The sequence below is a fragment of the Anabrus simplex genome, chromosome X (assembly GCF_040414725.1).
Source record: "Anabrus simplex isolate iqAnaSimp1 chromosome X, ASM4041472v1, whole genome shotgun sequence".
In the NCBI taxonomy this organism is placed as follows: domain Eukaryota; kingdom Metazoa; phylum Arthropoda; class Insecta; order Orthoptera; family Tettigoniidae; genus Anabrus; species Anabrus simplex.
Genome location: NC_090279.1, coordinates 187503450 through 187647628, shown reverse-complemented (window position 1 = coordinate 187647628; position 144179 = coordinate 187503450). Strand labels below are relative to the sequence as shown.

The 144179-nt window shown below is 40.5% G+C and overlaps 2 protein-coding genes across 2 annotated transcripts; one reads left to right on the top strand and one right to left on the bottom strand.

Annotated features, from left to right (window-relative positions):
* Window positions 1-28129: 28129 nt before the first annotated feature.
* On the bottom strand, window positions 28130-29490 carry LOC136886763 (zinc finger protein on ecdysone puffs-like). Its single transcript, XM_067159569.2, has 2 exons — window positions 28225-29490; window positions 28130-28141 (listed from the first exon to the last, which is right to left on the bottom strand). Exons 1-2 carry the CDS (start codon window positions 29320-29322, stop codon window positions 28130-28132), a joined length of 1110 nt encoding a protein of 369 aa, XP_067015670.2. The 5' UTR covers window positions 29323-29490.
* Window positions 29491-30020: 530 nt separating this feature from the next.
* Window positions 30021-138879, top strand: Lztr1 (Leucine zipper like transcription regulator 1). Its single transcript, XM_067158676.2, has 13 exons — window positions 30021-30093; window positions 83743-83896; window positions 90240-90411; window positions 90693-90829; window positions 97333-97447; window positions 101334-101497; window positions 106510-106822; window positions 115104-115437; window positions 122231-122295; window positions 128641-128917; window positions 129507-129688; window positions 135028-135312; window positions 138342-138879. Exons 2-13 carry the CDS (start codon window positions 83754-83756, stop codon window positions 138474-138476), a joined length of 2322 nt encoding a protein of 773 aa, XP_067014777.1. The 5' UTR covers window positions 30021-30093; window positions 83743-83753; the 3' UTR covers window positions 138477-138879.
* Window positions 138880-144179: the final 5300 nt, after the last annotated feature.

Sequence of the window (144179 nt, the reverse complement as noted above, 5' to 3'; positions counted from 1 at the left end):
TTTTAACCTGAAATCATTTTACAAGATAAGGTATGATTTTGGTGAATTCATATTTAAAATAATCTTTTATATATATATATATTGTTATCAGTATACATATATTTTTTTAAATACCAGTAAATATAAACACTGTTTAAATTTATGAGAGACAAGGAATAATTTTTTATCTTTATATCATTTTACAAGATAAGTGAATTCATATTTAATATTATCTTAACAATATTTATATTTAAATATCAGTAAACATATATTTTTTAAATATCAGTAAAAATAAACGCTGTTTAAATTTATGAGAGACAAGGAATATTTTCAATTACATTATGAGTTTGTCAAAAGTGCCTTAGATATATTTCATATCTTTTGCAAGCTTTCCAAGAGTAAGTTTCATTTTATAAATAATATAATATTTTGTAACATTCCTTAAAAATAAAATTAGTTCTTTCTACTTTACTACTAAGGGTACCCACACCGCTGCTAACTTTTGTTAACAATTTCTATGTTCCCGAGTGCCAAAGACCTGCACAAAAATTAAGGTTTATGTGAGGAAGTTTTTAGAACTAAAACTTACAGATTATGACAATATATGGCCAACTTTCTGGAATCAGACAGTTAACTGGAACATCAGAATAATTTTTGGAAGATAGGAAACTTAAAAGGGTCCACCTTTTCAATACAAAAATGTTATAGTTTATTTACAACATATATTTACACTTGGAACTAGTTTCGACGCTGTTTGGCGTCATCTTCAGCCAAAATGTGGGAAATAGGCTAGCATGTAGACATTTATATTACACAAGGCGTTATATTAAACAATACACATCTTGCAAGGAGATAAAAACAGGGACGAATATAGAAACAAATGAATCGTTGAGAAAGCAAAAGTTATACATATTAAAAATAACCTTAACCACACATCTTGCAGTGCGAAAATATTCGCCTTGAATGATTCCTGAATACAAAACGCACGCGCACACATTACTGAAGAGCCAGCAGGCAGGAAAAAGTAAAGTGAAACCTTAAGAGTTCTTCTGAGAAGAGTTCATCATTTTTTCTATGTTCCAACTAACTAATGAAGTTTCCCTTGAGTTCCTGATAAACATACACAACAGGAAATTCTCCTTCACTCTCAACAATAGCTATAAAGACCAACGGTAAATTTCATTTTAAATATTGTGCAGAGACGTGAAGGCATGATCTTGAACATGATATAACTTCTTCATTTAAGCCCATTTTTTTACACAAGGTGTTACATTAAACAATACACATCTTACGAGGAGATAAAAACAGGGACGAATATAGAAACAAATGAATCGTTGAGAAAGCAAAAGTTATACATATTAAAAATAACCTTAACCACACATCTTGCAGTGCGAAAATATTTGCCTTGAATGATTCCTGAATACAAAACGCACGCATACACACTTCTGAAGAGCCAGCAGGCAGGAAAAAGTAAGGTGAAACCTTAAGAGTTCTTCTGAGAAGAGTTCATCATTTTCTTTATGTTCGGACTAACTAATGAAGTCTCCCTTGAGTTCCTGATAAACATACACAACAGGAAAATCTCCTTCACTCTCAACAATAGCTATAAAGACCAACGGTAAATTGTATTTTTAAATACTGTGCAGAGACGTGAAAGCATGATCTTGAACATGATATAACTTCTTCATTTAACCACCTTTGAAAGTCTCTCTCTATATTACGTAGCTTCATTAACACCACCCTTCTGTAGATGCACAAAATAATCTTGTAATCTTCACAGGTCCGGTATTCAGCTTGACAAGAATATAAAATTGGTATTAAGGAATACGTTTTCTGAGAGTTTGGAGGTTGACTGTGCCAGTATTTGTGGTGTATTGTTGCAGCGTTACGTGTAGGGTGGGGGCAGGTTTCTATGATGTTTATTGCGGGACATAAGGCGGTAAAGCTATGGCGCGAGATGAAGAGGAATAGGGCGTGTTGGATAGTTTAGGTCTGGGGAGCGGCCATTGTTGGATTAGGAGGGGAAATATGGACGGTGATGTGGTGAAAGTGTGTGGCGTGACAAAGTATTATGCATAATGTGAAAGACAGATCTGTTTTTCGGGATATTCATGTTTTTGAAAAATTCAATGAGAAAGTCGAATAGGATCTTTGGTTTCTCTGAGATATCATTTAAGTTTAGGTTGGGATTGAAATATTGGTCTAAATGAATATAGGGGTTTTCAGTGACGTCTTGCAAGATGTGTATTGTTTAATATAACGCCTTGTGTAATATAAATGTCTACATGCTAGCCTATTTCCCACATTTTGGCTGAAGATGACGCCAAACAGCGTCGAAACTAGTTCCAAGTGTAAATATATGTTGTAAATAAACTATAACATTTTTGTATTGAAAAGGTGGACCCTTTTAAGTTTCCTATCTTCCATTCTCAGTTCAATACGGACAAAAATGAAATTCTTAGATTTAAAAGAATAATTTTTAGTGAAATTTACCTTGTTCAGTAGACTCTCCATTATCTGAAGTGGTCTAGAAGAATGTAAAAAAACACACAAGACTAGTTCCAACCACTAAAATTTGTTACACTTGCTGGATATCACAACACTGGCCCACATCCTCTCGAACAACTGACTCACATAGAAATGGCCTTAATGTTGGAGATCACTTTACTGTGCTAAGTGAGTGCCCAGTGTTTTCCGTAAGTGCCGAGCAATGTTAAAAAAAAAAAAACGCAAACATGCAGTGTTAATAACTAGGGCCCAAATGTTTATGACATATCGTATTTTTCTATTTCAATGGAAAATACAAGTTAAACATGATTTTATCCAAAGTGACTAAAATTACGCAATTTTCACGGGTCATACAAAGTCATATTTTGGCTTTTTTTAACGGTTTTTGTTCATTTTTCATATTATGGTAATATTTTCCCTTGAATTTTCGTCTTATGTTACATTTTTTAACTTCTTTATTTCATTTTTGCATACCAGCTTTCAGTCGACTTAGATTTTTCACAACTCCTAATTGTTCTCTGTAACTTATTACAATTATCTTTCTTAGAAATATACAATGTTACCTCTCCTATATTAATTCCATAACGAATCTCCATGACCTAATCCTGTATAGAAAACGACAGAAAAGTGAGCCTCAACTGAACTCTAATGATTTCGCGTATTTCAAATATGACCCAGTAACAACCTGCGATGTTGAGAAGTCTTTTTCTCGTTACAAGTCAATATTGCATGAAAATAGAAGATTATTCCTATTTTAAAACTTTAAAATGTATGTAATTTGTTATTGTAATTCTTTCTGATCGCCCATCAAAATGTGACATTTATTTTATTCTGTGCAGAGGCACGAGTTACCTCTGGATTGAGTAATTAAATGAATTCAAAATATAATAATAATTACAGTAATATTATTACATATTTATTTATTGAATGTGCTAGATTTTAAAAGTATATTTTCAATATACAGTCGAACCTCGATATCTCGAAGCAACTTAATTTTTCTGGCCCTTCATCCTATTCCTCAAGTGTATTTATTTCTCTATTACTTGAAATTTGGTTACACGAATTTCTCGAAGCAAACATTTCTTCCCTTAAAGCAAAAAAATACTCTAACTCGAATTTTGTGCAACATTAAGTGTGCAATACGGCATTTGTGGTTTGTGAAGAACAGTTAACAAGTAAAGAAAGGGTTACAATGATTCTGGGAACTAATATGACAGGAATCGAAAAACTAAAACTTCTAATGATCAGAAAATCGGCCAAGCCTTGCTGCTTCTCGGTGTGATTTAATTAACGGTCACGTACGAATGCAAACCCCAAAGTCGTGGATGACAAGCTCCATTTACCAATCTTGGCTGCGAGGTATTGACGAGAAGTTTCAACGTGAAGGGAGGAAAGGTTAACAGTAACAAACAGAAGAGACTAACGGATTTTTTCCAGAGGTTTTAACCGAGGTATGTTTTTTGTTTCACTACTGTATACCGTATACTGTATAATGTATCCTGTCTTCTAAAACGTTACTATAATAAGGGTTATAATTAAAGTGATGCCGTAAAATAGAGTTTGTTTACATATTTTTTAAATAATGTTAAAAATAATATATTCAGTATAAGCCCGTAGATACATATGATTCAATTATGCACTATACATGCTCAAAAACGTTATTCTCTATATCTCGACATTTCGATAACTCAAAATAAAATTTAGAACCCGTGGTGATTCGAAATATCAAGGTTCCACTGTAATGTTAATTTATACAGTGGCAAGATTATGAAGATATACAAAATGTAACAAAAAATCTTATGTCATATATGAACACTTTTTTAGGTCATAAATGCTTGCATATTCCTAACATTTTTCAGCCTTAAACATCCGGGCCCTATTAATAACTTAATCATTGTGGTTTAATCTGTTTTGGTCGGTACTGACTTCAGTCTATTCACTAATGAAAATCACTGTCATGAACCGCCGAGGAAGAGAACGTAGAATGTTGTCGAAACGTACGGTATGTAACATTGAAATAATTAAGACATTTTAAATACTGACAGGGCTGATTTGCAGTATAACAGTGATTTTCATCAGTGTTAATAATACAGAACAAGCTGGAAATACTGCATAAACTTTAAGAAGGCATTTGTACGTTCACAGCACGTCTTTGATTTACGGAGTAGGTGAAACTACAATCCAGGATATCAGAAACAACAAAGAAAAATAATACTTTTTGCAAGCAGTTCTGACTTGTCCAGGGGTATTTCAAGGTGGAAAACAACAGAATTGAGTCTTTGCAAAGGGGCAGGATGACAGAGCTCCAAGTCCACTCGATCTGACTACATGAGATTCTTACTTTTGGGGATTCATTAAGGATCGCGTGTGTGTGTACCTCTGTTGCCAGCTGACCTAACCGATTTCAGAAACAGGATTGAAGCAGCTGTTGCTCAGAGTGTCTGGAGTAAATGTTACAAGGTGTAAGACGAACTCTGCTTTAGACTCAATGTGTGCCGTGTTACGAATGCTCACATTGAACACTTGTAGGAAAAACTGCTTGAGTTGCTCTTTCATTTAATGTATTATTTACATATGCAAGTTCAATGTAATAAACACTACAGAGCCTTAAAAGCCCGATATTCATTTTGAAACACCCTGTATTTTAATGAAACAAACTGCTTCGTCAATATCGCATTCACTTTATTTGAGGATTAACCATGGCTTTCGATTATCCCAGGTCCTTGTACCCCCAATGACTACGGACAATTTAGAGTCTAATGTACAAGCGATTTATACAGGTTGTTTGTCAGGAAACACAACCTGCCAGCTCTCTTGCTGGTTACAAGCCTGTGGCAGTTCTTGTCAAGTGGCAACATGAATGGCTGGTAAGATTTCAGTTATAAATTAGATTTATCAGTATTGCTATTCACCAATGTATGATGAAAATTCTAAATGAAAAATAAAATGAATTTTCTTCATTTTTATCATGATTTCATTATTGTATGCCAGTGAACTGAAGGGGCTGGTGGTAAGAAAGGCCTATCCCATTCGTCCATTTTATGTATGGTATGTAGGCTTATGAAAAAATGGAAGAATAGTTAGAAGGGGAGCAATATTGCTTTAGAAATGGCAGTTCAATTGTGAATCCCATCTTTTGATGGAAAGATATTGGGAGTATGGCAAAAATCTAATGATTTAATTTCTTGATATAGTAAAGGCATATGATAGTATACCCAGGGCAAAGGTATGGGAAACCATAGTAAGAAAAGGAGTTGGCAAACAAACTACTGAAATATGGCAAATAATTTAGCTGTGTCCAGACTCAAGATTTTCATTCTATGAAGCAGATGGCAATGATAGTTTGGAAATTCTACTTGGTCACCTTTGTTCTTAAAGATGGGCACTTAATGTTTATCCGTCAGCAAGGGTGTGACCATCAACCTTGTAGAAATGTAGATTCATGTAGTGTATCATATTTTGGTGGAAGTAGAATCCATCCTACAGAGATCATGCCTAGCCAATAAGGATAGAAAGTACTGTATATTTATACTGGCTGAATAGAAGCCACGTTTGCTCATTTCCAATCACGTTTCCTCTTGTTCAAGTCTACACAAATATAGCTAACTCAACATTAGCATGACAAATATTTTTGTGTATATCCATGGCTTTCTTTTAAAACCAAGTAAGTCCCAAAGCTCTTTCTGCCCCTTAAGACTATTCACAACTCCCAGCGGCATGTTGGTTTCAGCCGGTGTCACCGTACCGTACTTGCTATGGTGCGATCCCATCAGCTCAGGGGTCTGTATTCAAACCCCTTCTCTAGTGGTTTTATTCTTCGAGTGGTGCCCTGGTTTAATGATCCACCCAATCAATACACTTTACAAGTGAGAACACTCAATCTTAAAATATTTTATGCATTCTTTGGTACATGTTTAGTCTTTTAACGTCTAATTAAAATACAGATTTATTACTGTTCAATAATTTAAAATTGATGAACCCATGTCCTCTCTAGAATGTTTAAAAACAAACTAAGATCAATACACACTGTTTTTCTACAAAGGTCGATCAAATATAAATTGGATTTTTGTTCCTGGACATCAACAGTTGGTAGGACTGGTTCCATGCTTCTGCTAAGCTTAGGTGGTACCGTTAGGAGTGGGAAGAGCGCGCTGTTAGATATTTCCCGCCGTTTCATCAGTAACGTTCACGATGTCGGAGCAACAGGTGCACCCCTCCACTGAGCAACGCATAATTATAAAATTTCTTGCTTGTGAAGGAGTTACAGCGGCGGAAATTTGCCAGAGATTGACTGCACAGTTCGGTGATCAAACATTGTCAAGGACGCGTGTTTGCCTGGCATAAAAATGTTCAAGGAAGGACAAGAACGTGTGGAAAATCAGCAACACGATCGCCGTCCTCGGACAAGCATTACAGGCAAAAACATTCATGCGGTTAGACATTATTTCTGATTGATTTTTTGCATGTGTGACGCACAATGAACGTTGCTTACTACTGCGAGCTGTTAAACAAGGCGAGGGTTGCATATCGCCGCAAAAGACAAGACCAACCGATTCGATAGTTCATCCTCCTCTACGATAACGTGCAGCCCCATACTGCAGCTCTAACTGTCTCTACAGGAAATGCACTGGACTACACTTGATCATCCTCCTTACAGGCCGGACTTATCGCTCTGCTATTTCTATTTGTTCGGACCACTTAAAGAAGCTCTAGAAGGGCAACGATTTGAAGATGACGAGAGTGTGGAAGAGTTCGTGCACAACTGGCTGGTGACACGACCCTGTTTTTTTTACAATGAGGGCATCAAAAAACTGCCCATACGCTGGTAAAAATGCATTTCCAAAGCAGGAAACTATGTGGAAAAATAAATTGTAATTGCCTTCTGTTTTTCAATAAATTAATTTAAAAAATAAAATCCCATTTTTATTTGATCCCCTCGTATAAAACAGTCCACCGTTTTGATAACACATGCAGTATTGTGGCGAGAAGCAGGTCCGAGCTAGGCTCGGATGGGAACTGGCTGTAGGGACGAACGTCAATTTGAAGACCTTGTCTCTTGAATTTTATCAGATTGAAAGCTTCAGTATTATCCAGGTGACGAATTAAGAAATGATAAGGTCCTATTCTCCGATTTCTGAGGCCAAAGCTTAACTTCTACCTCATTCAGTACATTGGAGCTATGTCAAACCTCAAGCAACATTAATGAATCAAATTTTAACATGTAAAAGATTTTTTCTACTACAATGGTGGACTGTATTATAGAAAAACAGAGTGTACTGATTTTAGTGTGTTTTTAAACATTCTAGAAAGGACATGGGGACATCTATTTTAAATTATTGGACAGTAATAATTCTGTATTTTAATTAGATAAAATAATTTTTGAGACGCTATAGTTAAAGAAGTCTTAAATGAAAGATAAAACATGTACCAAATATTGAGTGTTCTCACTTCTAAAGTGTAAAGTGAAGTGTATTGATTGGGTGGATCATTAAACCAAATATTAGTTCTTAATTAAGCTGTATCAATACGAACCTATATAATGAAGTCTCTCACGCCGGTCATAAGCCACGCACAGATTTAGCAACACCACCTTTCAAAGCCCATTTGAATTTGCCTGCAGAGTGTTCTGATTGGCTAACTTCAGCAGGTGATAAAATGACGGTGTGAGATATCGAATTATTTATCAGCACAACTAGCCCTCTAACGCTCATGTACCGGGTACACGTTGTTTCCTACCACCCTACATAATGCAAGAAAAGGAAATGTGGACATGAGTGGAGAAAATTATCTTTGGTACAAAACCACTGACAGTGATCCAACATCCACGATATGGCAACAAAATAACAAGGGTGAAGTTACATGTTCCTTATCAACAGTTTATAGTTAGTTTCTTGGGTCAGTTTAATAACCGTATTACTGAAACTTGTTGGACGAGTTCCACAATTGGTTTAAGCTGTGGGTTACTGTAGTCACGTCCTAGTTCGTGAACCATGGGCAACAGCTGAGTGGCCTAGTAAGTGGTTGCTATGGAGTGGGCACCTCGGATATATTCCAAGTTGTGGCCCTCCCGTTACCAACAAGAACAGATTGTGTTTTCTGGCAAACACCTAGTACAATATGAACGGCATTCCTGGCTCAAATCTGAAGAATTTGCTTGGCACTAAGACAATTAAATTTAATTATGGTACAGAATAAAGCTTACCACAATTCTGCAATGATTGGTTAACCCCTTGAAATCTAAATATTACCTAACAACATAACTCTCTAGTATTGAAAAAAAAAAAAAAAGGTAACAATATATTTGCCAAAGAAGGCAAACAAAACAAAAAAAGTAACAATATATTTGCCAAAGAAGGCATATTTAAGAAGTTTAACTTCAGACTTCAATTCATTTTTCTTTGGTATGGAAAACTATCACAATATATTTGCCGGAGGAGACGTCTTCAAGACGATTCCACCCAGAACTCTGAAACAGAACAAAAAAACATGATATTAATGACAGTTTTCTTATGAATGAAATTACAACTTGTTATAGCAACTTCATTTGTTTTAACTATACATTTTCTCTCCAGTTCCATTACGTGCAGATCATCACAGACATGTATACTGATAGCTGCATGTGTGTAAGAAACTCAGCAGGTAGAGTGAAAACATTTACTGACAAAAGTGGGTATCCTCCAGGGTTTAGAATTGCATCCTCTGGTGTTCAGGTGGTGGTGGTGATTTTTGTTTTAAGAGGAAGTACAACGAGGTAATCATCCTCTCTGAACAAATAAGTGGAAAAGAAATTTAAAATATAAAACAAAATTATTTATTCAACAAAGGAATTTGGAAACGCAGTACAAAATAAAACAAAAAACAATTATAGTATTAGGCCGAAAGGATTACTAAAGTATCAAAAGGGAACGTACATTCCCTGAGTAACAGTACACTTGTAATTTACATACCCTTGATAAGTCCACTGTCGCACATAAAGTGGATGACGAGATCAGCAGTAGTCGCGTCATCGGCTAGTATGCGTTCGAGTGTTTCCTGCAGGCCGAGGCTCCGTCTTAGGCCAGAGAGATCGGCGCACTCTGTGAGGATGTGGGCCACGGTGAATTCGGCACCACAAGAACACACTGGGGGGTCTTCCCTCTTTAGGAGATAAGAGTGCGTGGATCGTAAATGACCTATCCTCAGCCTGCACAGTACTATGGCCTCTCTCCGTGAAGGTCGGAAAGAGGACCGCCACACGGTAGTTGTCTTCTTAATTGCTCTCAGCTTGTTGGGAGTTCGGATATCTAGCCACTCCGATTCCCAGAACGCCAAGATGGTTCGACGTAGCTGAGAACAAATATCCTTAGCAGGTACATTGACGGGTCTTGGAGGTAAAAGTGCAGCTTCCTTTGCTGCTTCATCCGCAAGTTCGTTTCCCGCAATCCCAACATGGCTTGGAAGCCACGCGAAAGTAATTCTGGTGCTAGCATCGCTTAACCTGGCTAGAAGGTCATGTATCCGCTGCACCAGTGGGTGTTGCGAGAAACAGGTTTCAATAGACTGCAGAGAGCTTAACGAATCGGTACACAACAGAAAGTGGCTTCTTTCGTCACGCAGTGAAAACTGCAGAGCCTCTAAGATGGCGTAAAGCTCTGCAGTATACACGCTACATACTTTAGGGAGCGAGACCTTCGTACTCATATCATCAATGACAAAAGAGCAACCAACATTATCTCCGATTTTAGAACCATCCGTGAAGATAAGTCTCGCGGCCGGATATTGGTGAACAAAGTCCTGGAAATACCTCCGATGAACGGAGGAATCCGTGTTCACCTTGGGTCCACGGAGTAGATCTAGACGTATATCCGGTCGCGGAACCAACCACGGAGGTACCTCGCTAAGAGTTCGTTCAAGACAACCACCGATATCAATATTCAAATCATGACACAAGCTATCAATCCGAAACCCAACCAGCCGTGTGGCATTCGGCCGGTCTTGGCACCGCTGGTGGTATTGGGTGCGATAGATGCATTGATAGCTTGGATGTAGCGGCATTTCACGAATTTTGGCAGCGTACGTTAGGAGTAACTGCTGCCTCCTTATCCGTAAAGGTGGAACTCCCGCTTCAGCGAGCAGACTGGGAATGGGGCTATTACGGAAAGCACCCGTTGCCAGCCTTACTCCACTATGGTGAATACTGTCTAAAAGGCTCAGCGTAGATTTTGATGCTGAGCCATAAGCCGCACTTCCATAGTCAATTCGGGAGAGGACCGTCGCCGTGTAAAATCGTAGCAGTACCGCACGGTCAGCCCCCCACGAAGTGCCGCTGAGAAACTTAAGCATGTTAAGTCTCTTCATGCAGGCAACCTTTAACTGACGGATGTGGGGCTGCCACGTAAGTCTCTTATCAAAATGGAGACCCAGGAATTTGCAGGTGTCAACCACTGGTAAGACACTGTTTCGCAAGCAGAGCTCTGGTTCGGGATGCACAGGTCGACGTCGACAGAAGTGTACAACTGAGGTTTTCGCTGCTGAAAATCGAAAACCATGTTGCAGGGCCCATCTGTCGACTCGGTTAATAGCTTGCTGTAGCTGTCTCTCTGCAAACGCCACCCTTCCGGAGCTGTAATGTAGAGCTAAGTCGTCTACATACAGCGATGGAACGACTGCGGGCCCAGCAGCGGCAACTATGCCGTTGATGGCGATTGCAAACAGCGTGACACTCAGTACCGATCCCTGAGGTACTCCATTTTCCTGAACGTAATATTGAGAAAATGCATTCCCTACTCGGACTCGAAAGAGACGGAGGGACATGAAGTTCTCAATAAACGTTGGCAAATTTCCCCGAAAACCCCACTGGTGTAGAGTGGAGAGAATCCCATATCGCCAGGTAGTATCGTAAGCTTTTTCCAGGTCAAAAAACACGGCGACTAGGTGTTCCTTCCGGAGAAAGGCCTCCTGAATGGCGCTCTCCAGTCTGACCAGATGATCAGTGGCAGACCGATGAGAGCGAAAACCACACTGGTAGTTAGACAAGAGGCCCTCCCTTTCCATGGCCCACACAAGACGCCGGTTAACCATCCTTTCAAATAGCTTACAGAGGCCATTTGTAAGGCATATTGGCCTATAACTATCCAGAAGTTTTGGATCTTTACCTGGCTTGGGAATTGGTATTACAATTCCCTCACGCCATTGAGATGGAAACACTCCCTCACTCCATATTCTGTTGAATAGGGTGAGGATATCCTTGAGACATCTGTCACTCAAATGCTTAAGCATTTGATTATGGATTTTGTCCGGTCCAGGAGCCGTATCTCTGCATAGCGCAAGTGCACTTCGCAACTCCCACTCCGTGAAGGGCACGTTGTAGGGATGCGAAGCACTAGAGGCAAAAGAGAGATGGTGGGCCTCTGCTTCGCGCTTAATTGGAAGAAATGCAGGGTCGTATCTCCTAGAGCTGGACGTATCTGCGAAATGTGACGCGATGTGGTCTGCAATGACTGAAGGAATCGTAACTATATCTCCATTAATGGAGATTCCGGGTACTGAGGGCACATTTTGTACTCCGACAATTCGGCGGAGTTTTGTCCACACTTGTGATGACGGAGTATGTGCCATGATGGATGACACATACTTTTCCCACGTAGCTTTCTTACTTTCTCGAATCAAAAAACGGGCCTTCGCGCGCAGACGCTTAAATGCAATATGATTGGCCATCGTAGGATTCCGACGATAATGTTTAAAAGCCCGTCGGCGATCACGTATGGCTGCTGCAATTTCGTCCGTCCACCATGGGACCTGCTTCCGGCGACGAATACCGGACGAGGAAGGAATTGTTTCCTCTGCAGCAACCAAAATTCCAGTAGTAATGGAAGAGACGTGGTCGTCAACAGACTCCAGCATATCATCAGCCATCACTGCGCGTTTTGTAAATTCTGGCCAATTTGCCCGCCGAAGTAACCAGCGCTTGGGTACTTCGGACTGTCTTTGATTCAAGAGAGACAGAATTATCGGGAAGTGGTCACTATCACAGAGGTCGTCGTGAACTTGCCACCGTAGCAGGGGAACTAGCGCACGGCTACACAAAGTGACATCCAGGTGTGAGAATGTGCCATGCGCGCTACTGAAATGTGTCGGTTCCCCTGTATTGAGCACACAAAGATCAAATAGGTTGATCATTCGCTCGAGCTTCCTCCCCCTAGAACAGGAAGACGGAGAACCCCGTAGTGTGTTACGGGCGTTCACATCCCCCAGCATGAGGAAAGGAGAAGGCAACTGAGCGACCAAATCTTGTAGTGCATGCATATCAAGGTTATAATCCGGTGGAAAGTACACGTTGCAAACCGTTGTCATTACTGGCAACGGAGTGCGAACTGCAACTGCATCTAGCTGAGTACGGAGCGGTACTTCTTCGCTGAAGATGTCGGAGCGAACTAGGGTACAAACGCCCCCAGTTGCCGCGCCATCCACAGCTACTCTGTCTTTGGAATAAAGACGATATCCTCTCATAGTCGTGTCGTGTCCAGGTCTCAAACGAGATTCCTGTAGACAGACTATGGAGGCCGCGTAGACGGATTTCAGTTGACGTAACTCAGCCAGGCGACAGTGGTAACTACTGCAGTTCCACTGCAATAGTGCCATTGTGTGGATTGGTAGTGTTGCAAAATTAGGACAATTGCTTGCCCTTCTTTTTGTCAACTACCTGCCATTTTCCGCCGTTGTTGTCGGTATTGTCGTCACCATCCACGACAATGAGTGGTTCAGTCTCCATTGTCTCCTCAGAAGAAGGAGGCGCAGTGACTGGACCCTCCGCGGACGGTGATCTCATTGGTATGGAACAGTGGGCCTTCTTTCTGGGAGAACTAGGTTCTCCAGAAAGTGATCGAACAAGAGGGCGTCGGGGCCTCTCGCTCTTGCCCACCGTTTCTCTCTTTTTGGGAGGAGAGCCGGCAGATGGCTTGCCGGATTTCTTCGGTGATCCTGTGGACCCCGACTGAGTTGGAGAAGGCTTCTTCTCCAATTTTTTAAGGGAGCTCTGTGGCTTCACCTTCTCCTCCTTTATGATCTGGGCATTGGAAGGAGGGCTGGACTTTCCAGCCCTAATTGGGGAAGTCTTTCCCCCCCGCCCTGTTGGGGGAGGACTTCCCAGCCGAACGTTCCTGGGAAGGGCCCTTCCCAGGCAACGTCAACAGTAACGCTCTTTTCGGTTTTTCACATGGTGAAACTCCAGTTTCTTTACTTACTGAATTTTGTTGCTGGCTTTGACTTTTCAATGCATTTTCAGTACCGGTGTTGTGTACAAAACTCTGTGGAGTGATCCGTACGTTTGCGACCTTTTCCGCGAATGAGATGGAGAACTCCGGAGCAGCCATGGACTTGAACTTCCTCCGGGCGTCTGGATAAGATAGCTTATCCAGCGTTTTTATCTCCTGGATCTTCTTCTCCCGCTTGAATGTGGGGCACTCCTTGGAGATTGGAGCATGCGTACCCGGGCAGTTGACGCACACAGGTGGTGGTGTGCATTCAACCCCAGCATGCTCGCACTTCCCACACATTTTGCAGGTCGTCGAACCTGTACATCGCAATGAGGTGTGGCCAAACTTTTGACAGTTATAACACCTCATTGGTGCTGGAATGTACGGACGAACAGTCAGGCGATACATTGCTACCTTTATTCGTTCAGGTATGGTCTCAGCGTCGAAGGTAAGGATGAAAGCACCCGTATCGAGTAGCTTATCACCCACACGCCTCTTCAACCTCTTCACGTCGGTTACACCCCGACGTGCTAGGTACCGGATCATTGTATCATCGGAAGACTTAACCAAATCCCTGTGGAATATAACTCCCTTGCAGGAGTTAAGGGTTTGGTGCTTCTCGATTTTCACCTCTACCTTACCGAATAACTTGGCTTTAAGTAGCCGTCTGGACTGTTCAGCCGTAGAAGTCTTGATAAGTACGGATCCATCTCGGAGCTTGCGCATCTCGTCGACTTCACCAGCAACAATATCTTCGATGGAATTGCTTATCATAAAAGGACATTCGTCAAGGAAACTTTTACCATCGACCCTGGAAGCAACCAGGAATCGAGGAAGACGTTCGTCACTCATGTAGTCTACAGGAACTGGAGTATACCGCTTACGTTTTTTACCTATATTTGACGCTGTTTTTTGAAGGGTGCCACCCTTTGTAAAAGAAGGAAGAGAAAGAGGTTCCGTCTTTTGTCCCACGAGTACTCACGGAAATAAGAGGTCGACCTCCGGCAGAGCCAAGGAGATTTACCGGAGGCAAGGCTATATACTCCAGAGGGCGCCCGGTATCTGGAGGGGGTCGCTTGGAACTACTCTCCCAGTAGCCATGCATCACCTCGCCACGACCCGAAACTTGTGATTGGGGGAGGATAAAACCTCCGTACTAACCTAATAATTTTTTTAATTTAATTTTTTAATTATTTTTTTTATTTTTATTTTATTTTTTTATTTTTCTGTAATGTCTAACCTAATCTACCCGAGGCAGAGAGGGTGGCCAGACAGGAAGAGGAATGAAATTAAAGATGGTGAGAATAGAAGGGTAGAAATAGTGATGAAAAATAAAGAGCACAGACACCTCTCAAGCAACTCGGGGGACACCTTGTTAGTCTGGCCCTACACCGAGGCCTATCCAGCATGGGTAACCCTGAGCTGGCACAGCCCTCGGGATCAACAAGCACACAAGCCCCCACACCGACTTCAAGGTCATGGTGTCCCTAGAGGGGGCTCTGGTGTTCAACATACACATGGACTACTTGACCTCAAAATATGCTCTATGAAAATGACATTGTGTTATTGACAGAAACTGTTGAAGAAATCCAAGAAAATGAGGAATACAGGAACACTACTTCCCTTGAGCAAAAGGGTCTGTGCACAAGTCGAAAGATGGCTGTATATATGCCATGCAAATTCAGTACTCTTTTGCAGATAAGAACATGTGATGTTACTGCCAACAGTAAATACATTTACATACCTAGATTCTGTTCTATCAACAGATGGTACAACAGATGTAATAACATTTATTATTAAACAAAATGTGTACACTGATTTTAAAAATATAGAAATTCACAGTCAGTACAAAGTTTCTTCATCTTTAGAATAATGAGGAAAAGGAAGTGTTCTTTGTGTGCAGTTGAACAGGTGGTTTAGTGAAAAATGCGAGCCGCAGATTTGTGAGGAAAGCCGTGAATTGCTCCTCTCGTGTAGTGGTGATGTAGCTCAAAATCGACTGCTTTCCATTCATCATTGTTCATGGTGGGAGTATTCAAGAATTCTGGCTCTATTTCTGCAATTTTCTGGAGTTATTCAGTTTGGTAGCTGGGGTTGATGTCAGATTATAAGTTATCATCAGGGCTTCTATGAAAGAAGATGTTCCTGCTAGCTGCTATACAAGTCGATTTGAGAGGCAGTGCTCTTTTTATGTATCTGACTTTAGTACAGTCGAAAGTTTTCACATTTATGTTTGAAATGGCTATGTTATCTCAATTGCACTACCTTAAACTAATTGGAGTAGATGCTCCGCCTAATCAACGCAGATTTCCGATCTATTCGTTCTAAAATGTGTGTCAGTTTATACCTTCCATTGACTAGGTTTAAAAAAATGCTTACTTATCCTGCATTTCTCTTTTTTAAGTTTTTGTTTTAAAATCCACCCATTTACTTCAATTTTTCTTCAATAACAGTGTATATAAACTCACCGGACAAAAAATTAGTCTTCTCTGGAGAAGTCATTACAAACATTATTTAATATCGTGTAACTCCGCCTCTGGAATTGATAAACGCCTGAATTTGGTTAGGAAGAGAGTCCACAAGGTTGTGCAGGCACGTCGCATCCAGGGTACATCACTCACCGAGGATATGATTGCGCAATTCCACCAAACTGGGACGATGCTGATGTTTCACCCGCTGTTCCAACATGTTCCACAGATTTTCAATGGGGTGTAAGTCAGGTGATTTTGCAAGTCAATCAAGATGAAATAGGGTGCGGGAGTGTTCACAAAACCAGTCACACATGCATCCAGCCCGATGAACTTTGCTGTTATCTTGAAAAATCAGGGTATCAATAGTATGCTTATTGTGCAGATCTTAACAGAAAGTCAACACCTGATAATCCAGGATGTTTAAATAAATATACTGGTTCATGTTAGTGGTACAATGGTCGTCTGACGAGAAGTCGCGGGGTAGGGGGTACGAGGGGTAAACATGATTACCGCACATGCATCTATCTCAAGCCTGAAGGCCTGATAATAAACATCTGTTCTCGGTTCCTCTTGCGAAATGAGGAGCTGTTCTGAAGCTTCAAAGTGGTAGTGCAATTGTGCTTTAGTTACACACTTATCATCATCATCATCATCATCACTGGCGCGACAGCCCTTTGTGGGTCTTGGCCTTCTGAAGAAGTTTTCCCCATTCTTTCCTGTTAAGTGCAGAGCTCCTCCTATTCTTGATTCCAATTACCTTTACATCCTGTCTCACCTCTTCTTCCCACCTTAACTTTCCTGATTCCTTCTGGCACTACATTAAATATCTTCATCATTCTGTCATTAGCATGCAGCACATGTCCTGCCCACTCTAACCTTCGGATCTTTACACAGTTAACAATGTTTGGTTCATTACATAATTTTTTTTTTGCTAGGAGCTTTACGTCGCACCGACACAGATAGGTCTTATGGCGACGATGGGATAGGCCTAGGAGTTGGAAGGAAGCGGCTGTGGCCTTAATTAAGGTACAGCCCCAGCATTTGCCTGGTGTGAAAATGGGAAACCACGGAAAACCATTTTCAGGGCTGCCGATAGTGGTTACATAAATTATACAATTCCTGATTATATCTTCTTCTCCATACACCATTTTCTTCCACTGGCCCAAAAATTTGCCTCAAAATCCTTCTTTCAAATATACCGAGCTGTCATTTTTTTTCCTATTTGCTTTACGTCGCACTGACACAGATAGGTCTTACGGCGACGATGGGATAGGAAAGGCCTAGGAAGCGGCCGTGGCCTTAATTAAGGTACAGCCCCGGCATTTGCCTGGTGTGAAAATGGGAAACCACGGAAAACCATCTTCAGGGCTGCCGACAGTGGGGCTCGAACCCACTATCTCCCGATTACTGGATACTGGCCACACTTCGAGCTGTCTTTCATCAGATTTTGAGAGAGTTACACATTTAGCCTAATATAATTATAAGTACTGAATATGGCCAAGTTAATAGTGAACATGCATTTGTTTCAGAGAGTTCACATTGTCATGACGAATCTTTGTAGCTAAGAGTGTAGTATCTGCAACTCATGCCATACCTACAAGACTTCCCGTGAGACACAGACAGTAATTTAACACCTGCCATTCTTAATTGCTGAAGCACACAGTAGTATTTCCAGTGGCTGAGCCACAATCGGATATGACATCATTTTCCAGCAATCAAGTCAAATGCATTGTTACCAATCCGCGCACAATAAAAACACAACTAATGGTGTCGTCACTACCTGGACCTAACCAATCCAGAACAATGACTTTGTCACTAGCCCGAATGATAATTTAATTCACCTATTAGTCATTGTCCAACATAGAATATGCTGCTATCACCTTACAGAATACTAGATGCCTAACAGCCCCTTCGTGGCCCTTACCTGGGGACTTATGTCCCCAGACCCCCTTTCCTTGATCACAGGTGGTGGTGATTATTGTTTTAAGAGGAAGTACGACTAGGCAACCATCCTCTACATAACACTAATCAGAGAGAAAAAATTGAAGGAATTTGACACTTAAAAATGAAGGTATCGGCTAAAGAAAGGCAAGGGCCACGAAGGGCGTGAAAATGAAAGACTCCCTAGGCCTCGAGTGGCCTAATACTGTCGGGTTCGGAAAAGAAGAAGTGTTGACTAAGGGAGGTCAGATAGGTTAGATGGAAGTGAGGAGCCTGGCACAAGTAAGTGGAAGCAATGCCAGGACTCAGCTGAGGCCCCGTGGTCGCCAACTCACGCTCCCAAGTTCAGAGGACCCCTATTAGTAGCTTCTTATGACAGACAGGGGATACTGTGGGTGTTATTCTACTGTCTCCACCCACAGGGGATTTCCCTGATCACAGACCAATGGCTTTGTTGCTAGCCCAAAGTGTTGGCAGCTTTGTGCACCAAACAATCACGTCGTCTGCGAGAAATCAGACACTTCGAAAAATGAAGGTATCGGCTAAAGAAAGGCAAGGGCCACGAAGGGCGTGAAAATGAAAGACTCCCTAGGCCTCGAGAGCTCTAATACTGTCGGGTTCGGGAAAGAACAAGAGTTGACCAACGGAGGTAGGATAGGCCTCCATCTCCGCTGAAAAAATGGTGTAGTAACTGAACTTACGCCGATGATGGGAGAGGATAGGGCTAAGAGTGGGAAGGAAGCGACCGTGCCTGGTGTGAAAAGAGGAAACCATGGAAAACCACCTTCAAGCTGCTGACAGTGGGGTTTGAGCCCATTATCTCCCGAATGCAAGTTGACAGCTACATGACAAACTGCGCAGCCACTTGCTTGGTTTTTTACAAACAATTTTGTATTTTTAGAGTTACTGTTGCAGGTTTAAATTAAAGTTTTAGATTATATTGTTTCACACTGAACTTTTCTATTTACAAGTTGTTTTACGTCGCACCAACACAGATAGGTCTTATGGCGACGATAGGATAGGAAAGGGCTAGGCGTGGGAAGGAAGCGGTCATTGCCTTAAAATGAGTTACAGCCCCAGCATTTGCCTGGTGCGAAAGTGGGAGACCATGGTAAACCATCTTCAGGGCTGCCGATAGTGGGGCTCGAACCCACTATCTCCCAGATGCAATCTCATAGCTGCGCGCCCCTAACCGCACGGCGAACTCGCCCGGTGCCCGATGATTCACCGGCAGGTAATTTCAGAAAGAATAAAACAAAAATGAAGCAAATCAGTGCAATAGAACGTGCGGACTGGACAAAGCTGCTTTTGGAAAAAAATTTAATATACAGATTATTTTAATTTTATTTTTAACTGAACAATTAAAATAATTTCTTTTAAAGAAATATTTTAATGTAAAAAAAGGCTACATGCTTTGCACTCCTGACACATTAGACCAACATTTTTTGTCACTAGTCACAATGTGCACAGGACCAATAAAGAAAAAGTGCTTCAGCAGCTGAGGATGGTTAACTACAGTCTGTCTCACCAGGTTTTAGAGTCGAAGAAAGCAATCGCAACCATGTGTTTTCTGAAATACCATATTTACGCGAATAATCCCCGCACCCTAACTTTAGGAAGGCTGATTTTGAAAAAATATGCCAACATTGACTCAAATAAAACCCACACCCCAATTTAGTGCCTCAATTTTTTAAAAAAAATATGCGGGTATTATTCGCATAAATATGGTACTAGCTGTTCCAAAACATTTCTCTTTCATTCGTTAGACTGTTTCACTTGAGCAAAACCGTTTTCATTTCCTATGTGGAGAACAATAAGCTGTTTACACTTGCCCAAGGGTGATTTCGATCCCGTAAGAAATTATTATTATTATACAATCTTCCTGCAACAGCTGCAGGTTGCCCAAAGACAAAGAGTACCTTCACAACAATAATGGATGTTGATACAATAGATAATGTGATCGTATGGATGTTAAATGTAGGCAGTCGAGTGAGGCATGTCAAACATTTATTTGAGGTCCGTAAGCATGGTTCTTGAAGATCATAATGGACTTCTTGAGTGTGGTAATGGCGATGTTATAGATAAAATCTCTATTTAGCCCAAAGGTATTGCAAAAGTCTTTTGTAAAACGGTTGTATTTTTCACGTAGCTTTGTCGCTTTATGTGTTTTCTTAGGAGTAACCACTTTCCTATCAACCTTAAGTTCTTTCCTAGCACGGTAAATGCTAGCCTTAGAAATTCCTGTTTCATTGGCCACTGTATGTGTTACTTCATCCAGAGTACTTCAAGGATTTTCTTCATGAAACTTGGAAAAACACATTTTACACCCATCTTCTCGCCACTTGTTAGTGTGTGTGCGCGTGCGTTGTTTTAAATGTTTAATCACAAAGTGGCCTGGTTCACACATGGTTTACAATTACGGCACTTTCTGACTCACACATATACTGGACGGATATTTGCACTTCCAACTAATTAAAAAATATAAATGATAGATGTTGGGTTTTAATCACAATAAATTTAGAACAAGCATACAAGAAAAGTGACACGTGTTCTTCGGATCAGCAAATACTGAGCTACTGGACTCAAAGAACAATTTCTGCAAAATGGATCGTTGTTTCCCACAAACTCTTCCGTCAAGTGACTAGCCTCCCTCTGTCTGGGAGATGTAACATATTTGTATATACATGCGGGAACAAGGAATAGACCTACTCAAATTATAATGCTAATAATGAGCATAAGCATCGTATGTTAGGCTTGTTATATTTCTTCCAAATTATGTAAGTTGAGCAACGTTAATTCAAGTGCAGATTTTCATTCGAGTGTGTTCCTAAAATCAAACCTCGCACAGACTGTTTACATTACAAATAATGAAAATCATTGCAAATCAGTATTGAAAGTATCTTATAATAAATGTAAGGTATTTATTTCGCTTCCACTTATTCAATACAATTCAAAATGTTGACGTTTGAGTTAAAACATAATTAAAATGAGCGTGTGGATATGTTTCGCCCTTTACTGTGGGGCATCATCAGTCGTATCAATACCTCAAATCCTACCAGGTACCTGGTTGAAAACTGTTCTAAAATCTGCTGCGAAATTGAATACATTAAAAAACTTACAAACCATATCATTCCGTACCTTTGTATAAAATTGATCAAGGATCTACTACACTAATAATACATTGAACAAACATCACTTAAAAAAAGCCGTCATGTAAAAAATTAACAATATTGATGGCCTGGGGTCATGGTCAATGCTAAATATTAATGAAAGTTTAAAGAATATTATTACAAAATAGTGGAAATGAGTGTAGAACAATGCAAATATTTATGTACGAGATGTTGCAGAAAAGTATTCCAATACTGTGCCAATTTCCATAATGTTTGACCTTGGCACATCGTACTTGATGTAGTCTATTCAAAAATAGCGAATAAGTTATACTTTTTTGTTTTGTTTTTTTGGTTTGTGACTAGCCCAGAAAGACGTTACTTTCACGTCGCAGTTCTACCCGAGCACTTATGGAAATCTATTGTAGACCAACCAAAAGAGTTCGCCGAAATGTCATAAGACTATCCACCTCCGTTGCACACTCTATATTAATGATGTGCCTAGTGTGGAAAGACGATGGCTTCATGTCGTAATTCAAATCAAACCTATCTTGAATAATTAAATTAATAACTTGATGAGGACTGCTGAAGTGTCATTAGTATCTTCTTCTGTTGACTAATATTTTAATGTAGATAGTGTGAATTATGACATGAAACCATCGTCTTTCAGCGCTAGGCAACATCATTAATACAGTGTGTCCTCAACGGAGGTGGATAGTCTAGTTTTTAATGTATTCAATTTCACAGCAGATTTTAGAACAATTTTCAACCAGGTACCTGGTAGGATTTGAGGTATTGATATGGCTGATGGTGCCCCCTAGGAAAGGGTGAAACATGTCCCCACTCTCATTTTAACATTTTGAATTGTATTGTATTGAATAGGTGGAAGCGAAATAAATTTCTTACATTTATTATAACAGATTGTATACTCTCTCAAACATGGTGAGACAAACTGTAGTTAAAACAACAATCACCACCACCTTAGAACAGTTGACAACAGTTCGTAGGAAGTAACTAAGCCAGTAACAACAAAAAACAACAGTGTTCTCCCCAGAAATTTTTGTCAGCTGGGTGGCAGGAATGAGTAACCAGGCAGGGAATACTACGTAAAAAAAATTTATACTAAAATTTCAATTTACACCCCTCAGGGTATTAACAATAATATCACACAGGTAAACATTAACTACAAAAAGGAACTATTTTAGTGTTATCATCATGAACAAAACATAACAGAGTATTTTGAACTTCTGGTGATCTACTGCTCTTTTTTTTTATTTTATTTTTTTAACAAGTTGCTTTACGTCAACCGACACAGACAGGTTTTATAGCGACGATGGAATAGGAAGGGGCTAGGGTGGGAAGGAAGTGGTTGTGGCCTTATTTAAGGTACAGCCCCAGCATTTGCCTACTGGGAAAATGGGAAACCATAGAATACCCTCTTTAGGGCTGCCGACAGTGAGGTTCGACTACTGCTCCTTCATGATCATGTAACAACAGGGCTTACCACTTGGTTGCTGTGGAGTGTCGTATGGGTTTATGACTTCATGCAGAATCGAATGCTCATATATATTGTGGTTCCATCTATTCAAGAATTTAATTGTAATATCAGTTCAATACGGACCAAATGAAATTCTTATCATTCAATCCAGACACTGCTCGAGCACTACACTACATGACAGTCAAGCTAAACATTTAACCTCTGACTAACTGAAGCAATTATGCTGATAATAATGAAGATTTATAAAGTAAATAAACAGTTTCACAGTATGTACATTTTAACTTTGAGGACCCAGTGATTCAAATGTGTATGAATATTATGTAACTAGTAATTACTTAGGTTATGTTAGCCGGGTGGCCTGTAAAAACGCCAGGTTGGTGTGCCCATCACAAAGGTTCTAGGGAGAACACTGGACAATTGTGCTATGGCAAATAGCAGCACACTGCAGTGGAGCACTCAGCAAGTAACCTGAAGAACGCATACTGGAGTTCTAACATAATTTGCTTTAAGATGCCGTGATTTACAAATCAAATTAACATCAACAGAATTTTCTCGAAATGTCCCTGCCAAAAGTCCCAGTTATTAGATATTTCAATTCTAATTTTAAAGTTTATAACACATACCGGTATGCACAGATATCAAGGATAATTAAATATTAAATTATCCTTGATATCTATGCCTAACGTCATCTTCAATACGGTACAATAATGAGAGTTGTTACTTGTAACATACCGGTATATCGAATTCTGGATGCAAGTATTTACATAGAGTAATGTCATGCCGTGATTCAGCCCGACGATGCTTTGATAAGACTTCAGGAATGTCAGCATCACACAAGACACAATGATATTTCTTTTTATCACGATCACGTCCTAGGCCTAACTCACTGTAAATACCTAGGTATAAATATAAGGAAAGATCTTCATTGGGGTAATCACATAAATATGATTGTAAATAAAGGGTACAGATCTCTGCACATGGTTATGAGAGTATTTAGGGGTTGTAGTAAGGATGTAAAGGAGAGAGCATATTTGTCTCTGGTGAGACCTCAACTTGAGTATGGTTCCAGTGTATGGGACCCTTACCAGGATTACTTGATTCAGGAACAGGAAAAAATCCAAAGAAAAGCAGCTCGATTTGTTCTGGGCGATTTCCGACATAAGAGTAGCGTTACAAAAATGTTGCAAAGTTTGGGCTGGGAAGACTTGGGAGAAAGGAGACGAGCTGCTCGACTCAGTGGTATGTGATACAATTCATTTAGTTTTGCCAATTGCCACCTTTTCAATACAATAAAATTTTATAACCTGCAATAAGTGGTATGTTCCGTGCTGTCAGTGGAGAGATGGCGTGGGAGGACATCAGTAGACGAATAAGTTTGGATGGTGTCTTTAAAAGTAGGAAAAATCACAATATGAAGATAAAGTTGGAATTCAAGAGGACAAATTGGGACAAATATTCGTTTATAGGAAGGGAAGTTAGGGAATGGAATAACTTACCAAGGGAGATGTTCAATAAATTTCCAATTTCTTTGCAATCATTTAAGAAAAGGCTAGGAAAACAACAGATAGGGAATCTGCCACCTGGGTGACTGCCCTAAATGCAGATCAGTAGTGATAGTGAATTTAAAGTGTCTCTCATATTTAGATGTTTAGACCAGGGCTAGACAAATCTCAGGTACCCGGTCGCCGCCATAGCGACGAAAAGAAATATGTAGGCGCCTAAAATTTTCAAATTGAAACTCCTAAATTACAGTCCGAGGAAAAAAAATGCTTTTGAATTTATTTCCACTCTGGAAGTAATGTAGGGTATTAAAAAAAAATTTGGTGGCATTTACAAATAACTCTACAGTAAAATTCCTTCCTAAGGTGTTTTGTTTCTTTCTCTTGTTGTTGGTACTGTCGTATCTCTAGCATATCTAAATAGGTACGAAGATTGCATCAGTTATAAGCATCCGCTACAGATGAACATCAACTTGAATCGACAGCAGTATTCAATATATAACATCATTGTTCAAAACCATTACATGGACAAGCTAAACAGTATAAGTTGACACTCCTCAGCCCAAAGTTTATAACATTATTAGCATATAAGGAAGTGAAAATAACGCAAATCTTACTTGGAATTCCTTTTAGAGGAGGGAGGTGTTCATTGCGACGTCTAGGAACCCACCATCCCGCCCCGAAAAGTACATTTACTTTTATGACCTAATAAAGAGCAGCACCCGCCATTGTCCATGGCTGAAGTAGCTACTAGCATTCCTATTGGTCAACGTGAACAGAATGTGACGTCACTGCCATCACTGCTGAAAATTAGATTGCGTTACCTACCCCAGCACAATAAAAGCGCCCCATTCCTTGTCCCCATATCACAGTTCTTGTCCAGATCCTATCCTAACCGCCCGCACGGCAAGAACCAGTCCAGCCCAACGGTCTTGTCCAGATCCTATCTCAAACCGTCTGCATGGCAAGAACTAGTCCAGCAGATCAATCATGTTTCCACATGAAACTCGAGGCTTCGCGGCTTCTAACCTTACTTTATTTGTCCCTATATCACTATTTAGTATTAAAAACTTCATTTTTTGTCCGTATTGACTCAAGATTTTACAATGCTTAATAAAGCTAAAGGTTCCAACTATTCAATACGTTATCGTAATGGTCTATTTAGAACATCACATATTTATTTAACTTATCATAAAATACATCTTTGGGACCGGTTTCGGCAATCCACTATGCCATCATCAGCCATTGAGTTTTTTAATATTTCCATGTAAAGTAGGACTTGTTGTTTTAAAAACTGTGGTTTAAATGGCAAAAATAGATTCTTTTATCAATTTTACATGATTCTATTGAACATAAGGTATACCAAATTATAGACCTTGCCAATTATATGTAAAAAATAATTTTAGATGCACTAAATAATATTGTATTTTTCAAAAAAGACATGTTATTTGTATAGTACAATGGGCCTATGCTATTTAGCTATATTTTTAATGTTTTTCATGTAAGAATAGGACTTGCTATTGCATATTTTTAAATTTTTGAATGTTCCTTGCTATAAAAAACTCAATGGCTGATGATGGCATAGTGGATTGCCGAAACCGGTCCCAAAGATGTATTTTATGATAAGTTAAATAAATATGTGATGTTCTAAATAGACCATTACGATAACGTATTGAATAGGTGGAACCTTTAGCTTTATTAGGCATTGTAAAAACCTATATCACTAGTCTTGTCCAGGTCCTATTCTAACCGCCTGCACGACAAGAACCAGTCCAAACTAAACGTGTAACAATAACAACCATCACCACCTATCTAAGCATCACTCACTCATTAGTTCCTAAGTAGAGAGGTTGGCAGCATCGAGCACCACTTGACAACATCCTTCATGAGAAGGCCACGAACGTGTAAACAAACTACAGTCATTCCGCACGCAGCTGAATGTAGTGAGTATTCGGCTGCGAGGTGTCAATTATTGATAAGCTGAACCTTTCCTTTTGGCCAGTTCTGATGCCACATTTTTCCCCGTTATGTTGTTTGTGTACTGTGCTACTATGCAGTAAACACTGTTTGGGGTTTAGGCCTAGTACATTTGAGCCCATTAAGTGGAGTGCCTAGAGTAGTGAATGTGATTTAAGAGAAATTTAAGATCAAGTCAACTCCTGTCCTCATCCTGAGGTGGTGCAGCTCTTTTCAGGTACACCCCCAATGAAAGGGAGCTGCATATACCATTTTAACTACACACCAGGCCTCCTTCCATTCTTTAATTTCTGACAGTACCAGGAATCGAACCCTAGCCTCCTGAGGATGGCAGCTAATAGTGTTAACCGTTATGCTACAGAGGTGGAGACTGATTAAGATAAAGTAAGAGACTGAACTTGTTAATATTATAGGTATACATTCAGGGAGACCCGTTAAGTCCATTATTATTCATCATTGCGACAGCAGACATAGTAGATTTGGTAAACCAGGAAAGCGTCAAACTATTAATGTACGCTGATGATATGGTCTTAACATCAACGTCAGAGAAGGAACTCCAGGAATCATTCAACCAAATAGTAGGCTGGATAAAGAAAAATGAGCTCAAACTGAATGTAGAAAAAACAGTGTCCATGACGTTTAGAAGAGGGGGACCTCATGGAATCTTCTATTATGAAGACCAAGAACTTAAGTCCATAAAGCATTTTAAATACTTGGGTGTAATTTTTCAAACCCAAGGTAATGTTTTCACCCTCCATCTCATAGACCGTCTAAATGCATCTATGAAAGCAATATCTGACATTAAGCACCTGAGAAACTTGTCTTTAGAAACGGCCATAAAACTCTTTCATCTAAAAATCAGCCCTATAGCAACATATGGCTTGGAAAACATTTGGGAACATTTGAGTATGAAACAGTTAGATAAAATCGAGAAGTTGAAGGCAACCTACTTGAAACGGGCTCTGTGCCTCTCCAAATATTCTCCTTCCCGACTCGTGTATGAGCTATCCAGAGAGGGATTTTATGTGGAAGAGCTAAGGTTACAGTTGTTACTTCCAGCAACAACACCCTATTTACATCTGCTTCGAGACCTACGATCGAAGAAGGCTGACATCTGGGAAGATTTCTACTCTACCGATGCCATGCTAAATCGTGAGTGGGTTCAAGGTGGATATGAACTGCGACACCTGCTGACAAGGTTCTCCGTTCATGGGTTCCATTATAAACTGTGTAATATAAAGCGTTATCATGAACCAGGTTTGAACTGTGTATGTTTAAGATGTGGAGCACACTGTACTAGGTACCATGTTTTAAATTGTAAACAGCGATCAGAATCACTGGTGAAATTTTGCAACGAAGACTAATGTTTTTATACAGTAATTCTTTGCACATTGTGCGCGTTAAATAAATTATTATTATAGGTATACATTTTTTTTTTTTTTTAATGTCTGACACCCAAAAATGTTTATTGGTTCCTGGATTTCTTTTTGATTTGTCCAGCCCTGGTTTAGATGATAGGCCTATCAGCATTGCTTTGGTACAAATTCTACACAGTTCATAATATAAATCAATTCCATAAAATGTTAAACAACAAAGAGTCACAACTTACATTTCCCTTACAGGTCTTCAAAGTCTTTTTAAGAACTTCTGATTTGCTTCCTCCTTCTGAGTTGACAACTTTCTCTTTTTTGAAGTAATCCTAACATGTGGAGAAGTTTTGGAAGCACTAGAATTTTCGTACAGAATCTTTCTTTTCATTAAAGAAATAAACACATCATAATGGGCTTTTGATCGGCAGTGTGCATTTGCAAGATCATCACAGTCAAAGAAACGTTTACATCCACGACAAACGTGACCAGTTACTTCCTTGAGTAGGGCCATCCCCCACAGTCTGTCCTCTTTATATACAGGAACTCTAAAACCTTCCCTATCAATAAAGTATTCTGTAGTTGAATCATTTTTATCTTCTTCCTCATTCTTTATTCCACTAATTTCCATATTAGCCCTCGCACTATGATCACTACTTCTGGAGTCGCCTCCTACAACATTACAATATTCATTTATGCCACTACAAACTCTAGAACCTTCTCCTTCAGCAGATTCTATATTTTGTTCTTCTTCCTCGTCTTCTTCTTGCTCCTCCTTCACCTTAGAGAAGAAATTTATTTGATCCCTGATGTCAGCATTGTTTTGTTCAGTCTGTTCCTCTTCCTCCTCCTCCTTACAGAAGAAATTTATTTGGTCCCTGATGTCAGCGTTGTTTTGTTCAGTCTGCTCCTCTTCCTTCTCCTCTTTAACTAAACCAGAATCAACATTTCCAACAGGTTCCAATTCATCAGCTCTATATTCAAAATTCTGTGAAGTATCCCTGTGTACATTAGTAGCAGCAATTTTCATAAGGTGAGTGGGAGTTAGAAGGTGGCGTGTCCATTCAATTCTAGTTTTAAATTTTGTAACACATACATCACATTCTGGATGCAAGTATTTACGCAATGTCTGGTGAGATTCACTACGACGATGCTTTGATAACAATTCAGGAATGTCAGCATCACACATGACACAATGACATTTTATTTTAACATTAGCACGTCCCAACTCATTAAAGTCTCTCTCATATTTAGCTTTACCTTTACGTCGCAATTCCTCGGCTTCCTCTTGGAATTGGTTTTCTAAGCATGTCATCATGTCATCATGGGTTACATCTTGCAAATGAGCAGCAAACTCTTGTGAGCTACTAACCATTATGTTACAGACATGGCAGAAGAGAAGTTCTCCTGGAACATCGTCGTAAGTAAAAGTTTCTTCAGGAGTGCTGTTTTCTTCAGGAATGCTGTTTTCATTAACACCATCACTATTTACCATACGCGCCGACGTGCGATTCATTAATTTACGATGACGATTTTTGGAGGATTTCTGATATGTTCTACGATGGCTGCCCCTTACATTATTACCATCCGAATACGAGCTATAACCAGTTTCCAATCCTGAAAGGATAGATTCTTTATTCTGAATTATTCTTGTAGTATTGGCATTGTTTTGTGTAATTAGGCCTTCGTTTTCGAAACCTATAAGATTTAGAGAGTATGGAACACTATTCCTAGAAAGCATTTTCTTCGTGTTGTATGGAATTGCACATAATTATAGTTCACTTACTTTGCTTTATACAGCACTTCCTCTTTCATACCTGAAGAGCGAGACATTTAACGAGAGCAATGAACAGAAAATACTCATTTTATATTCCATCAACAGCTATTTAATTTCTGTCCGATTTCAAACTTTCCCACACGAGATTGTATTCACGAACAAATGAACGGTTCCGTTATAAACTTGTTGCATTTAGAACATGATTATAAGATAGCTGCATTAGGAAATAAGACAGATTATATTGGCTAACTTGTGTATGATTCCACCAACGATACATCTAGAAATACTTGTAATACAGACTTCTATATGAACCATAACAAGGCTATAAGTGCGATATTTTAGCTTTAAAAAGGAAAGCATCGAACATTCTTATAAAAAATGACAATAGTTAGTCGTATTCCTGAAATTTCTCGCAGAGTTACATGTCCCCCTGTGCCCGGTCCTTTTGCGTGAGTTGGCATTCTGGGTTAATATAGTGGAAGGATTCTTCTTGCCAATACAGCGAATTTCGTTGCTTAATCCCTTGCATTGGCAGCCCTTTTCATTCGCTTTGACATTTCATTCTCATCCGTTCCCTTAGTTTTCTGCCGAGTTCCAAGTTGTTTCTGTTAAATCCCGTGTTACGAAGGAATTTCGTTAATTCTGATTGGTGTACATTATGTACGATTAGTACATAACTTGGTTTCCATTCCGCTACAATGCAAGTTAGATTTTAGGTGACCTCCAAAAAGACAGGTAATGGGTGTTTGGACAGATGTTAGATGTTTCCTTACCATATTCTTGCATGACGTTGTTCATTGCTTTGTTCTTAGTATAATAACCGTGTAGATTTGTTGTAGTTATCTGTTCAATTTCATCTGCTCGTTCTTAGTGTTAAGAGAAGACTAATGTGGAGTACCATCAAACCCGACCCCGTAATAAAACATTGATGTCTTCAGCAAAGTCGCGAAATCAAGGAAATTCCTCTATTCGCTGACCAGGATACCGCAGTTAAGAAATAGACTATGTTGAGGAACGGGGTATTGTTCAGAACGTTTCAGTTCACCAAAGGACGAAAGCTAAATATTGTTTGTCAAGAACTGGATTGGAGTAGTCCATTATTCCAATGTATAATAATCTAAATCAAAGCAATTTCACGAGTCAAGATGGGTTTATCAAGAATATTGGGTTACATAAACTATGTGAAAGATTTTATTGTGAGCCTGCGACGTGATCATTAATCATTTTTCGGAATTATTTATTATGAGATTATTAGATTTTGAAATATCTTCCCCCTGGCTGTTGTTTAATACGACAGAAACTTCAACAGATTGGTTTGGAAGATCATAAGTCAATTATTTATTATTTACTTGCGCTCTTATATTTGTCATGTCAACTCAAACGCGATTTCAGCCTTTCAATATGGAGCCGGCAGGTTAAGAGATCGCGTCCTGTCAAAGACGTTCCGCGTCAGGGAACTGAAATAAGAGACGTGTCGATGATTTTATTGACATTTCAGAGAACTTTTTCCAGAGCATAATTAGACTACAATACTCTGGGTTAAGATTGTGACCAATTAAAGCGACCTTCCATTGAATTTATTTCAATATAACTCTCCGTAGTACTGTAGTATCATCATTCAACTGTGCGTACCATTTCACGCCTTTTTTGATAGAAATGTTCTTTTGAATTAGAAACGCAATCTGACGATTCAACGTCTTTATCATACGCCAGATCTTCGGTATTAGTATTTATTTTTAATATTTCTTTAATAACTCTTTTACTAGGCCTACCCTTTTTTTTTTTTTTCAAATTTTGAATGCATTCTTGTTTGATATTTTGAAGTATAGGTTTGTTGTTTATATACTCGTTTTGTCAACGTTGGTTTGTGACATGGATATAATCCCATTGATCAGTGTGAAGAACATGTAAGAGCTGAAATGGCTTCATTGAAAGTTATTTTAATGCTTAATAATGCTTAGATCAACAAATCCTTGTCTTACCTATTCATTCTTCCTTACCATATTGCATGCGCGCACACACACACACACATACACACACACACACACACACACACACACACCCTCCCTCACCTGTGCTTGATCAGTTCTTTGTACACAGACCTTGTCCAGATCTGCCTCATTCTCCATATTTTCCTTACTACCCCTAAGGATTCCAGTTAAATATATTTTTTGATGATTTTATTTCCCTTGTCTATATCTTAGCAGCCCTCAAACATTGTGGGCCACTGTCAGCAGCCCTGAAGATGGTTTCCTGTGGTTTCCCATTTTCACACCAAGCAACTGGGGCTGTAACTTAAAGGCCACGGCTGCTTCGTTCCCACTCCTAGGCCTTTCCTGTTCCATCGTCACCATAAGATCTATCTGCATCGGTGCGACGTAAAGCCAATTGTAAAAATAAAAAAAATGTGGGTGTTTACAAAAAAAAAAAAAGGATCACCATTTAATTCTTAACCAGTTGAGCAGAAGCATAGTTCACTGCTTGAAGTACCCCCTTGATACAGTTGAGAATGAAGTAGACACAAAGTGCCACATTCTGGATTTCTTGTGCCTGCCTCAAGATAACACCCAAACAGCATTTTATGGCAATGTGATTCTTCAATTAACACATTTTTTTATTTTGTGTGTTATAAATTAGAGTTTTTTTGCTATCAGAATGGCTTCCAGCAAAAGAATATGGTTAAAGGAGGACAAATATCTTCAGGGGAATTAGGCAAACTATTAAAAATTCTACACAATTTTCCTGAGCGCTTAGGTGAGTTGAAGAACGTGTTTTACAGCGTGGTGTGCTTTGCAGTAGCAACAGTTTCTTGTGAATGATGATTGTCTCATTAACAGGATGAAAAGGAAGCATAGACTTTCACTGGGTATTACTGCACTAGGAGGTGTCATATATCTGGCAGTAAATGTACCTCTTAGAAGACTTCAACCCTGGGCTAACAACAGATGCGTGGTGTTTCTCATCAGGACTGCACCGTGTCAGTAGCTACAACACTCCAAATTCAGCTGAGCAAGCTGCAAGGGTTAGGCATGCAGTCATTTTTCATAATTTAAAATCAGCATTATTTAATCTACTTCCGTACCGAGCAAGTTGGCCATGCGGGTATGGTCGCAGGTTCAAACCCCCATTGTTGGCAGCCCTGAAGATGGTTTTCCCGTTCCATATCTTACCTTAATTAAGGCCACGGCCACTTCCTTCACACTTCTAGCCCTTTCCTATCCCATCGTCGCCATAAGACCTATCTGTGTCGGTGCGACGTAAACCCACTAGAAAAAAAAGCTAAGTTTGCACATAAATGCAAAGTTTAAAAAAATGCATAATAATGATTGTTAAATGGATAGTTTTTCCTTAAGCAGTTAGAAGTATATAGCCCTTATTTTATGGAGTTAATTATATTCAGTTATAATTACTACATATGTAGAAAAGTAGGAACTTGTATAGGAGCACACAGTAGGATAACACAATGACAGGGCAGCATTGGAATAGGGAGGAAACAAGAAAAGATGTGAAAATATTAATGGACAACCATACACTGTTTTCAAATAGATAGGCACTCTCCTCACAACAGGCGTATTCAGCTTTCATCAGTCAACTTCCCATGGGCATATTTATGACTATCTTTCATAGTATTAACCAGTGGCATACGCTGGGATCAAGACATGGGCTACTACTAGACTTAGGTTATCCCTTTTAGATGGTTGATTTAGTGAACGTCAAGCCTTAAGCGTTTTGAGCTGCAGTAGTAGTAGCTGCACGGAGTAGCCTGCTGTGTTTACAAAGTTATTTCACAAGCTATTGCCCTGGCCTCTGCTACTCTCAATCAACACCTGATCAGTGGAGATGGTAGCCTAAGGTTTATCAAATTAAAGTCCAGCTTTTTGGCTAAATGGATAGAATACAGTGAAACTTCAGAATGCGAGTAACTTGGTCTACAAGTGTTTTGCAAGGCGAGCAAACATTTTAAATAAATTGTAACTTGATAAGCGAGTGAGGTTCCGCAATACGAGCATCACGTGTGCTTACGTGTGTGTCGTGTCCCCCCTCCTGTGCCTTTGTTGAATGGATGAACGAGGTCTTTGGTCCTGTAGTGAAGATATATCTTTCAGAAAATAATCTTCCGCTCTAAGTCTCGCTGGTTATAGACAATGCTCCTGCTCATCGTTGAGGCCTTTAGGACGACTTACTGGAGGAATTAAAGTTCGTTTAAGGTTAAGATCCTTCCTCCCAACACTACTCCACTACTTCAGCCTGTGGATCAGCAAGTAATTTCGAACTTCAAGAAGCTATACACCAAAGCATTATTTCAGCGATGCTTCGAAGTGACCGAAGGAAAAAAAACCCTACCCTCCAAGAGTATGGGAGAAATTATTTCCCTATTGTGAACTGCCTGAAGATCATCGATAAAGCCTGGGATGGAATCACCAAGAGAACTCTCACTTCTGCTTGCGGAAAGCTGTGGTCTGATTGTGTTCTTGGATGTGACTTTGAGGGAATTGTTGGTGACAATGAGCCGCTGATTGTCGGCGAAATTGTGTCCTCAGGGAAGAGACTATATGGGGCTGGAAGTGAATGACGTGGACATTCAAGAGCTGGCGGAATAACATAGCCAGGAACTGAACACCAATGACCTGATGACCTGCATCGCGAACAACAGGAGGAGGTTATGGAGGAGATCTCTTCTGGGAAACAGGAGGAGGAAAAGTCAATGGAATCTCTCACTTCAATTGAGATTCAGGAGAAGTGCAAAATGTGGGAAACGGTGCAAAATTTTGTAGAATAACACCACCCGAATAAGGCTGTAGTAGTGCGAGCGATGAATCAGTTCCATGACAATGCAATCCTACATTTTTGTGAAATCCTCAAAAAGAGGCAAAAGTAACTGTCATTGGACAAGATCCTCATTAAAGTTGCATGAAAAGGAAACAATTCCAGTGAGTCTACTGAGAGCAGTGATTCCGATAATGAAATTCGTGCTACACAGTAACTCTTCTCATGTCATCTCTTGTCTCCCTCATACCAACAATGATTCTATTTTAAGGAAAAGTGCACTTTTTCTTTTACGTTATATTTTGTTTTAGAAATGGTATGCAAATAAATATTTTTTGTGTTGTGGACTAATCATCTCCATTTCAGTTGATTCTTATGGGAAAACTTGCTTTGATATACGAGTGCTTTGGATTACAAGCATGTTGCAGGAACGAATTATGCTCGCAATCCAAGGTTCCGCTGTACTTGCCTTAAGTTGGATGGCCCTGGTTCAATTGTCAGAATCTACCCCTTCGTACTCTTAATTCCCCTGGCTTAGGGACTTGGTCTTTGATGTCTTCGCTATTCATTTCATCCTCATATGGTCACTACCAAGCCTATACAGAAGCCATGCTCCATTCTTAGGCCTATTATTATTATTATTATTATTATTATTATTATTATTATTATTATTATTATTAAAATTCTGAATTTTACAGCATTACCAGCAGTAGTACCCATGGTTCACTGGTTTATTAGCTTTCTCAAGAAATCAGTGGTGGTGTCTGACCTGTGATCGCAGGTTCATTTCAACCAACGAAAGAGAACACTAAACCTAAAAGTTTGCATTTCATCTACCTATAAAAATGAAAACTATATTGATCCTATAACAGCGTTGTCTTTCGTCTTCCTACAAGGATGTAGAAATAAATGAGAGTGACATACCAACACTCTGTTATCCATATAGTTAAGTCAGAAGTGTGAGGTGAGGAAGTATATATGATGGGTGACGCATGGTTGTTCGTTAGCAGTGACGGTCTGACGGAGCTATGCCTGGCACACCTATCCCCTCCCGGTCCCCGCACTTATCGGACATACGGCAGCAAGCCACGGGAGGAGGGGAGAGGGACGAGAGCCTGGGCTGCAAGATCAGTCTCCAGTGCCTTGCTCTCAGAAATATATGCAACGTTTTTTTCTCATTGCTTTGAAGTTTTCTAAATGGAACAATGTGTCAGTTGCTTACTTTATAATGTGCATTAGATTTCCATTGTTCTCATTTGAGGTTTATGCTTCACCGATAGCCTTGGTAGCCTTCGTATATGCCACTGGTGTTAACCAGGTTGTTTGGTCACATTATTTAGGTTTAAAACAGACATAATACAATGTTATATAAAAAGTACAATATTTGACAACTTATTTCAGATTACGCTGTGAATTAAAATTATAAAATTTTATTTACAACCACCTATTCAATACATTACAATATGGCCTACTCATTATAATCAAGAAGTATCTTAAATAATGGGACATGTTTCGTTCGGCATAGCGAACATCAGCCATTAATGCACAAAGACTAGGTCAGGGCCCTGAGTTTAAATACGATCAAAATTGTATCCTCATATCAAAAGAGTAACCGTGTCATATTAAGAGAGTGATCGTCAACGATCAACACAGTATAAACAATAGACTTGAGATTGTAACAAAATGTGTGCAAATTAAAAACAAGTATTTATCATGAAAACCATTAACAATAAACAATCTGTAAAATAAAAACAATCATGGGGATTAATTACGCTGTGAAGAATTGTTGTTGTTATTATTATTATTATTATTATTATTATTATTCATCATTTCCCTTTATCCAGCTGTAGCCGGGTAGGGGCAAATATGGTTCCTCTCCACTTTCTTCGGTCTTTCCACCACTCCTCCTCCAACACTGTGTCCCAGTCCAGGTTTCTTTCTATAATGCTGCGTTGGATGGTATCCTTCCATCTCAATCGTGGTCGTCCACGGCCTCTCCTTCCTTGGATTTGCATTTCCATCACCTTTTTTGGCATTCTTTCATCGCTCATTCGCTTTATGTGCCCAAACCATCTTAGTCGGCTCTTCTCTATTCTATCATTCATTTTTTCCACTCCAATTTCTTCCTGGATTTTCTCATTCCTTATTTTGTCTCTTCTACTCTTCTGTATCATACTCCTCAAGAATTTCATTTCGGCTGCCTGTATTCGACTCTCATCCTTCTTTGTCATTGTCCAAGTATCTGCTCCGTAAGTTGTTATGGGTATGTAATACATCTTGTACATAGTATTCTTTGCTTCCATTGGCACCTCTTTGTCCCATAACATATTTCTTACACTATGATAGAAACAACTTCCAGCTTGAATCCTTTTACTAATCTCAGCATCCAGTCGAGCATTCTCCGTTAATTCACTCCCCAGGTATTTAAACGTTTCCACTACTTCCAGGGGCTTGTCTGCAAGTCTAATCTGACCTTTCCCTTCTTTCTCCCCTCTAGTCATAACAAGAGTTTTACTCTTTTCTACACTTATTTTCAATCCACATTCTTCAATCTTCCCATTCACCACATTCAACTGTTCTTGAACCTTCCTGTCGTCTTCTCCCCAAATCACAATATCATCTGCAAATAACATCATGTTCATTACTCTTCCTCCATATGCTGCTTTTGCTGTTCTCATGATGTCATCCATTAGTATTGTAAACAGGATTGGTGATAGAACACTTCCCTGTCTCAGCCCACTAGTTATTTTGAACCAACCTGTCCTGCCAACTTGTGTTTGCACGCAACTACAACATTCCTTATACAATGCCATGATCATTTTTATTAATCCCTGTCCAATTCCTTTTTGCACCAGACTGTCCCAAACTTTCGTCCTAGGGACACTGTCATATGCCTTTTCAATATCAATGAATGTCATCACCATATCATTCCCGTACTCCCAATGCTTTTCCATTAGTTGTCTCATAATGAAAATGGGTTCTATTGTTGACCTTCCACTTCTGAAACCAAACTGATTTTCCTGTATCTGCTTCTCAACCCTCAACCTTATTCTACTTTCCAGTATCCTTTCCATTATCTTAGCAACATGGGATATTAGAGTAATTCTCCTGTAGTTCTTCAAAACTTTATCACCTTTCTTGAAAATTGGGATGATTATTCCTTTTTGCCAATCCTCAGGGACCTCCTTATTCTCCCAGACATTCCTGAGAACCCGATATGTCCACTCCAGCTGCCTTTATCATCTCCACTGAAATTTCATCTATTCCAGCAGTTTTTCCATTCTTCATCTTTCTTACTGCCATTTCAATTTCATTCATTGTGATTTCTTTATCCATTTCTTCGTCAACTAATTGCCTTTCCTGGTTGTCCATTGAATGACTGTCATCCGTTCTTATGTTCAGCAGCTTCTGAAAATACTCTCTCCATCTATTTCTTATTTCTTCTGGCTTTGTTAAAATTCTGCCACCTTCATCCTTCACAAATCTGGTGTTTACTTGATCTCTCTTTTTGTTTCTTAAGATACCATACAGTAATTTCTTGCTGCCCTGCATATCATCTCTCAATGTCTGTGTGAATAAGGCCCAGCTTTTCCTCTTTTCTTCCTCCATTACTTTCTTGGCCAAATTCTTTGCCTCCACATATTTTCTACTTTCTTCAGTCTTAGATGTTTTCCATGCTTTCCATGCCATTTTCTTTTCCTTCACTTTGATCTTTACCCTATCATTCCACCAGTGTGTTTCTTTGTCTTTCACATTTCCTGATGTTCTACCACACACCTTTTCTGCACATCCAACCAGTGCTTCCTTAAATCTTTTCCATTCCTCTTCAACATTCCCCGCCTCTGTCCTGGGTACCAAGGGTATTATTTCCCTTTGAAATTCTTCTTGTATGCTTTTCTCCTTCAACTTCCATACATTAATTCTTTTCTCTCTTCTTAATTGGGGTATTTCAATCTTTCCAACTTTCAATTTTCCTATTATTATTATTATTATTATTATTATTATTATTATTATTATTATTGAAATCCCAAAGTTTAAATTTTAAAAACTGTGTTGAACAGTTACTACCAGTATTGATTTTCTTGAAATTATTTCCCCTTCTTCCATTGGACAGTAACTAAAGAAAACAGTCTTTCCACATTGGAAAAATAGAAAAGATCACAATATGAAGATAAAGTTGAAATTCAATAGGACGAATTGGGGCAAATATTAGTTTATAGGAAGGGAACTTCGGGATTGGAATAACTTATCAAGGGAGATGTTCAATAAATTTCCATTTTCTTTGCAATCATTAAGAAAAGACTAGGACTGGACAATTGCCGTAAATGTACATCAGTAGTGATTGATTGATTGGTTGGTTGGTTGGTTGTTTGGTTGGGTCTGTGGCTGAGGATGGAGAAAAAAAATTCTATTGTCATTAGCTCTTCAAATAGGAATTCTATTGTCATTAGGCCTTCAAATAGGAACTGCAAGCGATATATATAATCCTTTATTTAGGAAACTGACCCTCGATGGGTTTGCCATAAGACACAGTATTGTACGATTTTTATGTTTTGAAAAATACACTGACTGACAGAGCAAATGCAACACCAAGAAGGAGTGGTCAGAACTTTATGCCAGTTGCAGGGTAGACTGACGTCACTGAGGTATGCTCATGATGTGAAATGCGCCGCTGTGCTGCGCATGTAGCGAACGATAAATGGGACACGGCGTTGGCGAATGGCCCACTTCGTACCGTGATTTCTCAGCCGACAGTCATTGTAGAACGTGTTGTCGTGTGCCACAGGACACGTGTATAGCTAAGAATGCCAGGCCGCCGTCAACGGAGGCATTTCCAGCAGACAGACGACTTTACGAGGGGTATGGTGATCGGGCTGAGAAGGGCAGGTTGGTCGCTTCGTCAAATCGCAGCCGATACCCATAGGGATGTGTCCACGGTGCAGCGCCTGTGGCGAAGATGGTTGGCGTAGGGACATGTGGCACGTGCGAGGGGTCCAGGCGCAGCTCGAGTGACGTCAGCACGCGAGGATCGGCGCATCCGCCGCCAAGCGGTGGCAGCCCCGCACGCCACGTCAACCGCCATTCTTCAGCATGTGCAAGACACCCTGGCTGTTCCAATATCGACCAGAACAATTTCCCGTCGATTGGTTGAAGGAGGCCTGCACTCCCGGCGTCCCCTCAGAAGACTACCATTGACTCCACAGCATAGACGTGCACGCCTGGCATGGTGCCGGGCTAGAGCGACTTGGATGAGGGAATGGCGGAACGTCGTGTTCTCCGATGAGTCACGCTTCTGTTCTGTCAGTGATAGTCACCGCAGACGAGTGTGGCGTCGGCGTGGAGAAAGGTCAAATCCGGCAGTAACTGTGGGGCGCCCTACCGCTAGACAGCGCGGCATCCTGGTTTGGGGCGCTATTGCGTATGATTCCACGTCACCTCTAGTGCGTATTCAAGGCACGTTAAATGCCCACCGCTACGTGCAGCATGTGCTGCGGCCGGTGGCACTCCCGTACCTTCAGGGGCTGCCCAATGCTCTGTTTCAGCAGGATAATGCCCGCCCACACACTGCTCGCATCTCCCAACAGGCTCTACGAGGTGTACAGATGCTTCCGTGGCCAGCGTACTCTCCGGATCTCTCACCAATCGAACACGTGTGGGATCTCATTGGACGCCGTTTGCAAACTCTGCCCCAGCCTCGTACGGACGACCAACTGTGGCAAATGGTTGGCAGAGAATGGAGAACCATCCCTCAGGACACCATCCGCACTCTTATTGACTCTGTACCTCGACGTGTTTCTGCGTGCATCGCCGCTCGCGGTGGTCCTACATCCTACTGAGTCGATGCCGTGCGCATTGTGTAACCTGCATATCGGTTTGAAATAAACATCAATTATTCGTCCATGCCGTCTCTGTTTTTTTCCCAACTTTCATCCCTTTCGAACCACTCCTTCTTGGTGTTGCATTTGCTCTGTCAGTCAGTGTATATTCGCCTGTAAAGGTGAAGGCCAAACAGACTCTGTCCCAGCGCAAGATCAAGATCAAGAACTCTTGGTTATCGGAGCAAAAGGTGAAGGCCAAACTGACTCTGTCCCAGCGCAAGATCAAGATCAAGAACTCTTGGTTATCGGAGCAGGCGACAAGTTTCTATGATAGGGTATTCAAAATTTAGTCGTAAGGTATGATAAATGTTTAAACAAACTTGGCGGCCATGTGGAGAAATGGAATAAAGTACGGTGTGTAGAATCTGAAAATGATGTGGTGTTTTCAAACAGCCCTCACTTAAAACACACGCCTCGTATATACCATAGTACTTCTGTTGTATTGTGCAAGGCATGTAGAATAAACAGTTGTGACCAATTGTATCTCTTAATTTCTCCTGATTTTCATATCAAAATCTCCTAATTTTTGGTTTTGTACGTTGGCAGGTATGTAGATTCAGTTTTAAGAACGCACACAATGACGTGGTTGTTCTGTAGTATACTAAGAACGGTTTTTAACAAGAGTTCTGAGTAGCTCCCTTTTTTCCCTCAAACGTGGTCTGCACACCGCTGTGTCGTTTCACAGCCAGATGGTCTGCAGATACTGGAGTTCACGTGGTCAGCGTGACATCTTCAGCCGTATTGCTTGGTTTTCTTGAACCAGCCCATTGCCTCTTGTATCAGCCAACTCCTAATTTGAGTCTCACAAGTCTGAGCGAACCCATTTCCAGCCGCCCTGGATTGGCCGGGAATGGACAGCGGGGTGTTAGGGTAATAGGCACGGGGCTGTCCAACTCGACAAATGTATGATATGTATATACTTATTTCAAGAGTTGAACTGTTCGGCACCTTGACTGAGTCTTCGGCTGAGGAGGCCCCAGGTTCGATTCCAGATCGGGCCGAGTATTTTAACTGCGTAAGATTCATAGCACCCGATGCATTACCGCCTCCCGAGATTTGGGCTTCAAATGTAATTACAGTACTTCTGAAGGAACAGGAAATTACTAATGATAATATTAGTTGTTTAAAGGGACCTAACAGCTAGGTCATCGGTCCCTAATGATACGAAGTGCAACGAAATGAAACGATAATTAAAACTTCGGTCCGGTGGTCTTCCTCTTCGCCTCCCACAAACCTAATACGCCGGCGTAATAGGGGGGAGAGGTGATACTCCCACGTGACGCGTCCCAGGTGGCGGATAGGGGGGGTACTTAACCGGCTTTCCGGCGGACTTGAGGGAAATAAAATACCTCTCGCAGACCAAACACACAACCCTCTGTGGTTGGGGGACGCAGACGAAGAATACACCCACGGTATCCCCTGCCTGTCGTAAGAGGCGACCAAGGGATGATATTAGAACCATGAAACTACTTGTGATTAGTACCACCATGCGGGGAACACAATGGGTCGCTTTTCCTCGAGCGTAGTACCACTATGTTAGGTACCACATAGGTTTGTGATTAGTAGCAAACGAGAGCGCGACGGCTTTTACAGTACCTGTGATTAGTAGTACTATATGAGCGACACCCTGGGATGACGGAACCCATGGTTATGGCTTGCCTATGATCAGTACCCACTATATGAGGAACACCACGGGATAGTACGACTCCCTGTGGTTAGTACACTTAGGTGATGAACACCATAGGTTTGCGTTGCCTGTCAGTGGCGCCGCAATGAGCGAAACACAGTAGGTCTGTATTACATGTGCGAATTTCATTACCTGTGTGTAGTACCATAATGTGTGGAATACCGCGAGTCTACGCTACTCTTGATTAATACCGCAACATGACAAATACCATGGTTCTACTTTTCTAGCGATAAGTACCATTATGAGGGGCCGATGACTTGGATTTTGGACTCCTTTCGACTACAAGCATCATCGATTCAGTATCGTGCTATAGAATCAGTCCCTTGGTCAGTAATTCTATTGTTTTACGCCAGCTTCTTTGCATGTGAGGCACTGTGGGTCGGTTCCACTGATCGTTTTAAATTCATATTCATCCATTCATAATTCGTCCTCACGTTTTGATTTGTGGTCAATGGAGGATTTTTGGGTTTTTAATTTGTCATTTCATTTCGTACCATTAAGGGCCGATGATCTAGATGTTAGAACCCTTTAAACAACAATCATCAATCAACCTCTTCACCTCTGATATTCTCTAGGGGCTCTACTTAAGAACAAGTTTTTTCCATCGGCGAACTATATGGCCAACCCACTGCCATTTCAGTGTTGCCATTGCCACTCTTTGAATGATGTCGGTAACCTTAGTAACTAAGAGTATCTCATCTGCTCTCTCTCAGCATTGATCTTTGCATGTCTCTTTGAGTTCCAAGGTTTTGTTTGACAAATTCATGTCCAGGTCTCGCACCCATCAGTTATTACAGGGACTTCTTTATTTACAGGGCGTCAAGTCGGCTTATCGAACATGCATGAGATTCGCCAGGGGCTAGTGGTGATACATTGTTCTTATAGGCCTAACTCTACAGATTAGATACTGTATGCCGTGTTACAAAAGGAAGCACCGAGCTGAGTGGCTCAGACGGTTAGGCGCTGGCCTTCTAACCCCAACTTGTCAGGTCCGATACTGACTCAGTACGGTGGTATTTGAAGGTGCTCAGAGAAGTCATCCTTGTGTCGGTAAATTTACTGGTGCGTAAAAGAACGCGGTGGGATACAAATTCCGGTACCTCGGCGTTTCCGAAATCGTCAAAATGTAGTTAGTGGGACGTAAAACCATTATTATTATTATTATTATTATTATTATTATTATTATTATTATTATTATTGTACCGGGTGGTACACCTCTATGCCGCTAATTCAAACTTTTCGCCAGTTGAAACTCCCCTACTGGAGGAAGTCTGAACTTTATCTACTGCGTAATTTTCAAGTTTCTCAGAAGATGTCACTACTTGTAAAATTTGAAGTTTCTGAACTGGGTCGTTTTCGATGTATTTTTGTTTTGCTTGTAGTAAGAAGTGTGGACATTCTCTTCCAGACGGCACTACTGAAGAAATACAATTATGCACCCTAGTGCGAAGTGAAAGAACTATGTTTTGAAGAAATTTGGTGTTCATAAGTTTGTTCTTTGTTAAATTTCTTTCAGTCATTGTTTAAGTTGGCAATATTAACCCTTTCTTTCCCCTTGTTTTGAATTTAGCCAATCCCGAATTTCTTTAATTAATTTATAACCAATCAGGTGTATCTTCTTCAACTTGGATATGTTGCTTAACCCTAACCAATAAAATTCTTGTGGGAGGGTGTTCTCATTCCTGAAACGCCTCGAACTTTCCGCGAGAGTATATAAACTGCTGATTTTCGGGTCTCCGCGCCACTTCAGTAACATCTTTCAGTGTGTAAAGTACATAGCAGGGGGCGGGAAGCGCCTCTTTCTTCGGGCAGCAGTTCAACCACAAGGTAATGGCCGTTTAATAACTTCTTTTTGCTAGCTCAGCAGTTTAACTCCCGGGGCAGGTCCGAAGCTTTTCCACCATGTAATATATATATCTTTATTGCAACCAATGGTCAAATAAAAGAATAGAATACATATCACTATTCACTACAGAGACTTTTCAGAGAGTAGGCTCTCTTTGGACACTCCAAAGCGTGGTAACGGCCACAGAGTCTATTGCACCATCGACATACACAGTCACTATTCGGATCGTGAAAGCGGAGAGTAGCACAAGCCTTGTGGTGAAATCCGTGGACCGCTGCACGGGTCACCGCGTGTCTCAGTTCAAAACAACTTTGTTGCCAGTCAGTTGTAGTCATTGCGTCGGTTGTGTAGAAGTCACTCCATATTTTGGTCTTTTTAAATTTCAAATTATGCAGGAAGTCTTGGTATTCTGTCGTCGATTGCAGGGGCATAGAAAGCCGTAGGTCTTCGATGAAAAACAGTTCTCTTGTCAGTTCGTAAACAAGTCTCGAAGGCGTGTATTTAGACACACAAAGGATTCGTTTAAGGAAGGTAGCTTTAACCCTTTCTAATTCCTTTAGGTCTTTCTTTTTCAAGAAGGTCCATATTAGTTCCAAACCGTAAGTTGCAATTGGAGTAATCTTTAGATGAAACAGTTTCATTGCTGTCTCAATTGATAATTGATCGATGTGCTCTATATCATTTATTGCTATTATTGCTGCAAGAGATCTTTCTTTCACGTGAGCTGAGAATGTTTTGCCGTTCATTTGGAGAGTTATTCCAAGGTATTTGAAAGAGTTCACAGAATTTAGAAGGGAATCTTCAAAATAGAAAGTATCTGCAGCCGCTCGTTTTCCTCCTCTTCTAAAAACCATCACTACTGTTTTCTCTTTGTTAACTTCCAAACCGGCCTCTTCACACCATTTTGACAGTCTATCAAGTGCTGTTTGTAGTTCTTCTCTACAAGATGCGACAATAACCATGTCGTCTGCGTATAGATAGATACTTGTCTGCTCTGTAACGATGGCTTTCGTTATGTCATATGTTGCGACATTAAAGAGTAGTGGACTCAAAGGATCTCCTTGAAGAACTCCTATAGTCTGTAGGATTGGCTTAGACTTTGTTAAGTCATCATCAATTCTTACATAATTTTCCGATAATATATTTTTTATCAATTTTATGTAACAGTTTTCACCGCAAATCTCTCTTAATTTCTGGAGGATCAATTTCCTACTTGTAGAATCGAATGCTTTGCGAAAGTCAACAAACACTGCATACAATTTTCCTTTCTGTACTTTAAGTGCCTCTTGAATGTCTTCCATCAAACAATGTACTGCCTGCAAAGTTGAACGACCTCTTCTGAACCCGAATTGTTCTTCCGGTAATTTGTCATCTAGTAGATCATTCAGACGGTTTGCTAGAGCCTTCGTTAATATCTTCAAAAGTGTACACTCTAAAGCAATTCCTCGGTATGAATCTGGGTTGTTCACATCTCCTTTGCCTTTATACATCACCTTTATAGTTGATTCTCTCCACTTATCTGGAATTTTCCCTTGTCTGAGACATTGATTCAAGAGTTCTGTAATTGAGTCCTTTAGTATAGCCCAGCTGTCTTTAATATGTTCGTAAAATATATTATCAGGTCCCCCTGCTTTACCGTTTTTACTGTTCCGGACGATGTCTTCTAATTCATCTGTCGTAAAAAGTTTGATTGGAGCTCTGTCATTGCCGTCTTCGTCGATCAAGTCTCGCGTCTCTTTTGCTTGGAGTAGTGAGGTGAAGTGATCTTCCCAGACTTCCAATGGGATCTGTCTTGTGAATTTCGGCTGCCTCTGCTTCAGAATTGAAAAAGGCTCTTCTTCGGCTTTCTTTAGTAGATTTTCCTCAGATATTTTCTGGAACTGTTTCTTTGCTTCTTTAACTACCCTTTTGTATTCTTTTCTTCTTACTGCATATTCTGTGAGTCTTTCCTGAGTTTGGCTTTCCATTCCCCTAAAATGTAAAGACACTTAGTATATATTCTATCTTTTAAACTACAAATTGGGATAGAGTGTGCTTAACCCTCTCGAGCTCCCACTCATATTGCTTTGAGGTGAACTTATTTTTCTCAACCGTTTCTTCCAGTCTAGCGTAATGTAAATTGTCTTCTCGTATAAGTCACCTCTTTAGAATAGGATTAGCCCTTGCATTAACGGCCTAGTGCCAAGTAGGTTTTAAACAAAATGTATTAGGAGTGCAGCTTCGCCTCCTTTCAGTTGGTATTTTAGAGGCCAAGTAATTTTCCTGTTTCTTTACTTAATAGGCCTCAGTAGGTTGGGTAATTTTACCCCTGTTTTAATGTCCTTGGAGGACGACTTGAATGTGGAGTTTGGTGTTGCCTTTGATAGGCTTAAATTTTGAGAGCGAGCTGCTCTTTCTTGAAAATTGAGTTGTTGTATGCCACGAGGAGGCTTTACCGGGTAAAGAGGAGCAAGTGCTCCTAGGCATGATTGGGGTCTTCTGCCCCTTTGTTGAATTCGGTATATCGCTAGGTTGGGCTTATAGCTCAAGAATTGTGTGTCTGGCTCTCGGAGCCCAAATCCTGTAATCACTGTATTTGTACATTTTTGAATTGAGTTTCGGCTACTGAGTACCTGTTCTCTTTGTTATTTCTTAATCTTGAAAAGAAAATATAACCTTGTTAAATTTTATCTTAACTTTAATTTCGTATTTTGGGACCTATTCACCCCCGCACCTTCTTTCACCTCTGCGGTTCCACAGATACCACGGAACAATTCTTCTTCTTCTTCTTCTTCTTCTTCTTCTTGCGTTCCGGCCTTCTAAGGACCACGTTACAATTTCAATTGTTCCTCCTTAGTTGTTCTTTCCTTTTCTTCCAGTATTCTTTCATTGTTTCACTGTGTTTCTTTTTCCTGTCTTCAGTCCACTTTGTGCCTGTTTTCTTTTCCTTCCTCCCTTGGAATCCTTCCATTTGTAAGACTTTCTTCCTAAAAATCTTTCTTTCCAATAATTCTTCTTCTCGTATGTTGTTCCTTTCCAGGTCTTTCTTGACTTCTTGAATCCAGGTGGTAGTTGATTTCTTTTCCCAAAGGTACTTGAAGATTCGTTTAGTTAGTCTATTGTCATCCATTCTGTAAATGTGTCCAAGAAATAGCAATCTTCTTTTTCTTATTGTTTCTGATATGTTTTCTACGTTCTGGTAAATTTCATTGTTACTTCTTAATTTCCAAAACTCTGCAATTCTTGGAGGACCTAATATTTTCCTTATAATTCTTCTTTCTAATATTTCTAATTTATCAAGCTTGTAGTTCAGTGCTAGACATTCGCTGGCATAAAGGCATTCTGGTTTCACTACTGTGTTGTAGTGCTTTATTTTAAGTTTCCTTGATAAGCACTTTTTGTTGTAAGTATTCTTAGTTATACCGTATGCTCTTTCCATGTTTTGTATCCTCTCCTCTATAGCAGATTTTTCTAAACCATTTTCTTGAATTGTCTCACCCAAATATTTGAATTTCTTAACCTTTTCTATTCGACCAATATCCGTTGCTATTATTATTATTATTATTATTATTATTATTATTATTATTATTATTATTATTATTATTATTATTACGAAAGGAAGCCATATTGAACATCTTCAATACTAGCACACGAAACCTGAAGTAATACTAGCCCTAGTAAATTCCACTCGCCATTAGGGAGTGGATTTTTACCAGAAAGGAAAAAAAGAAAAAAGTCAATTCGAAAGCTGAGCAGAAACATAGTTCATTACTTGAAGTGCCGCTTTGATACAGTTGAGAATGAAGTAGATACCTAACAGGATTTTATGACAATGAAGAGATTCCACAATTAACACATTTTTATTGTTTTTGATATAAATGAGGATTTTTAAAATCAAAATGGCTCAACTAAGAATATGGTTAAAGAGCAAGTATTTTCAAGGGAATTAGACGAGCTGTTGAAAATTCTATGCGAGTTTCCTGAGCGCTCAGGCGAGCTGGAGTCGTGTGCATTACAAGAACAGCAGTACCTTATGAATGAATATCCAGCCTCGTTAATAGGATAAAAAGGAAGCGTAGACCTTCCCTGGACATTTCTACACTAGGAGATGTCATATATCTGGCAGTAAATGGACCCCCATTAGAAGATTTCAACTCTGGTGTAACAACGGTAATTCTCGTCAGGACAGCGCCATGGCAATGGCCACAAGACTAAACACTCTAAATCCAGCTAGGCAAGGTACGAGGATTAAGCTTTCAAATTAATTTTTCGTTTTTTCAATCAGCATTGCTTAATTTATAACTATGTAAGCGAATGCAAATTGTTCTAATAAAAGAACAATACGATACATTTTGTTTTATGCTGAACGTTAAATACAATATTTTTTCAACCTATCGCCAACACCACATTTCAAAATCGCCTCTACCATATCTCAATACCTCAGGAAATGCTGGAATATTGCAACAAAAATGCCGAATACAATTAAGTTGCAACATCCAAAATTACCACCCCTAGGTAAGGGACATAGGACCACATAGGTCGGAGGTCCCACCTTACAAATTCCACTGGCGAGGATAGCAAACGAGTTCGGATCGGATCCCCTCCCCACGTTTTATGGTGAGTGAGAAATACCAACAGTTTTCGAGAGCTGGTTACACTGAATGTTTAGCTATGCTATTCAATTAAATCCGATTTATGCTTCCTTCACAATTTAAGTTCCTTCTCGTATAATCAATGCACAGTGTACGGAGAAGGTTGACGCTTCCGGTTTTGATTCCCTTAATATTGCTACGCCGCTGTATAATAATAAAATAATACAAAGCCTTGTGCATACCTCAGCTATTCCTGAATTTAACTACAAAGTTTCGAGAAATTCTTTGAGCCGTTTGCCGGCGATGTCTCCACAGACGGCTAGACATATGGACAGGCAAAAATTGAACTGAATCTACTTTGTGCCTATATCTAATACGAGATAAATGCCAGGTATGAGATAAACAATTTTAAGTATAAAGACGAAATTCTAATTTTATTTTTCACCTTATGGCTCGGCGAGGAAAACAACGGGGAACTACCTCGCTCATTTCCCTAGTACGCCTCTTCATTGACGCCTAGGCTATCTGTGGTGATGGCGGAGCTGTAGAGGTTCCAACCAGCTATCGAGCTGAGGATTCAGCACATACACTGAAAACACGATGATTGTACCTAGCAAGTTTCATACGTATTTTTAAGTAAATTTGAGTTTTGACTGTCCAGAAATTAAGCATCTAGACGAGACTCCTGCAGTCTTGTCCCATAACGGTAAGTCTAACTAGCTGTTAAATGTACGCAAAGAAAAACAGAGTTTATTGCAGATGCTAAGGAGAATTAGCGGCTCTAATTTCGTAAAACTATATCATAACCGACTTTGAATTCATAAAATCTGTGAGGAATGTGCGGATATTCCAGGGATGTTTCGATTATACAACTAAATGACCTGTATGAACTAACGGTAAGTAACTCTAGGCCTAGGATAGAGAAAGTGAAATCTCTCTGCCTACGAATTAGGTAGAGAATTTCCAGGACGAGAATATTACACAGAAATAAATAAATATAATTAGTGAAAATTTCCAAACATCAAACAGTAAGTAAGTTTAGGATATAGAAAGAGAATGGGTGGCCTACAGGAATACTGTAGTAGAAACAGCAAGGGAATGCCTAGGATCAATTACTGTGTGTAAAGATGGGGAAAAGCTAACATCTTCGTGAAATGAAGTGCGGGTAGCTTGTAAACTCAAAGGGCACATCAGAAATGTCTCCAAACAAGGATGGATACAGACAGGAAATTTTACCTAGATGCAAGAAACGGAGTGAAACAAATAATTGTTGAATCCGAAAAAGTCGTCATTCGAAGATATCGGTAATAACCTGGAAGGGATTCGGCAAGCGAAGGGAAAACTTTCTGGACAGCAATAAAGAATCTTGGAGAGGGAAGGGAGAAAGGAAATGAATAGTGTTTTGGGTAAATCAGATTAACTCATAGTAGATCCCAAGGAATCACTGGATAGGCTGAAGGAATATTTTGAAAATATTTCTGTTGACGTCGCGAACAACCGAGCTTATGGGGAGGAGGATATTGAAGTCTGTGAAATTAGGCTTGAGGAAATGGAAAGGATGGTAAATCAACTCCGTTATCTTAAAGCAGCAGGAATAGATTATAATATACATAAAATGGTAACATATAGTGGGAAGGCAGGGATGAAAAGGCTTAGCAGATTAATAAGATCAGTATGATTGTTGTTGTGTTTGAGTCATCAGTCCATAGACTGGTTCGATGCAGCTCTCCATGCCACCCTATCCTGTGCTAACCTTTTCATTTCTACGTAACTATTGCATCCTACATCTGCTCTAATCTGTTTGTCATATTCATACCTTGGTCTACCCCTACCGTTCTTACCACCTACACTTCCTTCAAAAAACCAACTGAACAAATCCTGGGTGTCTTAAGATGTGTCCTATCATTCTATCTCTTCTTCTCGTCAAATTTAGCCAAATCGATCTCCTCTCACCAATTCGATTCAGTATTTCTTCATTTGTGATTCGATCTATCCATCTCACCTTCAGCATTCTTCTGTAACACCACATTTCAAAAGCTTCTATTCTCTTTCGTTCTGAGCTAGTTATCGTCCATGTTTCACTTCCAATATGATTGTTAGTAAGGTATATTCTGATTGGACAAAAGCAGTAATTGCTTCTATCTCCAGTATAAGCAAGGGAATAGGAAGAATTGCAAAATCTAGGCCTATCAATGTGTTTTATTGATCATTATACCAGGTAAGGATTTCAGTGAGATTTTGGAAGGAAGGGTGCGATCCATAATTGAGAGTAAGTTTAATGAAAACCAGTGTGGTTTCAGACTACAGAGGGGCTGTCAGGATCAGATTTTCAGTATGTGTCAGGTAATTGAAAAATTCTACGAGAGGAACGGTTTTTTTAAGATATAGAAAGAGCATATGACAGAGTACAGAGGGAAAAGATGCAACAGCGTGCGAATTTGCCATGTGGTTAGGGGAACGCAGCTGAGAGCTTGCATTCGGGAGATAGTAGGTTCGAACCCCACTGTTGGAGTCCTGAAGGTGTTCCGTGGTTTTCCATTTTCACACCAGGCTGTACTGCTTCCGACTCCTAGGCCCTTCATGTACCATCGTCGCCATAAGACCTATCTGTGTCGGTGCGATATAAAGCCAATTGTAAAAAGAAAGGTAAGCACACTGGGGGATTATGGAATTAATGGTAGATTATTAAAAGCAATCAAATGCATTTATGTTGACAATTAGGCTGCTGTGAGAAATGATGGTAAAATGAGTTCTTGGTTCAAAATCCTTACAAGCGTTAATTTTTCACCTTTGTTCATGATGTACATGGGTCATCATCTATTGAAAGGTATAAAGTAGCAGAGAGGGATTCAGTTAGGTGAACATGTAATAAGGTGTTTGGCCTATGCCAACTATTTGTATTAATGGCAGACTATGCTGAAAGCCTGCGATCTAATATCTTAGAGCTTGAAAAAAAAAAAGGTGCAGTGAGTATATGAAAATTTGCATTTTCAAGACTAAAATGATGTCAGTAGGTAAGAAGCCTAAGAGAAATGAATGGCGGATTGGGAATACAAAACTGGAACAGGTAGATCATTTCAGGTATAACACAAACTAAAAATGCTTCAGGAATGCTGACGTTCAGTTCAGTACTGGGATGCAGAAAGAAAACAGTATCGGATCGTGACATGTCTCAAAATAGCCTGGAGAGGCTGAAGAGATTAAACAATAAACCGTTCAACTGAAAAACCCATGCAAACGTCTCTCCCAATCAAATAGCTCGTCATCTGGTGTTGAACGGCAAAGTCAAGGAGCAGATGCAGAAATCAAATCCAAAGGGACTATGAGAATAAAAAAAATAAGTGGCCTTTCCTGTGTCTTCACTTTAACATTCCATAAGAATATGCAAGAATGGTAAAGCGGCTAGCCTTGATAACATTCTCATGGAACAAATAAACAATTTTGGAAGGAAAAAAAAAAAAAGAGAGTGGCTCCTACAACGTTTCAAAAACGTCCTCTGTCTCAAAGTAAAGAGTGGCGGAAAGCAAAAATCATAGACCCCTTCAAGCCTGGGAAAGATCTATCTACCCTAAGAGCTACAGACAAGTGTCATTGTTGGGTCATGTGTATAAAGTAACTGAGAGAGTCATTCTAAACAGATTATCTCCAAAACTTGATCCACTTCTAATCCCAGACCAAGCGGGTTTTAGGCCAGGGAAGAGCTGTACTTCACAAGTATTGAACCTAACAAAACATATTGAAGATTGTTTAGAGAACAGGAAAATAGCTGGAGCGGTCCTTGTAGATCTAACCGTTCCCTACAATACTGTTCATCATCAAACTCTATTTGGTAAACTATACCAAATTACCGAAGATTTTTGACTCGCAGAAATGGTTGTTTGCCTTCTTCAGTTCCGGAGGTTTTTCGTAGAGTTTCAAGGAACACGCAGTCATTGGAAAACTGAACGAAATGGTCTACCACAGGGTACTTTTCTCTCACCTTTGCTGTTTAATGTGTACACCAACGATCAGCCTATATCTCCGTATACAGAGAAGTTTATCTATGCTGATCTCTGTCTGACAGCTCAAGGGGCCGATGACCTAGATGCTCGGCCCCTTTTAACAATCATCATAATCTGACATCACAAAGTGACAAGTTTGAGGGGCTGGAGCAGATGCTCTCTTATGCACTGGAAGACCTTTCGACTTGCTACAGTGGAAATCAACTCAAACCTGGTTCATCCAAGACGCAGGTTTGTGCGTTTTACATCAGAAGCAGGGAAGCAGCAAGGAAGCTCAACATTAAGTGGAAATAAGATCGTCTGGAACATTGTTACCCCAAAATACCTAGGGGTAACTTTGCATCGCACCCTGTCTACAAGGTAAAATGTATGCAGCGTACTTCGTAAACTGATAGGGACAAACTGGAGCGCCCATGTTGAGACAATACGTATAACCGCATTTGTTCTAGGTTATTCCGCTGCTTAGTGGCTTTGCTCTGTATGGTATCATTCAGCTCATGCGAAACAAATGGATATAGCTCTCAATGGGCCATGCAAAATAATTTCTGGTTGCCTGAAATCTACACCTGTCTATGTAGCCTACTCCTTGGCAGGCACAGCCCCTCCTGGGGTACATCGTGAGTTCATAGCGCAAATTGAACGAACAAAGTTAGTAGAGGATCAAGCTTACCCTCTCGTTTTGATCACCAATCTCCAAGGAGACGGCTGCAATCAAGGAAAAGCTTTGTGCAGACAACAACAATGCTCACTGCAAAACCTGAGTTAGCCAGGACACAGCAATGGCAATCCACTATACCACGAGTATGGATGAAGGCTAAATAAATCTTTCCTGCAGGTCACGACGCCAACTGGGAAATCTGCCGATCACTCAACAGACTTCAGAGTGATGTGGGAAGATGTAGAATTAATTTATGTAAATGCGGATGCCTACAGGGTACAGATCTCTGCAAGTGTGGAGAGAGACAAGACAATGTTACAACTGCGTACCTGTGAACTGTGCACATACTCTTTCACAACGCAAGAGTTAATGGCAGGCTGTGATAGTGCTATGAAAGTGACCCATTTTTGGGCGAAGATCATCTAATCTGACAAATTTTATTTATTTATCTATTTATAATTGTAACATTCCTTTACAGCAGTGTGCGTTATTGCTTCTGACCTGAGTAAATACATAAATTTCAGGTATTTAGGGTGTGTATTTTCCCAGGATGGTAGTGAGATTGAATCAAGGTGCAGAAAATATAATGCAGTGAGCAAGCAATTGCGATCAACAGTTTTCTGTAAGAAAGAAGTCAGCACCCGGAGAAAAATATATTTACACCGGTCTGTTTTCAGACCAGCTTTGCTGTACGGAAGTGAAAGCTCAGCGGACTCAGGATGTCTTACCCATAGGTTAGAAGTAAGACATGAAAGTAGCGAGAATGATTGCTGAAACACAGATGAGAACAATGACAGGAGGGTACTCGGAATTGAGAGACAAAAGCTAAGATAGGATTGAACTCGTTGGATGATACTGTTTGCATAAACCGGTTTCGGTGTTGGGGTCCTGCGAGACGAATGGAGGAGGATAGGTTAGCTAGGAGGACAATGGATTTGGTCATAGAGGGTAAGAGAAGTAGGGGAGACCATGACGATGATAGACTATTTGTGCCAGGCTCCTGACTTTCATCTACTCAATCAGACCTCCCTTGGTCAACTCCGAACCTTAGGTTCCGAGGGCTACGGAGTCTTTCATTTTCACGCCCTTCGTAGCTCTTTCCTTTCTTCGGCCGATTTTTTTTCCCCCCCGAAGTGTCGGACACCTTCCACTTTTTCTCTCTGATTATATTAGTGTTAATAGAGGATGGCTGCCTGGTTGTACTTCCTGTTAAAACAATAATCACCACCACCACCACCACTTTCCCTGCGGATGAAGAGAAGTGTATTAATATAAACGCAAACACCCAGTCCCAGAGCCACTCGTTTCAATATCTTTGGTCTATAACATTTTAGATACGTGGAGATCCACTCTTGAAATTAAGTGAGAAGCTGCATTTCCCGTGCCGCTGTGGATGGGGAGCGCAGATGAACAATACATCCACGGAATCCCCTGCCTGTCGTAAGAGGCAGCTAAAAGGGCGACCAAGGGATGATGGATTTTAAATCATGAGATTACCTGTGATTAGTACCATTACGCGAGGAACACCATGGGTCGACGTTACCTGCGATTAGTACCGCTATATGAGGAACACCACAGGTCTGGCGTTGCCTGTGATTAGTACCAATATGCGAGGAACGCGTTACCTGTGTTTAGTACCACTATGTGAGGAACACCAGGAGTCTACGTTACCTGTGATTAGTACCACTATGTGAGGAACACCAGGAGTCTACGTTACCTGTGTTTAGTACCACTATGTGAGGAACACCAGGAGTCTACGTTACCTGTGATTAGTACCGCTATATGAGGAACACCACAGGTCTGGCGTTGCCTGTGATTAGTACCATTACGCGAGGAACACCATGGGTCGACGTTACCTGCGATTAGTACCGCTATATGAGGAACACCACAGGTCTGGCGTTGCCTGTGATTAGTACCAATATGCGAGGAACGCGTTACCTGTGTTTAGTACCACTATGTGAGGAACACCAGGAGTCTACGTTACCTGTGATTAGTACCACTATGTGAGGAACACCAGGAGTCTACGTTACCTGTGTTTAGTACCACTATGTGAGGAACACCAGGAGTCTACGTTACCTGTGATTAGTACCGCTATATGAGGAACACCACAGGTCTGGCGTTGCCTGTGATTAGTACCAATATGCGAGGAACGCGTTACCTGTGTTTAGTACCACTATGTGAGGAACACCAGGAGTCTACGTTACCTGTGATTAGTACCACTATGTGAGGAACACCAGGAGTCTACGTTACCTGTGTTTAGTACCACTATGTGAGGAACACCAGGAGTCTACGTTACCTGTGATTAGTACCGCTATATGAGGAACACCACAGGTCTGGCGTTGCCTGTGATTAGTACCAATATGCGAGGAACGCGTTACCTGTGTTTAGTACCACTATGTGAGGAACACCAGGAGTCTACGTTACCTGTGATTAGTACCACTATGTGAGGAACACCAGGAGTCTACGTTACCTGTGATTAATACCAGTATATGATGAACCGGTGACGTGTATTTTGGGCCTCTTAGGACTACAGGCATGATCTCAGAAAACAAAGCATTGCGAATTCTATTCACTGATTGTATTGGATTCATGGTCATTTATCATATTTTCGTTTTAGATTCTATTCAGTGGATACATTCTGAAGTTTTAATTATCGTTTCATTTCGTTGCACTTCGTATCATTAGGGGCCGATGACCTAGCTGTTAGGTCCCTTTAAACAACAAATATTATCATCAATAATTTCCTGTTTCTTCAAAAGTACTGTAATTACATTTGAAGCCCAAAACTTGGGAGGCAGTAATGCATCGGATGCTATGAACCTTACGCAGTTAAAATACTCGGCCCGATCGGGAATCGAACCTGGGGCCTCCTCAGCCGAAGGCTCAGTCAAGGTGCCGGACAGTTCAACTCTTGAAATAGAATATAAATATCATACACTTGTCGAGTTGGACAGCCCCGTGCCTCTTGAACACCCCGCTGTCCATTCCCGGCCAGTCCGGGGCGGCTGGAAAGGGGTTCGCTCAGACTTATGAGACTCAAATTAGGAGCTAGCTGATACGAGAGGCAGTGGGCTGGTTCAAGAAAACAAAGCAATACGCTTTAAGATGTTACGCTGACCACGTGAACTCCAGTATCTGCAGACCATCTGGCTGGACAACAGTCTTCGCACGCTAAGGCGTTAATGGGCTCTTGCCCCACATTGGATAACCTTACGTACAACCGATATCAAACTCGTACAGACGAAGAAAGAAAGAAAAAGAGAAGCGCTTCGGGGCTGCGAGGTTCAGTTCCAACGCGATCATTTCTGTTGTGTCCGACTCCATAACTAAACGGTTCGCGTGCTGGTTCTTGGTCCAAGGGGTCCCGTGTTCGATTCCCGGCCGAGTCGGAGATTTTAACCTTCAGTGGTTAATTCAGAAGGTCTGAGGAGGGCTGAGCGAGTGTATGTGCCGTCATCAGTATTAGAACTCATCATAGGAAGGGTCCCATTTTCATAGACGCGCAGGATGCCTATCAGGCGTCATCTCGAAAGACCTGCGCCACGCTTCCTCGGAGGCCACACGTCATTATTATTATTATTATTATTATTATTATTATTATTATTATTATTATTATTATTTCGGTTGTGCAGGATAATGTATAGGCCGTAGGGTGTACGTCAGTTGCGCTCGGAGCATATTTATCAATCAATCAATCAATCAATCAATCAATCAATCACCATAATCTGCATTAAGGGGAGCCGTCCTGTTCGTATATACGATTATTTGCCCCAATTGTTCCTCTTGAATTCAACTTTATCTTCATATTTTATGATCTCTTCTACTCTTAAAAACTTACAAATACAAAGCTTTCACCGTCAAGCTGTGTAATCGGAGATGGGGCTGGTGTATGAAGCTTTGACGCAGTCACACTCGCCGCACGTAGTGTAGAGACTCATTATTTCATTATTACTCTTCAGAAATATGATCCATACCTGCCAACTTTCCCGATTTGGGTGGGAGACTGCTGATTTTTGAGAGTTTTTTTCCCCGCCTCCCGATGATTCTATTTTTCCCGATTTTTCGGTGAACTTCAAACATTTGTTTTCAATTCTAGCCATTTCAGCTTTGTACGCCAGTGGCCGAAAGTCCTTCGCTGATTGGCCGCTTTCAAATGAAAGTAATTGAAACACAAACGAGTAGGGTTTACGTATTGTGGCTTCAGTGCTGTTAGTGCAGACAAAATAGATGTACTATCCTACAAAAGAAGAAAATATTCATGGCATTATACCAAGCTAGTACGAGAAATGCGTGCTAATGTGCGATGTTTATTGAAACCTGTATATCGCGACGCGTATATCGATTGTCAATATCTAGTTCTCGCGTGCTATGTTTGTGGTCGATTCTAGAGACTAGTCGGTAAATTTGGAGGTTTTTTAAAAGTAATTTAGTGACAGAATTTCAAAGATAGCGACTAGTGAATTTTCTAGATATTTTACGAGACATCTGGAGACATTTCTGGCAAATTTTAATTTATTACTTGATGAAATAGCATTGCGCTTAGCATACTTGCGCGAGCGCGTGATGAAATTTATTAATCTATGCATTTGCTAAGTAATGGCATGTAAGTGCATGACTGATTCACACGTGTGGAGCCTATTTTCGGAAGGTTTATTCGAGACCGATTATCTCACTCGCTTCCTGTGAGAGAGTAGAAATGTGTAATTTTTAGCCTTGTAGCCTCGTGTAGCAACAGTCCGGTTATGAGACAACAAGTGTTATAATATATACCATAGTACTCCTGTTGTATTGCGCTAGACATGTAGAATAAGCAGTTTTGACCGATTGTATCTCCTGATTTTTAGTTTTGTAAAGTTGGCAGGTATGTAATTTCAGTTTTAATAACGCACACAGTGACGCGATTATTCTGTAGTATAGTAGGAACGGTTTTTAACTAGTGTTCTGAGTAGCCCCCTTCGGCTACTGGGCCCATGGACTTTTTCCCTCAACACGGCCTGCACAACACAACAGTTCACAACTACAAGTCTCGTTCAACTTTCCCGTAGCGTTCTGAAGAATTCGCTCTTCGTCGAATGACACGTCACGGACTCGTGATCGTCTCGTAAAAGCTTGCGTTCACTTCACCACTGGCTCGCTCGAGACTGCCTGTCGTTCGCTGGCTCCATTCTTTATGTGGACCTGTGGGAGTTTCTCGTAGTACTGAGCAAGTGGTCGCGCGGCTTGCGTCATGTAGCTATCAGCTTGCATTCGGGAGTTAATGTGTTCGGAGCCCACTGTCGGTAGCCCTGAAGATAGTTTCCCGTTGTTTCCCATTTTCAGAACAGACCTTAATTAAGGCACGGTCGCTTCCTTCCAACTCTTAGCCTTTCTTATCCCATCTTCGCCGTAACACCTATCTGTGTTGGTGCGACATAAAGCAAATTGTAAAAAAACAAAAAAACACCTCGTAGTTCCCACTTCCAGACCATTCTTGGCGTATTCGCCATTCAACTTCTTCTAAGGAGCTTTCTTTTCGCGAGATTTGGCGTTATTGTTCTGCTCACTGCTGACCCGCACACATTGTCGCCTCTCGCCAGCATTGTATAGTGCGTTTACATGAAGGATTCAGATAGATTTTGAGTCCACTCTCCGTATTGAAAACGCCATGTAAACATGGACCCCGTCGTGATTGAATCTCAAGGTCGATACGGTAAAATCTGGGATCACAGGGCGAGTTGGCCGTGCGGTTAGGGGCGCGCAGCTGTGAGCTTGCATCCGTGAAATTGTGGGTTCGAACCCCTCTGAAGATGTTTCTCCCTGGTTTCCCATTTTCACACCAGGAAATTGCTGGGGCTGTACTTTAAGCAAGGCTACGTCCGCTTCCTTCCCACCCATAGGCCTTTCCTATCCCATCGTCGTCATAAGACCTATATGTGCCGGTGCGACGTGAAGCAAAATTGTATATGTATAATTATCACTTATTGATTAGGTGGAACTTTACAATAAATTATTTTTGAGAATTGAGTTCATCAACGTTATACATCAACACGGAATCCAAATTAATATTTATAAGCTCCAATCTTACATATATTAGTGTTGACCTATTGTTTCCTTCTGTCCACTTGGCAGAGGAAACACCCTCTCTATATTCGCACGTGCCCAGGAACAGAGAAATAATACCCGTCAATTTTGAGCACTTTAGAATTTAAATTGCCCGATGTTGAGTTTCAAAACTTCTACAAATAACTAGATGAAATATCACGGACTTCATATTTTCTTCTTACTCAGCAACATCGCGGTCTGTCGGGGAAATTCGTGACATATGGCAGCCCCAGCCGTAAGTCCCCACAAAATGGAAAGAAAAACGCTGCCGCCAGAGGGTTACGAATACGGTACGGGAAACAAAATCGATTTCCCTCAAAGAAATTGTATAAAACCTATCAATAACATAATGATTTAACTACAGCGGATACCTTAATGCAATCTATGTTCAATTAATATATACAAAACACTTACTATACGATCATAGAACTGAATCATTTATTACTAAAGCCGGGCTGAATGGCTCAGACGGTGGAGGCGCTGGTCTTCTGACCCGAACTTGGCAGGTTCGATCCTGGCTCGGTCCGGTGGTATTTAAAGGTGCTCAAATACGACTGCCTCATGTCCATAGATTTACTGGCACGTAAAAGAACTTCTGGGGGACAACATTCCGGCACCTCGGTGTCTCCAAAAACCGTCAAAAATAGTCAGTGGGACGTAAAAAACAATAACATTAGATAAATGTATTTCTAGAATTTTTAAAGTAAACTAGTTTGAAGGGATTGAAATACAATATAAATAAACATTTGCACGGTGCTACCATATAATTGGCATATGTCCTGGAAGGCATGACAATCATAGTTTTATTTATATCGTGTCAGAACCTGAGTTACATATAAAAATCTATAGGAAATAAATAAAAATAAATTGTGCAATAAAGTTTCATACTGTGGTGCACCAGAAATTAGCAGCTTCGAGTGCATTCTTTGTCGCTTCAAGCAGCACTTTCTCAGTACATGTGGCAATACAAAGATGACATTCTAGCAGATTTGCCATAGTCTGCACTTCACCACAGCCACACAAAACAGAATCCACAGACACAGCATACCTCCACTTGTGCAGATTGGTCTAGCACCTAGTAACACTCGAGCGCAATCTATTTAGAGATCTCCAAGTCGTCCAGTATTTAATCGTCCAAGATGCTGAACTCTAGTTCACCACAAAGTGAGTCTTTCGTGCTGTTGTGTTCCTTAAAGTTTCTGTGTGGCCTTCAAGAAACGTTTGCGTAAACTTAACTGTGATGGCGCTGGTTGGAGTCCATACAGTGGATGAGCTTGGTATTTTAATGATGTGGTCTTCTCATTACGGGCTGCTACCTTAACGTCGGATGTCAGGAAGTGCGATGCCAGCAAGATAGTACAATTTTTCTCGCGGTGTAGGTCTTAGCCTGTGATGATGCGACACGTTTCATTGATTGCCACGTCTACTTCTTTGGTGTTGTTGGTGTTCATACTATGTTTTCTATAAGTCTAAAGTAACCCCAACATATTTTACGGTCTCTCAAGCGTGCCAGCTTGATCCCTCCTCGTGTGATGTTCAGGTATCTAGCGGCCTGTTTACTCTTCAAATGGAAAAACGCAGGTTTGAGTTTTTGCGGGATTTGGCTTCAATTGATTATTCCTGTAGTACTGTATGTGGTAAGATCTTCCAAAGCGCTAGTTAAAGCCATCTCAATATCTTCAAAACTGTCAGCGTGAGCAGTGAGAGCAAGGTCATCAGCATAGATGAAACTCTGAGTTCCTTTGGGTAATGGTTGATTATTTGTGTAGACGTTAAAAAGAGATGGCGCAAGTACACTCCCTTGAGGTAATCCTTTTTTTTTTTTCATTCTCCACCCGCTTCTCTTTCCCTGGAATTCCACAAAGAACATTCTGTTTTATAGGAGGTTTCTGATCATACAGGTAAGCTGATAATCATGTGTGATTTCGTAGACACTCATAGTACATTGACACACTATGAGATGGCGGTGGTTAGACAAGTACAATGCACAGGGACTGCACTGGTGAGTCATGCTCCGTGCAGAGTGGATGTGTCAAAGCTATAGCAGCGTGGGAAGTACTGAAATGTCTACCGTACTCACCGGATCTGTCTCCATGCGATTTTGACCTCATCCCCAAAGTGAAAGAATCATTGCATGGGAGACGGGACACGAGGGAACGTTCTCAACGCTGTTAAGGGGACCATTCAGATTCGAGCGCGTTTTCGATCCGGTCCACGAAATAAATCACCGCCTCGAACCCAACGGCTCGACTCTTACCATACACTAACGAATCGATTTGCGCATCGGTCCGCCTGTCTGTAAGTATACCCCAATCTGGGAAGTTCGCTACGACTTGAAAATAGTACCGGTATGTGCATTTCCTGAGTTTTCATTATGGCCCAAGGGAAACAATCTAAAATAGCTGTTGCAGCATTATTGTGCGTTGATGAACAAAAGAAGAAAAAACGCCTGTGGACGAAGGAATGGTTGAGAGATAAACCACGATTTTCTTATGTTAAACTCTTAAGAACTCTGCAACATTGAGAAGCATGGAGATACCGCCAATGCTGATAAGGAGGTTAACTGTAACATTGCGATTTCTTGCGACAGTGAGAAGTTTTGAAGACATGAAATTTAGCAGTGTGATATCTTCTCTGCCTATTCTCAAACATCATATTATTATTCGAGGTAAAACTTCAGAAATGAACTCGTTCAGAAATACTTGAAAACTAGATGAAGCTAGAGAGAAAAGCACACCGAACCGGTCAGGCATTTGGCCATACATTCAATGACGGGTTGGCAGACCGGTCGGGTTCGCCGGTTCATCTGTCGAACCGCCAACACGGACCCATGCACATTCGAGCCAATCGGTGCGTCCGAGGTCACGGACCGGTTGGCGAAACCGCTCAAATATAGGGGACTATTCTGAGGTTACTGTACTCTCTGAGAATAAACATTATGTAGGAAAAGAATTTCATGGGTGACACTTTTCCTCGCTTTATATCCTTCATCTCGTAAACCTACTCGGCATTATTCAGACATTACAAAGCACCTAATGTTCCCCACTCTCATCTGTATATTTCAGATCCCGCATTCGTGAGCAAAAGAAAAAAAACCATGACTTATACCTAGAGGCATGTTTTTTTTCGCATTAATTTATGTTCGGTTTCGCGAGAAGGAAACAATTTTTCGCGTTATTTCGCGAAATAGGTCTGACCCCATCGCTTTAATCCTTTCCTAAAGTATTCATAAAAAGTTTTAATTCGTGAGATTTTTTAATTATTTATGTGAAAGATACATAAACATCCATCCTTTGGCACAGGCCAGAGTAAAGTGTAGCTTTTACCGAAGTCCCAGTCTCATCCATGGCTGTGACAATATGGAAGCTGCTGGGGTATGGGTGGTGCTGAGTATTGACATTCAGAGCACGATTAGTGCATCTGAGTGTTATGAAAGGTGTTGCTCATAGGGTCAGTCGTGCTGCAGTAGCACTTTCTGACCCAGTGAGGAAAGCAATGGCAAACTACCTCGCTCCTCGTCTTGCCTAGTACGCCTCATTTTGGTGCTGCCATTGGTTTTTGCGGTTTCCTTATAACCGCATAACCTTTGGTGGTGCTATTTGAGGATCCAACCAGCCTCTGGGCTGATGACCAGACAGACACACAGACACATAAACATAGACAAGCAATATTGATAATAATCATTCATTATTCCTTATGTAATCTTGATTAGGTAGCCCTAATCAACATTACAGTACATAACAAATTACCCATTCGCCCTACATAGCTATAGCTTTCATAATATGGCCATACCATTACCGGATTTTATAGAATATTAATACGAAGATATACTTCTGTCGAAACGAGAAATCCTTATTCTGTCTTCCGTTTCCCTTCACACACGTGATAATGGAATACAATTTCAAGATCGTCATTGCCCATGAATTTCGCTGCATTTTCGCACTTATCGCAAAATAAGTCAATTTCGCTTTAAACTGACCTTGTCGCTTTAATTCGCTTATAATTCGCAAAAACAGTCACTAATTTCTTAACTGTAACTATATGATTTGTTAAGATATTTCAAAATCGCTTCAAAATATGTTTCGTCGCGTTTATCGTTAATGCGAAAAAGTCATGCCTCTACTTATACCACAACTCATGTTTCTCTTTTTTGTCTTAAAACTTGACTGTACTTACATTTGATTCTAAAGAAACTAAAACATGCGGCACAATTTCCGAGATGCAAAGCCATTGACCATGTCAGTGAATGAAATGGCATATAGCTTTTTTAGTGCCTGGAGTGTCCGAGGACAAGTTCGGCTCACCAGATGCAGGTCTTTCGATTTGAAGCCCGTAGGATGAAGTGATTATGAAGACGACACATACACCCAGTCCCCGTGCCAGCGGCATTAACTAATTATTGTTAAAATTCCCGACCCTGCCGGGAATCGAACCCGGGACGCCTGTGATCAAAGGCCAGCACGCTAACCATTTGACCATGGGGCCGGACGACCATTTCAGTGATATCCATGGATGACACATTCGGTGCTGAGTTCACAGAGTCTGTTTCAGGTCATAACATTTCGTAGGTAGTTCTTTATGAGTTTTGAAAAATGATCGCTCCGCGGAAGAAACAGCAACAGGCATAATTAGGTATAAAATTTTATATTTTGGTACCAATATTCACTTGTTTCTTTAATAATAACGTGGCGCAGGTATTTGTGAGAGAGCGCGCGACGTGTCGTGTATTCAGAAATACGCTGATGATCTAGCTGTTTATGCCTCAAAAAGGAGAAACAGAGATACCATCTCCGCTTTGCAATTTTGGATCTCTCTGTTCTGGAAGTGGTGCCTTCGGAACGTAATTAAAATAAATGCTGGCAAGACCCAAGCAATTCTTTTTTTCTAAAAGAAGGCCTAGACTTGGTTATCTTCATCAGCATCAGTCACCAGTTTGAATCTCAGCTGTGAATACGGTGAGGCAGTCATCATTCGTATGTAAAAGTTCTGGTTTCATCTTAATGGTCGTGTGAACACTCTCGCTATTGGTGTGCAAAAGATCCTAATGGCGGTTATGAAGTCCTTCATTATGCCAGCGGTATTTTTCGATATAGAAAAGGCTTTTGACACCGTCTGGCACGAAAATTTAATAGCCAAACTTCTGGACCTACATGTCATTCCAATTTATTTATTTAATTAATTTATTTAATTATTTAATTTATTTAATCAAAATTATATCATCCTATCTTGCAAATAGGAAATACGACGTCACTGTAGACGGAGAAAAATCCACCCTTCGGAGCCTTTGAGCTGGAGTCAATCAGGGCGGGAAAATCTCTCCTATATTATATACCCTATACGTAAATGATCTACCTCAGTGGCAAGGAGTAGAAATTCAGAAATACGCTGATCTAGCTGTTTATGCCTCAAAAAGGAGAAACAGATATACCATCTCCGCATTGCAATCTTGAATCTCTGTCCTGGAAGTGGTTGCTTTCGGAACATAATTAAAATAAATGCCGGCAAGACCCAAGCTATTATTTTTTCTAAAAGAAGGCTCATCTTCATATCAACAATGCCCTCTGTTCTGGACCAATCAAATATCTCGGCCTAACAATGGACATATGTCTTACCTGGAAAGTGAATATAGAATAGGCCCTGCAACGAGCATGGGAACGTGTGGCAAACCTGAAACCTCTGCTATACAATAAATACATCTCTATTTCCATCAAGTGTACAATTTATTTAGCATGTATCAGACCCGTACTGCTTTATGGCTGCGAGGCCTGGGGCTATATTCCTAAAACTCTCCTTCCCAAATTAGAAGTATTGCAAAACAAAATACCGGTACTTAGAAAGATGACACGAGCCCCCATTCTGAGATCTAACAGGAAGATACGCTCTGAAGCCCGTGTTCCGACTATTAGAACTCAAGATAACCAAGATGAACAAGACTAGAATTCTCCAAGCCCATTCTACCGATCAGAATTCTACCTTGGCTCTTTTATGACCTGGCTTAGAACAATCATTTCGGTCTTTTCCGAATTCTAACACCACCTTCCACTAAATATACCTATACTAATATACCAAAATTACACCCTGAAAAGCGCCGTTTGTTAAGAAGACTCCTCCCTCTTCACCTTCACTAATTCTAATATTTTATTCCAAATGAATCGGCGAAGAGGGGGTTTTCTATTCTGACTTGTAGGTCTTCTGCCTCCAAGACAGATTGCTTTTACCCCCGCCAGTGCATGAACTGAGATTTTCCGACTCATCGGGTACTCCTTGGAAACAGATGAGTAGAAGGGCATAGTTTTCGCCCTGGGACTCTCCATGTTTTGCCCACAACACAATAAAATAATTTTGCTAGTAGCTTTACGTCGCACCGACACAGATAGGTCTTATGGCGACAGTGGGACAGGAAAGGCTTAGGAATGGGAAGGAAGCGGCCGTGACCTTTATTAAGGTACAGCTCCAACATTTGCCTGGTGTGAAAATGGGAAACCATCTTCAGGGCTGCCGACAGTGGGGTTCGAACCCACTATCTCCCGGATGCGAGCTCACAGCCGCGCGCTCCTAACCGCACGACCAACTCGCCCGGTAATAAAATAATTATGATAGAAAGATTGATGTTTGGTGTGCTGTTATTGCAAGACGAATAATTGGGCCTGTTTTGTTTCGAGACGACGGTAAATGCAGAGAGGTACCAAGATGACATTTTGACGCCGTTCTTCCGTCAGTTACGGAAGAATAAAAATCGCGTGGGTGGTTTCATCAAGCTTCAGCCCCTGCTCATACAGCAGAAGATTCCCAGTTTACAATCTGGGAAGTATTTGCAGACAGTGATCATTGCTGATCTACTGTATATTCCCCTCATTCTCCAGATCTAACAGTGTGTGATTTTTACTTGCGAGGTAAACTGAAAGAAAAATTTATCAAACAAATCCTCTCACACATTGGAGGAACTGAAAGAAAACATTACGAATGTAATCAGAAATATTACAGTGGCAGAACTCACTCGCGTCATGCAGAATGTGGTTATCATACAGTATACAATGCCTGCAATAATAATAATAATAATAATAATAATAATAATAATAATAATAATAATAATAATTGTAATCGTATGGCCTGTGCTGCTGTGTGTAGACATTTCAATTTGATGCCATCTGGCTGTCTGCTCGTCAATTTCGACGTTCCGTGTCACTCCAGGCCTACTAGATGACAGATCGAGTAAAGCGAAGCTCTCTTGGGCGTCTATGGCTGAGATTTAATTAATTTTGTTGGGTGACCACCAAATGTGTCACCAGAGATGCGACATTGTACGACATGGAGTGTCGAATGGACATTTTTCCGCCCTTCAAAAATCCGACTACCTCTGCTGGGTTTGAACCCGCTATCTTGGGATGCGGAGGCCGACACTCTACCACTGATCCACAGAGGCAGCTACAGTGCCTGTATAACTCAGGAAGGACGACACTTCTTACATATTTTATAAGCTAAGATTTCATATAAGATTGTTTACACGCTTAAAGCAGGGCGCCCGCGCGCGACGTAAGTTCGGCTGAGGCAGCTGCCGTAGCGCTGAGTACTAACACCGTGCGTTCGGTCTTGGTTTATATGAGAGACCCTGTAGACTCAACTCAATAACAGTTATTTGCATGAAAATGGTTTTCCGTGGTTTCCCATTTTCACACCAGGCAAATGCTGGGGCTGTACCTTAATTAAGGCCACGGCCGCTTCCTTCCCACTCCTAGGCCTTTCCTGTCCCATCGTCGCCACAAGACCTATCTGTGTCGGTGCGACGTAAAGCAACTAGCAAAAAAAGTTATTTGCAGGCAGATGCAACCACCCGACAGTTAATCTACATACGTACATTCTGCAAACACGTCATGATGTCCCGTCCAGAGTGGCATTCGGGCAGTCTAAGGGCCCCTTAAGCCCCGAGCCCAACTGCATTGCATGCCCTAACGTTACGCCACTGGCAGCCGCGCTGAAATCGGCCTCGAACGTAACTGATGTACTGCAAATATGTATTGTCTTTGCCCCTAACTTTTTTTTTTCAATATCTTGTCTAATACGATAATTGAATGGCAGTCGAAAGCATGTTCATTGGTCGTCCTGGAAATGGCAAACCTGCACATCACGTAGGTATCCAGCAGCTTGACGATGTTTTCCAGGAAAAGCTAACGCCGTTGCCGCGTGTATTGATTCGCGCTCTACAATGACAGGATTTGAAATCCCTGGCCGCGCCAATTATAGACGACCTCTACACGTGTGACCTTTCTCAATTGCTTTCTATGAGTATTCTTGACTAGAAATTGAATTAACTGTCTGTCGAAACACTCAAGTTAATAAGGTGACGGTTGATGTAATTACAGTCGAACCTCTATATTTCGATTCACTTCGGAAGCTGAATTTTATCTCGAACTATCGCAATTTCGAGATTTAGAGAATTCCCGATTTTGAGCATGTATTAGCACATAATCCAATCATTTCTACATGTTGATTCTATATACATTGTTATTTAACCATATAAAAGCAAACTCTTAAGTATCTTGTCATTTTAATTCGAACATTTGTTATATATAATAATTCGTTGAAGAAAAAGTACACACGCTAGAAACATGAAACATACCTTCGTGATAATCTTGGAAAAATTGAACCTCGATATATATATACCGGGTGGTACAGCTGCCCCTATTCACGCAATTTTATGCAACCCGCAGATTATAGTCGAACCTAAAAATATTGATCTTGACTACTCACTACAATGCCTGCGCTTACAACGCTTTCCATAATTCGTTTATTCGTGTCAAGCAAATCAGCATTAATGATAAAATACCGATTGATGGCAAAGAATCGTGAAAATTATGTGTCGCAGAAACGTCCTGTACGGAGAATATTATTGGTGAATGACTAGAAGTAGCAGCAACACAACAGCGCTAAACAGCAACCGGTGATAGCCGAGCTTGCTAGAAGTTAGAGGAGAGTACCGGTGTTCGTTAGTAGGCGGTTCGAGTCGTGTGTACGACGAATATTTTTATTGCGTTGTTGATGTTCGTGAGAGTCGTGTTGTTGACGACAAAATAAATCATGATCAGTTCTCATATTGCAGGTACTCAGCTATGTTTGTTTTTTAAGGAGCTCTTAAAAGAGCTATTTGCAATAAAGTGAGATTGTACCGACAGCGGTGCGATGGGCTTATGCATGGCCATTCGATTAATGAAGCAAATGTTCAAAATGACCACCTGCTTCGTTAATGCACATCTGTGCACGGTGGAGGAGAGACATTCTTGCTTGCTGCAACAGATGTGGTGGAATCTGCCTGCAGGCTTCCGTGATGAGCCGCCGTAAATGATTCAGGCTCTCAGGCTCCTGCTCATAGACTCTTTCCTTTAAATAACCCCAGAGGAAAAAGTCGAGTGGAGTAAGGTCAGGTGATCTAGCCGGCCATGTGACCGGACCCCCTCGTCCAATCCATCGTCCAGGATATGTCCTATGCAAGTGGTTCCGTACTGCCAACGACCAGTGTGGGGGAGCTCCATCCTGCTGGAACCACATCCGTAACCGTGTCATAAGGGGCACATCCTCCAATAAGAGTGGGAGGTACTCACGAAGAAACTCTAGATAGCGTCGTCCCGTGAGGTTTCCTTCGAAGAAATATGGTCCAATTATCTTGTCACCTAGTATCCCGCACCACACGTTGACGCCCCATTGTACCTGAAATCGAGCTCCCCTAATCCAGTGAGGATTTTCAACGCTCCAGTAATGGAAGTTGTGACGATTAACAGTTCCGTTGTTGTGAAATCTGGATTCATCACTAAAGAGAATGTCCATTAAGAAATTCGCATCAGCTTCAACTCTTTGTAATATCCATTGCGAAAATTCTATCCGTTTTGGAAAGTCATCTCCGTGAAGTTTCTGGTGCAGCTGTTGATGGAAAGGGTGGAATTTATGGCGGTGCAATATTCGCAGTACAGATACATGACTGATGTTCAGTTCATTTCCTATGGCCCGTGAACTTGTGTGCGGGTTGTATGCAATTGCATTTTGAACAGCTTCGTCGTTATTTCCAGACGTCACTGGAGCATCCCGAACGGGGGGTAATGTGTGAAATGACCCCGTTGCACGCAACCGTCTTTCAACACGTCGAAATGTATCTGCAGTTGGCAGCCTTCGTCCAGGAAATCGTTCTTGATACAAGCGTCTGGCTCCCCGTGCATTTTGCCTTGCTTCTCCATAAAGTAGTACCATATTCACATAATCATCCCGTGAATACATAATGTTTGCTTTCGTGCTAACCGTACAGTACGTGCTCACACGTTGCTGCTAGGATTACGATATGCTGTGTCGTGCCCTACGTATGAAGTGTAGACCGCTGTTAGTTGGACTTCGAGTCGAACGTGCGCAGTTGCTTGGTTGAATGGGTGGGTCAGAATGTTGACAACACGTGCACTGCGCTTCATTCCCTGTAGTCGTTTGCCATATGGAAGTCGCATGTTATTATTCCTTTCGTATGTATGCTTTCTTTGTAAAGGTGGCAAATTACTTTTGAGACTTAAGAGCGTTAAATATTTATTACGAATGGCCTTACAAGTATAATATAAAAATAAAATTGAAAAGCTCGTAACTAGATTCGAACTCTAAATGCCTGCTAACATATCGTATGCTCGCTGCGATTGGTGCCATGTAGCCACTGCAGGCGACAATGAATTGGTCTCGTAGCTCTGTAGTAATGGAATTACCTAGGCTATCGCTTCGATACTGATCGTTGATGTTAAAAGTTCTGAACTCGAATGTGCAAACACCACAGTGAACTAAAGAATCGCGTCTCTCTTACGCCCAGATAGTTGCAACCATTTTCTACGCGTTACTTGGTTGAATGAGTCCAGCGTTATGTTTCAGGTGGTATTCACAATCGGTGCGTATGTGGCGATATTTATGATACCTGTTTATTATAACTTCCGTAGAAGAATATCGGAGACTTCAGAAAGGTCTTCGTAAACGATGCCTAGGCGAATACGAAATGACATTAAAAAATGCATGACTCAAGAATGGTTGGGACCCTTCCTGCTTCAAGTAACCTATCGAGGTACGTCTTCCATACGTAATTCCGCGCAGCTATTTGCAACGTACAAGCGCCATCCTTGTAACTCTGTATTCACGAGGAGAGCGGAAGTTCCCGCTTCGACAAGTTACTGATGAGTTACAGCCTTATGGTCCCGTTTTATGCCTTTTTGATCGCTCTAACGGTAGTAATTACATGGCGTAAGCTATCACATCTGCTGTACAGCATTTGCGTGCCACAGATTATAAACTACAGTGCAAAACACGTTTCTATCTATTTCGATGTGATGAGACTGTACAAAATAGTGGTGCATTGACATGTCTGTAATTGGTCTTACCCTATCACGTTTTCTATGATACCACGACCGCCCTTTCTATCAAAAGAAAATGGCCTCTTGGACCAATCAGGTGCGCAATTCTCTACCGACATGTATAGGCGTGTTTATGGTTTGTACAGTATAGTAACATTTCGTAAAAATTAGTAGAGTATTGGACACCGCTCTACATAAAATGGTACAGTGTTTTTGAGATGGACCTCACTTACTGCCTCTTGTACCATTTTTCCATTGTGCGGAGAAGTCTACATCGGGTTAACTGCACATAACATTGCTGTAAGGTGTTGCGCAAGATGGGACTAAGAGGCATTTACGTCCTAGCTGGTTGCATATATTCGGAAAAAAATAGGGGCAGCTGTACCACCCGGTATATATTTCATTAAGCATCTCTCCTTCTACATAGCCTCAACAACAGTTATTGCTGTGAAAACACTTTACATTCGACTGACCCTGTATGTAGAATCGAAGAATAGTCACTGAACGTAACGTCTGATCTGCTGACACGAGTAGGCTTGTTACAAACTTTCAGTGATGATGGAGGACGCCAAATGGATCAATTTGAGATAAGGAACCGTAGTCCAGAAACGTTCGAGTACCGGGCGAGTTGGCCGTGCGCGTAGAGGCGCGCGGCTGTGAGCTTGCACCCGGGAGATAGTAGGTTCGAATCCCACTATCGGCAGCCCTGAAGATGGTTTTCCGTGGTTTCCCATTCTCACACCAGGCAAATGCTGGGGCTGTACCTTAATTAAGGCCACGGCCGCTTCCTTCCAACTCCTAGGCCTTTCCTATCCCATCGTCGCCATAAGACCTATCTGTGTCGGCGCGACGTAAAGCCCCTAGCAAAAAAAGAAAAAAAAGAAAACAACATTCGAGTGTTATTGATAATCCAAGCTTTTTAACGTCCGCCCGTTCTTAACAGACGCCAGAGTGTCAGAATTTCTCCCGCAGTAGCAGTAGCTCTTTAACGTGCCGGAAGCCAACGACATGGGGTTGTCACATTTAAACACCCTTAAAAGCCACCGACCTCAATCAGGTTTAAACCTGTTAACTTGGAATTTATAGACCAACGCCGTATCCACGACACCACTACGGCAGCAATCAAAAGTTAAAGCAAAAATCGGTCTGATACCTCCGACTGTACTGTTGGGAGATCAGAAGAATGCACATGCCCGGTATGGCACGGGACGAAGGGGTTTTCACTAGCAGAGCCAGTGACGCAATGGTTACCGTAGCAACTGTGCTACTATCCAGGCGACTTTATATTGTCTTCTACTGGCAGCTCTTCGCTCTTGTCAGTTGTCCAGCAAACTGCAAAGTGTCAGTCAATGTTTTCGTGTAGCAGATACGAGCAGATAAGAGCCGATCTGTCTGGGCAGAACAGGAAGTTCGTGCTTGCAAGCCACATTCCTCATTCTTGCATTCTTCTCATCTCTACCAGGGGGGCGACACTTCATAGGGAACGTCCGAAGCAGTTCTGAGATGGGCCAATCGATCTCCGCCAACTAATGAAAACTAAAATTCTCTTTTAGAGGGTTAATTTAGAAGGCAGAGATTGGCATTACACATTCAGTTGCGTGGTACAGCAAATTCAAAACACAACACCGTTATCGTTGCGCGCGAAGGGACCTTGGTTGTACGGTATGTAATAGTGCTTGTTAGACGAAAATTTGTTGAGATTCTTTCGCATTGAACGAGATTTTTGATCCAGTTTTCTGAGAGTATGGTGTGAAATTATAATTTTGCGCGTTCTTAGTGTGAAGAAATAGTATTATGATCATGAACGCACTTCACATTGAACTACCTAGCTGTTGCGAGTAAACGTCTGTGTGATTGTGCTTCTTACCTGCTGTTTGGAATAAATAAATTCAAAATATAAACTGTGCATTATGCTGTGTTTTACTTTCATCCTTTCCTTCTCGTGTTTTCCATTCCCATACATAAAAGTCGTGGGAAGGGTTCAACGAACGAACGTAAGAATGAGGTTATGTTAGATCGTGATTTAGGCAAGTATGGGCGTTTTGGGGTTTTATATGAATTGCATTAACATTTTCAGTAATCAATGTTGCATTTATCACTTAATAGATGTAAATTTACATTAAAATGCGAACGGTGAAACAACGATACAAGCTAGCGTTATAACAGTATTGCCAACATACAAATACGGTAATTGCAATTTACTTTTCAAGTAAAAGGCACGAGAGAAGCTTTAGATACAACTTTCCTACCGAGATACAATCATTATCTCTATTACAATTAAAATTTTAACAAAGTAACAACTATCATCATCGTGTTTACTACGAGGTACAATCTTGGGATTTATTTCCTTATGTTGGCAGAGAGAGAGTGGCCACTCTAGCTTCCATGACCTGTTTTCTCAGCCAACTTTATTATACAGGAGTGACGGATCTATTTCTCTTATATGATCCTTGATCTCTACACAGTACTGTACATTACATGTGCTACGAGTACAATAGGAGAGACAATCCCGACGAGCGGAAGAGGCTAGGATAATAACTCGACGATTCCAATGCAAATGGCGTACTGTATACTGACGTGATCGATGTGCGATGTCTCTGCTGTAGACTTCAGTCTGTGTTTACGGGTTGAAGTGGTACGTTGATCAGCACTGTCCAAATAGAGTTGTTACGGAACTTGCAGATATGGTGTTCGTGTTTGGGGAAGCAAATGGAAGCAGCAGAGAAGCCGAACGGTTGTACAGCACCAAGTAGGCCTATCTACGTAGGAGTCATCCGACTCACACCATGTTTCCACGACTGTTCCAACGATTAAGTGAAACAGGGCAATAGGTACCACAGTAAAATGACGAATTACACGTTCTCTTGTCTTAGAAGATGCAGTGCTTACTCGCGTGGATGAGGCGCCTGCAATCAGCACTCGAGCAATTGCACTTGAAATGAATGTTTCGCATACGACTGTGGCGAGTATTACGTGAAATGCAGCTACACCCCTACCATCCACATAAAATGCAGGCTTTGAGTCCTGCTGACTTCACACTGGATCTTTCAGCGCCTTTCAGTCAATCCTTATTTTTCTGCGTGTGTGCTTTTCACAGATGAAGCCTGTTTCGCCAGAGACGGAATGCTAAATAATCCCAGTAGTCATGTTTAGGCCGATGGGAATCCCCAGGCTACAGCTGTTAGGAGCCATCAGCACAAACTTTCAGTCAACGTGTGGGCAGGTATAGTCAATGGTTACGCAGTAGGGCCGTTTCTTCTTCCTCCCCGTCTAAATGCAGCAGTGTACACAGTGGTGCTCAGAGATGTACTACCCACGTTCCTGGAACACATCCCACTTGCCTTTCGTCAACGGACGTGGTTCCAACGTGATGAATACGTCAGCCTCGTGTCGGTACATTTACTGGCACGTAAAATAACTCCTGTGGGACTAAATTCCGACACCTCGGCGTCTCCGAAAACCGTAAAAGTAGTTAGTGGAACCTAAAACAAATAACATTATCATCCAGTATGATGGAGCCCCATTTCACGTTGGACTGGTATGTGAACACCTGGATCAGACATTCCCTGTTAAAGTGGATAGGAAGAGGAGGTCCTGTTTCGTGGCCCGCTCGTTCACTTGATCTCACCCCACTTTAATTTTTCTTGGGGGACCATGTGAACAACCTTGTGTATGAAAGGTCTGTCGAGACCGAAGATGATCTCTTGTCAAGAATTATCGCTGCCTGGGACGCTGTTCAAACGATACAAGGGATATTCGAACGGGTATGACAGAACTTTATGCGTGCGTACCGAGTATAACAGCCTGCCTGAATATTGGCGGGAAATAGCTGGGGAGTTAGGTAACTTTCTTCTTTAGTATGCCATTCCTCTGGTTCATACATTTCCTGATACTGCTGGTATGTAACACACTGGTCCATCATAGTATTCCAGCTATTCGATCCCTACTTTGAGGCGCTGATTGGAATGAACAGTGTGCACACTTCACGGCTGTCTACGGCCTGGTCATTCCGGCTCTGGATCTTTCGAGTGTTAGATTGGCAGTATATTACCATTCGTTAAGTGAGGAAATGTGTGGTTTTTCAGTTGATCGAGTATCTCATATGATAGCATTTCTTTTAATTGTGACATTCCTACTGAAGTCATTGTAATGAGCTATGTTGAGGATGTGAAATGACAGGTGGAGGGTGAGTGTCTGCCATTATAATGAAAACTCCCTACGAAAAGACGTATGGTGATTTACCGTTGCGTTTCTGGCGTAACGTTTAGAGCTATGCAATTTGATACTATCTTACTCGCAACGTGCACACTACCTAACAAAAATGCTGTGTACAGTGTAGAATTTCGTAGCTGAAGCACGGTTACATTAGGTAGTCTTCTTCTTCTACCGCTTTCCCACATATGTGGGGTCGCCTGTGCGAACTGTGTTTGCACATGTGGATTTAGCCCTGTTTTACGACCGGATGCCCTTTATGACGCCAACCCCATATGGAGGGATGTAAGCAGTATTGCGTGTTTATGTGGTGGTTGGTAGTGTAGTGTGTTGTCTGTATATGAAGAGGAAAGTGTTGGAACGAACACAAACACCCAGAATTAATCTGACGCGATGAAAATCCCCGACACGGCCGGGAATCGAATCCGGGACCCTCTGAATAAGAAAGCCTCAACGCTGACCATTCAGCCAACGAGTCGGATTTACATCAGCTTGTATATATATAATAAGAGTTTTGTCTGTACATTGCTCAGAATTTGAAAAGAATGAAATTTCTGTATCGGTCATGTCCACAGTAACCAGAAAATGCACTTTTTACTTTTCCGTAATGTCTGTCTGTCTGTCTGTCTGTCTGTCTGTCCACGCATCACTAGAAAACGGCCAAAGAGAATTTAATGAAAATCGGTATGCAAAGTCGGGGAATAAGTCGCTACAATCCAGGAATAATTTTATTCACGCTGATAGAAATGGGAGTTTAGGAGAAGGCCTAAAATTTAATTTTCAAATATTTATGTTTTTAGTAGTCCTATCTTCATAAAAATTGGTATGCAAAGTCTAGGAATACGTCGCTACAATCTAGCCTATGAATAATTTTATTCACGCTGAGTGAAATGGTAGTTTACGGGAAGGCCTAAATGTAATTCTCAAATATTCATATTATTAATTGTCGTATCGATAAATACTACATAACCAAAGTTATAGATAATTAAATTTCCGACCATTTATGTCTTATACATTTTTACCGTACCGGCTATGATAACACAGATATTCATGAATTTGTATTTTTGTTGCTAAGTCCATATCAATGCCGAGCCACGAGAAAATGGGTTAACAGAATTTAATGAAAATCGGTATATAGAGTAGGGAAATAAGAAACTACAGTCTAAGCTATAAACAATTTTATTCATCCTGGATGAAATTGTAGTTTAGGGGAAGGCGCCTAAAATGTAATTTTTAAATACCAATGTTATTGGTCCTATCGAAAAGTACTATATAAAAAAGTTATAGAGAATACAATTTCTGATCATTTATCTTTTTATTCAGTTTTACCGTACCGAACTATGATAAGAGTGGTATTTCAGAGTGGGAATAAAACGAAATGTGAAGGCCTATAATATCGAAAGTGCATAACATTGATCAACAATAACATTACATTGACCATTGTTTATTGTGATGTTCTTTGTCTCTTATGCTGCCTCTCAACTCCGATAGATGGGATTACTGCTGCGTACCGAGTATAACCTAACAGCCTGACTGAATATTGGCGGGAAATAGCCGGGGAGTTGGAAAACTTTCTTCTTTAGCATGCCATTCCTTTGGTTCATACATTTTCTGATACAGCTGGTACGTAACACACTGGATCATCATAGTATTTCAGCTATTCGATCCCTACTCTGACGCGCTGTTTGAATGAGCAGTGTGCATACTTTAGGCAGAGCCTCACTTAGTGGTAGTAGTAGTATGGCCTGATCTAGAATAACAATTTAGGCCTTTTCCAAATTATAGCACCACAATATTCACTAAATAACTCAAAATTCAACTCTGAAAAGAGCCGTTTCTTTCTCTTCACTTTTATTAAATTCTACATTCAATTTATTCCAAACTAGCAGTGAAGAGGGGGTTTCTCTTCTGGCTTGGAGGAAAAAATTGCCTTCAAGTCAGATAGATTTTTCCGCCACCAGTGTAATGAATTGATATTTTCCGACTCATCGGGTACTCCTAGGAATCAGAATAGTAACTGGGCATAGTTTTTGCCCTGGGAGTCTCCACTATTCGACCCTCTCCCCGCCGAAGAAAGCCGAAGAATGTTCACGGATCACGGCTGTCTGCGGTTTGTTCATTCCAGGTCTGTAACTTTGGACTTTTAGATAGGCAGCGTAGTCCTGTTCGTTAAAAGTGAGAAAATGTGTGGTGTTTAATTTGAACGAGTATTTCGTATTATGAAAGCATTGCTTTTAATCGCGCCATTCCTATTGACGTCATTGTATGTTCATTTCAGTTGGGAAAACCACTAAGACAGTCCTGAGGATGTAAAAAGGCATTATAATGAAAACATCCCAACCTGATTGTGACTGATGGTATGAAATTGGGTCTACCATTACAGTGAAAATTCCCTCAGTCTTCATATGAGAAAAGATGTTTGGTGACCTCCCGCCGCGTTTCTAGGTTAACGTTAAAAGCTAAGACAATCTTGCTCACAACATGTACACTACCTAACCTAGAATTCTGTATACAATGTAGAATTCCGTAGCGAAGCACGGGTACATCAGCTAGTATAAAATAAAATAAGTACATTGCTCAGACTTTTAAAAAGTATGGCCGATGACTCGGTGTTAGGCCCCTTTAAACAACAAGCACTTTTTAATTTCCCGTCATCTGTGTACAGTATGTATGCATGTAGGTAGGTAGGTAGGTACACTGCATGCGCATCACGAAAAAAAGTGGCTGAAGATAATGTAGTGAAAATCGATATGAAGAGTGGGGAATACAAAACTACAGTCTAGGCTATAGATCATTTTATTCACGCTGAGTGAAATGGTAGTTTAGGGGAAGGCCTAAGATGTAATTCTCAAATGTTTGTTATTAGTGATCCTATCGATAAATACTACATAACTAAAGCTATATAAAATTACATTTTCGATCATACATGCCTTACGTTTTTACCCTGCAGGCTATGATTTGACAAGACATATTCATGAATCTCGATATTTGCTGCTAAGTCCATATCGATGCCGAGCCACGAGAAAATGGGTGAAAAGAATTTAATCAATATCGATACCGTATGTGAAGTTGGAGAATAAAGCACTTCAGTTTAGGGTATAAATAACTTTATTCACGGCGAATGAAATGGTAGTTCAAGAAAGGAGCCTAAAGTGTAATTTTTAAATTCCTATGTTGTTATGCAATTTAATATAATCTTATTCGCAACGTGTACACGATTTCATCTAGAATTCTGTATATAGTGTAGAATTCCGAAGCGAAGCACGGGTACACCAGCTAGTGTTTTGTATGTCCAGCACTTTGGTTACTGGTTTTCGGTTCAGAAGGCTCTGGGTTCGATTTCTGACCGGGCCGGAGATTTTAACTGCTTATAGTTTAATCCTCTGTCTTGAGTACTGGGTATTTTTGATCGTCTTATTACATGTGTCTTCATGTACACACAACGCAAAAACACACGCTGTAATACATCTCTCGACGTAAGGAGAGTGGTGGTGATTATTGTCTTATGAGGAAGTACAGCTATTAACACTCATCAGAGGGGAAAATGAAAGGGATCAGACACTTCGAAAAAATTAAGGTAACGGCCAAAGAAATACAATGTCGCGAAGGGCGTGGAAATTAAATGGTTCCTAAGGCTCGTCTAATACTGTCGGGGTCGGGAAAGAAAAAGAGTTAATCAAGGGAGGTCGGATAGGACAGATGAAAGTGAGAAACCGGGCACAAGTAAGCGGAAGAAATGCCAGCACTCAGCCAAGGGCCCCATGGTCACCAACCTACATTTCCCAAGTTGAGTCCCTCTTATCGCCTCTTACGACAGGCAGGAATCCCATGGGTGTTATTCTACCGCCCCCACCCACAGGGGGTCATCAGGAAGAACATCCGGCCGTAAAACAGGGCCATATCAACATGAAATACAGATCCCCCAGTACATTAGGTATAAGGAGTGGTCCCTCTCTGCGGACTTCCCACCTAGTGTCCATGATCGCTAAGGTGTCAAGGTTATCCAGTTCGAATCCCGTTGATGGAGGGGGAAAAAAGCTACGATCAGAATGTTCGCTGACGGGACGGGAGAGACGGAGGTATACAATTCTTATTCACTAATATATTGCGTGTCGAAAACATCCTTGGTTTAATTCCAGACCTATCCACAGTTAGGGAGATCAGACGTCCTTGTTTTATCCGGATATGTCTTCCCCCCCCCCCCCCCCGAGGGCTCCCGAGTGGTTTATTTAAAAAACCGAAATGCCCTCATCTTTTGTGAATCTGCTTATTTTGGGGTAATCGGGTTAACTACTTCGTTTTTACAAAAAGTACTCTTCATTGCGCGGTGTCGTGCCAGATGCGACCGGTGTTGACAACCCGATGTTCATTTTAATGCGTTATGTCGTCATCCAGGATAAGGTAAGCAAAATCAGAACCGGAGATGGTTGGAAAATAGGCGAAAAATGTACAACAGTGGTTACCGGGTAGGGAATAAAATTGTTCTTTGCTCTGTTCAAATAGCGAACTACTATAACCCGCAAACCGTGCACAACATTTAATTATGTACACTGAATTAGTCGTCCAGCATATATAAGCCTTTACGGAGAACACTCTGTGATTCCGTGGAAGGTTTAGCCTATAAATGATACTTAATGAGTGCATTTCTGTGACGAAAGCTAAAATGAAACATGCATACATTACATCACACACAAAGGTAATATCTAAAACCAACTCAAGAACTCGTCGTTGAAAACTAAATCAATGTAATGTATAATTTGGAATGCCATAAAGAGAGGTATTCTTTCCTCAGAGAAAACGTAGATGGGCCATACATAAATAATGCAAGAAATATTTTAAGAAACCCTGAAAATGTGTGTGTGGGGAGGGGGGGGGATGTACAATCAGGTAATTCTGAATACTAGAATAACATAAGTTCAGTTATATTTTAACGAAGGTATTTGTTTTTCAGTTACCTTATCTATAAATACAATTCTCGGGAGATGATCATAATCAGTCCCTGGATTTTCTGGAAACATAAATGAGAATAGCATCTTCCTTAGTTGCTTTTGAAGAATTTATTGCGAAGTACCAGCACTATGCGCAATATAACTTGAACCATTGCTATAAGCAGCTACTGCCCTTGCATTACTGGGGAAAACTGGTAGATTTTACAACAAGAAATACGGTGATGCGTTTACGTTTTATCCTACAACGTGCCCATACTGTATATGGAGCTGCGTTTCCATGAATGGGGGAACGTACCAAACAGGTTATCTCAGTGCGTTACGGCTTCTGCGGGAGACGGCTGGTTTCGAATCCCTCGCCGGCCATCTTCGAAAATTGTTTTTCGTGGCTTCCCATTATCATCTCCAGCCAAATCCCGGGATGGTACCTCTCTCATGGCCATGACCACTTCCTTCCCATTCCTAACCCGTATGATTACACCTACAGACAACACGCTGTCCGGCTGCATGGCTGAATGGTTAGCGTGCTGGCCTTTGATCACAGGGTCCCCGGTTTGATTCCCAGCAAGGTTGAAAATTTTAACCATTATTGGTTAATTTTGCTGGTACGGGGGCTAGGTGTTTGTGTCGTCTTCATCATTTCATCCTCGTCACGACGTGCAGGTCAAATCAAAAGACCTGCACTTGGGGAGCCGAACATGTCCTCGGACACTCCCTGCACTAAAAGTCATGTGTTAAAAAAATAAAATTTGAAAAAGTTCAAGGTAACCGTAAGAAATACTTTGAAGTTTCGTAAGATAATGTTACATAATCAAAGCACATTCCAGTATATACAGAATGGAAGGTAACTGCTGCACCAAATTACCACAGTAGATCTTGGAGAGAGGATCACAATGTCGTATTTTTCAAGTTTGTAGCTTGCACCGTTACGTTAAAACTCAAGAGAAAGGAGACGAGCCGATCGAATAAGCGGTATGTTCTGAGGTGTTTATGGAGAGATGGCGTGGAATAACATTTGTACACGAATAAGTTTGAGTGGTGCTTTTAAAAGTAGGAAGGATCACAATATGTAGGTGAATTTGGAATTCAGGAGGACAAATTGGGACAAATGTTTGTTTATAGGAAGAGGAGTTAGGGACTGCAATAATTTACCAAGGACCCCCTGTGGGTGGGGGACGCAGACGAAGAATATACCCACGGTATCCCCTGCCTGTCGTAAGAGGCGACTAAAAGGGGGGACCAAGGTATGATCAAACTAGAACCATGAGATTACTTGTAATTAGTACCATCACACAGGAAACACCATGGGTCGCTTTTACTTGTGCGTAGTATCACTGTGTTACGTACAAAATAGGTTTGTGAGTAGTAGCGACAGTGTGTGGCTCAGGATGCATTTTACAGTACCTGTGATTCGTACCCTTATATGAGCAACACCATGGTTCTGCCTTGCCTATGTTTAGTACCCATTATGTGAGGAACACTATGGGATAGTGCGGGGCTCTGTAGTTGGTCCAATTACAGTATGTGAGGAACGCCATGTGCGGTTTTCATTACCTGTGAGTAGTACCATAATGTGTGGAATACCGCGAGTCTACGCTACTTTTGATTAGTACCGCAACATGACGCATAGCAGGGAAATAGCCCTAGCGATAAGTACCATTATGAGGGGACGATGACCTGGATTTTTTACCCGTTTAGACTACAAGCATCATCGATTCAGGATTGTGCTTTAGAAGCAGTCCCTTGGTCAGTAATACTATTGTTTAACGCTAGTTTGTGGGAATGTGGGGCATTGCGGGTCTGATCCACTAATTGTTTTAAATTCATATCCATCCATCCATTCATTCTTTGTCCTCCTGTTTTCAAATTCTGGTCACTGGAGGATTATTGATTTTTAAATTGTGATACGAACATTTTACAGTACCTGTGATTCATACCCTTATATGAGCAACACCTTGGTTGCAAACCATGATCTACATGTTAGGCCCCTTTAAATAACAAGCATCATCATCAATTTACCAAGGGCAATATTTGATACATTTCTAAATTCTCTGAAATTATTTAAGAAAATACTAGGTAAACAGCCGATAGACAATCTGCCACTTCGACGACGGCCTTAAATGCTGATCACCAGTGACTGTCTGTTCTCTGGTAGGGTAAATCGTGTTGAAATTGACACATAGGCAGCCAAGATGGTGTCATATTGAAATATCTGCACACAGATGATGAGGCCATACTATTATTAGGGCTTATTAACTTATTTATTTTTATTGTTTAAACATTTTAAAAAATTGGTATGTGTGTGCTGGTCATGTCCAGAATAGGAAGGAGATGCAATTTTTTAAATTTCTGAATTTATTAATTTGACCATTTTTATTGGTCTTTTTTTCTGGTCCATGTTGACATTTATCTAGCAATCTCATTACAGTGAAAAAACAGGAGTTTATATGAGTCTGTCTTGTCAGTACTATGTATACCAGGTGAGCAAAATAAAGAGGATCCGCTCCATCCTGTGCACAGGAATTTCTGAGTGAGTGAGTGAGTGAGTGAGTCAGCCGGTGGCGAAATACAGTGCCGGATGTACTCAAGGCCGCGCTGCCGTGCCAGGTTTCAGTCTTTGTTGAACGTGTGAAATGCCTCAGGTGGCTCGAGTCGGGTATCGGTATTCTGTTCCCCAAAGATTCATATATCCATACAGACAGTGCCAGGACCATAAGGGGATTATTTAAAGAGAAGTTTCCTGATGTTCAAGTTCCAGGTAGGACTTCGATTCATAAATTAGTGAGCAAATTACGTAAGACGGGAAGTCATTTTGATAAGAAACGTAATAAATCATGTACAGTACTCACACAAGAAACTATAGGTAACATTGGTAACGCTCTGGAAAGGTCTACAAAATCACTTCTACGACTTGCTCAGGAAATGGAAATTTCATAGGATCTGTTTGAATGGGTACAAAGTTACTGAAGGGTAATTAACAATTTCCTAAGCAGGTGCCAGACATGCTTGAACAAAGGGAGGCAGTTTCAACATCTCCTGGCGTGATATATGTGAGTACTTTTATTTTTTGTATTGTTTTGCGTTTGTTAGAAATAGCTTACACAACAATGTATTTACTGCGGACTTCAAGTCATGCACACACCTCCCATGTGCAGGCTGCGCTGCCAGGCTGCGGGACTGGTTCCATCGGGTGAGTTGGCCGTGCGGTCAGGGGCACACAGCTGTGAGCTTGCATCCGAGAGATAGTGGGTTTGAATCCCACTGTTTTCAGTGGTTTCCCATTTTCACACCAGGCAAATGCTGAGGCTGTACCTTAATTAAGGCCACAGTCGCTTCCTTCCAACTCCTAGACCTTTCCTATCCCATCATCGCCATAAGATCTATCTGTGTCGGTGCGACAAAAGCAACTAGCAAAAAAGAAAGGGGGAGGGGCCTGGTTCCGCTTTATGTTGCTCACCCTGTCTAATATTACCGAGCAAGTTGGCCTTGCGGTTAGGATCGCGTAGTTGTGAGCTTGCACTCTGGAGAAAGTGGGTTGAAACCTCATTGTCGGCAGCCTGTGTTTTCCCATTTTCACGTTAGGTGAATGTTGGGGGCTGTACCTTAATTAAGGCTGTGATCGCTTCCTTCATAATCCATCATCACCAATTCAGAAAAAAAAAAAAAAAATACAAATTCCTCCTACCATCAAGTGATGTTTTTCATTTATATATACGTGTTCTTTTACCATTTTTTGATTTTGATGTTTTGGAATGTTTGTGGTATGTGTAACTTTCAAATACCAAAATATTTCCACCCCTTTCTGATTTCATGTACTGAGCCATTTTAAATTTTGTCTTGTCCACCTCTGCGATTTCCTCTCCAATCGTCCTCTTCCAGATCTTCTTGGGCCGACATTGCTTTCTGGTAACTTGAGGGTTCCACTCCAGCGCCTTTCAACAGCTCCATCCAGCTTCCTTAATGTGTGTCCAAACCAGCGCCTTTTCCTCTCCTTGATCTGAATGTCAATCGTCTGCTGATTGGTCATGGTCCAAAGATCTCCATTTGAGATTATGTTCGGCCACCTCACATTTGTTATGCGACGTCTATTAATGAACACCTGCAGCTGGTTGTTGATCTGTTTTGTAACTTTCTATGTTTCACAGCTGTATAGAAGAATTGACTTTACATTGCTGTTGAAGAGGTGAAATTACAGATCCGTGTAGATAACTCTGTTACAAAATGGAAAGAAAAGTTCAAGCAAAATTTGCCACGAAAGTGGTTAGAAGTTGAAATAACTAGGGGGGAAAATAATGGAATGAAAGCTGTCTTCCTTAATTTGTCTTCAGTTTCTTGTCTTCAGTTTCCTTTAAAGACATATTATCTTTCTGTTGCAGACACTTAAGAAATGGCGGTAGCCCAGCCTCTCAACATGGATTTCGATCACTCCTGGCCCGAGTCTGCCGAAGGCCTCACCTTGGACTTCGGGCCCTTTGAAACTGTACACCGATGGGCGCGCATGCCAGAATGTGATGAATTTGTCGGTGCCAGGTAAGTGCTGCTTATGAAAGAAACCTCTTAAATTTACGTGAGTAACTTTTCCTTGCTCATTTACATTGAAATGTGGTGTTCTGCCAATCATCTTTTACTTTTATTGTTATAGACCTAAATAGATAGAAATAAGTAGTGTTTTAACATTGTACGTTATTTTTACCAAATTAAGGTTCTTGAGCAGCTGAAGATGGCCTATAATACAGACTGAAACCAGTACTGCAATAGTACATCATGCAACAAGCCTATAATGGTAATTAAGACACTCATATGGAAATTATAAAACTCATTTTGCTCCTTTTATAAACATAAACTCGTATGGAAATTATAAAACGAGCAAAGCGAGCTTTATAAATGTACTCGTGTTTATACTCGACGATAATTATAACTCTATTTTTTAAAATATTCATACATTTCTGTCGAGATGTCGCTTGACAGTTGAGTTTACTGAACAGAGCGCAGAGCGCATGTGCTGGGTTATTGATTTTCTGTGAGTGGATCTGAGACCTTGACAATGTCATATGTTTTCAAAGTGTTGATAGAAGGTTATCATAACCTAGCTTTATTTCAAATACAAATTGTTTATTGTACAGTTGGTGAAGTGAATTTGTGGGAATGTGCTGTGTGGTTGTGGAATATTGGAAGTTGAAGATGCATTGATGATACATATGTGTATCTGACATGTTTGTTTTTGGAAACAAGTGCAAAGCTAGTGCGTTGAGCGCAGGTGCGATGCTGTCCTTACCTAATTGGTCAAACAGTTGTATCATAATGGAAATCTGAACTCTGATTGGTGGAGAACCTGTATCATAATGAAACTTGAACTATAATGAGCCTCATTAGGATTTAGTTTTCTGACAGGATATTTATATTTCGGCACCGTCGAGCATAAAATGTATTAAATACATCAAAATAAATAATATTGATTAGGTGGGAAATCTAGCTTTATAATTGTGGTTGTTGGGACTATCAATACGAGGCTAATGAAGCTAATAAACTATGAGATTGATGTTCCTAAAATATATCGGGCATACTGCAGGAGTAAACAGCTGACCTGTATTATCAAATCAAATCGGTTGATTTGAGAACTATTGTTTCCATGCATGGGTCCATATTTTAATATCCATATTGTTTCAAGTTATAGATGATAATTGTCACTCATAATTAACCTTTTGAACCCTATTATCCCTACTTGATGCTTCTTGCTAAGCTCCTATTTAAATTCTGCAGCATGGGTGGCTGTAGGAAGTGAAGAACATAAAACAGCTTAATGCGAATCTACTCACATTACGTGAGGAATATTTGCAACCTCGGTTCAACTTGGACCACGTGGTTCCTAACTCTGTGGGTTGGGGCAGTAGAATAACAGTCATGGTATCCCCTGCCCGTCGTAAGAGACAACTAAAAGAGGCCCCAAGTGCTTAGAACTTTGGACTGTGGGTTGGCGAACATGGGGCCCTCAGCTGAGTCGTGGCATTGCTTCTACTTACTTGTGCCAAGCTCCTCACTTTCATCTATCCTATCCGACCTCCCTTGCTCATCTTTTGTTCTTTTCCGACCCAGACGGTATTAGAGCACTCGAGGCCTAGGGAGTCTTTCATTTTCACGCCCTTTATGGCCTTTGTCTTCCTTTGGGCAATACCTTCATTCTTCGAAGTGTTGGATCCCTTCCATATTTTCTTCCTGATTAGTGGGTTATAGAGGATGGTTGCCTAGTGGTACTTCCTCTTAAAACAATAATCACTACCACCACCATCACCACCACCACTTCCTAACTCTGGTGAGCTTTCTTCTTAGCCCAGTATTCCTTCATCTTTGCGCTGTGGGTTGCTTTACTTTCCCGAGTCTATTTCGCTCCCACTCGAGGACGCAGCGTTTTAACTGACAGTGACTGGAGAGTTGCCAGATGTTCTGATCAGCATTCTAAATTTATCCCTGTTGAATATATCCTTGGGATCAGTTTTTAAGAATTCTAGGTCTTTTCGAACCAGTTTTTTTCAATTTAGCATTTGTCCCCTTCCCTAATTATATCTATTTGGCTTCCTTCAAGCAGTTAAGTTTGGGCGCTTGGCCCTGTCTTACATTTAACCACATATACAACATTTTTCTGTTGATACATTCCTCCTCCCCCCCTCCATGGCGCAAACTCCCCGAAGGGCCATGGCCCACCAAGCGAGCGCTGCTCAGCCCTAAGGTCTCTAGACTACAAGATGTCGTGTGGTCAGCACGACGGATCCTCTCGGCCATTATTCTTGGCTTTCTAGACCGGGGCCGCCATCTCACAGTCAGATAGCTCCTCAATTGGAATCATGTAGGCTGAGTGGACCTCAAACCAGCCCTCAGATGCAGGTAAAAATCCCTGACCTGGCTGGGAATCGAACCTGGGGTTCCGGGTAAGAGGCAGGCACGCTACCCCTACACCGCGGGGCTGGCTGTTGATACGTTAACTTATTATTTATCAGAGTTGCATTATGCTGATGCTCACACTCTCGCATGTAGTGACATTAGTAGATGAATAAGCTGATTGGAGCTTTTAAAAGTAGGAAAGATCATGGTATGAAGATGAAGTTGGAATTCAAGAGGACAAATTGGAGCAAATATTAATTTATATATACAGGATACAGGGATTGGTATAATTTACCAAGGGGAATGTTCAATAAATTTCCAAGTTCTTTGAAATCGTATAACAATGGACTAGGTAGACAATTGATTGTGAATTTGTCACCAGGGAAACAGCCCTAAATGAGGATCAGTGATGATTGAATTGATTGTTAACTGATGAAGAAACTATTAAATGTGTACAGGAGAGTAAAGATGAAAGTAACGAAAATTTCTCACATTGCTGGTGCCGAAGCTGCAGATATCTTCCTGGATTACAATGGAACAATCAGGTCTGTGGAGTACCGAAGTACTGCTGGTAAAGTGGTTGGAGGAGATACTCCTGTTGAGCATCTTAATTTCAGCAACTTAAAATGTGGGACATATTTCATAGTGAGTGATATTATGAAGGACTAATTCTTTCTGTGTTTTTAAAAAATTGTATGAATGCTACATTGTAATGTTAGGGACATCATTTCAGCCACCGGTAATTGTGGTAAATTTGAAGAGTCATTCATGCCATCTGTAGGAGGATCTTCCTCAGTAGAATATCTGACGTCTACATGCCTCGATGGCCGACCGTATTGCAGTCTGTCTCTGTGCTGCATTTGGTCCAACACCATGCTACGTTCATCCCGTGAGAGTTTGTTACACCCTCTGTGGGTGGGGGATGAAGACAAAGAATACACCCACACTATCCCATGCCTGTCGTAAGAGGGGACTACAAGGGACGGCCAAGAGATGATTAAGAACCATGAGACTACTTGTGATCAGTACCATCACCATGGGTCGCCTTTACTTGCGGGTAGTACCACTATCTTAGGTTCGCAATAGGTTTGTGATTAGTAGCAGCAGAGAGTGGTTCACTGTGGGTTTACAGTACCTGTGATTACCAACACTTTATACGGAACACCATGGGCTTACATTGCCTGTGATTAGTACCATTATGTGAGAAACATCACATGTCTGGGGGCGTTGCCTGTGATTTGTATCACTATATGAGCGACACTATGGGTTTGCGTTACCTGTGATTGGTACACTTAGGTGAGGAACACCACGGTTTTGCGTTGCCTATGAGTGGCACCATTATAGGTGTGCATTACCTGTGCGATGTACATTACTTGCGAGTAGTACAATACTGTGTGGAACACCGTGATTCTATGCTACTTTTGATTAGTACCGCTACATAAGAAATACCATTGTTCTACTTTACTAGCAATAAATACCTTTATGAAGGGCAGTTGACCTGGATTTTGGAGCCCTTTAGACAACAAGCATCATCGATTCAGATTGTACTTTTGACGCAGTTCCTTGGTCAGTAATACTATTGTTTTAATATAGTTTCTAGGAAGGTGAGGCATTGTGGGTCAGATCCATTGATTGTTTTAAGTTCATTATCATTGTTCATCACCGTCTTTTTGAATTCTAGTCAGTGGATCGATTTTGGAATTATTTGTAACTTTCAATATTGTGAGTTGGATCTGCTGATTATTTTAAATTAATATTTATCCTTTCGCTCTTAATCATCGCATTTTGAATTCTGTTCAGTGGATGAATTTTGGACTTTTACATTGTCATTACATTTCATATCATTTTGTACCATTAGGGGCCGATGACCTAGATGTTAGGCCCCTTTAAACAACAAGCATCATCATCATCATCACCACCACCACCACCACCACCACCACCACCACCATCGGTGTTTGTTACTGTGAAATAAATATTACTCCAGTCCTGTTCACACAATATTAGTACAATGGGTCACCACTTGCATTGCCAATATCTTAGTGCAGTACTACTGTCGTATGTTACATGATCGCGCAGTGCACAAGGCTGCGCCAACCTGTCTGCATAGGAACTAAGAGTGCAATGACATTTTCTCCTTGCCGGCCTCTTGAAGGGAGTGTGTTCTAATGACAGAGATTGGTCTGGACCTAGTAAAAGACCTTTTTTTCTTGCCGTACAATAGCAGCACGTTCTATGTGACCTAGTGGTGAAAATGTGAATTTATTTCTACTTGAACTTTTTTCTTTCCAGCTGGTGGGCCCTGGACCAAAACTTACCTCTTTTCTTGCCATACGATAGCAGCGCATTCTATGTACGCTAGCAGTGAAAAAAGATGAAATGCCATTTTTCTTGCTGGTGGTGAAAAGCTTAATTAAGATTGCCGGATAGTAACAAAGCTTACTAAATTGTTCTTAGCGCCTCGAGATTGAGACAGCAGTGTGCCTGTCCATTGTTAATTCAATACCTCTGTACCAAATGATGGGGTGCAAGAAGATATGTTATAATTATCAAGAAATCACACTATTTTAGGGGATATGTTATAATTATCCATAAATCACACTATTTTAGGGAGCAAAAATATTTGAAAGAGTGCCAGGAAAGAGAATGAGAGAAAAGGTGGAAGTACAATTACAAGAAGAGCAATATGGCTTTAGAAGTGGAAGATTAACACTAGACCCCATCTTCATTATGAGGCAGTTAATGGAAAAACATTGGGAATACGGAAGAGGTATGGTGATGACACTCCTTGAATTAGAAAAGGCTTACAATAGTGTATGGTACCCAGGGCAAAGGTAAGAAAACTAATGCAACTGAAATGATTTGGAAAACAAATGATGGAATATGTGCAAAGCACTGTACAAAAATTGTTGCAGGAGTGTCCAGACACATGTGGGGGAGGACAGAATGGTTTTGGAGGGAAACTGGACTACGACAAGGGAGTGTGCTGTCATTTCTCTTATTTATAATGGTTATGGATGAAATAGTGAAGGAGACCAAGGTAAAATATGGGGACAGGGAGCTGAAAGGAATGCTGTTTGCACATGATATTGTGGTGTGTAGAACAAACAGAGAGGAAGTACAATTCCACATATTGAGTGAGATTAGTGAAAATTATGGAATGACAATCAGCATGGAAAATGGTGTTGACTAGGGGAGAAAGGGGATGGAAAGGAATTATAAAAATAAATAGACAAAACCTTGAAATTGTGGGAGTTTGAAGTCATAGGAAGCGAACTGATGCGGGATGGCAGGCTGAACAGTCAGAGGATTCAACAGGGAAATGCATTCTACCAGAGTGTGAGAAACCTGGGGTGGAGGAAGGAGGCGTTAAAGAGATGATGTATAGGATGTACTACTGCCGAGTACGGGCATATGGAATTGAGACCTGCACTTTGACAAAAGGACGGGAGAATAAGCTCCAGTCTAGTGGAATTACATTTTTAAGACTATGATAAGAAAGACAAGAAAGGACAGAGTAAGAAATGAGGACGTTAGAAAGGAAATTGGAGTGGAAAAGCTTTACGGCAGGATGGAGAGGGATAAACTTAGATGGTTTGGACGTGTTATGAGGAAGCAGTGATGGAGACCCAGATAGGAGGAGAGAGGGCAAGAGGGAGACCCAGACTAAGGTGGTTTAAAACAATCAAGAATAGAATAATTAGAAGAAACTTTGATTGGAACACAGTTAAAGAGGAACAATGGTAGTTGGATAGAGGAAGATGGAAAGGTGCCAAAAACATCTCAACCCAGTGGGAGCTGGATGAGGCAAATGGATGATGATGATCCTGCCTATTTTATGTTCATTATTCCTTTAAAAATACTCCACTGGAATGATCAGAAATGCGTAAGTGGTTTGTGTGTAATTGTTGGATACCTTCTTTCATTTTGTTTACATATTTGAGAATTGACTGACTTATGGCTACACAAGACGCTGAAGCTTTCTCTCTTCTTTTTCCAGACGTAGCAAGCACACCGTTGTGGCATACTCTGATGCCATTTATGTGTTTGGTGGTGATAATGGCAAGAGCATGCTGAATGATCTTCTGCGCTTTGATGTGAAGGAGAAATCCTGGGGAAGGGCCTTCTCCACCGGTACACCACCAGCTCCACGATACCACCATTCAGCGGTGGTAAGTTCTTTTGAATGCTTATTTTCTAGTTTAGGAAACCAGAAGCCAGGCTGAGTGGTTCAGATGGTTGAGGCATTGGCCTTCTGATCCGAACTTTGCAGGTTCGATCCTGGCTCAGTCTGGTGGTATTTGAAAGTGCTCAGATACGTCAGCCTTGTGTTGGTAGATTTACTGGCACATAAATTTGGACTTGTTTAATTGTTTAAAATTCTGCTAAAGTGGTAGGTAAGCTTGTAGAAGAAGTGAAAGGTGTAATTTGAAATGATCTCTTTCTTCTTCAGGTGCATGAGTGTTCTATGTTTGTGTTTGGAGGCTACACTGGGGATATCCATTCTAACTCCAATTTGACGAACAAGAATGACCTGTTTGAGTACCGATTTGGTAGTGGCCAGTGGATTGAATGGAAGTTCTTTGGAAGGTAATGTATTTGTAGATAAAAATTACTTTCTCTAGTTCTAGCTATAAAATAATGTCATTTTAAAGATGTTTTAACATAGAATAGGTCTTTATGAAGACCTACTTCTTCTTACCTGCTTTTTTAGATTACTGGAAGGCCTTTGACTGAGTTCAATGAGAGAAAATATGGTGAACTGTGATGGAAAAGGGTGTTCCTCCTGCACATCTGGTTTGGCTGGTAAGGAACTTGTATCAAGCCAGATCAGCTATGGTAAAAGTAAATGGCAAAAGGTCTGGGAATTTCAGGATCCAGGAAGGTGTCTGGCAAGTCTGTATGCTGTCACCTGTGCTCTCTAATGTCTATGGTGAGTTACATCGTGAGAGCTGCACTTGAAAAATTGGATGGCGGATTTTCTGTTGGTGGTAAGAAAATATCCAACCTACGTTATGCAGAAGATACTGCACTCATTGCACTCATCAGATGAAAATGGTCAAGCTCATTTCTCATGTCAAAATTGTGCTCGAACAGGACTACAAAACAATATGAACAAGACCAAAATAATAATTGTTGATAGCGTCGAAAGAGTAGCTAGCTTCAAGATTTGGAGATGCAAAATCGTCCACTTTGGTCTGTAGTCATCATCACACAATGCTACAGAAATTTTGAGCATACACTGTAGAAAAGATTGCGAGGAGAGTAAACCACACACCTGAAAAGTTCATTGTTCTGGAGAAGAGTAGAAAACAAGTCTGCCAGGCTGAGTGGCTCAGATGGTTGATGCACTGGCCTTCTGAACTCCACTTGGCAGGTTCAATCCTGACTCAGTCCGGTGGTATTTGAAGGTGCTCAAACACGTCAGCATCGTGTTGGTAGATTTACTGGCACGTAAAAAACTCCTGCGGGACTAAATTGTGGCACCTCTGTGTCTCCGAAAACTGTAAAAGTAGTTAGTGGGACATAAAGCCAATAACATTATTATTAGAAAACAAGTCCAGACTACCATTTTCAGTTCTCATTTATGAAATATGCTTAATGTAGTACTTTGTCTCCCTTCAGAAAGAGCAATAATAATCAGGTAATGTCTCCCATAAAGACACTCAGGGAGAGGTGCCCCTGCCCTTAGCAGCCCCGGGTCCCACTGGCCTGGAGGGTATCACCTGGAAAGGGCAAGAGTAGACAGGAAGGCATCCTGTCTAGGGAAGACACCGTTGCAGAGTTTGACCCACAGTGGACAGCTGCAAAGGTGGCAGAAATATCAGACCTGGCTGTAGGTATAAAGGGCACACTCGTCAAAACTGGAGACACGAAGTAAAATGAGAGCCTCAGAGAAAAGGGAGCTTCAGGGCACACCAAGAGCCAGTGCTGGTAGTCAAGAGCTGAACTAAGAATACCTAAGAACTCGCTGGATTTTTACAAATGTTACTCTAGGTCAGGGCCTCTCAAACGCCCAAAATCTCATGCGTGCAAACTGAGGCGCCGAATTCCTGTGCACAGTGCATCGGTCCCACTCGGCTTGGACCAACTCTTTGTCTCTGGGCTACTCGGCTAAGCTCAGCTCAACTCGGCTTGGATTTGGAGCGCTACGGAGCAAGCGGGGAAGAGGGAGACAGGCGTGGGGAAAGAGAGAGACAGTGCTATTGCTCCAAATCGAGGAGTGGGGGTGTGCACTCTGCTCAACGAAGCAAAGTCGTCTTTTGCACCGTGCACAGTGCATGATGCACCCTGAGAGGCCCTGCTCTAGGTTGATAAACTAATTTTTTAATAAGATTTATGTGACAAATTTTGTTTGTTTGTTTGTTTGTTTGTTTGTTTGTTTGTTTGTTTGTTTGTTTCTTTCTTTCTTTCTTTCTTTCTTTCTTTCTTTCTTTCTTTCTCTATTTATTTAATTAATTCATTTTATTTAATTAATTAATTAACAGTACAGTTAGCCTATTAGCACTATGGAGTGAAACCAAACAAACAAATGTTATGAAAATTAAAATCCACAGCCTCTTTCCAGTCATTCGACTGGGGCAGGAATGGAATTAATGAAGCCCCCATCTAGCGGCGAGGATAGGGAATGTGCCGGCTGCCGAAGCTTATCGCACTCCTCTGGGACAATGATAAATTATTGATAGATGAAATGTTAATGGAGAGTGTTGCTGGAATTAAATATGACAGGGAAAACTGGAGTACCCGGAGAAAAACCTGTCCTGCCTCCGCTTTGTCCAGCACAAATCTCACATGGAGTGACCGGGATTTGAACCGCGGTATGTAGCGGTGAGAGAGGCCGGCGTGCTGCCACCTGAGCCACAGAGGCTACAAAACAAATGTTATGATTATTTTAAATGGCACTCTAAGGTTGGATGGTCCAAGTCTGTAACTTGTAAACAATAAGTTTTTTAAATGTATTTAACCATATAATTAATTTGAATAAGTGAAGGATTTGCAAGGATGTTTTTACAATTTACAAGTTTCAATCATCAATCAATCACTACTGATCTGCATTTAGGGCAGTCCAGGTGGCAGATTCCCTATCTAGCCTTCTCTTAAATGATCGCAAAGAAATTTCCCTTGGTAAGTTATTCCAATCCCTAACTCCCCTTCCTATAAACGAATATTTGCCCCAATTTGTCCTCTTGAATTCCAACTTTATCTTCATATTGTGATCTTTCCTACTTTTAAAGACACTACTGAAATTTATTCGTCTGCTGATGTCCTCCCATGCCATCTCTCCACTGACAGCTCGGAACACACCACTTAATCGAGCAGCTCGTCTCCTTTCTCCTAAGTCTTCCCAGCCCAAACATTGCAACATTTTTGTAACGCTACTCTTTTGTCGGAAATCGCCCAGAACAAATCAAGCTAGTTTTCTTTGGGTTTTTTCCAGTTCTTGAATCGAGTAATCCTGGTGAGGGTCCCATACACTGCAACCATACTCTAGTTGGGGTCTTACCAGAGACTTATATGCACTCTCCTTTACATACTTACTGCAACCCCTAAATACCCTCATAACCATGTGCAGAGATCTGTACCCTTTATTAACAATCATATTTATGTGATTACCCCAATGAAGGTCTTTTCTTATATTAACACCTAGGTACTTACAATGATCCCCAAAAGGAACTTTCACCCCATCAACGCAGTAATTAAAACTGAGAGGACTTTTCCTATTTGTGAAACTCACAACCTGACTTTTAACCCTGTTTATCATCATACCATTGCCTACTGTCCATCTCAGAACACTATCGAGGTCACCCTGCAGCCGCTCACAATCTTGTAACTTATTTATTACTCTGCAGAGAATAACATCATCTGCAAACAGCTTTATCTCTGATTCCACTTCTGTACACATATCATTGATTTATATAAGAAAACATAAAGGTCCAATAATACTGCCTTGAGAAATTCTCCTCTTATTACAGGGTCAGATAAAGCTTCGCCTACTCTCTCTGAGTTCTATTTAATAGTTTCAGAATGATTACAACTTTTTAATGATTTACAGCAGCCTGATTTTTAGTTTCAAGAAGTTTCCAAATGTGAACTATTATGTGTTTATACTTTATGTATTTGTAGCTGAGGAAGGCCACAAACAATCAAAACATGTTCTACATTCTGAGATTTTTTTAAAAAATTTGTAATAAAATTGTAAAGTATTGAAAGGCGGAAAAAATTATTCCATTAAAGGAATAAATTAACTTGTCATTCATAAGTCAATACAGAGCAAAAATTTAAAAATATCTATTGTAGTGTCAGAGTTTCGTGGAATTCATGAGAGCTTTTCTCTCTTCCAAGGGAAAGTGCTGCTGTTTTGGTAGTGCTGGTTATTTTAATGCTGGATAAGAGGGATTCTACTTTATTTTCATAAAATAGTATTATATTCATATGCTGTCCATACATACATACATACATACATACATACATACATACAGGATCTCTGATATAAACCCAGACCGTCCAGCAGTGTTTCTACTCTCGGAGACCTAAGCAGCTGTACAGGAGGCACGCGCATAGTTCTTGACCTTGCAAGGAGCGTGCGCGTGTTCGACCTAGTATCAATAACGAGACTGAATCTCAGCTATTAACATAGTGAGACAGTTATCATTGCAACACTGTATTTTCGTATGTGAAAGTTATTTTAAGTACGAGTTGGCTCGACAGGTATGCAATGCATTTGTTCAGCAATTTCCAGTTACCTTCACGAGCACAGATTCACCTAATTGTAAATGAATTTGAAACTACTGGTTCAGTGCTCAATAAAAAACATGCACGCACACGAATAGTTTTAACAGAGGAAAAGCTAGATGACATTGGTCGAATCTTGGCCGGTCACCGAATAAATCACTTACAAAATAAGCACAACGAGTAGGGGTTTTGGTTTCTTCTGCACACAGAGCTATAAAGCTGTTACACATCAAACCATACAGGTTTATGCCGGCCCATTGTTTAAAACCTGCTGATCCAGCCACAAGAGTGAGATATTGTGAGTTGTATCTTGCATCATTGAATGATCGTTTATTCGACCCACAGCTTGTGTTCTTTACGGATGAGGCCTGGTTTCATCTTAATGATCGTGTGAGCAGTCATAACTCTCGCTATTGGTGTGCAGAAAATCCTAATGGTGTTTATGAAGTCCCTCATTATGAAGGATGACACTTCCGGCATCTTTTATAAGGTAAGATTTTATATAAGTTTGCATACTCGCTTAAAACAGGGCGGCTGCACATGACGTAAGTTGGGCTGAGGCAGGTGGTGGAGCGCAGATTACAAACGCCGTGCGCTCGGTCTGGGTTTGTAAGAGAGACCCTATACATACATACATACATACATACATACATACATACATACATACATAGGTGCTTTGAAAAGTTCTCAGAATGTAGGTATCTTTCCTCGGTGGAACTGCTTTTATTTTTCAACATAGTCTCCCTGTAGACTAATGCATTTGGTCCAGCGATGTTCCAATGCCTTGATCCCATCTCGAAAATGAGATTCCTCCAGGCCTGCAAAATACCTCTCCAATTCGGCTGTCAGTTCTTCCCTTGTAGAAAATCTCCGTCCACCGAGGAAAATTTTCAGCTTGGGGAATAGATGAAAGTCTGATGGTGCCAAATCAGGTGAATAAGGTGGATGTGGCAACAATTCGTACCCCAGTTCATGAAGTTTTGCCATGGCAATAACACTTATGTGCAGTGGAGCGTTGTCCTGATGAAAGATTACGTTTTTCCTTGCCAAATCAGGCCTTGTTTTGCGTATCTTTTCCTGTAGTTGGTCTAGGAGGTTTGCATAGTATTGCCCCATAATTGTTTGGCCAGTAGGAAGATAATCTATCAGTAGAATGCCTTTTGCATTCCAGAAAACTGAGGCCATGACCTTTCTGCCGAACGCACTGCCTTTGCTTTCTTTGGTGGTGGTGAATCAGCATGTTTCCACTGCTTTGACTGCTGTTTTGTCTCTGGGGTATAGTAGTGGACCCAAGTTTCATCTGTAGTCACAAACCAGCGCAAAAAATCTTGTTGGTTGCACTGAAAACGGGGCAGACTTTGTTCGGACATTTCCAATCTGGTGCGTTTATTGTCCAATGTCAAGAGCCGCGGCACCCATCTTGCGGATAATTTTTCATACCCAATTCTTCGGTTAAAATATAATATACCCATTCAGAAGACATCCCTACAGCTTCAGCAATCTCCCGCACTTTCAGTCGATGATCCTCCATGACCATTTTATGCACTTTTGCGATAAATTCTGGGGTAGTAACACTTTTTGGCCATCCACTACGCGGATCATCATCCAAGCTCTCCTGACCAAATTTAAACTCGCTGGTCCACTTAGCAACAGTTGAAAATGAAGGAGCAGAGTCTCCCAGTGTGTTCTGAAAGTCGGCATGAATTTCCTTTGCTTTCATACCTTTCTTTACAAAGTATTTAATCGCTGCTCGAATCTCAGTTTTTTCCATTGTCACAAATCACTACGCGGGAACAACAGCAAAGAGTCGTCACTTCCACACTCCTGCAGCTAGAGCACTGACACGCCACGTGTTCACTCACGAAGGATGTGTGATTATTGCAGCGGAAATTAGCGGAAATTCATTGCTCTAAGCACTGACATCTAGCGGTGATTCCGAGAACTTTTCAAACCGTCCTCGTACATACATACATACATACATACACATCATTCCCCCTGTCTAATAATAAAAATAATAATTAATCCCTCAAATGGAATATTATATATTTTCCACCATTCATTACTTAAAAGATGTAAATACATATATTAGAACATGTCTTGGTCTATTTGACCTTCTTCAGCTATTAATTGGAATATGTTTTCTAATACTAACAAAACGAATACTAAGAAAAAGTCAATACGGAAACAATATTGTGCTCGTAAATTGTAGTGTCCTATCTAGTGAGTTGTATATCTTTCTCCGTGTTGTTCTCTTTTTTAGTTTGACCTCCTGCAGTATATAACAGTCAAGAGTATTCAGTGAAAGTTTTATGTTGTAAAAAAAAAAATTGTTTAATTCATGGTTGCTGTGCATCACCCAGGACTCCTGTTCCTCGCTCTGCTCATGGTGCTGCTGTGTATGATGGCAAGCTGTGGATCTTTGCTGGATATGATGGGAATGCAAGACTCAATGATATGTGGACCATATCACTGATGGTAAGGAGGACAGTATGTGTTGTTGTTTGAGTCATCAGTCCATAGACTGGTTTGATGCAGCTCTCCATGCCACCCTATCCTGTGCTAACCTTTTCATTTCTACGTAACTACTGCATCCTACATCTGCTCTAATCTGCTTGTCATATTCATATCTTGGTCTACCCCTACCGTTCTTACCCCCTACACTTCCTTCAAAAACCAACTGAACAAGTCCTGGGTGTCTTAAGATGTGTCCTATCATTCTATCTCTTCTTCTCGTCAAATTTAGCCAAATCGATCTCCTCTCACCAATTCGATTCAGTATCTCTTCATTCGTGATTCGATCTATCCATCTCACCTTCAGCATTCTTCTGTAACACCACATTTCAAAAGCTTCTATTCTCTTTCTTTCTGAGCCAGTTATCGTCCATGTTTCACTTCCATACAATGCCACGCTCCATACGAAAGTCTTCAAAAACATCTTTCTAATTCCGATATCAATGTTTGAAGTGAGCAAATTTCTTTTCTTAAGAAATCTCTTCCTTGCTTGTGCTAGTCTGCATTTTATGTCCTCCTTACTTCTGCCATCGTTAGTTATTTTACTACCCAAGTAACAATATTCATCTACTTCCTTTAAGACTTCATTTCCTAATCTAATATTTCCTGCATCACCTGCCTTCGTTCGACTGCACTCCATTACTTTTGTTTTGGACTTACTTATTTTCATCTTGTACTCCTTACCCAAGACTTCATCCATACCATTCAGCAACTTCTCGAGATCTTCTGCAGTCTCAGATAAAATAACAATATATTGAACAGTATATTGAATGTTAATTTAAAAATTACAAGTAGGACAGCTGAATTGAAAAGTGTTAATAATTGTAATATATATTTAATATTTTTTCTTGGGCAGAGATTTCTTATTAGCCAAGAGCCGTGGCACTCTGTTATCTTCTGTTATCTTCAAAGGTCTGCCATGGACGCCGTACTTTTTAAATCTTATTAAAAACAAAGGAATGATTAAATTTATGGAAACATTTATTTATAATAAATTATAGAGAGTTCAGTCTTGCTGGTATTAACTGGGGACTTCACATCAATACAGAAAAAATAAAACGTATTTACACAAATAATCACCGCATATTTTAAAAAAGAATTTGAGGCACAAAATTGGGGTGCAGGTTTTTCTTGCGTCCAGGCTGTCAACACGCTCCTGGGTCACGTAGTTTTCGATAGTATTTTAGATGTGGAATGTGACGAATTTTTAAGTAATTTATGAGAGGATTCTAGTGATGCAAGAGACAAAGAATCTTCAGATCTACAGCAAATTGACCCTATTGCAAGTTCAGATTAATTAAATACTTGTCACGTGAGAAGGCCTACTTGCTAATTTTCATGGCAGATATATTTTATAGCAGTGATAATGCATTTTTAATCATCTCGTATTTTCAGGCAAAGTAGCTACATCCGTCATGTTAATATTTGCGTAAAGACCACGTTGAACTCGAGGAGTGATATGAAATGTTTGTTTATGCCTACGTTACTCTTTCAATGAAAAGAATTTTAGTTCACTTCATTTTTTTCAAAATGACCCTTCCTAAAATTAGGGTGCGGGGATTATTCGGTGGTGGGGATTATTAGCATAAATATGGTCATGTAAAGTGGTCTGTAGCCGTCGATCACACTGAGATGTATCACTACATTCCTCCATTGTCACTCTCTTTTTTTCAGTTTGACTTCTTACAAACCATAACAATTATGAATCTCTCTAGTTTTCAGTTGTAAAAGAAAAGTCATTTTAAATTCATGGTTGATAGAAAGAATACTTAGGGCCGATTGCAGAAACTGTATTTAGACGATGTCTACGGTTAAACAATGCCTAAGCATGGCTGCCGCATTGCAGAGACGTTATTTATCATTTAGACACTGTCTAAAACCGATGTTCAACCGGTCATGTTTAAACACTGCCGAGAGCACTGTTTAACCTCAAATGAGAGGAGTGAATCACAATTAGAGGTTGTGTACCATAAAATATGTAATTTGTATGATCGTGTTGAAACGATTTCGGAAAGAAAGGTTAGTCCGACGGCCTCTCTGTGGGTCGCCCGCTGCTAAATCGCAGCAATTCGTTTGACATGCATGGGGAGATAACAATAAAATAAGATTTCGCTTTACGAGAGACTTGTTTCTTGAGACTGACAAAGTGACAGTCCGGTAACTGTCAACTTGAATACAATTCTTGGCAACCGATATATTTTATTATGTACATGAGGTAATTTCCATGGAATTATAGGTCACTTCGACTACATACATATCAGAATTATGTGTCCCGATCGTCTGAGGGCTGTCACATATATCAATCAGGAGGGATTCACTTATATTTACTGCCAAGTAAACACACATAATAGTGAAAACTAAAAAGTAGGTTTTATGGGATTTTTATATATATATCATCGGCAACTATCAGATAGGAAAAGGCAAGTGGTGGTGATTATCGTTTAAAGAGGACTGAGGAAGAAGAGCCGTGGCCATAATAACAGCCCTTGTATTTGCCTGGTGTAAAAATAGGGAAACTACGGAAAACAATCTTCACAGCTGCCGATGATGCGTTTCGAACCTACGATCTCCAGAATGCAAGCTACATCTATATGGCCCATACAACACACTTGGTTACACATTACTATTGCTTCATCTTCCCTTCGTCGAAGCTACCGTATTTATGAGTAGATTACACTCACTGTAACAACGCTATAATGAAAGCTACACTTCCCCGTACGGTGCCGTGTCGCTTTAGTGTCGATAATATGATGAGATTTAATTTCCACCGAAAGCGATTCTCTTATCTGTGGGCAAGTCATGCTCAGCCATATTTGAGTAATGTGTAGGAAGACAAACAGCTGACTGGCATTCGGCGCACGCACCGGCGAATTTCATTGGTTGCGACAAGCAAAGAGTTGCATGAAAGATACTTCTGTATCCATTTTCAAACCAAAATTGAAACTTTAAGGGATGTCTAGTTAAACATCGACTGAACATTGGTTATGCAATGGAAGATCGTGAACGATTTAGGCGTTGGTTAGGTAGACGATGTCTAAGGCTTAAAACTAGTTTCTGCAATCGGCCCTTAAAGTACCACTGGATGTATCATATCAGGCAACTTGGATCTTGCACGCAAAATTTGCTAATAGGGCAGCATTTAACAAGATGGGCTCACTGTTCTACAGTGATGACGTGGGATTCAAAATACCTCAAAGTATGGTTATGAATTATTTTTGGAGGCATGGACTTTAGCCCTCCTGTAGGCATGCTTTTCTTTGTTACGACAGCCGGTGCATGTTACACTTTGTACCAGTCTTGTTTTTAAAAAATGAGAAATGCAGTCAGTTTTCTTTTTTCTTTTCACTCAAATAACATTCAATCACTCGTAAGATTATTACAGAATTATGAACATTTCTGTTCAGTCCCTCGCCTATAGTATTAGAAGCAGTTAGTTCAATATTTTAGTTTTGTTTCACTCACTCATCGAAAGTACTATAAACTGCACATTTCCAGCAGATGTGAACACAGTTGTTATTAAAATAGAGTTGGTATTGTTCTTTATTACAGTGCATGCCTGCCAGATGGTTGAAGGCTTCCTTTATAAAATGGCTTGAAGCTTTTGAAGGGTTGATCAATAGATGAATGTTCTGACTTTCCACTCCTAGCCCTTTCCTATCCCATATCCCATCTTTACAAGAGCAAATTGTAAAAAAAAAAAGTTTTATTATTATTTTTGTATCACACAGGGTGTGTGTGTGTGTGCGCGCGCGCGTGTGCGTGTGTGTGCGTGTGTGTGTGTGTGTGTGTGGGTGTGCGTGCGTGTGTGTGTGTGTGTGTTCATCTTTGCTGTATACTCGTGATGTTTCAGGGAGACACCAAGTCTTGGGAAGAGGTGTCTCAGACTGGGGATTGCCCACCCACATGCTGCAATTTTCCTGTCGCTGTTGCTAGGGAGTCTATGTTTGTCTTCAGTGGACAGAGTGGAGCCAAGATCACTAACAGCTTGTTCCAATTTCACTTCCGAGACAAATGGTGAGCAAAGTCTTATCCTCTTTTTTTGTTCCCGAACTGGGGTTGGGGAGTCTCAGGCAAAAAATTTATGAAACACTTTTCATGAAATACTTCGAGATATGAGAGCTCAAGAAATTGTATATATATGGGAATCATTTGTACTGTTTGTAGTAAAACAACTACGCTGAAATATTATTTAATCAAGTCAGAGAGAAAAAGAGAGAAGGGAGGAGAATAAGAGAGGAGCACTAGCCACTTTTCAGTTACTTCAAGCTGCAATACAATCGATGCATTGCTGAAATTTTGCATCATAGTAGCATTGTCTGCTTTGTTCAGAAAGTATGTGGGTTACACTTGCTGTCCTTTTAGTTGTGTTACTAAAGTGTTCAGAACCTACCTGTTCTGCCTATTGATGGTTTCATTTGGGGGGAGGGGGAAAGAAAGAAAAAACTGGATTATCGGCTAGTACTTGCCTGATCTGTTTTCATTTTTCTGTGTACAGAAGCTGAAGATATGATTTTCGTAAAGTGTTCACATCTGGAACAGATTTCATAATAGGGTCATTAAGCTCTGAAAGTGGAAAATCACATGACCCAAATGTCTTTATAGTATTAGTAAGAAATTCAATAAACTGATGTCTCAGACCACCTTCCCTACCTTATATTTCCTTATTTTTCACCTATATGCTGGCCGGCTCCATGGCTAAATGGTTAGCGTGCTGGCCTGTGGTCACAGGGGTCCCGGGTTCGATTCCCGGCAGGGTTGGGAATTTTAACCATCATTGGTTAATTTCTCTGGCACGGGGGCTGGGTGTATGTGTCGTCTTCATCGTCATTCATCCTCATCATGATGCGCAGGTCGCCTACGGGATTCACATTGAAAGACCTGCACCTGGCGAGCCAAACATGTTCCCGGACACTCCCGGCACTAAAAGCCATACGCCATTTCATTTTTTTTACCTATAAGCTGCTTGACATGATTACTTTGGTGTTTTTCATGAATTGTTACTGAACTATCACAAACATTGCACCTCAGAACAGACCCATCACTTTGAATATCATCTGCACTAAACTGTTTAACATCACGATGCATTTTCTCAACGTTCATTTCCTGTTTTGACATGCTGAATATCGGCAACAATGATGAATGACAGACACTACACACTAGCCACAGTGTCAATGTACTCTGGGGTGAAAAATGACAACAGTTTAAATTTGTTCCTCACTCCAACAGTCAACGATACTGATTGAGGGATGCTAATTGATCAGTTTAACTTCACTTCACTCCTTTTCTTCCTGTAGTACGATGAGGAACAAATTGATCAATGGACCTTTTGCCTAATGTGAGTTCATTGAGTGCAAACTAATCTGAAAGTTTTTTCCTAACGTGAATGCACTGAAGCAAAAGTAATATATCACTCAGAAGACCACAAATTCTTGTAAAAAAACATACAGAAAATAGGGAATTTGTTCATTTATAAAAAAGTCAACAGGAGAAAAGTAGATTAAAATACTTTGCTTAATTTTTATGGCAATAAAATGCAGCACACAGGAACAAAAGCATGATTTTAATGCTTTTAGCACAAAAGGTTCTGACATTGAGATAAGGTGCAAAAGGGCGCTGGCACTGAAAAAAGTTGCTAAAAGGTGCAACCAAAACATGGTTAAGATTATTTATTTCATGTTTTCCTTGTAAGGGCCGGTATTATAATAGAGGTTTAAACTGTTGGTTCAGTTTAAACTTCGGTTTATCTGTTAGGCGTGTATTATAAAACTTAATCTTAAGTTTAACTAGAGATTAATTTTACTGCCACTCATCTACCGTTTAAACTGAAGTTTAAGAATACATAACCTTACAACATTGTCATATCCTAAGGATATGGCAAGCTGGGGACTGGAAAGGGTTCTAAAATGCACTATACTCTACAATGATAACACCAAGTTAAGGTGGCTTAATGCCAAGAATTAGTATATTGAAATTGCCCAAATTCACTGTACAATTATATACAATTATATACAACTCTGAATGTTACTGGATTCTTGAGTTTAGGGAATTTCCTAGTCTACACAATATTTTGTCTGGCTATTAAGTCCTTGGTTCCCTAATTAGTCAGATATTACTAGATAATACTTATCTTCCGAGAGGATGAAGTCTTCCATGACGTCTTCTCTCTTGAAGCCTGAATTTCACTTTCACAAAATATCACACGCAGGTTTCTGGTTCCCTTCACAATACCCAAGAGATGTAGTTCTGAAAAGTCTTTGAGTTACTGTCCTTGTGACTCCCTAGGGTTGACCTCACTGCGTGTATTGAAACTTGCCGCTCCGTGGTTACCTCTTCCCAACTATGTGGTCCAAATCTCGTACAGTTCGTTTCCCCACTCGACTCTATGGGGGGGGGGGGGCCTTCCCTGAGCTTCCAGAATTATGATCTCCCTTGAGTTTCTCCGAGGAGTTGAGTGACTATTAACTGGGCTCCTCCAGAGACCTTCACCCGTAATAATGAACAGTCAGTAGCTTTTACCACCCTCCCTGTAATTTAAGTCCTATCTAGCGGTAAAGCTTAAATATTTCAATTGCCGATCAATATACCTGTACGGTTCCCTGGTCGCCTTTATACCTAATGACTTCCCGTTCGAGTTAGTTGAATTATACGTTTGCTGGTGTGTTCCTTTACTCTTACACTCTATTACTTGAGTGATTACTTATTGGCACAACGCCTACAATTCCTATTACCACTGCTGGTAAGTCTGAGTTGAACTTCCCTAAAGTTCCATTCGCGACCTGATCGGCTTAACGTCTCCACCAGACTTTCAGCGTAACTTCCCAACTACCTCTTCTGACTGTGAGCTATGAACTAACCGATCACCTCTCTGAGTTCTCCCTTAAGTTAATTCAGTATTTCGCTGTTGCTATGCTCAGCCGAACTTTGAACCCTGTATACTTCTGATTTGTCTTATTCTCATTGGCTGGCAGCATCCCTTCCCTGAGGGAATTCTCAACCTTCTCAATTGTTCCAGAAGGTCGAACCTCGGAATTTTCCCTGTACTACGTGCGGTTTAAGCCGCGCTCTGTCATCCTTGACCATGTACATACAGTGATAAGGAATGACCAATATCCTGTGTTTGTTCAAACATTTCACCACTGTCTGAAAGCTCAGAACTGCATCTCCTTTAGTAATTCCCAATGAATATTTCAATCTCATTTTCTTACACATATAATTATTTCCTCTTGATACCTTAAGTTTTATTTCATTTTCTGACTCAACATTTCTTATTGTGAGGTCGCGGTTCGAATTTATTTTCGAACCGCTTGCTCACGACTTATGACCTGCGGGAGTGCCTGATCAGCGATACGACAACATGGCAGAACGAATGGTTCTTGAAGATATTTTTGAGGTGTTTAAAGAAATGCTAAACGATGACGAAGAAGTGGTTCAAATTATTGAACGGCCATGGGCACTACGAGTTTTCCGAGCAAGGGGACATCACTTTCATATATGGAATGAAAAATATTTTTAAAATAGGTTTAGGCTTACAAAACAGACTGTCATAACCCTATTTCAGCAAATTGGTGCTAGAATAAAACATGCAATGAACTGTTTGAATGTCAAAAGTGTAAATTTTAGAAAATAAAGTACCCTAACTTCCTTCTATTTCAGAAATCCTGCTGTAGAACCCCTCAGTCAGCTACTAATAGCATTGTGGTTTTATGCCTCCCATAGTACGTTTATTAAAATAAATGGGAGATTTCGGAGGAATTCATAAGGCCACTGTTTCACGGACTACATAAATATTTCTGTACTAATTACACAAGCAATTCTATTTCCTTACATCTAAGATTAGGACATCGTTTATTGCTTTTATCTGCAATTTTACCTACAAGAAGTAAACAAAACATATCGATAGTCATCTTTTCTCTCAAGTCACTGCTACTAAGATTGTATATTTCCTTCTTCACCTCAGTTTAACATAGGCCGGCCATTATAAGACTCGACATCGGTTTAAACTCAAGTTACAGTTTAACTCAATCTTCAGTTTAAACCCTCATTATAATACCGGCCCTAAAACAAGACAATTTGAAAATATTAACAGCAGAAAATTATTAAGATTCAGCACCTAAAATTCCTAGTTCTAGGTATGAGTCCACCCTGGAAAAAAAAAAAAATCCCCTGTTGAATACATATTATCTAACATTACCATTGATGCATTTAAGGCCCGTATTTATAGACATGGTATAGGCTTTTTGGGCTTATGCCGTGCCAAGGAAATAAGGTGAAATTCTTTATGTTTCACAGAGAACTTTGCTCCACGTCTTCAGAAAATCTCGACTGTTCACGAGAAAGACTTCTCCAATAATGAAAGTTTGAATTCAAATGTGGAGCAAAGTTCTTTGTGAAACGTAAAGAATTTCACCTTATTTCCTTGGCATGGCATAAGCGCAAAAGGCCTGTATCATGTCTATATATTATCTAATCGTACATGTTTTGAGAACACAGTACGTTCTCTACATCAGTGAAAAAGGTTTCCTAAAAATCTTGTTGACTTGGTCATCCATCACATGCTGCAACATAATTTAAACACTTTAAAAATAAAAATAAAAGGCTAGGAAGTGGCGATAAGAGGAAAGCGGAATAAGCACAGCAAAAGCGAAGAAACTAATAGATAAATAAATAGGAGAGAAGGAGCAATACAAAAGAAAAGGAGCCCAAAGGATCTGGGGCTGAGAAGAAATTAATGCAGAAGAACTGTTACAGAACGACAAGAAGAGAAGCCATCAATTTGAAGAAGCAGTGGATGAAGGTGGAATATGTCCTTTTGTTTTTTCTTTCTATTTGTCACTATTCTCTATCTGACCAGCCGCCATGTGTTTTGTTCCTCTCCATTACTTGTAAACTTATGTCAGTGCAACATTGTGCTGTAAGGTAAAGAGGAAATAATAGTTGTTTTTTCATACTCATAAATGAAAAGAACTAAACTTTCTTTTAATGTGTGCATTTCTGTGCTTATTGTCTTCATTTTTATTTTTATACAGCTGGACTCGAATTTCAACCGAGCACATTCTGCGCGGCGCCCCTCCTCCACCAGCTCGTCGCTACGGGCACACGATGGTGGCTTTCGACCGCCATCTCTACGTGTTCGGCGGAGCAGCCGACAGCACTCTCCCTAACGATCTGCACTGCTTTGATCTGGACACGCAGACTTGGTCCATCGTGTCTCCTGCCCATGACTCCCAGGTCCCATCGGGTCGTCTGTTCCATGCTGCAGCTGTCATCGGCGATGCTATGTACATCTTTGGAGGGACTGTGGATAACAACGTGAGGAGCGGAGAGATGTACAGGTTTCAGGTGAGTGCAAGAAGCTCACGGTCTATATCGGACAAGGCAAGGTCAGTTTGTCCGATTTCCTACTGCTTCAAATCTTGGCTGTGCAGTTAGGGTTGCACAGCTGTGAACTTGCATTCAAGAGATGGTGGCTTCAAATTCCACTGTCAATAGCCCTGAAGGTGGTTTTTCATTTTCACATAAAGCAAATGCTGGGGCTGTACCTTAATCAAGGCCATGGCCGCTATCATCCTTTCCTATCCTTCATCGCTGAAAACCTTTGCTGAGTTAGTGCGACGTTAATCTATTAGCCATAAATGTACTGCTTCACAGGTATATGACGGAGTGGAGTTTAATGACACTTGGACCCTTAGGGTGCCAGACAAGTACCAGTGCACAAAATGTCAGCAATGGAAAATCATTGTTTGAACACTGCTTACTACATTCTTTTAGTGTGGACATATCTGAAGGATGGCAGCATCTTGTGTATCATTTCAGTAGAGGGAATGTGAAGGGGGAAGAGGTATATTCACACGTTCCTATGCAACAAATTTCATGTTTATATTGGTCCATGTGACATAACTAAGAGATTGTGTGATTGTGCAGTAAGTTATGTTGATAACAGTGATCCTAAGTGGTTCTGTTTACATCAAACTACTGAATATTTTGTGTGCCGGCCCCGTGGTGTAGGGGTAGCGTGCCTGCCTCTTACCCGGAGGCCCCGGCTTCGATTCCCGGCCAGGTCAGGGATTTTTACCTGGACCTGAGGGCTGGTTCGAGGTCAACTCAGCCTACGCGATTAGAATTGAGGAGCTATCTGATGGTGAGATAGCGGCCCCGGTCTAGAAAGCCAAGAATAACGGCCAAGAGGATTCGTCGTGCTGACCACACGACACCTCGTAATCTGCAGGCCTTCGAGCTGAGCAACGGTCGCTTGGTAGGCCAAGGCCCTTCGAGGGCTGTAGTGCAATGGGTTTTTAAAAAATATTTTGTGTGCCGCCTACTCCCTTCCCTAAACTGGGGTATTTCATATAGAATTTGAACTTCGATATTATTTTTGTTTCCGCTTTCGAATTTTGTATCTTTTTTTATGTTAACAAATTGTTCTGGAAAAAGATTAGAATTTTATCTGTAGATGAATATTTTTTTGGGTTGTAGTAAGGATATAAAGGAGAGGTTGTATGTCACTGGTAAGACTCCACTATTTGGGACTCTAATTAGGATTACTCGATTCGAGAAGTGGAAAAGGTCCAGGTAAAGCAGCACAGTTTGTTCCGGGTGATTTCTGACAGAAGAGTAGTGTTATGAAAATGTTGAAAACTTTGGCCTGGGAAGACTTGGGAGAAAGGAGACGAGCTGCTAGAGTTTGAATGGAGTTTTTAAAAATAGAAAATATCCACAATATAAGATAAAGTTGGAATTCAAGAGGACAGTAAAACAACAGAGAGGGAATCTGCCACCTGGGCGACTGCCCTAAATGCAGATCAGTATTGACTGATTGATTGATCATCAAACCATCCTTGCCTTTCAGTCTTTACTTCCGCTCCTAGTACTTCATCCGCAGTTTCCTGCAATGCATCCCTCAATAAAATTCACTTTCCTTCGATGTTTTCCACTGCCCAGCTTTGTTGTTTAGCCTCCAATTTCTTCTCCATCCTGGATTCATATAGCTACACAGTTTCTTTATCTTTCAATTTTGAGACCATATATCTCCTTGGAGCTTTCCCTTTCTTAGCAGATCTGTAAGTTGCAATACGTTGCCTGTATTTTACCCGCACCAAGTAATGGTTTGAATCACAGTCAGCTCCCCTACAACTGTCAACTTGTAGTATGTCAGATCCATGTCTCCGATCGATTACTACATGGTCTATTTGATTCAAGGTGACACCATTTGGTGAACACCATGTGGCTTTCTGGATATTCTTTCTCTGAAACCATGTACTCTTCACCACCCTCGAGTTTCCCATGGAAAAATCAATTAGCCTCTGTCCATTATCATTTGACTCATCATGCAAACTTTCCTTCCCAACTGTCTTCCTGAAGGCTTCTTCTTTACCTACTTTAGCGTTGAAATCTCCAAGTAGGATTTTTACATCTTGTCTTGGGATGCATTCTATTTCTCATTCCAATTGTCCATAGAACATATCTTTCTCTTCATCCTCAGCCTCCTCTGTAGGTGCATACACACATACAAGCGTGATATTGAAAAACTGGCCTTCATCCTTAGAGTGCAAATTCTTTCATTTACAGGTTTAAAATTCAAAACTGCTGACTTATATCTGTCATCCACTAGGAAGCCTGTGCCATCTGGTGTACCTCTGGCTCCACCAATATGCAGAACTGTATATCTACCACTTCTAAAAACACCATTTCCTTTCCATCTGACTTCCTGAATTGTTGTTATTCCAATATTATATTTCTCTCCATTTCTTGTTTCAGACTGTTTAGGGCTCCTGGTTTATTCAGGGTTCGTACATTCCAGGTTGCTATATACATATCATACTTCTGTTTGCATCTTCCATTTCCTTGCGTGGATCGTTTACCATTGTCATCAGTCCGGCTATTCTTGTCTATGAGTTTCGTAACGAGTTGTTTTTCCGATATAGGGTTGTTAGCCCCATGATCAAACCCCAACCTGGAGGACCAGGGTATCCCTCTTAGTTTGGCCTATCACCTTTGACCTGTCCGGCTTGGGTGGCCCTTATGCTCCCGCCGGCATAGCTCTCAGGATCACTTAGGTACACAAGCTCCCACATCGCGACAAGATGAAGATACCAGCGTGGGAGTTCACACTCATAAAACTTTGTGAATATGTTTCATATGACTTAGTACCCCAGTCTTGGCATGAAACATACACCCACACAGATCACATGAAATGGCTGGGGGGAGGGCGGAACTGAGCTTGACGGAGTTTCCGTGCTTGTCGCTTATCCTCTTCACGTCGCTGTCGCTCCTCTTCAAAAACCGAAACTGATGTAGAAACAGTGTGGTGTGGCACCAAGTGCATCCTGGGATTGAGTGCTAATTCCAGCTCTTTTTGTAGTATATTTAGCTGATCCTTGAAACACCTCATTGGCATGAGGTCTTGTGCCGGAACAGAGTTCACCATACAGAAGTTGACGGGGAAGCCTGGTTTCACTCATTCGTTGGACGTGACCTATCAATCTGAAATGGTGGCCAATGATGGTAGCCTCAATTCTTATAGCATGTGCTTTCTCAAGAACTGCAAGGTTGGTGACCAGGTCCTCCCATTTGATATTTAAGATGGACCCAAGTTTTTGCAGATGGGAGCACTCTAGCTTTTTAATATAGATTTATTAAACACACTGTGTACTTTTAACAAATAATGGTTATAAGGTCCCTTGAAAGTTATCATTAGGGCCCGGATTTTTAGGTTCTTAAAAACGACGTTTTAGTTTTTTAATAGCTCAAAATAGTTTTTTTTAAGTTTTTTATCCTCCTGAAATAGTTTTTAATGATCATTACAATCATTACTAAAGTTATACTATTCATTCAAACTTTTTTTTGCAGTCGCTTAAGTGCGGCCAGTATCCAGTCATCGGGAGATAGTGGGTTCGAACCCCACTATCGGCAGCCCTGAAGATAGTTTTCCGTGGTTTCCCATTTTCACACCAGGCAAATGCTGGGGCTGTACCTTAATTAAGGCCACAGCCACTTCCTTCCCATTCCTAGGCCTTTCCTATCCCATCATCGCCATAAGACCTATCTGCGTCGGTGCGACGTAAAGCAAATGATGACTTGCCTTTAGGCATCGCCACTTCTGAGATGCGTAAGCTTCTTAAACTGCCTTCAATAATAACTTGATTTATAGGGAAAATTAATTTTAGTCTGTCGCATAATAATGTGTATAGAGCTAAACAGCCGTAGCTGGCGGTAGTCGACCGTACACAATGAGAGATGCACTGAAGCTGGCAAGTTGGCGGGCTTGTACCTGCTAGATACAGGTCAGTGAACGCCACGGGGTTGTCTCTTGATTTGTGCTGTATGCTAGTGGAATAGTATCGTATCACGTTGTTATACTCACTAGTTATACTTACAAACCATTTCCAGTTCCAAACCATAAAGTCATTTCAAAAAGTCGTGCATAATGTTTATTTTTTAAAAAAATCATTCAATTTCATTAATATTTGGTACTTCTATTTCAAAATAACGTAATAATGTCTTGTATAGCCCATTTAGTTTTTTTTAGGTTTTAACGTCTTATTTAGTTATTTTTAGGTTTTATAAGCTTCGAGTAATTTACTCCAATGGTAATGAAATGGATAAGTAAGTTAAAATACTGCAGTTAGCTAGCAAGGAATAAAATAGTTTTAAACCTAAAAATCCGGGCCCTAGTTATCATCGTTTGCATATAAATTCAGGGAATGTATTCTCTCCTGACAGTAAAGGGTCCATGTTTCAAAACTCTAAAGCAGTGTTGATATGACAACAGCATGGTAAACATGATCTTGGTATGCATTGTAAGGTTCTTATTCGTGAAGACATGACGGGATAAACGTCCAAATGCTGAGTAAGCAGCACAAATTCTCCTATCAACATCTTGTGAGCTGTTAGCATTTGTTGCGAGGATACTTCCTAGATATAAAAAGTGGTCGACCTGCTCCAGTGGAGTATCCACGATGGAGATATTGAAATGTGGGAGGTTCGATCCAGGTGCAGGCTGTGAGAGTTCTTTGGTTTTCTAAACCTTAATGGAGAGACTAAAATGATTGCAAGCACTCTTGAAACAACTGACCGACTGTTGCAGCTCCTCAGGTGTGAGAGCAGGAGCCTGTTCCACAAACTAACTTTGCAACTTTTCAACTTTGCACTTTTCACTTTTCAAGTCTTGCAAAGTCTTCCTGTTCCACCATGATCTAGGTTGTACTTTTCAGTTTCTTCGCAAAGTGAAAAGTCTTTGCGAATGAGTGATCCGATCAAGTTTATTCCATGGGCAAACTGCATAATACTCTATGATTTTAATGCTTTATTTTTCACAGCAAACTACACTGTATAATTGTGGTACCATTAGTTTTTAAAGCTTTGATCATGGGAAAGAAAGGTTACTGGTATTACAAGAAGCTCGCTGTGTTGGAAGTTTTCAAAGAGAAACGGGACATCCTTTTTGGCAGCTTTAAAAATAACCTCTCAAATGATGACATGCATCAGTATTAACAAGAGTACCGTCAACATATCCATACACAGAAGGAAATTCATCCATCAGTAGAAATCCCATCGCTATATTATGTGGATTATCAGGCCAACGTACTATGTTAGGAAATATTACATTTACTATAACATCTATGACTTTGGTAACAGTTCTGAAAATAATAGATTTTGATGTCCCATGCATTGCTGCTACACCGTGCAGCTGGGCATCATTTTCTAACCAATGTAGTCATATAAGAATTTGTTCCTTTTTGGAAAGGTATTGACTTTTTTTTGTTGCATATTTCAATAAATGACTGATCATTTCAAGAATATTGTCAGCCTGTGTAGGGGTAATACGAAATCACACGCGAAATTCCGTCAAAGTGAGATTATGAAAATTAATCTTGTCTTTATACATTATCTTGTTGGATTCATCACTTGATGAGAATAAAAGCTTTTGTCGTAGCATGTTTATATCACTAAACCAAATTCTATGCTGAGAAACTAGTGTACATACTTGTTAATTAACAGATGAAAAGGGAATAATCTCTTTGCAAGATTTCTGAAAACTTTTCACTTCATTTCTCTGCACTTCGAATTTCTGTACCAATGGAGGAACATAATAAGCTTGAAAAGTGAAAAGATTCCTAACTTTTCACTTTGCAAGCTAAATTTGAAAAGTGATGGTGGAACAAAAACTGAACTGAAAAGTTGCAAATTTTGTTCATGGAACAGGCTCCAGGTGCGGCAACGTTATCTGCATTCTGCAATTCTGTAACGGAATAACATAAGAAGTCCATAACAAAACACGACCAATGTATAGGTAAGAACGTATTTCTGTCTTTTGTTGCATACGACCCTCCATAAATTATTGGAACATCATGATCATTGATAGTAATGGTGGGGATTTTGGGATCGCAACCAACAATCATTGGGCTTTTTTTGCTTCGATTATTGTGTACTACCTCTTCTGTAGATATTGGAAGCGTTTTCAAGGACACCCTGTATGTACATCATCAGTGTTTAGAAGCTATAAAAGTCGCACTTCTTTTAGAAAAGAGCAAGAGATACACAGAGCATTTCGGGAAAACAGGATAGGGAAGAAAAAAAAAGAAAAAAAGAATCTTAATAATAAAGTGTGCACCACTTGATATTACTGAGCATAAATGGTTCAATCAATACTGATCTACATTTAGGGCAGTCGCCCAGGTGGCAGATTCCCTATCTGTTGCTTTCCTAGCCTTTTCCGAAATGATTTCAAAGAAATTGGAAATTTATTGAACATCTCCCTTGGTAAGTTATTCCAATCCCTAACTCTCCTTCCTATAAATGAATATTTGCCCCAGTTTGTCCTCTTGAATTCCAACTTTATCTTCATATTGTGATCTTTCCTACTTTTATAAATGCCATTCAGACTTATTCGTCTACTAATGTCATTCCATGCCATCTCTCCGCTGACAGCTCGGAACATACCACTTAGTCGAGCAGCTCTTCTTCTTTCTCTCAATTCTTTCCAACCCAAAAATTGCAACATTTTTGTAACGCTACTCTTTTGTCGGAAATCATTCAGAACAAATCGAGCTGCTTTTCTTTGGATTTTTTCCAGTTCTTGAATCAGGTAATCCTGGTGAGGGTCCCATACACTGGAACCATACTCTAGTTGGGGTCTTACCAGAGACTTATATGCCCTCTCCTTTACATCCTTACTACAACCCCTAAACACCCTCATAACCATGAGCAGAGATCTGTACCCTTTATTTACAATCCCATTTATGTGATTACCCCAATGAAGATCTTTCCTTATATTAACACCTAGATACTTACAATGATCCCCAAAAGGAACTTTCACCCCATCAACGCAGTAATTAAAACTGAGAGGACTTTTCCTATTTGTGAAACTCACAACCTGACTTTTAACCCAGTTTATCAACATACCATTGCCTGCTGTCCATCTCACAACATTTTCGAGGTCACGTTGCAGTTGCTCACAATCTTGTAACTTATTTATCACTCTATAGAGAATAACATCATCCGCAAAAAGCCTTACCTCCGATTCCACTCCTTTACTCATATCATTTATATATATAAGAAAACATAAAGGTCCAATAACACTGCCCTGAGGAACTCCCATCTCAACTATTACAGGGTCAGACAAAACTTCACCTACTCTAACTCTCTGAGATCTATTTTCTAGAAATATAGCAACCCATTCAGTCACTCTTTTGTCTAGTCCAATTGCACTCATTTTTGCCAGTAGTCTCCCATGATCCACCCTATCAAATGCTTTAGACAGGTCAATCGTGATACAGTCCATTTGACCTCCAGAATCCAAGATATCTGCTATATCTTGCTGAAATCCTACAAGTTGAGCTTCAGTGGAATAATCTTTCCTAAAACCGAATTGCCTTCTATCGAACCAGTTATTAATTTCACAAACATGTCTAATATAATCAGAAAGAATGCCTTCCCAAAGCTTACATACAATGCATGTCAAACTTACTGGCCTGTAATTTTCAGCTTTATGTCTATCACCCTTTCCTTTATACACAGGAACTACTATAGCAACTCTCCATTTATCTGGTATAGCTCCTCCGACCAAACAATAATCAAATAAGTACTTCAGATATGGTACTATATCCCAACCCATTGTCTTTAGTATATCCCCAGAAATCTGATCAATTCCAGCCGCTTTTCTGGTTTTCAACTTTTGTATCTTATTGTAAATGTCTTTGTTATCATATGTAAATTTTATTACTTCTTTGGCCTTAGTCTCCTCCTCTATCTCGACATTATCCTTGAAACCAACAATCTTTACATACTGCTGACTGAATACTTCTGCCTTTTGAAGATCTTCACATATACACTCCCCTTGTTCATTAATTATTCCTGGAATGCCCTTCTTGGAAGCTGTTTCTGCCTTAAAATACCTATACATACCCTTCCATTTTTCACTAAAATTTGTATGACTGGTTTTTAAACATGAATGGCAAGTGGCAGAGGGTAGCTATCTCTATGTTTTTTAGTAGTTGATTTTCTAGGCCTAATGATGTGGTGCAAGAATTTTGAGGTTGATCCCTGGGTTCCCACCATTAACCCGTGTTGTAATATTTGCATTACTAGAGGTAATTTCTCACAGTAAGTTTCTGTCCCACAGTTCTCCTGCTACCCCAAATGCACCTTACACGAGGATTTGGGCAAGCTGTTGGAGAGCCGACAGTTCTGCGATGTTCAGTTCGTCGTCGGTACTGAAGAAGTGAAGATCCCCGCACATCTGGCCATCGTGGCAGCTCGCTCGCAGTGGCTGAGGTCTCGCATCCGTCAGGCTTGCGATGCTAGGGACAAGCATCTAGAGAAAGTGTTTGGTACCAACAAGGTCCCTTTCAAAGATCTCACTCTTCCAGAGGTTCAGCTGCAAGATGCCGTTCCTGAAGCTTTCGAGATGGTTCTCAACTACATCTACACTGACCGCATTGATCCCACCAAGAAAAGTAAGTTTGAGAAAGGGAGAGAAAAGAAGAAGAAATGAGCACATATAATAGGATAAACACCATGGTAGGTCACTGTGGGAAAAAGGAACAATAGAAATAGGAGACAGGGACAAACATGAAAACACAAAAGGACAAGAACAGTCTCCACATCGTCAAATAAATCAATCCCAGTTCAGCCCCGGACAGGCTCGTTGCCGCCCTTCTGATGAAGCTGGGAAACAGAAACGAGCTTGTCAGGGGCTGAGAAGGGATGATTGTAGAAGAACTGGGATTGATGAGGAGAGAACCAGTCTATTTGAAGACGACATTGTCTAAGATTCGGAGCCTCCGTGGCTCAGGCTGCAGCACGCCGGCCTCTCACCGCTGGGTTCCGTGGTTCAAATCCCGGTCATTCCATGCGTGATTTATGTTGGACAAAATGATGTGGGACAGGTTTTTCTCCGGGTATTCCAGTTTTTTTCCTGTCATCTTTCATTCCAGCAAGCCGGGCTGAGTGGCTCAGACGGTTAAGGCGCTGGCCTTCTAACCCCAACTTGGCAGGTTCAATCCTGGCTCAGTCCGGTGGTATTTGAAGATGCTCAAATACGACAGCCTCGTGTCGGTAGATTTACTGGCACGTAAAAGAACTCCTGCGGGACTAAATTCCGGCACCTCGGCGTCTCCGAAGACCGTAAAAGTAGTTAGTGAGACGTAAAGCAAATAACATTATTATTATTATTATTATTATTATTATTATTATTATTATTATTATTATTATTATTATTATTATTATTATTCATTCCAGCAACATTCTCCAATATCATTTAATTTCACCTGTCGGTCATTAATCATTGCCCCAGAGGAGTGCGATAGGCTTTGGCAGCCGGCACAACTCCTATCCTAGCCACTGGCTTCATTTATTCCATTCCTGACCCAGTCGAATGACTGGAAACAGACTGAGGATTCTCAGTGTCTAAGATGTGGAGATTGTCTTTTTGTGTTTCCATGATTGTTTCCTCTTTCTGTTGCTCCCTCTTCTCACTCTGACATTCTGTTGTGTTCGCCCTATTACGTGTGTTCCTTTCTTATTCCTCCCCACCCTCACAATTCTCTCTGACTTGATTTGACATATTTGGGAAGTTTCCTTTTTGTGAACTGTTGTATTATGACAACTACTTCCAATGAGATAAGGGCTTCCTGGCTGAGAAGATACGGTGTGCTTGTTCGCTCAGAAAGATCTCTGGTTGATTTCCCATCAGGAAGTTGAAAAATTTAGAAACTAGAATCCCACCTCACAAGAGGCACTCAGGCTACACCAAAAATAAGTACCAAGTTAATCCCTGGGGATAAAGACACATGAACACAGGGGAAAACACTAAGTCCGCTTAGTGCTGAGGTAGGGAGGTGGCATCCACATGCCATAGTCGCAGGTTCAGAGATAGCAGATAGTCAGATTTTTGATAGGCAGAAAAAAAAAACTCTGTCGTATGTTGTTGGCATGTAAAAGTCTCTCTTAATGCATTTAGACAGTTCAGAGCAATACTATTGTAACTAGCATTTTTCACATCAACAAAACTTCCGTATCTGCTGATCGTCATTAATCCATTGAATTCTAATATTGTTAGCTATAACACGAAATACCAATTTAAAATGGAAGTTACTATTTGCAATCTACAGTGTCATAAGCAACATAGAATAATGGACTGAAATCTGTTATTTGGGTATTCTACAACACTTCTTACTTTTCATAACTTATCACTCATGTCTGCAATTTCATTATCATGAAAATGCAGAAATCTTAGAATAAGTAAGAAGTCCATAAACGGCATTGTTTTACTGATTAGTGGAGTTTCAATAATACTCCTCTTTGATCAGTTCATTTTCACAGAGGGCTTCTTTTACTTGAGCCGTAATAATTCATAGTGCAAAGTAAGCCTTTATTTCATCATGTTTGCAGCCATTTTGACAAGGAACTCCAGTAGCGGAAAACACTCCGCCTATTCTTCAAAGATTTAAGTAACATAAACAACAGTACCGATATTGCCTCTTTCCACAGGAATACTATGGGACAGCATAATTAAAAAACCAGACCCCATGGCGCAACTGCCCAGAAGGGCCATGGCTTACCAAGCAACCACTGCTCAGCCCGAAGGCCTGCAGATTTCCGAGGTGTCGTGTTGTCAGCACAACGGATCCTCTCGACCATTATTCTTGGCTTTAAAGACCAGGGCCACCATCCCACTGTCAGATAGCTCCTCAATTGTTATCACGTAGGCTGAGAGGACCTCGAACCAGCCCCCAGATGCAGGTAAAAGACCCTGACCTGGCCGGGAATCAAACCCGGGGCCTTCAGGTAAGAGTCAGGCACTCTACCCCTACACCGTGGGGCCGTTGAACAGCATAATACTGCCATATATTTGTGTCATGGCAAACTATTGACACCATCACATGATAAAGTTCAGCAAGCGTTTGAGACTCTTCGGTCTGGGCTGCTGACCACATGTGAGACGATGTTAGATGGCAATTGGTTAACACCAGTATTCGCGACTTGTAAGCACGGAGCAGCACCTTGTTAGGTCCTCAGTGTCTATTGTTATTTCATTATCTCTGATGGGTTCCTTTCTTTGTGTGATAACGTCGGCAGTTTTGCTGTTAATTATTTTATTACAGTTTTATTAATTGTACGAGTTGATTTCAAGTACCAGAGTTTGCGAAAGGTGTGGGCATAATGTAAAATTAAGTGTGAACAATAATCACATAGTTTTTATGTGTTTTCGCAGAGTTGAAGGCGGTGGTCAATGCCGCTAGTAGGTTAGTGGCAAAATCATTGGTCTGGATTGGTTAGATCTGACTAGTGACAAAACTGTTGGGATAGGGGCAAGAAATGGGATCTGGGGACACAATGCTGGACTGCAGCCAAAAGGAGACTATATTGTGTGAAACTAAATGTATAAGTACTGTATTGGTATGCACAATTTCAATGCCTAGGGAGACATTTAAATGATTTGATGGGATGAATAATTTTTGGGAGGCATTTTATTTTTCTCCAGCTATATATTTTTAAAAAATTATGAAAACTAAAGTCAGTCAGTCCGGCCATTCTATCCGGTCAATTTCCTTAATTCTTTTTTAACTGAAAGGTATTCATGTACAGATTTGTCATCAGGTACTACAAATCACTTAACTTCCGCCTTCCTCAAATTATTTGATATTTTCAATTTTTTGTCTCTTGCAAGCAATCATATCTTTGGTTCTAATTGAGGTACGGAGTTCGTTTTGGCCTAAGAACACTCAGTGGATCAAGCTCTTTCATTTCAGCTCTTAACTATTCAAATTGGTTGACTCCAAGGAAAGTTACGAGTGCACATTCAATTTGACATCTCATTTCTTCAACATTTTTTCTCATTGAAGCAATCATATCTTTCATTCTAATTGAGGTACGCAGTTCGTTTTGGTCTAAAAACACTTGGTGGATCAAGCGTTTTCTTTTGAAGTAATAACTACTTAAATTGGTAGATTCTGAGAAAAGTTACGAGTACATTTGTCGAAGGAATTTTTAACAGTTGGCGTGTAGTGTTGTTCCAAGGAACGTTTAATTCAATTTCTTTGTGTGATGTATTTTCAAGTGTTTTCTTGACATAATATTACATTCTATTACCACAGCAGATTATGTGCTTTATTTCATTAACTTGAAACTTTGCAAACACATCTGTGAGGATAGTAACGAACAACACCATTTACTGTACATTGCGGGTGGAGGCAGCAGGAAACTGCTAGTATTTCCTGAAAGTCTGCACTGTTGTGTAACAGGCTAAACTTCACAGAACTTAACCCTTTCCTGCCCTTAGCGCCCGAAAGTGCCCAACTGTACACTTTGCTTTCCAGTCTTTAGTGCCCGAAAGCGCCTGGCTGCGTTATCTGCACACGTCCGCGATCTTCGCGGTAGTTTTGTGCTTTCTTCGGCAGTGAAGTGTTTATAAGGCATTTATGAACACGCAGTCAAATCTAAAAGGCTTAGGAAATAAAAGAAGAGCGATAATCTGTCTTGACATTGCCTATACAACGGTCTTGAACTTTTGCGAGCGCAGGTCAGCTGTTTCGTTCGTATATACGGCGGGATTGAATACTGCGGATATTGAAACTGAGCTGAATATAGGTGAAGAAAGTGACACAGAATCGTTGAGTAGGGGTGGAGGTGAATTTTGAGTGAGCAAATAGCAAATCAACGACGATAATTTTAGTGATAACAGTGATATAAGTGAAAACGGATATTGTGAAATCGGACTAGATGGCGATGCCGCGGCTATTCGGGTAACACAAACATTTCATTTCATTACTCCGAATGATTACTGTATAATCTTGAATACCACCCGCACTGTTTTTTCAAAAATACCGCTTCCAAAATTGGGTGTGGGTCTTATTTAAAATTTTGGGAATTTTATCTTTCCGAATGTGCGTAAATCGGGCATCACCGCCGGTGCGGCTTGGCAACAATGCTCTCTCCGCTCTCAGTATGTGCTACTTCCGCATTTGGTGTCAGTCTCACGCACGTTCTTGGAGTATCAACATGAATTCCACAAAGCGTTTGCGATCTTTTACTGCGAGTGAGAAACTGAAAGTAGTTCAGGAAACCGAAATTATTGGAAATTTGCTGCCGGTAGGAAATACGATATTGACGAGTCGTGTATTCACAGTTGGAGAAATAAGAAAAATGTGTTATTAACATGTAGTTGTGATCATAGAGCTTTTTGTGGACTGAGTGTACAATTTCCATAAATTGAAAAAGAAACTTTATAAATATGTGACAGAAAGGCAGGAATTGGGATATGGTGTGTCAGCCGAAATGTGTCAGCTAAAGGCATTAGAGATCGCAAAGGAACTCGGATATCGTTCTGGAAATGTTTGTTTACTTTTATTTGTATTTTCTAATCATTTGATGTGTGTTAGTAAAGATTGTAGTGTAAATGATTTTGACTTCACTTTTTTTTAAATTTTGTTCTTTAAAATAAGGGTGCAGGTCTTATTCGGTGGTGGGTAGTATTCGAGATTATACGGTATATGGATGATGTTGAACCTATCCATAATTCGGAAAGAGTATTACGAGAAACAGATTGTTTTTTACGTATGTTAGGAGGAGACAAACTATTCTGTGACATAGCCTATTGCATATGTATCACTGCAGCTTTCAAACAGGTACATTCCCTTAAATTAGATACAGAATGGGAAGACACTTGCCCAGATGAAATAAAATCTTATATACATGGGCGTCGTTTCACTTCCAAAATCCAATGATTAGGTTTAGAAGGATTCAGACATCATGAGACTGTGACAAATGCAGCATACCTCTGTCGAGTATCAGGAGTAGGCGGGTGGAGGTTTGAACCAACAACCTTATGACTCTATGAATAGAGAAATGGATGTGATGGTATATTTTTTAATATTATTGAAAATTTGAATTTATTATGATCAATAGTTTTTATTATATTTAACTTTTTCTGAAACCATATGCTTTGTTTCAGTTTTTCCTAAATAAAATAGGTTGAAACCTAGGGATAAGCGGAGTGGAAATGTGGGCAGGAAAGGGTTAATAATAATAATAATAATAATAATAATAATAATAATAATAATAATAATAATAATAATAGCAATAACAACTACAACAGCAACAACCTGCTAACCCATGGAACTTTTCAGCAGGAGGGCAGAAAAAGGTGCTTGAGGTTGAAAATTTTTTTTGGAGTAAATGCGAAAGAATTAACTGTAAGTCTGGCTCTTGAACACCTGAAGGCACTTGGAGAAACTGCATTCCTGTGGGTTCTCTCCCGTGTTGGACTGGAGGGAAATGAAATAGAAGATTCATTGGCTAAGAAAGGCTCCAACGTACAGTACATATAAAGGATACACCACTGCGGATACGTTCACGTAAAAACCTCTTGGTACAGAAGGCAACATTGATATACTAGAAAGCAGTTACTGAATAGTCTGTCTCAAATAAAATTAGAAGAATCCCCATGAAAAGTAGGAAGAAAACAAGGGAAGACCCAGGACACAAGCATCAGGACAGGACACAACTCTCTTGATGTGCATTTAAGAAGAATGGGCATTTTTCTGTCTAGTAAGTGTCTGCTATTCTGTATTTTTTTAATTGTACGGTTTATAGTGCTGGCTTGTGTCCAAGGCCATGTTCGGCTCACCGGGTGCAGGTCGTTCTATGTGACTACTATGGGCGACATGTGCACCAGGATGATTATAATACTGAAGGGAGAGAGAGAAGCCTGGTATTGGCACATAGCTTACTCCTTTCGAATAGCACTAAAGGGTCTGCTCAAAGCTTAACTTCTCCATCTGACAGGTCTAGCAATTAGAAATTGTATACCACCACCTCTCCTACCCTATTGGCCAACATTCTGATGATGAAAACTTTTTCCACCAACGGGACTCAAACCAGCTAACCACGGTGTCAGACCATACAGACTTGACACCTACACAGTCATGACTACCAGATGGGTTGCTATTTTATAATCTGTCCAGAACTTGAAAACTATCTGAAATATCAGCAGACTCGACTGGGATATCGGATCCTTGATAATGAGCTATGACTTCTTTACATCTACCACACGAATGATATAATTGTGAATCCGAGAATTAAAAAATGGCACGTAGCTAGTGTGTTCATGTATTGACATAATAATAATAATAATAATAATAATAATAATAATGATAATGATGATAATGATAATAATAATAATAATAATAATAATAATAATAATAATAATAATAATCTGTGCTCATTGTAATGTTTTGTCTGTTGCAGTTGAGGACCCAATATGCAATCGCATTGTTCTTCTTATGATGGATGTCTACAGGCTGGCTGTACAGGTTAGTGCATGGAATTTAACCTTTAAAACTTGTATAAGGATTGTCGACATTGTGTTCTACTAATACCAATATATTTGGTCCATTATTGGACATTATAAATTTTCCAGCTAACTCATTCCTGGTTGCCAGCGTCTCTTCCAGTGTGCCAAGTTGGGCTCGTCATCTCTTTTTCAAAAATTGATACCTGGCCATCATCTCTCATAGTGCATTGGCACACTGGGGCAAGATGCTAGCAACCAGGAAGCTGGAAAATTTAAATGTCCAATAATGGACCAACTATATTGGATAAGTTTACTCATTCGGAACGAATATTTCAGGTTTCCTATGGGAATCAACATCTTTATTATTGTGGTCTACTGACATTCTTTGCCATATGATGGATTATTTACTAACAATATGTTGGTTGGATGTTTGCTACATTGTTCTCATTGGATAGCAATTGCCTGCTTCCTTTTTAAAGCATTTTTTTCTCCCAGTCACAGTGCTTTTCGTCAACTGAATTCTCCATTTGTCCGGACCGTCATGTTATTTTCTAGTATGAGATGAGGGGGCGGAGATATTTATTACTGAAGTGTAGTGAAAGTTTTACATTACATGTTCTTGTAGTTATGTTTTAACCTCAATAAGCGTGGATAAGAAGCTGAAAGAAGGAAACCGAGTGAGTTGACTGGTTAGGACTGTGCAGCTGTGAGCTTGCATTTGGGAGATACCTGGTTCGAAACCTACTCTCAGCAGCCCTGAAGATGTTGGTTTCTTTTTTTTTTTTGCTAGTGGCTTTTACGTCGCACTGACCCAGATAGGTCTTATGGTGACGATTGGTACAGCCCCGGCATTTGCCACGGAATACCATCTTCAGGGCTACTGACAGTGGGATTTGAGCCCGCTGTCTCCCGGTTGCAAGCTCACAGCCGTGCGCCCCAAACCGCATGGCCAACTCGCCCGGTCAAGAAGATGGTTTTCTGTGGTTTCCCACTTTCACACCAGGCAACTGATAGGGCTGTACGTTAATTAAGGCCACAGCCGCTTCTTTCCCACTCCTAGCCCTTTCCTACCCTATTATTGCCGTAAGACCTATCTGTATTGTTGCAACATAAAGCAAATTGTAAAATATGTATATATATTTACAAAAATAAATGAAAATGACATTGCCAATGGCTCTGTCTTGGGCTTGTTTGATTTCATGGTCATTGTTCTGGTCTTTGGATCGCAAGGTTTCAGGTTCAGTTCCTGGACGAATTGTGGAAGTTTAATTGCTATGGTTATGTCTTATGGCTAGGTGTTAGTTCTGTCCCCGAGCTTTCTGCAACGTACCTTCCATGCGTGAAAGTGATCCTAGACAGCAAGTCTTGCAGCAGCTGTGTTCGCAAGGAAAAAAGGTCAGAAGTGGGGTGAGGGTTCACGTGGTTCGTAGTGAGCGAGGATATTTTTAAGGTTTGGTGGATACTAGAATGTGACTCAAGTTTCTGAGAAAATGATCTCCCACTCTCATAGGAGAGATCTTCATATCTCATTTACACCCAGCTATATCAAACCACATTCAGTGAAGGTCAGTGTGAAACATTTACTCCAGTCCTCCCACACTTTTGCCTTTAGACATTGTGAAGTTGGACATAAGATGGTGCTCAGGTGCAGGGAAGCACCCATATTGACATAATCTCTCATTTTTCCTGTTCGTATGTCTCTCTTAACTTTTGCACTGCTTACCTCATCTACTTATAAACAATTGTCAGCTGGTTCATATTCTGTCCTCCACTAAAAAAGGCTGAAGTCAAAAATTTATCTACTTTTTTTTTGAGTTATTTTGTATATGTTTATCGGCTAAATTACTGCTCTCTAGCTGTCCCCTATTTATAAATATATACAGGATGGTCAGAAACAATGTGAACTGGATCACAGGCTGGTCATACTGATAAATAATATCCAAAAAAATCGATATCTTGCACCGTTGTCAGTTTACCAGCTGTTGGCCAATCAGATCTCTTTGCAGGTGAATTCAAATGGGTTTTACCATGCGATGCTGCAAAATCTGCACGTGACGTAAGACCAGCTTGAGAGCTAAGCTGAGAAATCAGTATCAAACATGAACACACCTTGGCTTTCAACCGCCATCAACTGTAGCGTACTTGCAGTGGCACGATGCTGTCAGCTCAGAGGTCTGTGTTCAAATCCCTCCTGTGACAAAGTTTTTCCTTCAATTTAAAAAAAAAAAAAAAAAAAAAAAAAAAAAAAAAAAAAGAGCTCGATTAGCTGCAGTCGCTTAAGTGCGGCCGGTATCCAGTATTCGGGAGATAGTAGGTTCGAACCCCACTGTCGGCAGCCCTGAAAATGGTTTTCCGTGGTTTCCCATTTTCACACCAGGCAAATGCTGGGGCTGTACCTTAATTAAGGCCACGGCCGCTTCCTTCCCACTCCTAGCCCTTTCCTGTTGCATCGTCGCTGTAAGACCTATCTGTGTCGGTGCGATGTAAAACAATTAGCAACAACAACAATTTTTTTAAAAAATGTAATTTTAAAGATTTTATTTAAGATGGACAATTCTTGTATTTTTATTTATAACGTGTTTGATAGTATCTTGTTAGTATGTACTCGAATCAAGTTTGCAGATACTTGGTGTACTTCGGGTTCGCTGATTACGAGAATGATTGTGGTTCTCAAAACATGTATGAGAGATTAATTAATATGGATTAAACAGTTTTTTTTATTGGTATTGACAAGGCGGACACATAAATTACCACTGATTTATCTAATAATCACAACACTGAAAAAATTCTGTGTGGACCAAATTAAACCATTATGGTTAAAATAATACATTCCGAAAGAGACAATGCGGTCTGGAGGATTTGAGGTTCCTCCAGGCGGGCTAGTTGGTGAGCCCACTCTATTTATCGGTGTAAATCCTAAGGTCACTGTCAGCACAGGATGCTGCTTGGATTGTCGGCGGCGGTGGAGAAGGCTGCTTCTTCCTTCTTGCCATCCTCCATAGATGTTCTGTAACCTACTCCCGTGGGTGGGGGACGCAGCTGAAGAATACAGCCACCCCTGCCTGTTGTAAGATGCGACTAAAAGGGGCGACCAAGGGATGATGGATTTGGAACCATGAGATTACCTGAGATTATTACCATTATGTTAGGAACACCATGGGTCGAAGTTACTTGTGATTAGTACCATTGTGAGGAACACCATAGGTCTGTGATTAGTATCATTTGGGGAGGAGCATCATGGGTTTATATTACCTGTCATTAGTACCATTATGTGAGGAACACCATGGTTCTATGTTGCCTGTGATTTGTACCATGGGTCTGGGCAGTGCCTTTGATTATACCATTTTATGAGAAACATCATGGATATACTTTACCAGTGATTACCATTATGAGAGGCCGGTCACCTAGATTTTGGATCCCTTTGGACAACGAATATCTCAGAAAATAAGGCATTGCGAATTGGATCCACTGGTTGTTTTGGATGTATGGTCATTTTTCAACATTATTTATTTTAGATTGTAGTCAGTGAAATTATCGTTATCGCTTTATTTCGTTGCACCTCTTACCATTAGAGGCTGATGACCTAGCTGTTGGGCCCTTTTAAACAACAGAGATCATCATATGTTCTGGAACCAGATGCTCCACCATGAACTCCGCCGACGAACTCCTGCTGTTGCTGCCTCATCCTTTTCTGGTACTGGATTGCTCTGGCCATGTCCTGGCATCACTTGGAAGCAGACACCCGCTTCCTGCCTTTATCGGCTGTGCCCTCCCTGACAAACCTCATTGGTACCAGGGCAGAATCCACCATCCGCATGAAGCCCCGATGGATTTGACTTCCATGCTTAAGTGCGGTTGTCAACACACTCCGTGCAACCCGGTGAGAACGCCCTCATCACCTGGTCATTGGTTGAAGCCATGTTCCTCTGGTTCCTGCAATAAATGGAAGAAATACTACATAAGACATAGAGAGCAACTCTTTAATCCTCCTGATGAGATGGGGGATATCGTATTTCTCTCTATTATTATAGGAACACCATCACTGACAACCAAAGAGCAGCCAGGTCCGACAGGATGAAGAAGTTTTGGGGCGGAAGAAGAAGCTGAAAAGCTGACTCTGTTTAATACTGTTAGGCTTTAATATATATGACTGATTAAAGTGCTCCAATGGGGGTGGAAAAAAAAAAAAGTCTTCATGTTCCCATTAGCCTATGGTCCATGGACACAATAAGATTAGAAATGTACCTGCTTTGCTTTAATTAAACAGATAAATACCCCTGATACATATCAGTTCTGAGCCGACTGTTGAATGGCAGCTGAAGGGAATGCACGTGCCTGCATCTGCAGGCTCCGCAAGGAGACTGCGACACCACCAAGGAAGATCGGCGGGAGGCCAAAGCACGACACTGAGCTCCGATCCAGCATCGTGAACATACAGAGTTATGTGAAAGGTGAAGCCTATCAAGAAGGGTTATAGCCTGTCCCAGGTTAAGAATGCCCAGATGTTGTGAGAGACTTGTAAATAGACACCAAGTAGTGGAGTGTGATCGTTCTCGGTGGAATATAGTTGTGTGTACTAACACTAGATTGGTAAACCATGTACAAATGACGTGTCCATCATGAATAGCGCATTCCCACTACCTGATGATATAGATGTTGATTCCCATAGGGAATCTGAAATATTTGTTCCGAATGAGTAAATTTATAATAACGGACCTACTATATTGGTATTATATTCCCACTACCTCCCTCTCATCATTATTGCTTGTACGGCTGGAAGTGCGTTCGCTAATCAGTTGTGACCTCAGACTGCACCAGTGCTCCCATCAGTACATCTCTGCTCTTTGCCCATCGAAATTCAGCACATAAATATGATGTACGCTAACAATGCATGTAAATTTCTGCACGTCTTTTTGACATATCTCTACTAGTAATGGATCTTCTCTTGACCTACATTTTATATGTAGTAGTGGGAGATAATGACAGGCCATTGCAGGAAGAGGGAGCAACAGGAGGAAGAGACAGGGACAATCTCCACATTTTCATACACGGCCCTCTTTGAACAGTACGGGCTCTTTCCTCTTCAATTGCAGTTCTTCTACATTCATCTGTTCTTGGCCTGCTACAAGCTTGTTTCTGCTTCCCACGAGGGCAGGTATCAACACTCATTGAGGGGCCATATTGACAGATCTTCAGTTCGTCTCTTTAAATATTATATATCTCAATTGGATGCTTGTTAGTTCCTATTTAATAATCATTAATTGCACATTATCACACCTTCTTCAGACTTTATCTTAAAGGGGAGGAGGCACTTGATAGAACTCCATAAGCAACCAGCAGCTCCATAGCAAACACAAAGGTTGTTCATCCCTTTGATGAAAATGAAGATGAAGGTGTTTGTAAAGAATTCATTTGGACAAGAAGATGGGCCAACTTTGACTTCAGCTTACTAGGGTAGGAACAGAAGAAGTACTGTGATGACTACGTACTGCTCCTGCACCAAGCCCATATGCGTTGAACATCAAAAGAGGCAATGCCCTGCTTGTTCCAGCTGATGACAACCAAGTATCTGATACCCTGCATCTTGTGAATTATTGAGTGGTTTACGTGGTTAAGTGTATTTTATCATAATTTTCATTTCCCCTTGTCCAGCTCCTGCCACGACTGGGTGTTGATGGTACTTCTCTACTATTCCTCTTCAGTAGTTTTATTCCATTCTAGTCTTCTTTTTCTTATACTGTTCCTGACAGAGTCTATCCGTCTTGCTCTGGGCCCTCTGGCTTAGCCTCCAACACTTGTTTTGTATTCTTCCCTCCTCCATCCTTACAACATGTCCAAACCATCTCAATTTATTCTTCTCCATCCTGTCACTCAGTTTAAGTGTATTTATGCTTTTCTATTGTTGAGGCAACAAAAAACAAATTGATGGTTCCTTTCGTGTTGTTTGTTTTCAGTGGCTAATTTGGCATATTCTCTTAAGTTTTGTGCACTGTTGTGTGAAACTAAGTTCCTTTTATATTGCGACAAGTGACAGGTAATTTTTGTAATTACTGTATAGATAACTTTGACGTGTATTTATGTGATCATTTATCTGAATCTCCTTTGATACATCACCTTTATGTATGTCTACTAATATAGGGCTAATTGTATCATCATAGAATTTAATTAGATCAATAAAACACATAGTTTTTTATTTGTAACCATATCCTGGACATTATTGAAAGTGAAAACAATTTTTGATATCATTAAGGGGAAAGAGTTATTTTAGGTGAACATTTTATCTGACTCATCCTGCGTATGATGTTCTTGTTAGCTTTCTCACCTGAGCATTGTCTTCCTAACTGCTGTTGTATTATTGTGTTAGTTCCACATGCGTCGCTTGGAACAGCTGTGTGTGCAGTACCTGGAAGCCACCATCAACTGTCGAAATGTGTTGGAAGCCCTCCATAACGCTTCTCAGCTGAAGTTGTATTTCATCAAGGAGTTCTGTCTTAAGTTTATCGTCAAGGAGACCAACTACACCCAAATAGTGATGAGTAAGGAGTTCGAGACCCTCGATCAGCCACTGATGGTGGAAATTATCCGACGTCGGCAGTCGCCCCATATCCGCGCACTACTGGAGCCTCAGTTTGATAATACAGGTAAGCACATGTTCTGTATCATAATTACCAACTATTTGAGGAATTTATACACTTTATCAATGTACAGTACAACCCGCTAATCCAAGCTAATTGGAGCTGTGGTCTGTTTGCACTTGGAAAAGTTCATATTTTCCAGAAAAAAGATATTACACAGTTACAGTAATAGCAGTCATAAGACACCTTAATGCTTTAGTTCTGTATACCAGATGAAAATTACTGACTTTTCTAGGCAAGTGGAGGTTACCATGTTTTCATACCAATGTGTACGTTACCCAGAAGAAAATACAGTCCACCGAGTGAGCTGGCTGTACAGTTAGGGTTGCATAGCTGAGAGCTTGCATCCAGAAGATAGTGGGTTCGAATCCCACCGGTGGCAGCCCTGAAGATGGTTTTCCATGGTTTCCCATTTTTCACAGCAGGCAAATGCTGGGGCTATACCTTAATTAAGGCCATGAACACTTCCACTTCATTCGCACTCCTGGCCCTTTCCTATCTGTGTTGCTGCAACATCAAGCAGAATGTAAATTCAAACTATTATGCTAGGAGATTTTCCCTGAATGTGAAATAATGTATGTTTGTGTTATTTCAGCTGGCACCACTCTGGAACAAGACATGGAGACATTTCTGAAAGTGGCAGGCAAGGAATTCTGTGACATCACTCTCATGTTGGACGGCACCCCCATTCCAGTCCATAAGGCGGTGCTTGCAGCTCGTTGCAGTTACTTTGAGGCCATGTTCCGGTCCTTCATGCCTGATGATAATGTTGTTCAGGTAAACTCATGTTCTTTCTTGGATTTGGAAAAGTTCATATATCTGGAAAAAAGATATTACACAGTTACAGTAATAGCAGCCATAAGACACCGTAGTAGCTTTAGTTCTGTATGCAGACTGTGTGGAACATTTCTAGAGTGACGTATCTACAAATAAATCCATATTCATTATTGTGTTGGTCTGCCTTTTACCTACAATTTTTGCTCTACAGAACACAGATAAAGGTACTACATTAACCCATCCAAGTCTTAGGAAATGGCCACATTTTTGACTGTGGAATCACACTTAATTTGTCTGCCAGTAGTTTGTGTGTAGCTGTCACCACAATACTAAATGATGAAGATAATTAATTCATATTTTGCATTCATGCCGTTGAAAGGTATGACTTGCCCATTCTTCACTCTTTAAGTCACTGCTGGCTGCGGTACAAATATTTTGTTAGAAATAATTTCAAAAAGAGCGGATCTGTGGTATCTAAAAACATCGCAAGTTCTGGCGGTGGGTGAACACTAAATTTTTCATAAGTATTTCTGAAATAGAGTTGTATCCATTCAATGGAGATATATATATAAAAGGATTAATGTCTATGTTCTCCAATTTCCTATCGCTACGGCTCTATTGTGTCACCAGCCGCGAGCGTTGGAAGGACCTAGTGTGGCATTTTTACACTCTCTTTCTTCAGTACTCCTCACACTCGAATAATTTTTACTGTTGCTGTCACAAACCTCGAACTCGGATTCATTTACCAAAAGGTAATTATTGCCCCTAATTGCCATCTAAAACATTGTCTACGAGCGCATTCAAACTCTCGTCATTATCATGATGCCGATTCTACTGGGTAGTTAATACTGAATACCAATGAAAATAAACTGTTGTTCAAATCTCAGTGTCGCACAGAAATACAGAACAGCACTGTTTATCAAAAGTACATGTCTATAGTTCCTTACAGTGTGTATCTTGAGAACTTATATTGAAAAGGGAATCTAATATACGAAGATAAGGTCGACACTGCATCATTGCGAGCTGAGCATGTAATTTGATTCATGCGCCAAAACAGTGCACGCGACCACAGCTCATCAAATAATGCGAATGTGTTAAAATATACATTGACACGTTAGAAGACATAGAATACCTAGAATAGCCTAGAAAGGCTCCTTCTGTGGATCAGTGGTAAAGCGTCAGCCTCTGAATCGCACAATTGAGACTTAAAACCCGGCCTGCAGAGGGAGTTCAAATTTTGAAAGCTGAAAAGAAGTCTTTCTGTCATTCCATGTTGTACGATATCAGCATTTTAAATGATACCTGGTGACACATTTGGTGTTTACCAGACAAATTTAATACAGCTCATTAATAAGTCGCCCAGCACAGTTTTGGCTTCTTTGCCATCTTTTATAGCAAAATGAAGTGTTAATTTTAACACACACATGCTGAATGGCTCTGATCAAAATACCTATACTGTAAAATGGGGTAAAACAGCCACTTTTTTGTGTATTTTAAAATTTTAAACATGGAATACTTCCTCTAATTTTTGGAAAAAAAAAATTATATAAGTTTTCTGCCGTGTTTGTTCTTCTTTGTTATGTTTATACATAATAGTAATTGTTATTTAGTAACTTCAGCCATCGTATAACTCAAGAAACGAAGTTTCCTCCGACTTAATGTTACTTCGGCAACCGTCAACATTTTTAAAAACTTGCAGAATGCCGAATATCAATAATCAGCAATCAAATTAAAACGATTCATGGTAAAACAGACGTATAGTGATCAAATTTTCGTGATATTTGCAACAACTCACGTTTTCTCCAAACAGGAAACAAGTTTATTTAACTTAAGCTCACAGGAATTGAATGATATAAAAGATTGTATTATGTTGCATAACTATTTTTAATGGCATGAAAGATAATCAAGATAGCAAAATCATATTCTCTCGAGTCCAATTTATGAAGAAAAAAACCACTCTTAGATTATCCGTAATACACTGGTACTCTACATTAAAAAACGTGAACTTCCAATTTCCTCACAGCATCATCTTTCTGGACTTCACATTCATCATCACTAACTGGGAAAGTGAAGAACACGTCCTTTCCAGCTTTCTTCCTCAAAAAGTTCACTACCAAGTGCTCTCCAGTTTCTTTCTTCTCCGACATAAAATGGCTGAATTTTGTCCTTGGAAACTTTTACAAGTACGAAATTTGCTATTTCATAATTATCAGTCCCATCTACTTACATTTTCAAACTTGCTGCTGCAAAGTTCATAATTTTCTTCAAGCTGCTCATGTTCATCTTGGAGTTGCTCTGATATGTGGTTTACCGAGCTCGATAGCTGCAGTCGCTTAAGTGCGGCCAGTATCCAGTATTCGGGAGATAGTAGGTTCGAACCCCACTGTCAGCAGCCCTGAAAATGGATTCCCGTGGTTTCCCATTTTCACACCAGGCAAATGCTGGGGCTGTACCTTAATTAAGGCCACGGCCGCTTCCTTCCCAGTCCTAGCCCTTTCCTGTCCCATCGTCACCGTAAGACCTATCTGTGATGTAGATGTTGATTCCCATAGGGAATCTAAAATATTTGTCCTGAATGAGTAAATTTATAATACCTATCTATGTCAGTGCGACGTAAAGCGACTAGCAAAAAAAAATAAAAATATGTGGTTTGTGGTTACACTTCATCCAGGCCTCGCATTCAGTCGTTTTCCTTTGAATCTGGAATTATTCTCTCCTAGTCGAGATGTCTTCAGGAGATTTGTGAATGATTCGCTCCATGACTTTTCCGAACTGTGATTTTCGGTAAAGTCAGGACGTCTTTTTAGGACAGCATCTCTATTTAGAAGAAAGAGTCCTGCAACTGTGAAGCCATATTTCAGGCTAGCTTTCAACCTTTCATCCCTTATATCTTCCAGGGCCTCCTTGAAATCTCTTGGAAATTCTGTTTTAGGCAGTCAACTCCTTCCTGAAAACAAACACCAGAGATAAAAGATAAATAAAAAATCTCTGTTAGAATACCTCGGCGAGGTATAAAAGAAGCAATGCATATGAGCGTCAACACAAATCTCAGCTAAAAGAATGCATGGACGTCCTAGTTTTCCTGTGTGCTTCTAGTACAGCTTGTCTTGCAGGGTTGATGTGGAACAACATATTTCTCCGAGGCTTGCAGAACCGTTATTGTGCCTTTCTTTACCTCTTCTAATGCATTCTTTAGGTAAATAGGATTGTAATTACAGTACCCACGACCGAGCTCGATAGCTGCAGTTGCTTGAGTGCGGCCAGTATCCAGTATTCGGGAGATAGGTGATTCGAACCCCACTGTCGACAGCCCTGAAGATGGTTTTCCGTGGTTTCCCATTTTCACACCAGGCAAATGCTGGGGCTGTACCTTAATTAAGGCCATGGCCACTTCCTTCCCAGTCGTAGCCCTTTCCTGTCCCATCGTTGCCATAAGACCTATCTGTGTCGGTGCGACGTAAAGCCAATAGAAAAAAAATACCCACGGCCGCCTAAAATTTTTTGGATCTTCTTGGCATGGCTGAAGTTACCCTGGAAAAGAACAACTTTTAGCACAAAACTATTCCATGAAAAACCTATTTGAATAAAATGCATCAAATTGAGTTGATCAGTTACCAGACATACTTGCTTTCTAACACCATAAACCGTAGAGAATCAAATGCTGGGGCTGTAGAACAGTTTGTTTTCCAATGTTACCCTACAAAACAATAGTCGGTGCTGCAAAACAAATCGCCTGACTCAACAATAAGCCCGCCTATATTCTCTGAACTAGCGAGTGTTGATAGAGTATTCTAACGTATGCGTATTTCAGTTGTTGCAAATGATTCGTCTTTTATAATATAGGGGCCAGGAGAAAATCAGTTTTGCCATGCGTCAGTGGTTGAATTTACCCTGGATGGCCGAAATTATTCCATTTTACGGTACACAGTAACTGAGGTCATATTATTATTATTATTATTATTATTATTATTATTATCATCATCATCACCATCATCATCATTGAATCATGCTAACTCGACATTCCGTCTAACTCAAGAACATGACGAGCACTATTTTTTCTTCATCGCTAAATTATATTTTTGCTAGTCGAGCAGAAAATTATCTTTGAGTCCTGCTAACTTGACAAATGCAAGAGGAGAAAAGTATGCCAGTGGGATGATTCATGGAACATATGAAAATGGTGACGGGTTCTGTTCTTTTAGTGGAAATTGCAGTCTACCCCATTACCCCCTTCCAGAACTTGCTGGTGAAATTAAGGTAGCCCCTGTCAATCAACGCTCACATTCCTTTCTATTCTTGTTAACCATTAGCAGGCTTGACTGAAGACTGTTCCATATTGTAAGCTGAACTTCGAGGTAATTATTGATACGTTTCTCACTTACATCCAGGCTAACAAGTCTTGTGTTGTGTGTGCAATTGGAAATGTCGAATGAGAAAAAAAGAAAACAAATTAACTTGACAGTGGAAACGAAACTGGATGCCGTACAGAGACTGGACAAAGGGGAAAGTGTTCATAAAGTTGCCATGCGTTTGGATGTTGGACGAACTACTGTAATAGGGTGGAAAAACAAAGAGGTTCGAAATCGGAATCTTGATGTGTGAAAAGAGCCTATACTGATAGTTTAAGTGAAAGGTGGCAAATATATTATGATAGGAATAAACAACCATGGAGTTAGGAGAACACAGCGTGCATCCGGGAGATAGTGGGTTCAAACCCCACTCGGCAGCCCTAAAGATGGTTTTCTGTGGTTCGCATTTTCAGTCCAGGCAAATGCTAGGGCTGTACCTTAATTAAGGCCACGGTCACTTCCTTCCCACTCCTAGCCCTTTCCTATCCCATTGTCGCCGTTAGACCCATCTGTGCCGGTGCGACGTAAAAGAAAATAGCATTCTACCTTTAGTCACCAGCTGCATTAAAAAAAGTTATTAAATGTTATTTTGCAACACTGCTTTTTGCCATATTACTTTTACTTCTCTTCCTGTGTATATTTCCTTATGACCAAGCGAGTGGCCGCGTGGTTTGGATCATGTAGCTGTCAGCTCACATGCGGCAGATAGTGGGTTCAAATCCCACTGTCGGCAGCCCTGAAGATGGTTTTCTGTGGTTTCCCATTTTCAGTCCAGGCAAATGCTGGGGCTGTACCTTTGATTAAGGGCACGGTCGCTTCCTTCCCGCTCCTAGTCCTTTGCTATCGCATCGTTGCCATAAGACCTGTCCGTGTCGGTGCGACGTAAAGCAAATAATTGTTTAAAATTTTTTTTTTTCTTTATGCCCTTATACTTTTGTCACATTCCTTAGTTTCACCATGAGTTACTATGTTTGAAAATGCATGTTACAGATCCAGATTGGGGACATAATTCCATCACGCCAGTCTTTTGATTCTCTCCTGCGTTACATATACTACGCTGACGTTGACATGCCACCAGAGGACTCGCTGTACCTCTTCAGTGCCCCGTACTTCTATGGCTTTACCAACAACAGGCTTCAGGCCTTCTGCAAGCAGAACCTCGAGATGAACATCACCTTCGAGAACGTGATCCAGATCCTGGAAGCCGCAGACCGCATGCAAGCTACAGACATGAAGAAGTATGCTCTCAACCTGATAGTCCATCATTTCTCTAAGGTATGTGTTGGATTTTTTCTAGTATATAAATATTCAAAATATTTCTCTCCTTTGTGACTCATACGGAATGATTAAGTGTTAAGATTTGCATTTGGAGTTTTACACTTGATGTGATAACCCTGTAATCATTTGGCTAATAGTAGACAACTAGGATAGTGATCCCCATTCGCACCAAGATCCTTCTTCCTCTTCAGTTCTCTCCTGGGTCAGGATTTGAATCAAGGACCTTCATTGTAGCCTGTATCTCCACCACTCTAGTACAGGGTGGGCAAAATAAAATTTGGCCGGAAAATGTTTATAAGACTGAGGCAGAATTGACGCTTGTTAATGAACAGAACTGACCATCACAGGAAATGCTGGAAACCGTTATTTCAATACACCAATTTGTTTATTTTCAAATTTTCTGCGGTCATCAAATGCCTTCTGTCTGTTAGGATGTTGTTGTCTATAAAGAAAAAGACCTTCCATTTCACATGAAATCACTGGTGCGAATTTCATATAATGAATGATACTGGAAGATAAGTTCTCATTTTCAGGGAGTTGCATCCAATACGTTTCATACTTTTACTTTGTGTCTTTCTCCGTAGTAGCAGCGACATGTCATTGACCCACTCTTCACACTGCACTGTTACATCTTAAAAGGGATGTACAGGCCATCAACATAGCTAAGGGATGCGATTCTTTGACAGAATACTTCACTTTCAGTTATTAATTAATTATTTTCAGATGTTAGAGACGTAAAGGCTTTTTAAACAAGTCCTTAATTAAAAGACTTAAATCGATGTAAAATTAGTGAAAAGAGAATTGTGTTTTCTTTCAAATGCACAATAGCCTTCAAAATATTTAAAATGTGTAACACGTATCAAAATATTTATTATGCATCGAAATATGTAACTTTTAAACTCTGGTCCTTTTAGTGTGATTTGCCAACATTTTAGCTTTTCTTGTAACTATATAGGCTATATGGGAACAGAATATGTAATTACATATAATCCGGGCTCTAGTCATTATGTGTGACTGAGTGAGAGGGGCAGTGACCAGTTGAATGAAACACAAAATGATGCTCACAATAAAACAGTGCGTGTTCATTGTCGAGTGTTATGCGAAGCGCAGTTTATGGAAAACCTGTGCAGAACTATTTGCAGAAGAGTTGAAGACTGGAAGTATTTTAGCAAAACCTCCAGCAAAGTCTGCAGTGCAAAACTTAGTGGTAAAATGGCACGAAACGGGCTCTGTAGTGAATAAAAACCATAACTATCCGAAAAGATTTTGAACACCAGAAAATACTGCTTGACTGAAGGAAATACTGGAACGAAGACTGACAAAATCTCAATGCCGTTTATCATTGCAAGTGGGAATTAAGAGATCGTTGTGTTAAAAAAATTATCACATAAGTTATGAATTTCATTATGGTCTCTCTTCTATACTCGCTTCTACTGTATCCATCCATCTCTTTCAAGGCCTTTCTTGTGGTCTCTTTCCTGGGGGTTTCTTCTGTAGGAACGTTCAGCAGAACTTAGTTTTGGCAACACCCCACCTATAGCGTAGTACCAACATATTTCTCACAAGGGAAGTGTTTTTCAGCCGTGCTTAATAAGACAAACGTATGCTTCAGAAGCAATTAGAGCTATAAACATGTTCCACAATGCTAGGAGAAGGTGCAGTGAAATGGCTCAAATTATAGAAGTAAAACATAATATTAAAGGTATATATTGGGTAAGCAGGAGAAGACAGACAAAAATTACTCATTCATCATCCTCCTTTCCCCTTATCCAGTCCGGCTCCTTGGCTAAATGGTTAGCATGCTAAGGTTTTGTCACAAGGGTCCCGGGTTTGATTCCTGGCAGAGTCAAGAATTTAACCATAATTGGTTAATTCCACTGGCACTGGGGCTGGGTGTATGCAACATCTTCATCATCATCATCATCATCATCATCACCACCACCACCACGACGCGCAGGTCGCCTACGGGCGTAAAATTAAAAGACCTGCCTCTAGCAAGCCGAACCTGTCCTCGGACACTCCCGGCACTAAAAGCCATACACCATTTCATTTCCCCTTATCCAGCTCCTGCCAGGTCGGTGTATTTATGGCATTTCTCCACCTTCCTCTCCCCTTCCACCATTTTGTCTCAGTCCAGGTTTCTTCTTTGCACCCTTCTCTTTATTGAATTGATCCACTTTTTTCTAGGTCTCCCTCTCTCTTTCCCTTGAACTTCATTTCCAGCATCTGTTTTGGTATTCTTTCCTCCTCCATCCTTCGTACATGTCCAAACCACCTTAGTTTACTCCTATCAATTCTCTTAGTTAGGTTTTCCTTTCTGATCTCCTTTCTCACATTTTCTTTCTCAATGTGTCTTTCCTATCACACTTCTTAGGTATTTCATTTTATTGGCTTGAATTCTACTCTCCTCCCTACTTGTCCTTGTCCAGGTCTCAACCGCGTAAGTCAATATGGGTGGATAATACAGTTTGTAAATTACCTCTTTACACTTCCTTATTCCAGTCAAGGATTCTTACACTCTGGTAGAATGCATTGCCCTGTTACACCCTCTTGCTAATCTCCATGTCCAACCTTGTATTCTGCATTAATTACTTCCTAGGTATTTGAAACTGTCAACATTTTCAAGGTTTTTGACCACCAATTTTCACAATGCTTTTCCGTTGTCTTTCTCCTCTCCATACCGGGCGAGTTGGCCATGCGGTTAGGGTCGCACAGCTGTGAGCTTGCATCCGGGAGACAGTGGGTTCGAACCTCTGAATATGGTTTTCCATGGTTTCCCATTTTCACTCCAGGCTGTACCTTAATTAAGGCCACGGCCGCTTCCTTCCCACTCCTAGGCCTTTCTTGTCCCATCATCACCATAAGTCCTATCTGTGTCAGTGCGACGTAAAGCAAATAGCCGGCTCTCCTCTTCATTTCACTATGGTCTTGCTTTTGTCTTCACTGATTTTCATACCATACTTTTCAATTTTCTTGTTCAGGATGTATGTATGTAATTGTTTTGGCAACTCTTGTTTGTGTTCCAGGTGGCACGTCTGCCCAGGATGCGTGCTCTCAGCCGTGAACTACTGCTGGACATCCTGGACGCCCTGGCCGATGACATGAGCGACTCTAAGATGTGTCAGGACATGACGAGTATCAGTCTGAACAGCGAGTCTTGAGTGACCAACAAGTTCGTCGTTGCCACCAACTGCCAGCTGAGTGCAGTTCACTGTCTAGCATTGAGTCTGTTCTTCCTTCAATGTTCATTCCACTGGATATCGTAGGTTGTTCCATGTTGTCCCTGGATGTGATGTTGACCAAAATAATATAAACTGCATGTAAATGTGTTTCAACACACTTTGTAGTTTGATGGGTTGAAGAGATCTCTCCCAAGCTGAGATAAAGCTTGAATCTGATGCAGAGAGAGTAAGGCGGCCTTGTTGTGGGTTTGATGAATGACTTGTCACAAACAGTAGAATCCCTTCTTGTATTACTAGCCAAGGTTCCAAAGTATAAATATACATTTTAGGGCTATTGGACAGAAAATTGATGTTCCTAATTTCACAACTGATTGTAAAGTACAGTAAGAGTCTGCTAAATAAGAGTCCATAATGACAAGAAGTTATTTTGTATGAGTGAATCCTTGTCATAGATGAATTTATTTATAGTATTTATTGGCTTGTACAGCAAATGCTGCAAGGTACCTGAGCAAAACTGCAGTCTGTCTTTGCAATCTAGTTATTGCCACCATGCGGTTTTCTAGAAAACTGTTAAAATTTTAAGGATTTGCCCTTCATTAAAATATATTTTAGCCCTGTTCTAGCGTTTTTGCCAATGGACCTTATTTTGTTGAAAATTTAACGTTTAAAATCTATCCTAAAACTTTTGTAGTCTTATTCCCGCAGATATTTCTGACTTGTCTCTGTGGCGTAGTCGCTAGCGCGTTGGCATTAGGAACTGAAGTTTCAGAGTTTGAATCCGACCTTGATCTATTTTTTCTTTGTTTTTTGTTTTGACTCCATGTTTTTGGTACAATATTCAATTTTTTAGATTACATCAAATATTTTATTATTTGTTGTTGCTTTTTCTGTTTGCAATAGTAATAAATATTTATATTACTGTTTACATAATTTACAATGTTTGTCACATTTTCACTGTTTGTCTGACAATGAATTGCTTGAACTTGACTCATGGCAGCATTGGAACTGAAGCATTTTGCAACAACGAGCAAATTTAATAAATGCAGGTGCAGAGTAAAAATAACACCTTGACCTCATTACTTCATGCAGAAAGCAAATTTTAAAAAATCAAGGTCGGATTCAAACTCAGAAAAGTCAGTTCCCATTGCCAATGCACTAGCGACTACCCCACAGAGGAATAAGATTATAAAAGTTTGAGGATAGATTTTAACCCTTTTAGTGCCAGGCGTAAATGTAAAGGTGACGCCTAAAAGTGCCAGGCTGTTTTAATGGAAAACGTAGGTTTCCAGAAAAAATAATATAACTCCTTTTTTTTTAAAGATATGAAAGCAAAACTTAATCAGAGAGTGCAAAACGTAGTCATCTAGATTCAGGATTACTTTCAGATCATTGTGAAATTTAAAGTTCAAAAATTTGATTATTCCTATTACCACACCTTTACAGATGGAGTAAAAATGAGCATGGAGGGCACACATACATAATACAAGAACCATGAAATGCATTTTGCTTGTTCTAAAAACATCTGCGGGGGTGTCAAAAATACGAAATTATAAAATTTAGCGTATTGAAAAAATACACCAGCAGTGAAAATAAACAGCCGTATAGCTAATAACTGGTGAGTCAAGTGGTGACCTCTCGGACTTGGTGGACAGTAATTTCGACCTTGGATTTCCATGCACTATCAAATCTTAAAATATGCATACATTCATGCACTATCATATGTCAAAACATGCACGATAATCTGGAAAATATGCACTATCAAAATTAAGTATCTTATGAAACATTATACAAAATCTAGTTTCTCCAGTTTGTCTTCATTTAAGCTAATCCGTTTATCTGTCAGCACATTCTTAAACACAGAAAATGACCTTTCTACGTCACAGGAAGTGACAGGTGCTTACTTATATGAAGAAATCTGGGACAAAGTGAGGTCAAATTGTATGTCTTTGCATTTTCACCACAATACGTTTTTTATAAGCTTGACTAATTCAAAATCTAGATTTGAACGGATTATTCTGTTCATTTATCTGTAGCTGCCGCAGCTACTTATCCATGCAATGATTGCATATGATGATGTCTTCAATAACTGGTGAAGACTGAAGCTGTGATAACGAAGACGTGTGACGAGTGAGAGTTCCGGTTAGGAAATTCCAGGATAACAACGGAAGTTTCAGTGCAAAACCAAGGTTTGTAAGCTGCTATCTCAGCAACGCAGCGTCACAGAAGTGTGATACAAGTTTTGTTTTGTTCATCTAACATAGGAAAAAAAATGAGCTGTCATTTATTAATGTTCAGTTTATAGCTATTATAACTGGGACACATTATTGCTAAGAATGACAGAGAACAACGTGGTGACTTTCGGCTTTCATCAATGTTTACTCAAGCAACGGATAAGAAAGTGCTTGGTTAATTGGTTTATGGGATCTGTACTGTATATACTAACTTTGGTTGTCAGATAGGATGCCAGGAATACATTCTCTTCATATCTCAATAACACATACTGTAAAATGTGAACAAACGGTCCCAAATTCTGAAAACCACCATTCATAAAAGGCACTGTCATGCAAGTAAACGTTATATATGCGCCAAAGTCATAAGAAAAGTCATATTATGCAATATTAATGTCCAAATATTTGGTATCAAATCCATAATCTTCAAAATATGCTTTATGCATGAATTTTCTCCTAGAAAGGCCAAAACATGTAAACATGCATTGAAAAAGAATGGTTATTTGGAATCATTAAGTCATAAAACAAATATTTGCAAAGGTTGAGAAGTGTAACTAGCTTATTTAAAAATATGTGATTTCATGGAAAAATGAGCTGTAGTAATGAATGAATCAAATGCCGATTTTACCTCAGATAATGAATTACCTGCGTGGAATGTGACTATACATAACCAAGCAAGTGATAGTGATGATGTTGATGCTAATAGTGATCAAGAAGAAAGGAATGTTGACAGGACAATCCTGCACAGGATCCATAACAGTTCCTGGACTCCTTAGTTCTTTAATTTCCTCCTCTCTTACACTACTCTTCTTACACTTCAACACCATGCTTTTATGAGTTGCGTGTTAAGAAGTCAAAGAACTTTAAATGTTGTTCGAGATTATCGAAAGACAGAAAACGAAAAATGTTGTCAGAACATGGTAGCTTGAACTCTCTTTAATGGTCATGCCAAGATTAGGTGCCATTTTTGGTCTAGAAGCCCATCAAAGAATAAGTAAATGAAGCGTCTCTCAGAGCGACACTGGCAAGTTTCGTTTATTTTTTGAGGATCGCTCACAGAAACTCTAGCACTAAGAGGGTTAGAAGATAAATTTTGAACAAAATAAGGCCCACTGGCAAAAACGCTCAAACAGGGCTAAAATATTTTTTAATAAAGGGTAATTCCTCAGAATTTGAACACTTTCCTAGAAAACCACATGGCTACCTCCCTGTTAGTAGGATCAGATGTGTCTGTGGGGAAGTCTCATACCAGGCATAGCTGTAAACTGATTTGCATATTAAATTTTTTTTAAGCAAAGGTTACTCTGTAAGTTAATAACAAAGCTTCAAGCTACAGCTTCATGCTGTTATTACTGTATTGAAACTGACGATCGTCCTGCTGTGGCATCACACGGTTTCTCGTCATGCTTTATGCTATGTTTTTTTTTCTTCAGGAATCTTCAAGGTTGTGTGTATGAAAATGAGATGTCATGCAACGGAATCTGTTCAGCTATTTTCTCACAGTTTCCAATACCGGATTATCTGCCAAATCTGGTACAAAAAGTACAGCCAGAAGGATGTACATTTGATAGCTGGATGACAGGAGTCGATCACTGTTCACACAACCTGTTGTTGAAGGAACAAATCAGCTGACCAAATTTGGTAATGCCGGTGGGGGTGCTTAGTCAAGGCAGTAAAAACAGGATTGGTTTACCCAATAGAGCTTGGGTTCAATTCCCCATTTCAAAACAATTCAGAAATTTTGAGACAATTCCACTTCCAGAAAGTCGCATGACCCCAAGGTTTACTTGACCTTCAACTGAAATGGCTTCTAGGTTAATTCTTGGAAGTAAAGGCGACCAAGAGCTAATCTCTCTATCTCCGTTAGTCCCAAGGTTATGCATATTAAAAATCTTTACCCTCCACTGCAAGGGTTTTTACAACCTAAATGGAGATAGCTTTGCTTCACCTCGACATAAGACATTTATAAGAAAATTTTCTTGTTAATCGTCCACTGAGGGTCAAGGAGTCGGGGGTATTCTACCACATGGCAATCGTAGGAAAAGGATGAACAGGCTTAAACTTAGGTCTTCCCATGCTGTTGAGTACAGCAGACAACAAAATCTCTCCATCCTTGTCCGTCTTCCACAAGTGTTTCAGCATCGCTCTGAGATAGTCCCATCAAGCTTCTGGTTTTTTGGTGAATATTTGCTGCCAGGTGCTCTGGGGCCCTCTTATAGTCGGGCGGACCCAGTGCGTGGTCACTCGAGGTATGCGATGTAAACCATGGCCAGCGAACTGGAGTTGATGGCATGGGGTAGCGACATGTAGGCTCGGGGAGCTGCTGCAATTAAAGCACAGAATATGGGAAAAATCCTACTTGATCCAAGGGCATGGAGAGAATCACCCAGCGTGAATCACCAGTTATTGGAATGTATAGTTCCTCATGGGCCATTGTGTTACCAAAACTTCGAGGGTAAGCCCAATGCAAAAAAAATCTGTGTACATAGACTATTAAAAATACACTGTAGCACATTTATTTAAAAATGCAACTTTTAGTAAAATAAGAACAACCCTGTTGCTCATGATGACAAATGAAATAAGATGACAACCCACATTCTAATTGAACGGTATAACAACATTTGGCTTTCAGATTTTGATGGGTGCATTAAAAAATAAAAATAAAACTGTCATTGCAACAAATATTTTGTTATAATCCTTGCTCATATGAGACTTTTACTGTATTTATTTCTGTTGCAATTGATAAATTCACTCTGGCACGTAACGACATGTCTTTCCCCCTCCCCCCGAAAAGTTAATGTTTTTCGGGGACTAAGTGATTCTGACATTAAAAAGTCCAGTTAATTTTAGTTTCTTAGTGCAAATTGGATTTAGGGGCCGATGACCTCGATGTTAGGCCCCTTTAAACAACAAGCATCACCATCATCATCAAATTGGATTTCATCAGAACCTTCTCTCTCTTTGTTTATATCTCACTGAATGATTGGGAAGACTGAAATACAAAAAATAAATCATTTCTTTCATGCTTAATTTCCAAGATTTCTTAGCTGCTCAAATTTTTCCTCAGTTCCAGATAAAACATTTGACTTGAAGACGACCACCACAAAACTCGCTATGTCTAAAGATAAGCAAATTTAACTATCTTTTGTCGCACATGCTGTAATGAGATTGTTGGTGGTGTAGATCCATCGGGCCGATTGCAGAAACGGTATTTAAACGATGTTTACGGTTAAACACTGTGTTAAGTACGGCTGCCGCATTGCAAGGACGTTACTTAACACCTAGACACTGTCTCAAGCTGAAGTTCAACCGGCCACATTTAAACACTGCTGAGGAAACTGTTCAACCTACAATTTTAGGAGTGAATCACAATCAGAGGTTATGTACCATGAAACATATAATTTGTATTATCATATTTGGATGATTCTGGGAAGAAAGGTTAGTGTGACAATCT

What these genes read in the sequence shown, in the direction of transcription:
- LOC136886763 (XM_067159569.2), bottom strand. Translation starts at nt 29,322, where the DNA reads ATGCTTTCTAGGAATAGTGTTCCATACTCTCTAAATCTTATAGGTTTC.
- Lztr1 (XM_067158676.2), top strand. Translation starts at nt 83,754, where the DNA reads ATGGCGGTAGCCCAGCCTCTCAACATGGATTTCGATCACTCCTGGCCC. An exon ending in CATTGATCCCACCAAGAAAA is followed by an intron (nt 115,438 to 122,230) that starts GTAAGTTTGAGA and finishes TGTCTGTTGCAG; the next exon opens with TTGAGGACCCAATATGCAAT. An exon ending in CTGATGATAATGTTGTTCAG is followed by an intron (nt 129,689 to 135,027) that starts GTAAACTCATGT and finishes TGCATGTTACAG; the next exon opens with ATCCAGATTGGGGACATAAT.